Consider the following 144179-nt stretch of genomic DNA (forward strand, 5'->3'; position numbering starts at 1 on the left):
ATTTCATGTCTGTTTAATTTAACCAGAATCAACACCTGCTGTTTGTATCTAAGAACTCAGCTATTCCAAGCAGTGAGAGAATCACAGATGATCAAGTGGTAATAGAGTAAAATGGGCAGATAATTTACCCAGGAGGAGATGCACATGACTAACAATCACCTGAAAATTGTTCCACCTCAATAACAAAAAAGCCAAAACAGGGCTAAATTTTAATAGGTACAACAAGATGTTTTTCCACCTATAAAGTGAGCAAATAAGTCAATGTTGACATTAGAGTTGTAGAAGATCTGGTGAGATAATTTCAGACCTCTGGTGGCATTATAAACTGGTTATAAACTGGTCTAACCATTCTTCTTGAGAATTTTCGGAGCAATATTTACCAAGACTTTTAATTTTATTTTGGTTTGGGGGCCACACCCAATGGTGTTCAGGAGCTTTTCCTGGTGCTGTGCTCAGCCCTAGTGATATTCAAGGAACCATATATAGTGCTGGAGATGGAACCAGGGTTGGAAATGTACAAGGCAAGTGCCTTACCTCTTGCACTATCTCTCAGGCCCTACCATGGATATTTTAATTTTCTATTTATTTTTAGTCATTTCTAGAAATCTAGTTCAAACATTTAGGAATGTAGATAGAAGGTTAGACTCTAAGTTATTCATCCCAATGTTTAACTTTTGTGAGTACTGGGAAATGGAATGATTTGAGTCAATCGAGACATGATGTAGTAAGATAGAACATCCATGAAGCAAAGCTTGTACAGAACTAAAGACACAGGGCAGTGTCATAAAGTTGAATGAAAAATTAAAATAAAAAGGCCCTCCCACTGATCGTCGATTTGCTCAAGCGGGCCCAGTAACGTCTCCATTGGAGACTTTGTTGTTACTGTGTCTGGCATATCGAATACTCTCGGTAGCTTGCCGGGCTCTTTGAGAGGGGCGGAGGAATCAAACTCGGGTTGGCCATGTTGGCCGCTTGTAAGGCGAACGCCCTACCCGCTGTGCTATCGCTCCAGCCCAATGGAGCTGGAGCGATAGCACAGCGGTAGGGCATTTGCCTTGCATGCGGCTGATCTGGAGGAGCCGGGTTCAATTCCTCCACCCCTCTTGGAGAGCCTGGCTAGCTACCGAGAGTATCTCGCCCGCATAGCAAAGCCTGGCAAGCTCCCCGTGCCATATTCAATATGCCAAACACAGTACCAACAAGTCTCGAAATGGAGACGTTACTGGGCCCGCTTGAACAAATTGATGAACAAGGGGAGGACAGTGCTACAGTGCTACAGGGATGCCCTGGGTTAGCCCTGTACAACACAAGTACCTTAACCCTTCTACTATACCAATGAAAAATTATTAAGTAATAAATTTGTTGAAAAGTATTGATGTGATGTAGTTTAGTCATGATCTTGTTAGGAAGATGAGCCATTCTTGGTATTTCAAAAGAGTAAATTCAGTGTTGGAAATACTTCACGGGTGACAGAGGCAGTGAAACCAATCATTATACATCAGTACACTCTTGTCCTGGGACTGGAGACGTCATTGTCACGAGAACCCAGAAGGTGGACATTGATGTCAGATAGAACCAGAGATGTGACCAGTTTTGGCAAATTCCTTCTCTAAACAAATAAATAGATAGATAGATAGATAGATAGAGAGACAAAGAGGGAGAGAGAGGGAGGGAGGGATGGAGAGAGAGACAGGGAGAGAGAGGGAGGGATGGAGAGAGAGAGATCTTACCTTATCCTACCATCTTGCCTTTCCAAGTTTGAGCCAGGGTCTTCCATTATCCAATGGGCAATGGAACCAAGGCTTGCAAATGAATCTGAGAGTGAATGGAAATCGCCACCACATTGCATAGCTTTGGCTAGAGATATAATATGCACAATAAATGTTAAATGTAGTTTCTTTTGGTGATGGGATTGTAGATAAATTTTATCCTCATATGATTATTTGTCTTTTATAAAGACCTTAAGTATTATTAAAATCTTCAGATTTGAGTGTGCAGGGGAGATAACATTTTTTTAATTTTTAAAAATTTTTATTAGTGAGACACCATGAGGTACAGTTGTAGACTTACAAATTTTTGTGCTTGGGTTTCAAATATACAATGATCAAATACCCATCCCTCCACGGATCCCAGAGGCAAAAAAGTATAGTCGAAGTGACATCTGCACTTGTTTGTTCATTGCAGCACTCTTTACAATAGCCAGAATCTGGAAAACAGATGACTGGTTAAGGAGATAACATTTTTATGGAAAAAAAAAAATCTTTGTCAGGATAAAATGTGATCAGTCAAATGAATTTTAGGTGCTGTTTTGTGCTGTGTTCTTTCATAATGGCCAGCAGGTGGCACTCCAACCCCTTACAACAAGACCTCTCTGAGATTGACAAGCAGGTAGGATCCATAGCAGGCCAGAGGGTAAGATGCTCCCATGGCCACCTAGACCACCAGAGAGTCATCTCTGCTATATCACTTCCACCTTCCCTTTCCCTTTTAGGCAATCTATTTCCAGAACTCACGAGAAAATCTTGAATTTCCTGCCTAGTTGGGGGCATGTTCCTTTGGGCTTACAGGACCTTACAGGACTTACATGATTATTGTGCTAATCATGATTGGCCTACAGGGATTTTCACTGAATAAATGCCCCTGGCTAGAGCTCGAAGGCACTGATGCCCTGTAGTTATCTAAGTGCTTCATGAAACCACCTTGACTTCCCTGAATAAGCACTTACCTGGATGACTGCAAACCTCTGCATTGCGGGTTTCTTCTATTTCTTCCAACCATCTCATCCAAAGAGACCTGCTTTCCAACGCACAATAGCTAGCAGTACCAGCTAGAGCTGCAAGAAGTGGTCAGGGAGAACTGATTTTTGCAAGATCTCTCTCTTGGCTGGACTTCTGCCCTTCTAACTACACAAACTTCCCCACTGGCCAGTGTGGACTGGGCTGGAATGCCTCCCTGCCTGTAGCTCTCCCAGACCATTTCAGGCGGAAAGATTTCCTGGACATCAGGCAAATGGCCCCAGGAGTTCCAGGAGATTGTTCTGGGGATGGAGAGCTTTCCAGGGAAAAACAGTCAAACTCTTATTAGTGGACATTGTTGCACTCCAGTCCCAATAGTAGTGGACATTGTTAATGAGAACTGATCACTGCTAGTGAAGGCAGCTGCATCCCTAGGAGGAACTGTTCTAAGCTGCCACTAGGGTGGGTCCCCACAGTGAGCATGTTCAACCCGAGGTTCATACAGAAACTCGGGGTGAGACTTCCTGCTGCTGTGCTGGAAAATTCAACAGGCCAGCGAATGGATCATTCCATGTTTTCCAGAGTTTGTCTTTTTTTTTTTTTGGCTTTTTGGGTCACACCCGCCGATGCACAGGGGTTACTCCTGGCTCTGCACTCAGGAGTTACTCCTGGCGGTGCTCAGGGGACCATATGGGATGCTGGGAATCGAACCCGGGTTGGCCGCGTGCAAGGCAAATGCCCTACCCACTGTGCTATTGCTCCAGCCTCCAGAGTTTGTCTTTTTCAGACTTCTCCCTTACTTACCCACAACTGAGAGTTTGTTTTTAATTGTGTGTCTTTCTTTCCCCAGTGAAAAATGCAGTGCAAGACAACTCTGCTTTTCTGTTTGGAGAAATAAGTCAAAGCCTCGTCAAGGAAAAGTTGCCTGGATGACATGTTAAATAAAGAGTTGTGTGAGAGGACTGTTGTTGAAACTTATATGAAAGAAGCTCAGTCATGACCTACTTTGTACCTGTGTATCTCACTGTAATTCAGTTTAGAAGAGAAAGAGATATGTGTAAGCAAAATGCAAATTTTTTTAGAATAGTGGATGCAATATTAATTGTGAAAATTGGCATGGCTTCATCAAAGGAGACTACTTTAGTCATCAAAAGTTAAATCACAGGGTATTATCTTAGGCTGATAATGCTTGCAGTTGATGGTCTGGAAAATTCTCAGTTGCTTTGCAGGGCTAAGAGCTGAGATCTCTGGGCTCAGATCAGCTACTTTTCTTTGAAGTATAGTCTTCCTGGATTTTATTTAGTGGATTGTTGTTTTAGAGCCACACCTGGTGATGCTCGAGTTACTCTTGACTCTGCACTCAGGAATAACTCTTGGTTGTGCTCAGAAAACCATGTGGGATGTCAGGGATCAAATCCTGGTCAGCTGCATACAAGGCAAACAACTTATCTCTGATCCCCTTGCATTCTTTTTTAAAAATTGAGATATAATTCTCATATAATAAATTTCACAATGCATTTTAGTCTTTAAATAGATCCATATATATATTTGGGGATGGGGTTGGGCTTGGGGTCATAGACAGTGGGGCTCAGATACTATTTCTAATTTGTGAGCTTGCAAGACCAGCTAGTGCTGGGAATCAAACCTGGGCTTCCCACCTACAAAATGTGCTCAGTCCTCTGAACTGTCTCACCAATTCAGATTATTGGGTTCTCTGGGGATCAGATCAGTATAATCTTCAAAGAAAGACTACTATACTTTTATCATATATGTGCTTAGGAGTTTCATATTTATGTTGAAAACTTTGAGGAGATGAGAGGAATCCTTTTTCTAGTAGCCTGGTGAATTTTGGGTGGAGAATTGGGCCACACACAGCTATGTCCGGGCTTATTCTTGGCTTAGTGCTCAGGGGTCACTCCAGGCAGTATATGGGGAGTATATGGGATGCTAGGGATTAAACCCAGGTTGACTGTGCCTTACTTATTGTGCAATATCTCCAGCCCTATGGATTTAGTTTTCAATTGCAGACATACGGTGGCATGTATTTATTAATTATAACTTCATTTTAAGAGGCTTGGTGTTTTTTCTGCAAGCCATTTCTACAGAGTGCCAAGAGATCACTTCCTAGTCTGAATGTATATCAAATATAAAGGCAATGAATAAATAAGAGAATTAATTCTAGAATTTTTTCTAAGAAATTTTTTTACAATGAAATATAACTTTTTAATAAAAGACATATAATAAAACTAATTCTAACTGAATTCCAAAAGTTGTAATTTTTTTTGAAAAGTTTTGTTTAAGAAAGTTTTGCTCTACTTACACAGTCTATACAGTGTATATGCTAAACCTAGCTTCTGTCGGCGTCTTTTCTCACATTCTAATTTTTTGACACCAGTCTAATTTTATTTAAAAACATATTTAGAGTTAAAATGTCTAATTGAAAATATTTTAGTCAGGAATAAAGAGTGGTAGAAAAAATCATATCCCCATGATTTTTTTTATCCTGTTTGAATAACTGACTGCATTTATTACCTTTCCAAAAATTAATTTTTTTTTGGTTGCAGTGCAAGCCCAGGACCTCACCTCATACATGCAGGAAAATGAGGTCCTACTTTCATTTTTTTTTCTGAAAATTAAATGGAAAATCTCTTCAGTCTAATTTTTCCAAACTTTAAATGGAAATTTGTTTTCAGTGATCAAGTTAATAAAGTCTTTAATACACTTTTGTGCTTTCTTTAATGCTGATTTTTAATAGTTTCAAGAGGTATAGGCAAAAAAATGTGAGAAATTAGAAGTGACAAGACTTCTGCCTCCACACATACCCTTGTTAATTTATTTTAGATAATTGTTTCACTCTAAAGTATTTTCAGTTCTCTATCCGAATGAGTTAACTTACTTCTATGAAAGATAAATTAGGATTCTGGGAAGGATTTTCTGTAATTGGTGAGATTTTACTGTTTAGATCATTTAGTTCAAACCGTCAGGAAGCAATTGCCTTTATGCTAGTCGGTTAAGTTACAGTGCCCATCGCAAAATGGCAGAAGCTTCATTACTGTGGAAAATTCTATCTAGGGCCATGCTCAGAGTTGGTGTTTAGGGGAGATTTGTGCTACCTGAATTTGAAAATAAGACTAGTATTGATTTCTGACCTATACTGTGCGGAGTTGGCAACATTTTTTCTGTTCAAAATATTACTCTTTGTAAAAATTCTATTGTAATAACTGAAGTTTTGGAGAAATAAAATTCATAATTTTTTTGTGTTAGTTGTAGTAACTTTGACCTTGTTTTCTTCTAATCTTTTTTTCATAGGCACATATATATTTTTATTTTACTCTTTGAGGCACACCTTGTGTTGCTGAGGGGTACCCTGTGCTTGGGGGGTCACTTTTGGTAGTATTGGGGACCAGGGATTGAATCTGAGCCTTCGGCATACAAAGGTTGTGCTCCAACCATTTAGCTGTCTTTCTGCTCCTGACACATATATTTTGACATAGACCTAATAGGAAAACATAAATGCCACACTTTACAAATGCCCCACTAATGGTAAATATTCCATGTTGCTACATAAACTTCAGTATATACATTAATCCATTGAGTTGACTTCCATAGGCCATTTCCCTAACTCTAGTGGGCGTTCAGAATTTTTCTAATATTTGGGTTTCAGACATCATGAAATGATTGAGTTAATGAAAATGCTAATTTTAGTGACTTGATAAGCTAGTAGATTCCTTTTCAAAAGGTTATAATGATTTATTGATGACAAGAGTTTCACATATGTTATCTTTTTAATCCTATGAGGACTGTTTTATGGTTTATTTCCATATTGCTCTATTTCTTTTCTTTAGTGACAGAAAAAAGCAAAAAAACTTGAGGGTGAAGTGAGATGTTGACATACACCTGTTTGCTTACTGTAAAGTCTGAGTTTCAGACACTAAATTCTGCAGATGTTTTTCACACTGAGAAATACAGAAATAACCCAGTTAGTTAGCTCCAGGCCTCAGGTCTGGTATTAGTTCCCTTTTGATAACTACTACTGTAAGGTTTTTGTCACAAACCCTGAACAGAAATCGGAAGTTCTGACTTTTGGTTTCTGCTATGATTGTAGAAGTTGCTTCAGAAAGAAGGAGTTGAGGGAAATTGTGCCACTGTTCCAATTACACAGGTTAGAGAAAATAGTACACATGGAGTCAGTGAGGACAGCAGGTCTGTGAACCCATCACAGGGTAGAGAACAGCTTGGCTTTACCCTATGGTGGTATGGGACAGAGTACCATGCTGCCGTGCATGAAATGAATCTGCTCCCATTCCCAGGCGCTGCCCTTCAGATGGTGGCAGATAATGGGCAGATAACAGTTCTCTGATTCTGTGTGACTGTTACACAACTGTGTATAGAGCATAAGTAGGTATCAAAACCTCAGTGTTGAAATGCAATTTATTTTATTGTATTTAATTATTATTTTTAAAATTCTTAGTATTAATAAACTTTTTTTAATCAGTTGAGATTTTGTGATTTATAATACCGTTAATGATGGTTTTTCATGGACATAATTCCAACATTACATCCATCACCAGTGTACCCACCCCTTTCTCTCCCTCAAAGACCCCAATGTCCTTCCCTTTCAACCTCCCCAACTCCCACCACCAACTCAATTGTGTGGGTCAGTTCTCCCATTGTGTTGCCTTTGGCCCTTTGTTGCTACTTTGCCGTGTGTCTTAACATACCACATATGAGAGAGATCATTCTGTATCTGTCTCTTTCTTGCCAACTTCACACAGATGATAACCTCCAGTTCCATCCATGTTGCTCCAAATTGCATGATTTTGTTCTTTCTTAGAGCTGCATAGTATTGCATTCTGTACACATATCACAATTTCTTGATCCATTTATCCATAGTTGGGTATTTGAGTTGTTTCCATATCTTGGCTATCATACTAAGACCAGTGATGAACATAGGTGTGCATATATCCTTTCAAATTAATGTTTCGTGTTTGGGGGATAGATACCAAGAAGTGGTATCAAAATGTGGTTTATTTTAGATGAACTGAGTGACTTAGTCTCACAGAGGAGCAGAACCAGAATTTAAAGTCTGATTTCAAAACCAGTGTTGTTTTACTAGATTTCACTTACACTTGAGATCACTGAATTATTTAAAAACATACCATTAAGGTACAAACTTTTTTAAAATTTTCTTTTGTGGGGACACACCCAACAATACTTAGGACTTACTTCTGGCTTTGGCTCTTCATTCAGGGATAATACTTGGTGGGACTCGAGGGACCATATGGGATGCTCTGAATTAAACCCTGGGTCAGACACGTGCAAGACAAGCACCTTTCCCACTGTGCTAATGCTCTGGCACCAATGGGTCACGGTCACGGTCACGGTCACGGTCCTCCCGTTGTTCATCAATTTGCTTGAGCAGACCCAGTAACGTCTCCATTGTGAGACTTGTTGTTACTGTGTTTGGCATATTGAACACATCAACGGGTAGCTTGCCAGGCTCTGCCGTGCGGGCTAGATACTCTCAGTAGCTTGCCGGGCACTAATGGGTAAAAAAAAAAATTGATTAACATTTTTAGCAGATAAGAAGAAAAAACTAGATTAGTTGCCATGGTAATTTTGTTTATTGTTGACACTCAACTCAAGATATTTGGGAATTTCTAGATTTAATTTGTTTCGGTCTGACTAGATTGTTTAAATGATCTGTTTTTTCTCACAATCTCACTTTAAAACCTTGCAGATACATTCTTAGCATTTGTGTGGCACATGCATAGATGGTGACAGTGACCTGCGGGGTCCTGGCACAAAGCCCATATTAGGGAAGTCACTGATTAATCTGCAGGGTGGGTTCTGCTGTTCTCTAGCACAACAGTTATCTCCCTTAGAGCAGTGCTCCTTCTTAAGCTTTTTTCTTTTGGTTTTTGGGTCACACCTGGTGGTACTCAGGAATTACTCCTGACTGTACACAGGAGGCCATAGCTGGAAGTGCTGGGGATCAAACCTGTGTTGACCACATACAAGACAAGCACTCTACCCACCTATACTGTTGTTCTGGCTCAACCTTTTTTCCTTGATGAAATAAAAAGAATTACTTTTAAAAGAAATATTACCAAGGTGCAATCCATTTGGGGGATTACTCTCATCTCAATTTGGGATGTCCAATCCCTTTCTTTCACTTCATGGATGCTCCTCTCTCTTGTTTTCTAAATAAAGCTATTTTGCTTTTTAAAAAATGCCACAGAAAAGCAACAAAGCTAAAAGGAATGCTGCCAAACCTGTAAGCTATTATCATTCTGTAAGCTATTATCCCACATTGTAAATAGCAAGTCATGTTCAAATAAGGAACTTGAAAATTCTTCATAGCTTGGGATGGGGAGACAGCTTAAAGGGCTGGAACATGTGCTTTACATGCAGGGGGTTCTATCTCCAGCACTGCAGGTCCCCTGAGTACTGCTGGGAGTCATAACCCCCAGACCCCCTTACATGAGGCAACCCCAGTTCAATCCCTAGAAAGCCAACCCAGGGAGGCTCCTGGGGCTCTTGAGCACTGTTTGAGAGGCTCCCCAGTATAAATATATAAGATGGAATATATTGTATATTTTATAAAACATATTAGCTTTCTAATATCTTATCTTAATCCTTATGTAGTACTATAGTAATTTATTGTGAGATTCTGAAGTGATTTCTGAATTATCAAAGAACGTTAGTAAGGAAAGAAGGAAGATTTTTGAAGAAAGAAAAACAGATCCTTCACTTCATTCCCTTTATTTCATTTTAGTCACAATTAAAAAAAAACTCTTGTTTTCCTTTTTTAGGTTAGATTTTTTGTGGTGGGGAGCCACACCGGGCAGGGCTCAGATTAAGACCTCAAAGATCACTCCTGGCTTGGCTGGTGGGAACGTATGTGGTGCTGGGGATTGAACCTATGTCAGGAGTATACAAGCAAGTGCTCTACCCACTGTACTATCTCTGTGGTCCCTAAAATCTATTGTTTTTTTTGTCTGGTATAATATATCCCTACGGTAAGGTAGTTTACAGGGAAATTTATGAGTTCATTTAAAAAAAAACTTAGAAGCTGGAGTAAATTGGGTAAGTCACTTGTCTCGCATATGGCTCACTTGGATTTGATCCTTGGCATCCCTGAGCACCTCTAGGAGTGACTCCTGAGTGCAGAGCTAGGAGTAGCTTCTGAGCTTCACCAGGTGTAGCCAAACCCTGAAAAACTTAGAAAATTTCCGAGACCCACATCATCAGATGTTTTTAAACTCACTTTTTTTTTTGATAAAGAAATAGTGTTTGTTCATTTTGATTACAGTGCAACAGTTTTTTTTTTCTATTTAATGATTTATTTATTTTTTTTTCTTTTTTTCCCCTTTATTTTATTTTATTTTTTTTAAAGTTGTAGATTTACAATTTTTTGTGCTTTGGTTTCAATTATACAATGATCAGATACCCATCCCTCCACCAGTGCCCATTTTCCACCACCATGGATAATATCCCTCCCACCCCCATCCCTCCATCCCCCCGTCTCTGTGGCAGGGCAATCCCCTGTGTTCTCTCTCTCCTTTTGGGTGTTGTGGTCTGCAAAAGAGGCATTGAGTGGCAAACATGTTCAGTCCATAGTCTACTTTCGACATGCATCTCCCCTCCTGGGAGGATCCTCCAAACATCCTTTATTTGGTGCTCCCTTCTCTATCCGAACAGCCCTTTCCTCTAGGATACCCGGCTGGCCTCTAAGTTATGGAGTAATCCTCCTGGTGCTGATCTCAGCTATTCTTGGGTATTAATCTCATACTTTGTCACTTTATATCCCCCAGATGAATGCAATCTTTCTATGTCTATCCCTCTCTTTCTGACTCATTTCGCTTAGCATGATACTTTCCATATTGTACCACTTGTATGTGAATTTCATGACTTCATCTTTTCTAAGAGCTACATAGTACTCCATTGTGTAGATGTACCAAAGTTTCTTTAACCAGTCATCTGTTCTTGGGCATTCAGGTTTCTTCCAGTTTCTAGCTATTGTAAAGAGGGCTGCAATGAACAAACAAGTGCAGATGTCACTTCGACTATACATTTTTGCCTCTCTGGGATATATTCCCAGGAGTGGTATTGCTGGGTCAAATGGGAGCTCAATTTCTAATTTTTTGAGAATCGTCCATACTGTTTTCCAGAAGGGCTGAACCAGTGGACATTCCCACCAACAGTGAAGGAGTGTCCCTTTCTCGCCACATCCACGCCAGCATCGGTTGCTTTTGTTCTTTTGAATGTGGGCCAGTCTCTGAGGTGTGAGATGGTATCTCATTGTGGTTTTGATCTGCATCTCCCTGATGATTAATGATGTAGAGCATTTTCTCATGTGCTTTTTTGCCATTCGGATTTCTTCTTTGAGAAAGTTTCTGTTCATTTCATTGCCCCATTTTTGGATGGGGTTGGATGTTTTCTTCTTGTGGAGTTTAACCAGTATTCTGTATATCCTGGATATCAACCCCTTGTCAGATGTGTATTCGGTGAATATCCTTTCCCATTCTGTAGACTGTCTTTGTATTTTGGTCACTGTTTCTTTGGAGGTGCAGAAGCTTCTTAGTTTAAGATAGTCCCATTTATCTATCTCTGTTTTCACTTGCTCGGCCAGTGGCGTGGCATCTTTGAAGATACCATTAGCTTCAATGTCATGGAGGGTTTTGCCAACTTTATCTTCAATGTACCTTATGGTTTCTGGTCTGATGTTGAGGTCTTTAATCCATTTTGATCTTACTTTTGTACATGGTGTTAGGCAGAGTTCTGAGCCTATTTTTTTGCATGTAGCCGTCCAGTGATGCCAACACAATTTATTAAAGAGGCTTTCCTTACTCCACTTCACATTACTTGCACCTTTATCAAAGATTAGATGAGCATATGATTGAGGAGAGATGTCAGTGTATTCAACCCTGTTCCATTGGTCTGCAGTTCTGCCTTTGTTCCAGTACCATGCTGTTTTAATTATTACTGCTTTGTAGTACAGTTTGAAGTTCGGGAGGTTGATTCCTCCCATTTTCTTTTTCCCAAGAATTGCTTTAGCTATTCGTGGGGGCTTATTGTTCCATATAAATTTCAAGAGTGTTTGCTCCATTTCTTTGAAGAATGTCATGGGTATCCTTATAGGGATTGCATTGAATTTATACAATGCTTTCGGTAGTATTGCCATTTTGACAATGTTAAGTCTCCCGACCCATGAGCAGGGGATATCTTTCCATTTCCTCATGTCCTCTTTTATTTCCTGAAGTAGCGTTTTGTAGTTTTCTTTGTACAGGTCCTTTACTTCCTTAGTTAAGCTGATTCCTAGGTACTTGATTTTCTGGGGCACAATTGTGAACGGGATTGATTTTTTCATGTTGCTTTCTTCTCTCTCACTGTTTGCGTATAGGAAAGCCATGGACTTTTGGGTATTGATTTTATAACCTGCAACTTTACTATACGAGTCTATTGTTTCTAAGAGTTTTTTGGTGGAAGTTATTGGGTTCTCTAAGTAGAGTATCATATCATCTGCGAATAGTGAGAGCTTGATTTCTTCCTTTCCTACCTGAATGCCCTTAATATCTTTTTCCTGCCTAATCGCTATTGCAAGTACTTCCAGTACTATATTGAACAGCAGTGGAGAGAGTGGGCATCCCTGTCTCGTCCCTGATCTTAGAGGGAAGGCTCTCAGTTTTTCCCCATTGAGGATGATGCTTGCTGTAGGCTTGTGGTAGATGGCTTTAATTATGTTGAGGAAGGTCCCCTCTATACCCATTTTGGCTAGGGTTTTCATCATAAAGGGGTGCTGGATCTTATCAAATGCTTTCTCTGCATCTATTGATATGATCATATGCTTTTTATCTTTTCTTTTGTACAGTGCAACAGTTTTAAATCATTAGGCTTTGTTTGTTTAGTTTTTTGGGCTTGAGGGATACACCTGGCTATGCTCAGGGGTTAATCTTGGCTCTTCATTCAGGAATTATTCCTGGCAGTTCTTGGGGGACCATATGGGATACTGGGGATCGAACTCAGGTCAACCACATGCAAGGCAAATGCCCTATGTGTTGTACGATTGCTCCAGCCCCAAGTCATTGAGTCTTAATAGACCAAGGCCTACTAAAATGATTTAAACTAAAATTTATAGAACCTTTTGTGTTTGGAAAGAGTTCGCTGCCCAAAAGTAGCTTTTGCATCACTGAAGGGACTCTGAGGACACAATTTAACTCATCTCTGAAATGAAGAACTATAACAGGCTGCCTGCATGGCATGTGGCTGACCCCAATTCAATCTCTGGCACCGCATAGTTCCCTGGTGTGGCCCCACTCCACCAAAATTCCCTTGTTCTGGCATAATTTCCACCTGGATGCTATGGAGAAAAACTTTAAATACTGAAAATTAAGGATCTTAGGAGGTAAGATAACCACATCACATAGCCAACATTGTGCCTTAAGCAACATGTGACATAGGCCCTCAGGTCAGCCCTGTAGTGAGAAAAGCCAATTCTCATTTCTTCCTTTGCCAAGGCCATCTGGATTGAGCAGGTGCAGGCTGGATACTTAAAATAGAAGTCTGTTCCATGTGACGTGGCTCTGAGGAAACCCCCTTGTTCTTCACCTGTTGTTCAGATGAATTAGATGATGAAGATGTGTTCCCTCATTGTAACATTTCCTGACTTCTAGAGGATCATGAATTTTTCACTTAACTCTCTAGTTTCTTCTCTTGTAAAACCCAGGACTTCTTCTTGTTAACTCCAAGAGTTTTTCCCAAGTTTGACATTGTGTCTGTCCATGTTTCTGATTAGGGCCCAAATATTATTATTATTTTTCTTTCTCTTTATCCTTTCTTCCTTCCTTCCTTCCTTCCTTCCTTCCTTCCTTCCTTCCTTCCTTCCTTTCCTTCTTCCTTTTTATTTTCTTTCTTTCTTCTTTCTTTCTTTCTTTCTTTCTTTCTTTCTTTCTTTCTTTCTTTCTTTCTTTCTCTCTCTCTCTCTCTCTTTCTTTCTTTCTTTCTTTCTTTCTTTCTTTCTTTCTTTCTTTCCTTCTTCCTTTTTATTTTCTCTTTCTCTTTCTTTCTTTCTTTCTTTCTTTCTTTCTTTCTTTCTTTCCTTCTTCCTTTTTATTTTTTCTTTCTTTCTTTCTTTCTTTCTTTCTTTCTTTCTTTCTTTCTTTCTTTTTTTCTCCCTTGTCTCCCTCCCTCCCTCCCTCCCTCCCTCCCTCCCTCCTTCCTTCCTGCCTTCCTTCCTTCCTTCCTTCCTTCCTTCCTTCCTTCCTTCCTTCCTTCCTTCCTTCTTCCCTCCCTCACTTTCTTTCTCCTTTCCTTCCTTACTTCCTTCTTTTCTTCCTCCCCTCCCTCCCACATGCCCGAAATTGAACCCAGGGCCCCACACATGCAAGACAAGTTCTCTGCTCCTGAGCTACATCCTTAACCACCTTCTAATCCAAGCTATTTGATCTATTCAAGTAAAATTCCAATTATTCTGTTACTGTTCTTGACTCTTCTCAGAACATTAGTTTCCATTTGGGCACTACTCTAAATTTCCCGTGTTTGTACTTATTTTTTCTGTGTCTGTGTGTGGGGGGGCAAGGATTACATGTCTTTTATACACATTCTCATGTCACAGAGGGCTGTGATATCAATATTTTTATAGCTTCTCAGATGAACTGAACTCTTAAGACCATTGTCAAAATAACACTGTGGATATTAGAACCCTCTTTAAAGCATGTTTCTCGGGTTTATAAAATGATTATGACTCAAGAGTAAGAGATTATAAAAAACTTTTTTGTTTAGTTTTGGATTTGGGGCCACACTTGTCAGTGATCAGGGCCTACTCCTGGCTCTGTGCTCAAAGATCACTACTGGAAGTGGTTGGGGGACCATATGGGGTGCTGGGGTTCAAACCTGGGTCAGCCACATGCAAGTTAAATGCCCTACCAGCTGTACTATTTCTTTGACCCCCTCAAAATTTAAAATAAATCCTGGAACTTTAAAATACCCAATATAAATTTTTAAAATAAATGTTGGAAACAGTTTTACAAAAAATTTTTAAAGAGATTTATTCTACTCAATGAGATTGATACATTGTGTATGTGTTTGAAGAGAAACACATACACAAATACTTTTTAGTTTGTGAGAGAACGGTAATTATGTCATTCATTACAAGTAAACTCTTCTTTCTTGTTAATGACTTTCTGCCTCAGTTTAAACCTCTACCCAAAGTCTCACTTTGTACTCTTGGCAGAAGTGCCTTTTATGTGTGCCCAGAGGTAGGGGAAAATGGCCAGGGACCTGAAAAGATGGTATTAGTGCAGTTGAATTAGATTTCTGAAGTCATGAGAAATGACAATTCATATATAGCTGGTTAGGATAAGAGAAGGTAGAGTCTCTCATCCTTTCATGAAACATTGGCGCTGAGGAACATAGAACATACATGTTGTACAAGGACAGCCAAGGAATAAGACTAGTCCTAAGGGTAACAGTTGGATAGTAGATTATAGATGCGTTATAATTCTTTAGGAAGAACTGGATTATTAGATCCAATGATTGTATTTCAGAAATATGGTTGTGTAGGACAAAAGGATAAAAGGGACTTGAAATCAGAGGACATTCATCTAAGAGATGACGTTTCAACCTGGGCAAGTATCTATATTTTTCTGGTTCTGCTTTTTCATCTTTAAACTGAGCTAATAATGTCACACTCTGTGAGTTAATGTATCCAAATAACAAACATAACCACAAACACAGAAAAACAATTCTTATTATAGTTCTAAAAACATATCAATCATCAACAATTCATTATGCATTTATTATTTTTTATTGTTTTTTCAGCAAGTGCTTGTACACCCTTGGTATTTTGCTTTGTGCTAAACACTGCAGTAAGTTTAACATTTTTAAAGATCACGATCACGATCACGACCACCCTGTTGTTCGTCGATTGCCTCGAGCAGGTGCCAGTAACGTCTTCTTCGTCCTAGCCCTGAGATTTTTTTTTTTAAGTGCCATATTCAAGGCTTTTTCAGGGTTAGGAGAATGAGACCCATCATTGTTACTGGTATTTGGCATATTGGGTATACCACGGGGAGTTTGCCAGACTCTGCCGTGTGGGCCTGCCAGTTTGACCAAATTAGGAATGAGATGATAAGATGTCGCTTATCATAGCTTCCGGGAGCTGAGTGTGATGATCTCTGGATCCTGGCCGTTGTTGGAGTTACACGGCAGTTGGTGGGTGTAACTGCCAGTAACTCTGGCAGGTCCAGTCCCAAACTGTGCAGGCTTGGAGATCTCAGCCCCGGGTCCCACACACCTGGGTTCCTCTGTCAGTTCTTTTATGCGTGAGGCTCATCCAAGTGTGTGGAGAGTGCTCCCAGCATGGCCTTGGCTAGGCCTCGATGGTCTTCAGCTGTTGGGCCCTGGTGGAGACAGTCAGGCATAGGGTAGGAGACTCTGTCTTGTTCTCTCCCAGGAGCGATTTTTTAAAGATAAAGACACAAAATTTCTAGCACACGTCCTCATTAAATGATAGATAAGTCATAAACTAAAGCATAGAAATAAGAGTGATTTTCAGCAGGTGTTTGCCATGCACAAGGCCGACCCAGGTTCAATACCTGGCATCCCATGTGGAACCCTGAGCACCACCAGGAGTGATTCCTAAGTGCAGAGTCAGGAGTAACTAATGAGTACTGCAGGGTTTGGACCCCAAATTAAAAAGCAAATAAATAAAATAAATAAAATATGCAAAAGCCAGAAACTCAGGAAAGAAGTGCGTGTGTGGTGTGATATGGTGTATGTGTGTGTGTGTGTGTGTGTGTGTGTGTGTGTTGTGTGCATGCGTGATGTGTTGAGGGAAGGGGTTATGAGGGTTGGACTGTGTCATTTTGACATGTGTGTATTTGATTTCTGTTTCAAAGACTTTGATTTAAAAATTATTATGGTAGCTTAGGTAACAAGTTTACAATAGTGTCAACTTTTAAGGTTTAGATTACAGTTCCAACACTTCACCACCACTCAGTGTTCAAAGTGCCTCCATCAATGTGCTCTGTTACTTCCAGTTCCCATCTTCCCTCCCACTACTTGGTAATCCGTTTTGTAATTCAGGACTAAATATTTGCCATCATTTGATACTGTCTGCTTTATACGGACTTGGCTTTTTAAAAAATTGTCACCTAAGGGAACACTGTGTACATCTTTGTGTATTTACTATCTTAAGCATTTCGGAAGGAGGAAGGGAGGAAAAGACTAGCTAACACAAGGGCATGAAGCCTCATACCCATCCAGCCTTTGGCTACAATTTGAGAAAATCTTCCTGTCTTCATCATACAGGTAGAGGACACTCTTTGAAATTTCATCTTCTAACAATGGCATAGTCATCTACTCCCAGAATACTGAATGGCAGATTATCTGATTAACGCCTCTTAGAACAAGTCTTCTAAAAAACCCATAGCACAGGCCTTCAGTAAAGCTTGGTTGTACAGTTTAAAGTTAGAAAATATAGTACCTCGTATCTTGTTTTTTTTTTCCTCTAAAATTTCTTATGGCTATGTGGGGAGTTTTGTGGTTCTGTACAAATTTTAGTATGGTTTGTTCCAAGTTTTTGAAAAACACCACTGCAATTTTAATGGGTATTGCATTTAATCTATATAATGCTTTGGGTAGGAAGGTCATTTTGACAATACTCATTCTTCCAATCTATGAACAGAGAATAATTTCCATTTCCTGGTGTCCTTTTCTGTTTCTTTTAGCAGTGATTTATAATTTCCACTGTATAACTCTTTTCACTTCCTTTGTTAAGTTGATTCCTAGGTATTGGGGACATTATTTTGAAAAGAATGCCTTTTTAATTTCTTTTCTCCTAGCTAATTATTTCCATACAGAAATGCCACCATTTTGTGTATTATTAATTTTTTAACCTGCTACATTATGTATTAATTTATTTCTCACAGTGTTTTATGTGACATCTTTAGGGTTTTCAATGTATATTATCATGTTGTTTGCAAATAATAATAGCTTGGCTTATTATTTTCCAGTTTGGATCCCTGTGATACCTTTTTCTATCTAATTGCTCTGGTTAGGACTTCCAAAACTATGTTGAATAAGAGTGGTGAAAGTGTGTATCCTCGCCTTATGCTCTATTTTTGGGGAAAGACCTTCAAGATTTTATCATTGATGATGATATTGGCTGTGAGTTTGTTATTGATAGCTTTTACTATCTTGAGGTATGTTAGGAGGTCCTTTCTTTTTATTCAGGTCCAAGAACATATCTGAGCTTCTCTTTTGTCACTGAAGAAAGCACAGAGATTCTGTGATTTCTCTTTGTCTGTGCACCTTCCCTCATCTACCACCCAGCCCTTGCACACACAAACCAGATTCTTCATAAATGTCTTTGGACTGATAGAAGTCAAAATCAAGGGTAGAGCTAGCCCCATATCAGACCTTTTAGAAGATGTTTACTATTTTAGGATAAGGTTTTCCAGTGGAAGAATCTCAGAAGTGGAGATGGGAAAATGGACTATGTATAATGACATCACACAAAGCTGGGTTTGGTGTAACTTCTGTTGTAGTGCTGGACACAGACCTGGCCAGGTGCTGGGTTGGGCACAGGTGCAACAGGCAATTACGGAAACTTCTGAGAGGGTGTGGAGTGTACCACCCAGACTATTGGAGGAGGATGGGAGCGAAACCAGCAGATGTGCACAAGGTTCTGTTTTCAGTTCCCCAAAAGGTCTTTTCCTTGACCAGTGCAGTGTGACTGTTACTATCTTGGTCTCTGGGACTATCCCTCATATGTGGCATTAAACAAAATCTTTTCAAGCTAGTCACCGTGAAACTCAGCAGTAACTGCTCTGGGTGGGTGTGGTAACGGGCACGAGAGAATCTGAGCATTATGATGGTGGGGGATGTTGTGATGCCAAGAGGGACTTTTGGTCAATGAGTTACTTTCCAAACTAGACCAATATTCCTAGTTGTCTTTTGTTTGGTTGATTCTTTTTGTTTGTTTATTTGTTTGTTTTCTGGACCACACCTGGTGGTACTTGGGAATTACTCTAGCTCTGCACCCAAGGGTCACAACTGGTGGTGTTCAGGAGATCATATGCAATGCTGGGGATCAAACAGGGGTTGGCCACATGCAAGGCAAGTCCCTTAACCTCTGAACTATCTGTCTGGCCCCCAATTCATTTTTTGCAAAGGTTAATGTATCTCTCCTCTCAGATGTCCATAATGAATTCATTGTTGCATCTAGTAAAAACATAACAGGTAGGAAAAACACTGGTCTCCATCTCACTTTTGTCTCTGAGTATGGTACTGGGTCATGCCATCCAGCTTTTGATCTTCTGATCTGTTAATGACACTTTATTTCTAAATTCTAAATGTAAGAGAGATTGATCTATTTTTCACTCTAAGGTTTACTGGTACTTTGCCCCTAGCAATGGTCATCATGAGTAGGCTCTGCCCTGTGTTTTTAGAGTTAGTTCTTGTTTTGGTTACCTGAGTTTTTGGTTTGTTCATTTTGGGGGATACTTCCAGTGGTACCCAGGGCCTACTCCTGGCTCTGTGCTCAAGGATGACTCCTGGCAGGTTTGGAGACCATATGAAGTGCTGGAGATCAAAGCTGGGTCAACTGCATGCAAGGCAAGCATTTTGCCCACCGTACCATCATTTTGGTCCCTACCTAAGTTTGAAACCTGATTTTGATAGTTACTAATTTGTGTGACCTTGAAAATAATATTTAATCTTGTTTTTCTCTTTTTTTGTAGGAGTACTGCTATTTATTCAGCCACTGATTAGCTGATTGAATTGTGCATGAACTCCACCTTACTTTTTTTTTCTTTTTCCATTTTTTATAATTTTATTTATTGAATCACCGTGAGAGCAGTTACAAAGCATTTGGGTCTAAGTCTCAGTCATACAATGAAACACCCGTACCTTCACCAGTGCCCATTCTCCACCACCAAAAATCCCAGTATACTCCCATCCCACACCCTCCCCCTACCTGTGGGGCAGATGATTTCTACATTACTCTCTCTCTACTTTGATCACATTCACTATTTCGACACCAGACCCACCATTATTTAAGATTTTACCCCAACACTCAGATCTGCTGAAAAGGCAAGAATAGACAATTTGTGTTCTATTGCTGGTTATGAATAACACATGATGTCGTATGGCTGCAGTAGGGCCATGTGGTTTTGAAATTCTGAAATTTTAACACTTAAATCTGGAGGGATTTCTGCCAAAAGCCACTGGGTTTAGAGATCTGCTCCTGAGTCTCTGGGATCATGGCCATTGAGCAGCTTGATCAGGAGCCAAAGAGGCCGTTCATGGGCGATGACTTGGGGTCTCATTGGGGTGGGGAAGACAGTTCCAGCTCCACCTCCCTCCCCATCCCATGAGACCCAACAAGTTTCGTCACTGCGGGCCCAAGCCTGACTGTCCAATGGCCTCTGGAGGATGACAGCCACCAAGTCGCCAAGAGGGAGCAGGCGGAGGGACAGAACCCATTCCCCCCTGGGGTGGCCCGGCGACAGTAACCTACTGCGGGGTCCGGACACATTTCTGCCAAACGCCACTGGGTTTCGAGATTTGTTTCTGAGTCTCTGGGATCAAGGCCATTGAGCAGCTTGATGAGGAGCCAGAGAGGCCGTTTGTGGGTAATGACTTGAGGTCTCGTTAGGGTGGGGAGGACAGGCCCGGCTCCACCTCCCCCCCCCCCCCATTTCGTGAGATCCAACAAGTTTCGTCACTGCGGGCCCAAGCCTGACTGTCCAATGGCCTCTGGAGGATGACAGCCACCAAGTCGCCAAGAGGGAGCAGGCGGAGGGACAACACCCTTTCCTCCCTGGGGTGGCCCAGCGACAGTAACGTACTGTGGAGTCCAGATGCATTTCTGCCAAACGCCACTGGGTTTTGAGATTTGTTTCTGAGTCTCTGGGATCATGGCCGTTAAGCAGCTTGATCAGGAGCCAGAGAGGCCATTCGTGGGCGATGACTTGGGGTCTCGTTGGGGTGGGGAGGACAAGCCCGGCTCCACCCTCATCCCGTGAGGCCCTGTGTGTCTCGTCACTGGGGGCCCAAATGTGACTATCCAGTGGCCTCAGACGGATGGCGGCCACTGGGCCGCCAGGGGGAGTAGGCCAAGGCACGAAACCTATTCCCACCTGGGTTGGCCCAGCACCGGTAGCCTACTGCAGAGACCAGACGCATTTCTACCTAAAGCCACTGGGTTCTGAGATTCGTTTCTGAGTCTCTGGGATCATGTTCATTAAGCAGTTCAATCAGGAACCAAAGAGGCCTTGCCTCCAATTATATAGCTGAGCTGGAGGTGGTTTGTGGGTGTGTTTCCCACATACCTAACTTTTGGCCGTTTACTTTCTTGGTAAACTTTGCCCCAAGTTTTTGGGGTCTGGCCAAAGGCACAGCAGCAATTTTGGGGTATCTGGAAGTCTGAAGGCACCATGAGGCTGCTGATGCGCTCGCCTCACAGGTACAGATTGACCTGCTGGCGGCACCATATCCCGCTAATATTTAGTCTTTTTAAGTTTTAGTTTTCTTATAATAAAAATACCATTGGGGTGTTGTAGGATTCAGTGCGATAAAATAGAGACATAGAATCTGTTGTTTTTATTATAAAGTAATAACTTGTCATGAGTTGGCATTTGTTCAGTATTAGAAAAAAAATCTATGTATATTTTTGTTTCCCATATTGATCATTTTATGATCATGATGTTGAGGCTCATTTGCTCTTTAATCTCATGTTGAAATTAAATTTTATGTACTTTTTTGAGGGAGAGTTATGAAGAAGGATGATCTTCATTAGTTATCAATTGTTCAATTTTTTTATTATTCTTTTCAGTTTTAGAGGAGTTGATTAAAACCTATGACCATTGTTAACCATTATTATTAAACATCTAGAAAATTCTATGTACAAAATAGGAAAAAGACTTTGTAGTTTGGATTTGACAGCCCTTATTTAAATCATGGTTCTATCACTTAAGAACTCTGTAATTCTAGACAGCTTACAAAACTTCTTAGCCCAGTTTCCTTGACTGTAAAGCAGGATTGATAAAAAAGAAAAATCTATGTATGTGAGAGAGGGTTCAGGGTGTGTTTTATAGGTGATAGTATTGGTCAGTGTCAATTCCCACCTCTTCTCTGCATCTCACACCTTAATGCCCTGTCTTATTCATCACCTCCTTTAAAACTCTATGTGGAGGTAGCGGTTGTTTTAAATATTTAGCTGTTCCCTCATTAGGTGCGTATACACTTAAGAGTGTGATTTCTTCCTGTTGTGCATATCCCTTGATGAATAGAAAATGGCCTTTGCTGTCCCTTCTAATCTATTTCAACCTGAAATTTCTGTTGTTGGATATTAGTATGGTCACCCTAGCTTTTTTGAGGGAGCTGTTTGCTTACAGGATTGTTTTCCATCCTTTTTAACTTTGAGTCTGTGTTTGCTCTGACTGTTCAGATGGGTTTCTTGTAGGCAGCAGAATGTTGGGTTCTGTCTCTGAATCCATTTTGCCACTCTGTCTGTGTCTTTTAATTGGTGAATTTAGACCGTTGATGTTGAGAGAGATTGTTGTTATGGGGTTTTGTGTCATCTTTCTGTAAGAGTCTGTTTTGCTTGTAGGGTTTGTCTTGTCTTATAGTAGCCCCTTTAGCCCTTTTTTAGGTTTGGTTTTGAGTCTATGAAGTTCCTAGAGCTGCTGTTTTCCAGAAAATAGTGTACTGTTCCTTCGAGTTTGAGTGAGAGTTTAGCTGGATAGAGTATTCTTGGTGAAGTATTCATTTCAGTGAGTTTTTTCACTATATCCCACCACTGCCTTCAGGCTTGGAGAGTTTCCTCTGATATGTCTGCTGTGAATCTAAGGGGTGCTCCTTTGTATGTGATTTCCTTCTTTGACCTTGCTGCTTGTAGTATTGTGTCTCTATCTGCGGCATCCATCATTCTAACTATGTTATGTCTTGGAGTGTTTTTGTTAGGGTCTCTTTTAGCTGGCACCCTTCGGGCTCCTTGAATCTGAATGGCTGCATTGTCTAGCTCTGGGAATTTTTCAGCAATGATTTGTTTGACCGTAGCTTTTTCATTGGGATTGTTTCTCTTACCTTCTGGTACTCCAATGACTCTAATGTTGTTCCTCTTGGAATCATCTCCTAGAACCCTGATTTGCTCTAGAGCTATTTTGAGGTCTCTTGCCATTGTTTGTTGTTGCCTGTTGGCTTGATGCAGCTGATCTTCCAGCTCACTGATTCTGTCTTCATCTGTGGCCATTCTACTGTTGAGGGCACAGACTGAGTTTTTTTTATTTCATCTATGTAATCTTTTATTTGTGACATTTCTGTGCATAGCTTTCCAATTTCTGCTCTCATTTCTTCCCGTAATTTCTCGATTGTTTCTCTCATGTCCTCCTTTAATTTCTCTCATATCCTCCTCATATATCTGTCTCACTGTTTCATTGAGTTCATTGAACATCTTCAGTACTTCATATCTGCATTCTTTCTCAGAGAGGTCCCTTAGGTGAGTAGCATCTACTGAGGCTTCTGGACTCTTTTCATCATCCTCCCCAAATGGTGGGGATATGCGTTGTTTCTTCATGTTGTGGAGGTATGGGGACTGAGATGTTACACGAGAACATGTTCGGGCCTTACTCCAGGCTCTGTGCTCAGGAATCACTCCTAGCCGTTCTCTGGGGACTCCCCCTATATGATGATGGGAATCAATCCAGGTGGGCCACATGTAAGGCAATTGCCCTACCTGCTGAACTATCTCTCTGACCCCTATTATTATTATTATTATTTAAAATTGGCTAGTAACTGGCAGGAAGTTTTAATTTTTCTTATGATGCTCAGTCTCTAATTTTTCATTACTTCTAAGTGGCCCAGCACTTTTGCTCCCAAATCACTGATGTTCTTCTCTGTGCCTTGTGTGTGGGCCTTTTCTACCTCACTTTTGCTTGTTGTTCTTCTCAGATGCTGTGTCTACCCGGGGGAGAACAAACCCTGCAGGTCTGAGGAAACTCACTGCTGTGAACTTCCCTCCATTTCTGCAGACTTTCCATCACTTCTCTATTCTTTTTTTCCTTCTCTTCCTTCCTCTGTCTCTAAGTTTTTCTTTTCTCCTCAAAAATATTTGTTGTTCTTTTTCTTATTTCTGCCTTACATCCCCTTTGGGAGCAATGAGACTTTGGAGCCTAAGAATTAGTGCATTTTAAAATCAGTGAGTGGCTTGCAACACTAATCATGATAGCCAGAATCTGGAAACAACCCAAGTGCCTGAGAACAGATGACTGGATGAAGAAGCTATGGTACATCTACACAATAGAATAATATGCAGCTGTTAGGAAGAATGAAAGTCATGAAATTAGCTTATAAATGGATGAACATGGAGAGTATCATGCTGAGTGAAATGAGTCATAAGGAGAAGGACAGATATTGAATGACTGCACTCATTAATGGGATATGAAAAATAGTATGAGATCAATATCCAAGGCCATGTAAAACAGGGATCAGGAGGACTTGCCAATGGTCGGAAGCTTGCCACAAACATGTGTGGAACAAAGGGCAGTTAGGATAGAGAAAAGACCATTATGACATTGCTGTACTGTTCACAATAGTCAAAATCTGGAAAAAACTCGAGTGCCCGAGAACAGATGAATGGTTAAAGAAACTTTGGTACATTTACACAGTGGAATACTATGCAGCAGTTAGAAAGGATGAAGTCATAAAATTTGCAAACAAGTGGTCTACATGGAAAGTATCATGCTAAGTGAAATGAGTCAGAAAGAGAGGGACAGACATAGAAAGACTGCACTCATCTGGGGAATATAAAGTAATAGAATGAGAGATGAACACTCAAGAATAGTTGAGATAAGTACCAGGAAGTCTGCTACATGGCTTGGAAGCTGGCAGCACATGCTGGGCGAAAACACAGCACAGATAGAGAAGGGAACACCAAGTAAAGGGTGTTTGGGACTTCTCGGGATGTGAGATGCGCGCTAAAAGTAGACTATAGACCGAACACAATGGTCACTCAATACCTCTGTTGCAAACCACAACACCCTAAAGTAAATAGGGAGCCAAAGAGAATGCCCTGCCATAGAGGTGGGGTGGGGTGGGGGAATGGGGGTGGGTGGGAGGGCTACTGTGTTCATTGGTGGTAGAGAATGGACACTGGTGGAGGGATGGGTACTTGATCATTGTATAACTGACACCCAAACACAAAAATATGTAAGTCTACAACTGTACCTCTTGGTGTTTCACTAATAAAAAAAATTAAAAAGAAAGACTAGTATGACAATAATAGTTAGAAATGATCACTCTGGACAGGAACTGAATATTGAAAGTAGGTAAAGGGATATACATGATAACCTTAAGGGAGAGAAAGAGGGAGAGAGAGCGAGAGAGTGAGAGAGAGAGAGAGAGAGAGAAAGAGAGAGAGAGAGAATGCTTGCCATAGAGGCAGGTGGGTTTGGGGGGAAGGAAACTGGGTACATTTATGGTGGAAAATGTACACTGGTGATGGGATGGGTGTTGGAACATTATATAACTGAAACCAAATCATGAACAACGTTGTAACTGTGTTTCTTATTGTGATTTCAATAATTTTAAAAAAATTAACAAATAAATAAAATCAATGGTGATCCCTTTTACCAGCAGCCCTCACTGAGGTTTTGTTCTATATCAGACATCACGCTGAAACTTCAAGATAACAAAGGAGGCCCACAGAAGTTAAGATACTTGAGTCCTGAAGCTAATAAATGGTAAATGGGGGTTATAGGACTCTGAAATTAATTTTCAGGGAGAGTGAGAAAAAAATCCTGCAAGTCCTACAAGAAAGAGTTAAGCTTTTTTGTCTCTTTGGTATTTAAAACACATTGATCTGAATCTGAACTTTCTAAATTCAAGGGAATCTTAGCCTGTAACACTCTATTTCTTTTTTTTTTCTTTTTGGGTCACACCCGGCGATGCACAAGGGTTACTCCTGGCTCTGCACTCAGGAATTACTTCTGGCAGTGCTCGGGGGACTATATGAGATGCTGGGAATTGAACCCGGGTTGACCGCGTGCAAGGCAAACACCCTACCCACTGTACTATCGCTCCAGCCCCAGTAGCACCCCATTTCTATAAGTGAATTTGACCATCTCTTTCTGGGAACCATGGACTCTTGATGGACCAGACTCGTCAGTATAAATGAAAGTTGGTTGAGACCTGATCTTTGATCTGTTATCCCCAATCTATTAGTTTGTTCCGCACAACGGATAGGGTGTTTGCCTTGCATGCAGCTGGCCCAGGTTTGATTCCTCTATCTCTCTCAAACAGGTATCAGCAGGCAAGACAGAGAGGTTGGAAATGCTCTTCACCCAGCTTCCGGGGTGGTTTTCCTTCTATCTATAGTACAAAACCAAAACCCTCAATGGGATACTGGTACATTGTGAGTCTATACTTTTACAATATTTTATCTCATTTCTAGATGTATCTCTGCAGTAAAGAAACAAAATTGCTACATTCTCCATAATATTTCCCTGTATTATTCCTTCACAATCTCTCCAGCCTCCTTTCCTCCTCCATCAGCACCTTGCTTTGGATTCATAGCCCAGTTAGAGGATCCCTGACTATTGAACTTGCCCACTACAAATGGGTGAGTAAGTTCACATCATTTGAAGAGATAATGTTGAGTTTTCCTGCTATCTCAAAAAGTAATAACTTGAAAGTAATCTCTTGAAAGTAATAACTATTTTTAGTAGGTGCAATGTCATTGTCTCCTTTCCTGGTTTTTCCATGACTCTTCTTTCCCACCTTCTCTAGTACTAACAAGGAAAAGGTAAAAGACTAGGAAATTTATAGATGTTTGAAGTTATTGAGAGAAGGACAGAGTCTTAGTTACTTCTCAGATTGTAGGCTAAGCAAGGTGTTCAGTGAATGTTTGTTGGATGAATGAGTGGATGAGAGGGAAGGGATGTGGCACCCACACAAATGTAGGGGAGAAGCAAAATTGATTTTGTATGTTCCTTTCTCCAGAAATCACATAACCTTTGGTACATGGGATCCAGGCTAATTTTGTCTTTGTCTCTTTGCTCAAGGTCTTTTCTATTTCATTTCTGTTTACATATGTTCCTGGTTAGTCAGATGGAGGAGGAGATCTCACAAAGCTGACAAGTTTGACTCTCTGTTCTGTACAACACCATTAGCATTGGAAGTGTAGGGTTCAAGATAGGAGATACACAGGTATCTCCTTTGGCCCATACTTACCAACTGCATGTCTTGAGCTATTATTTTTCTTAGCCTCTATTATTTATTAATTGGATATAAAATATTTCTTGATTGCACTTAATTTTAATTGAACACTCATTTGGGCACTCAGGTTTCCCCCCTCCTGGACTCTGAGCTGCCATCGGTTTCAGTCACTTAAAATCCTGAGCTAGATAAGCACATTGGAAAATAAATGAAGAAATATGAATCATTTTCTAATATCATAAATGTTTGAATTTTTTTGTTTGATTTTTGTTCACACTTGGCAATACTTAGGAGTTTATCCGGGCTCTGCAGTCAGGAATTACTCCTGATGGTGCTCAGGGGATTACATGCGATGCTGGGGATTACACTCAGGTTGACCACATGCAAGACAAACTACCTACCTGCTGTACTATCCTGCTTGCCCCCAAATGTTTGGATTTTAAATTTTGAAGTATGGTAGTGTTTTGTGGTTAGAAATATGATATAAGTGAATATTTTGGGGGAGGAGAAAGCTTTCAAGAGTTGTTAAGGGTCACTCATAGTGGCTCTTGGTCACTGAGATTGTCAGATCAATGTCAAGACCTGAGGATTTGGTGCTTCTCAGGTCTTGCAGCACCAGAACCACCAGGGCCACCCTAAAGGGTGCTTCGGGGGCCATCAGGACCACACCTAGTGATGTTGAGGGGCCATGCTTGGCCAGGGATCAAGCCTTGGCATATGCTTTAACTTATATATTATCTCTTCAGTCAATTCACTTAATTCTTGCCTGTATTAATTCGCCTATGGTAACATTGGTTTTATCACATATTTTCTGCTTTTTAAGGACCAGTTCCCAAGAATCTATCCATGATGTTAAACGAGGACTTTCTGTATAACAACCATTAAACCAAGAAAGAGAGAACTTATAGGTGCAAAGATACATTTTATTTATTCATCCCCGCCCAACATTAGCATAATTATAGCCAAACAGGAGGTGGGTGATGAGTTGGGGAGAGGGGCTGGAGGAACGAAATAAGGGTAACTCTTATGAGAAAAAGGCCCGAGGCTAGAAGAAGGGAGGCTGGGATGAGATGAAGGGTGAGATGGTGCCTGGTAGGCCTCTTGCTCTAACATTCTCCCCTATTGAAGCTCTTGGTAATAGGGGAGGACAGGGTATTATGGGTGACCTCGCAGGTGTAAACATTATGTGTCTTGTACTCTGAGGTGGGCATCGTCAGGACGCTGCTGAGGCTGTAGGTGTTGTCCTTGCTGTCCTGCTCTGTAACACTCTCCTGGATGCCAGAATTTCTGATGGAATTATCCACTCTCCAAGTGACTTTGTAGTCTCTGGGGTAGAAGTTATTCAGCATGCACACGATAGAGGCGGTGTTAGTGAGTAACTGCTCCTCAGATGGTTGGAATATGAACACAGATGGCTTAGCGTCATCCCCTAAGAAGGAAGGACAGAAAATGGAGTGTAGGTAACAAGGAAGTTCTCCACTGGGTGCTTTGTTTGTAAGCAATCCCCAAACTTCAACACAGAAACAGAGAGAGGCAGGAAGGAGTGCCCCCCAAATGTATTCATCATCTTGATTTGGAGTTTCTTCCTGCCCCTCAACAAAGTTGCTTCATTTGTATGTTTTACAGCCATTATAAAACCTTTGTGGATTTTCTGATCTGATCTTCTAGCCTCCTGTAGTCCACTGAAACAAGCCCTTCACTTGACCCTACAGAGGTTAGAAGTGAAGGAAAATCTTGGTCTCTCTGCACAGATCATTGTCCTGGAGTCTGTCATAGGACCATGTGGGACTCTCAGGCTCCCATTCTGGGACTCTCCTTGGCTGTGTTGGGGATAAAACATCCTGCAGAGTAGGACCTCAACCCCGTGTCTGTGTCATTGTTCTCTCTGATCAGACTCACAACCCTGCCACACATCTCAAGACCTCAAAGTGAGGCCCAGACCCTGGCCTGATGACTCTCACCATCTGGGGCAATGTCAGCCAGCTCAGGAGGGGTCAGTTGCAGTTTCTGCCACCTGCCAAGGAGGAACTGGCTAACTTCATGCATCACCATGAGTGACTGCCAGATGGCCTCTGGAAACCCCCCTCTGTGGACATTCAAGCCCTTGGTGGGAACGTTAGAGTTAAAATTACAAACGGATTTTAAAAAATTACAAACATGAAATTCTTTACTGGAAGAAGTCAGAAGATATACAAGCAGATTTTTATAAACCTAACCTCTATGTTAACCAAGAAGTTCAAGATGTGATAGTGAACATTTAATGTTTTTATATTTTCTTGTAGCTTTTATGATTCCCTCCCCCCCGAGTTTAGACTTGGCAGTAGAACAACATAATTCTAGAAAAAAGAAGGGGAAGGAGGAAATATTTTATGAAGCTATTCCTATCTGGATGAATCTGTGATAAGTTTTAAATTTGCCATATGCATTACATCAGTAAGCAATTAGCATACTGAAAATGGAATTCTTATAAAACATCATATTAGCTTTTAATTGAGTTTAATAGATTAAAATAGTTCTTAAAAAACACTTTAAATATTTTAAATACAGTTCTAAAATTTTTGTGTCCTTAGAAGTCCAAAATAATCCTTTTGACCCCCCAAATAATCTTATAGCAATACAACATAGCAACAAATAACTATCATTATAGAGGGTTAGTCTCCGATTAAATTACTTCTCACAGATTAAAGTTATTAGGAAAAAAATTGGGGAGGGGCACATCCAGGCATGCGCAGGCATCCTGTCCTGCACTTCTGGCGATGCTCGGGGAACCATATGGGATGTTGGGGATCAAACCTGGGTTGGCTTCATGCAAAGCAAGAGCCCTGCCCATTGTACTATTTCTCTGGCCCCTAGAAAATATATTTTATATATGTTTCTATTAATAGTGCTTATTATTAGAAATTTTGTACAACTGAAATATGATACAACCAAGTCATTATACTTCTGAAAATGAAAAACATTTCAAAATTGTATCTTATTAATTATCAGGTAATATACTCCTATGATATTCATTATGAACTCAGTAAAAGAAAATTGTGCAAAACCTGAGTGGCCAGATTAGGTAGCCTTAAATCAGATTTTTGCTGGTATGGTTTTATCCCAAAAGAGTAATGTATTTCTCTCTTTTGGACTTAGCTTTAATTGTTTAAAAACATTTGAGAAGCTATTGAAATACTTGCTTGTCACAGGAATAATCAGTTTACATAGTCCTCTATCAGTAAACTTCACTGAGAAAATTTAATGGCTGAATATTGTTTCTTAAATCTCTAGTGAATGAGCTTCACCTTACTTTTCACATGTCTAGTGCTCACCACCTGTTAGCGCCATCACTTGTATCACTGTGCTAGGAAAGATTCGAAGTCCAGTCAATCACTAATGCATGTTGCTGGCCCTTAGTGACCAGGCAAACGCCCTAAAGACAGCCACGGGGCCCACAGAGTCAATTAGCTGTGCCACAACATCCTTGGTGATCTAAAACATGGCTGCGTAATAACGGAAGGAAATAGAATATACTAAAATATTTCTTGATTTTTTTTACAAGTCTGTGGGCATTAAAAATACTTAATTATTTTCTTTCCCTTTTAAAGACAATTTCCTTAAAACTGGGATTTGGGAAATAATGACCTTTCCTCCATTATATGCAAGATCATTACTGGTTTGGCCAAGTATGTAAACTGAATCAAAAAACTGAAAATGCCTGTTAAGATATAGACTCGAGTATTTTAAAGACTGATTATCACTCATTTTAGACTTTAAAATGAATAAAAGATAACTGACTACTAAGTAAAATGTCTCTTTCATATGGCTAATGGGTTCATTTTACAAAGTTCTTTTTGTTCTTTTGTTTGGACCACACCTGGTGGTGCCCAGGGCTTACTCCTGACTCTGCACTCAGAGATCACTCCTGGCAGGGCTCATGGAGGTATATGGGGTGATAGGAATCAAGCCCAGACCAGCTGCACGCAAGACAAACTCCCTACCCACTCTACTATCTCTTCGGCCCCCTACTTTACTAATTTCTGATTTTCTTTTTTTTCTTTTTGGGTCACACCCGGCAATGCACAGGGGTTACTCCTGGCTCTGCACTCAGGAATTACTCCTGGCGGTGCTCAGGAGACCATATGGGATGCTGGGAATAGAACCCAGTTCGGCGTGTGCAAGGCAAACTCCCTACCCACTGTACTATTGCTCCAGCCCCTACTTTACTAATTTCTGAAAGACTTTTTAGTGCATGTTACTGACTTTTATTATCTTAAAATTGAATGAAAAAAGAAAACTGACCAAGAAATACAGTTTTCTCCTTTTCTTGTGCCATACAAAATGAGCAAAAATCAATATGCAACGAAGTTGAAAAATTAATTCACTTTTGTTCTTTGGATCTACAAAGGTATGTTCAATGACACTCATTTTGCTTAACTGACACTCATTTTTTCCCCTTAGACTCATTCTGTTTAGCTTGAGCTTTTTTTGTAAAATGCGATTTTGGTCCTGAGGTAGACCAGAAAGCACTCATTCACCAGAAGACAACAAAGAATTAAAAAGTGCATTTAATCTCCACACATGTCCCTTTTTTTAAGGTGATTTCTAGTATTAGCTTAGCTTCTCCTCCCTTGACTAAAACCTCTTTTTCTGGCAACCTCTTTCCACTGATGACAAAAAAATTCTGACAATTGAATGCCATGCCAATTACTTAGTTCTTTGCTCTCTCTTCCTTGAGACAAGTCTATTTTCAGTCCCTAACTCATCTGATTTTTTTTCAAGAATCCTATTCTTTCAAAATTTTCCTCAACTCATCTCTGCAACATAAAACTCTCTTAACTTCACAATTCTAAAAGGAAAGAATTAAAAAAAGCACACTTACTTTTGATGTCCAGCTTGGTCCCCTGGCCGAAAGTCAGCCACAGTGAGACTTTTCATACTCCTTCCTCAACAAATACTTCCTTCAGAAGTCAGTCATAAAAAAAAGGCTAATTCTGAGGGAAAAATATCTATCCACTCCCTATTCTTAAATCCTACCCTTAAAATATAAGCACAATAATTTATTTTCTTAGCTTAAAAGTTAGCTGTTTGGGGCTGGAGAGATAGCACAGCCGGTAGGGCATTTGCCTTGCATGCAGACGACCCGGGTTTGATTCCCAGCATCCCATATGGTCCCCTGAGCACAGCCAGGAGTAACTCTTGAGTGCAGAGACAGGAGTAATCCCTGTGCATTGCCAGGTGTGACCCCCCGCCCCCCAAAAAAGTTGGCTGTTTTGTGGATTCTTACTAATTATTTTTTGGTCATCAGAAATGGCCCACTTAACCAAGATGTCACAAACTTGCATAAATGACACGACAGAACAAAAGACAGAAATAATGGAGCCAAAAATGTACTTACGTTTGTTCTCCACTTTGGTTCCTTGGCCGAAAGTGAACCATAATGATGCCTCTTAGCCTCCATATTTATAAAAAACCTGCCCTGAAATTCTGACCAGTTCCCTGCCCCAATTAAGTCATTTTGATTTAGAAATCCTAAAAATTATCTATTATCTTACCTCCTGAAAAGCAAATGACTCTCTCTCTCTACCTACTAACCGGAAAATTTCTCTTATCCCTAACATTTAGCTAATGAAAATACACAAAAAGGAACAAAAAGCAAAGCAATTAGAAATAGTGAGGAATCAGTTAAAAGGAATACTTACGTTTGATATCCAGCTTGGTCCCCGCTCCGAAAGTGTATACACAGTGGTTCTATTTCATTTCCCCTCTCTACAAGAACTGAGTTTCCCTTTCTGGCAATTTTGAGCAAAGCTCTGTTCAGAACGTATGATTTTACTCCCCAACAAATTTCAGAAACCGTCATAGTAGTTATTCTCACTACTCTTGTTCTTCACAGAAAATGCCTAATTCCTAAGACTTTCTATTTTCCCCAGAAAATGTCAGAATTTGGTTTTAGAGTAAGCTTATAAGACACTTAAGAGACAAAGAGACCATAGGGTATAGATAACTGAGAAAGGAGGGTTTGAATTTCACTCACGTTTGATTTCCAGCTTGGTCCCGGCACCGAACGTCCACCACAGTGATACTTTCTCATTGACTTGTCAGACATAAACCTCTAAAAGGAACTGGGTCCTGATTCAGCTGCTGATGTTTCACCCCTGTTTCAGTAAGTCTAGAAGGCCTGGAGACTTCCTTCACAAAATATTTATATAGGTGAGATCTAAATTCCTATGAAATTTATATCTTCACATATAGAAGAGTATATATATATATATACGTATTTATCTCATACATATGACATTATACATATATATCAGTCTGTGGTGAGATTTTTCTTTAGTGACCTACTGTTTGTTTTAAAAAATGAATGTGAATTACAAAAAAGACAAATTGAAAAAAACCCTGTTTTTTATACTTTCTAAGTGAGGAAACTTAAGCAGAAGATAAGCCTCTTTGAATATAACTATTAGACTTTAGATTTTTCCAGTGAATATTAATTGAAGAATTTCTATTAGAATCTCTCCTTTCCATGATGTTGTTTCAAAAAAGGTAAACAAAATGTATATCACATCAAGACTTATACTTACTTAGAAGTGTATTTTGAAATAAAGCAGTAGCATCAAAGACCAACAACCAAAGACCAATACAGAAATAAAGTTGTGAAAAAAACAAATATCAATAGAAAGTATTGAAAGTATCAATAGACTTACTTTGGTTGATCATTCAATAGTAGGAAAGAGGTAGAACCCAACATATCTCACTGAAATGAGGTGAACCAGAAGGACTTTGGAGCTGCCAGGGAATTGTGGTGTATGAGATGTTTTCATAGAAGCCTGAAGACTTTGGTTTTGAGTTTAGCTTCATTTACTGCAGTTTCCTTCTCTCTTAACATTCTATTCCTACCTCAGCTCCCACCATCCTTAGAGTTCCCAAATTCTTTTGCACAACATTTCCCTTCAATTGAAAACACCTTTGCCACCGGTGTTAACTTGTGAGGAACCAACTATCTTTCAAGTCAGCTCATGAGAGACCCTCTCTCACCTGATTCCCAAACCAATGGCATAACTTTGCAGACTACAGTGGTAGGTCCTTGGGCCTAGATCACTTAATTGCTCATAACTACTTGTCAGATTCTTTCTACCCTAGAGGGTTGCAAGCTGTTTGATATTTTATTTATCTTATATTTGGAGGACCCTATCAGGATTCTTCACTGGAAAAAAACTTAATAAACATTTGCAAAATCAATTTTTAAAAATTCCAATATTAAACAATTAAAATCAATAATAGTTCAGCACCAATAAATTATAACAGAGACCAACACAGAGCACCACTATAGTATATTTTACAAAAAAAGTGATTGCAATTCTGAGGATTGAGTAGGTTTGCTTGATTTTGTGACACAGAACTTTGCTAGTGATTAGAACATGAGATGTTCAGAGAGAAGTATCAAAATGGAAATAGAGACAAGAGAGAAAATGGCAGGCTGGAATTAAATGTGCAAAGTAGATGATCAAGGGCATAGTTTGCATGAGTCCTTAAGAGGTGGGATGGGGGTGGGGGGGTGGGAGGGATACTGGGACTGGTGGTGGTGAATGGGCTCTGGTGGAGGGATGGGTACTCGATCATTGTATAACTGAAACCCAAGCACAAAAATTTGTAAGTCTATAACTGTACCTCATGGTGTTTCACTAATAAAAATTTAAGAAAAAAAAGGGCTATCTCACCAGGAAAAAATAAAGTCATAAAATTTGCTTATAAATGGGTGGATTTGCAAAGTATCATGCTGAGTGCAATGAATCAGAAGGAGAGGGACATACATATAATATATGCACTCGTTTCTGGTATATAAATAAACATAGTATAGGACTAATATCCAAGATCATAAGAAACAGGGGCCAGGAGGACTGTTGGGCAGTTAGGATATAGAATTAACCACTATGAAAATAATTGTAGGAAAGGGCATTTATGATAGAGAAGGGATCTCTATGAAAAAAATAGTTGGAAATGATCACTTTTGACAAGAACTGAATGTTGAAAGCAGGTAAAGAGATATACATGATAACCTTTAAGTGTCTGTATTGCAAATCTTAATGTCCAAAAGGAAGGAGAGTGAGAGAGAACAAGAGCAAGAGGGCGAAAGAGAGAGACAGAGAGAGAGAGAGAAAAGGAAAGAGCCTGCCATAGAGGGAGTAGGTACTAAGGGTTGGGGGGAGGAAAACTGGGGATAATGGTGGTGGGAATTATAAAGGATGGGTATTGGAACATCATAGGACTGAAACTGAATAATCAGCAACTTTGTCACTATGTTTCTCGAGTGATGTTATTGTTAAAAATTGAAACAAATATCCTACTTTAAGATGCTGTCAAATATTTCTATAAATAAAATACAATAAGACAAAAAAGAGCTATCAAACAAAAAAAAACAACAAAAAAAATAAAACCATTAGTAGGTAATTAAAAAAAAGAGGTAGAAATTGATTTTCTCTGTGTAGACAGGAGAAATACAAATCATAACAGCTGACATTAACCGAGTACTTATGTTGTCAATGGAGTACCCATCTGATTAACCCCGCAGACCTACTATCTGAAAGCTAATACTATTTCATATCTTGCAGGCGAGAAATCTTGAATCAGAGAAGCAAACTAACTTGTTCATAACAGTGAGTGGAGAACAAGTGCATGCCTCCAAATCTTCTAGTAAACTAGTAAGCATGCCTACAAATCATCGAGTAATCTAGCACAAACCACCTAGTAATCTAGTAAGCATGACTACAAATCATCTAGTAAAAATAAAGTATCAAATTTCTGCTCTTCAAGTCTAACATTTTAAGAAACAGTAATTTTGCTTTTCACCGGACCTAATTAGAGGTCTGGAGTCTTGTACCTTACATATAGTGATCCACTCAGTAGTCAGGGTCACAAATGGCTTTACAAGATTTAAGGTACGTAACTGGAGACTTCTTACCTGGCGCCAGAATGTTTGTGTCTATAATCCGCTTTGAAGTCTGTTATTCAGTGTATCTTTTCAGTTCATTAACCACAGCCGATTCCAAGGTTTTGGATGTATTACTTTGGCTTGAAGTTTCTTTACAACCATAATGTCGGTCATTTTCACTTCTGCTGCTATTGCATCCAATGAAGAAAAATTTCTGGAGCCCAGATTCAGTAGTGTTTGGAATCCAATCAATGACCAATCTTCCAGCAAGAATGTCACAAAGGGAATCTCCAGGGCCAAGGTTGACCTCATTAGCCAAGTAGGAGAGAGATGGAGGAGGTAGGTCACTTGAGGATTTGCTGCTTCTCTGCTCCTTTGGGGTGGTGTCTGTTTCCACCCATCTCTGAAGAAGATGTGCTGGGAACACAAAGTCCTTTACCCAATCATATGTAAATGCATGTGTCATAAAGAAGACTCCAGATTATGATCCAGTTATAGAAAACCAGACATTGAACTTATATCCAAGAGAGCCTGAAGACGCAGATATTTTTACTTCCCTGAGTGAAAGAGAAAATAGCAGCAGCTGTGTCAGCACTAAGTAGCCCTGCTGGAGATCAACCCCTGAAATTTACATACTGCTTTTGTGGTTCTTAGCTGGTGTTCACAAGCTTTCTAGCTCTGCCCTGGAGTTTTCTGCCCTCCCCAGTCTGCTTACTGGACATCCAGCCCTATGACCTCCCTCATGCTACTAAGGAGAATCTCATCATATGACTGGGGGTTGTCAATAGAATATTTGTGGTTTTTTTTCTTTTTGGGTCACACCTGCCATGCACAGGAGTTACTCCTGGTTCATGCACTCAGGAATTACTCCTGGCGGTGCTCAGGAGACCATATGAGATGCTGGGAATCGAACCTAGGTCCTCTGCGTGCAAGGCAAACGCCCTACCCGCTGTGCTATTGCTCCCGCCCCTGTCAATAGAATATTTGGAATGCATTTTCAATCCTTGTCCCAGCACAGCCAAAAAAATAAATAGATAAATAAAGAAAAAAGAAAAAGAAAAAATGGGGAAGGAAGGAAGAGGAAGAAAGGAAGGAAGAAAAAGAAAAAACAAGTTCATTAAGAACATCTACTCTTTTTTTTTCCCTGTATTTTTTTTTTTTTTTATTAGTGAAGCACCATGGGGTACAGTTGTAGATTTACAAATCTTTGTGCTTGGATTTCGGTCATACAATGATCAAATACCCATCCCTCCACCAGTGCCCATTTTCCACCACCATGGATAATATCCCCCCCCCCCCCAGTCCCCCCTCCCACCCTGCCTCTGTGGCAGGGCATTCCCTTTTAAGAACATCTACTCTTAATCAATGGCTGAACATATAACAGCACACCTACATTTAAAAAAAAAGAGGGGCTGGAGCGATAGTACAGTGGATGGGGCATTTGCCTTGTATGAAGCTGACCCGGGTTCAATTCCCAGCATCTTATATGGTCCCCCAAGCACTGCCAGGAGTAATTCCTGAGTGCAGAGCCAGGAGTAACCCCTGTGCCTCACTGGTGTGACTGAAAAAGCAAAAAAAAAAAAAACCAGAAAAAACAAAAAAAAACCCCAAAAAACCAGCTGCTGTGACTGGGTGAGCACTGCGTGTGCATGTAGTGAAGAAAATTTAGGCATTGTTCTTTACACTTTTGGCTCTATTGTCTTAGAAGTCTCATGGATACTTGAGTTCCTACTGGCATAGGGTCCAGAGTTGAATTGTTGCCCCTCCTCCTATATCTCTCCAACCAATCTTGCTTATCCTGGATAAGAGCTGAGGTTCTGGACCTTTTCTGCTTGCTGCCCAACACTACCTCATGCCCTTCCGTTCAGCTTTATGTACCAATTAACTTGGTTGTTTCTAAATATAATATTACTGCTTTCACCTCCAGTCTTTTTTTCTCATCATTGTGGGTTTGTTTAATAAACAATTAAAAAACCTCTACCATCTCAGCAGCCACTTCTACATCTGATTTTCTGCATGTTCCTCCACCCTACCCAACCCCGCTGCTCCCCCCCGGTGAGGTTAACATCCTGGCTGACATTCTGGGGGACTTTTTGAAAATAAGCAGATTTTCCTCCCTTCCAGCTGGCTCCTGGCAGCGTCCACAATTGTCCTCTAGATCATAATTTAGATTTGAAGGAATTTCACAAAACTCAGCAGCCCATCCCCTCATCATGGCTACGTATGTGCCCGTGTAACATCTCTACTCATCATACTTCACACATTATCTTGCATTTATACTTTCTGTCACAGGGTGAAGACAGGTAAGGAAGGAAAAGAGCAACATCCTGATTAATCTTTAAGAGACTCCTGGAGGCTAATTAAAAATATTCACCCTCAGCATAGCAGGAACACAACAAACATAATGGGGAAAACCTTAGCATCCTAGGAAATGCAATGAGCATGAATTATATCATGGAATGCTCTACCTGCAAGAACCAGTTCTGAAAACTTTCAGAGAATCACGTAGTGAGATGATTTTGAGGAAGTTTAATGAGTCCAAAGAAATGATGAAACACATAGTCATACAAAAAAAATGAGACCAGAAATGAGGAAAGTATAATTAGAAGTTACAGAAATGAAGAATGTGGTAGGTGATATTTTAAAAACACAGTAGAAGGATTGAGCACCAGAATAACAGCAGCTGAGACAAATGAGTTCCTTCATAAGATGTAGGAAGCTTCTAAAAATATAACAGAAGATGGGCAAGAAGTCCAAAAAGAAATAAACAGCACACCAGAGAACTATGGGATAAATTCAAGAAGAACAATATAAGAATCATCAGAATCTCTGAAGAACAGCAAGGCAAAACAGATGAAGATGCACTGGTCAAATAAATCACAGATAAGAATTTTCCAGAGTTGAGGAATTCAGGCGACAAGGTTCAAGAGGCTCACAGAATCTTAGCAAAATAAACTCAAATAGAAAAACTCCAAGACACAATAAAATCAAAATGACAAAAACCAAAGATGGAGATAGAATATTCAAAGCAGCAAAAACATAAAAGGGATGTACAAAGAAAAGTCACTGAAATGGCAGAACTATCAAATGAGAACCTACACCAGAAGAGAATAGTGAGATACAATTAAACAACAACAACAACAACAACAACCCTCAATGAAATGAACCCTTCACCAAGAATCCTCTATTTGTCTAAATCATAATTTAGATTTGAAGGAATTTCAGAAAACTTCATGGACAGGAAATCACTTAGGGAATTCATAGCCTTGAAACAAGTCTCAGAAGTATTAAAGGAGCTTCTATAAAGGACAAGACAAACTTTGCAGTACTTTGCCACTGAGTGCGGCCATCACTCATTGCGCTTATGGTTTCCCTCCACTAGATTAAGGAAGGTCTGTTCACTCCTAGCTTGCTAAGGAATTTTATTTCTTTTCAATAATGAAATTTGTTTTATTTATATCGAATATTATATATTTAGGTGACTATGTTATGCCTATTGAGACATTTGTTAAAGTCTTTTATTTATTATGGATACTTTAGCATTATCTATAGCATATTTTTTCTAATATAAGTCAATACTTCCTTTTAGGATAAAACACACTTTTATAATTTTACAGAACTATTCAGATTTTCCCTTAAAATTTTCTTTTTTCAAATGTATTTATTTTTAAAATCTTATTTTACTTTTACAAAGTTGTTCATAATAATTTCTTACATTTAATATTCCAATACCAATCCCACCATCATTTTTCCTACCTATATTTCAAATATTTCCACCCCAACCTCCACACCCTGCCCTCAAAGTAGGACCTAAATAATTTATTTGTGGCTTGTCATAAATAACCTACTAAAAATGACCCAAAAAACTTTCCTTAGAGAAACTATGTGAATATTGTTGTATTTCACCCTGGGGCCATTAAGCCCTTGTATAAGAGATGACTAACATGTTGTTAAAGGTTGAGCCTTGTGTGTGCTTACACACACACACACACACACACACACATATTTTTTCCTCCCCAAGATGGGTTGTCTTCTAGGTTACACCCCATCATAGTGTGTTACTCTTGGTACATCAGTGGTGTAGAGTATTCGTGGCTGTGTGCTCCAGATATTCTAAAGTTTTAAATACCGTTATACAGCTGAGGTTAATTAATTAATTTTTTTAATTGGATGGTGACTTTGGGGTCCAGAGGCATCTCTGTATCACAGAATGATACTCCCTTCTGAGAGATTTATTTCTGAGTTTCTGGATCATGACTGTTAATGAGCTTATATGGTGCCAGAAGACAGTTCTTGTACATGACTTCCAGGCTACCAGAAACACAGTGGGGAGGTCACCCATTCCCGATTCATGGGAGCCTAGAGATTTCAGTCACAAGTTCTGCATACCTGGGTCCCTTAAAATTTTCTTATTTCTCCTCTTTTCACTTTTACTAAATTTTATATATATATGTATATGTATATGTGTAGGATTTATCTATTTAATACTGAAATTAAAGAAGATTTATTTTGAAAAAAATGTTATCAATTTATTATTTATTTATAATTTTGTGGATTACAGGAGTTTAGTTTTATTCATCTATATGTGGAGATGTCACTATGTCCATAATAAATAAAAAGGAAAAGGATCTTCCTCATATGTGGGATATAAAGTAACAGTAAGGGAACTCTTTCTACTGGAACTGGAGATTGTGCTTATAGAACTGAGCTAACAGGGGACATAAATAGGTGGCTGGGAGGGATCCTTCGGACACTGTTGGAGGGAAGAGGGCTCTCTGAAATGGGACTGCTGTTGGATGGTGTATACATGAAAAGTATGATTAACAGTACTGTAAATCCTGATGTCTCAATAAAAATGGTAAAACATTTTTAAAAAAATGAATTACAGCAGAACAGTGAATTCTAATAATTATGTTTTTAGAAAAGCACTTTGAGGACTACACATAATAATTAGGAAATTGCATGCATTAGAAATGTAAAGAGATTATTGTTAATTTTCTTAACAAAGAAAAATTTTAGAGATAATTCAACTTTGGATTTATGTTAGAAAAATATATTTCAAATACGAGGTGTATTAACATGAAACGTGATTTGTGCTTGAATGACAGACCTTCCAATCCTGGTGCCAGAAACATTTTCCTTTGAGTTGTATATAGGTATTATTACAAGCAAGAGGAAAAATATATACCAAAAGTAATAAATAATATATAAATGTCCATAATTATTCAAGCTGTTTTTATTGGCTCTTGACTTTATTCAGCCTACAGTGTATAATAGATTCTCTCATTATTAAGAAGAAAGTGAACTTTGTTAGCTTTGACAAGGTAAAAATCTGAAATTTAAACTAAAATAAGTGGGGGCTGGAGTTATAGTACAGCAAATTGGGTTTTTGCCTTGCACTAGCCACTAAGTTTCTATCTCTGATACTACAGATGGTCCCCCAAAGCTCCCCTAGGAGTGATCCCTGAGCACAGAGTCCAGAGCAAGTCCTAAGCACAGCCAGGTGTGGCCCAGAAACAAACAAACAAAAAAAGTATCTCCTTGAACACTTCTAGGTGTGTCTTTTCTCCCCAAGAAAGGGGTCTCACACATGGATCTTTTTTTAAATCTATTAAAATTTTTTTTTTTCTAAGAACAGAAGGGAAACAGGGAAGAGAGGGAATAAGACCAGGTTTTTTGTTTGTTTGTTTATTCTTGAAAACAGTTTCAAAACTGAAAACTTCACATATTTCCTTTTTTTTTATGTAGGAATACTGCTATTTATTCAGCCACTGATGAGCTGATTGAATTGGGCATGAACTCCACCTTGCTTTTTTTTTCATTTTTTTATAATTTTATTTATTGAATCACTGTGAGAGCAGTTACAAAGTTTTCGGGTTTAAGTCTCGGTCATACAATGAAACACCCGTACCTTCACCAGTGCCCTTTCTCCACCACCAAACCCCTCAGTATACCCTCATCCCACACCCTCTCTCTACCTGTGGGACAGATGATTTCCACATTACTCTCTCTCTACTTTGATCACATTCAATATTTTGACACCAGACCCACCATTATTATTTGGGATTTTACTCCAACACTCAGATATGCTGAAAAGGCAACAGTAGACAATTTGTTTTCTATTGCTGGTTAAGAACAAAGGGGAATGCCCTGACACAGAGGCAGGGTTGGGTGGGGGGAACAGGAGGTGGGAGGGATACTGGGATCAGTGGTGGTGGAGATTGGGCACTGGTGGAGGGATGGGTATTCTCATTGTATAACTGAAACCCAAGCACAAAAATTTGTAAATCTACAACTGTACCTCATGGTACAGTTTCACTAATAAAAATCTAAAAACAAAACAAAACAAAACAAAAAAAACAAACCTAAAAACGAAAAAAAAATGAAAAAAAAAAGAATAACATGGTATTGCATGGCTGCAGTAGTGGCCGTGCAATTTTGAAATTCTGAAATTTTAACACTTAATTCTGGAGGGATTTCTGTCCAAACCTGCTGTGTTCTGAGATTTGTTCCTGAGTCTCTGGGATCATGGCCGTTAAGCAGCTTGATCAGGAGCCAGAAAGGCCATTTGTGGGCGGCGACTCGGGATCTCGTTGGGACGAGGAGGAAAGGGCTGCCCGGCTCCACCCCCATCCCATGAGGCCCCGGGTGTCTCGTCACTGAGGCCCAAACCTGACTGTCCAGTGGCTTCTGGCAGATGGCAGCCACCGAGCCGCCAAGAGGGAGCAGGTGGAGGGGTAGTACCCTTTACCCCCCTGGAGTAGCCTGACGACAGTAACCTACTGTGAGGTCCAGATGCATTTCTGCCAAAAGCCGCTGGGTTTTGAGATTTGTTACTGAATCTCTGGGATCCTGGCCGTTAAGAAGCTTGATCAAGAGCCATAGAGGCTGTTTGTGAGCGGCGACTCAGGGTCTTGTTGGGATGGGGAGGAAAAGGCTGGCTCCACCCCCATCTCTTGAGGCCCCACGTGTCTCGTACTGCAGGCCCAAACCTGACTGTCCACTGGCCTATGGAGGATGGTGGCTACTGGGCCGCCAGGGGAAACAGGCCAAGGCACGAAACCTATTCCCACCTGGGTTGGCGCAGCACCGATAACCTACTGCAGGGACTGGATGCATTTCTGCCAAAAACCATTGAGTTTCGAGATTTGTTTCTGAGTCTCTGGGATCATGGTCGTTAAACAGTTCGATCAGGAACCAGAGAGGCCATGCCTCCAATTATATAGCTGAGCCCGAGGTGGTTTGTGGGTGAGTCTCTCACATATCTAACTTTTGGCCTTTTACTTTCTTGGTAAACTTAGCCCCAAGTTTTTGGGGTCTGGCCAAAGGTACAGCAGCAATTTGGGGGTATCTAAAAGTCTGAAGGTGCCATCAGGCTGCTGATGCACTCGCCTCACAGGTACAGTTTGACCTGCTGGCGGCACCATACCCCCACATATTTTCCTTTCAAAATAGAATATTCTTACCCCCTCCCGCCCATTAGTATTTAGTCTGTACAAGTTAAAGTTTTAATGATCAGTGGTGTAGTCCTTTCAATGGAAAAGGCAATGTTTTATCACATGAAATAAGTCATAATTCTCAATATTTACTTCCTTAAAAACATTTAATCAAAATTCAGAGCACACTGCAGAAGGAGGGGAACAGAGGTTAATCTTCTTCAGGGATGAGAGATGAAACATGGACAGTCACAGCTGCCTACTACAGCCCCCAAGTACCATTATTTGTTGTAAGCAGAGAACTACTGTTATTTCTTTTATTTTTTGCCAATGGTCCCCTTTCCTTTTTCTTGAGACAGAAAAAAAAAACTGAGTTTGAACAAGGTTTGAAAGTTTTTATCAGCGTTTTTCCCTTTCCTGACATAAATCTGCAAAAGCTAGATGCTTACACAATGAGACTTCATGTATCTATTTAGTTAAAACCTGATTGCATAAAACCTACCCTAGTGAATTCTGTAAGTCATCACCAGAACAAGAAACCCACTCTTTTGGGAGGCAGGATAAGATTAGATTTTGGACTGAGGTTAGGGTTAGAAATCTACTTTTCTTGTAAGGTAGACAAGAGCTAACAAAAAGGCAATCCTGAGAGAATATCAGTGACTAAGAATCTGGAATGTATAATAACAGGTCACTTGTACTGTGTTCTTTACCCTGAAATTAGGGGAGAAAAATCCATGAAGGAAAATAGGGTTCTGCCACTGAAGAGTCTACATTCCAGCCGGAGAACCAAGACAGTCACATGTTTAGCCAGAGAGAATTTCAAACTGGCTTACTCGGGTTTCAAACTGTTAAACTTTAGTGGACCCCAGAAGAGAAACTGGAACTAGAAAGGGCTTTTCAGATTGGAATAAGGCACAAACTAGAGACAAAATAAATAAATAAATAAATAAATAAATAAAAGCATGAAAATGTGGGCCTGGCAGGAATAGAAGCCTTTTGGGGGAAAAACAGTAAAATTAGAGACTATTTGGCAGCCGTAAATGCTAGGCTCGCTTTTATTAGAGGGGGGGAAAGGCTCAGTCCCCACCAGCACTTTAGCTCTAAGGGTCCTCTGAGTCAGCATAAGACAAAACTCGGCGTGTGCCCTTCTTGGCCTGCACCAAAGGTTCTCTCTCTCTCTCTCTCTCTCTCTCTCTCTCTCTCTCTCTCTCTCTCTCTCTCTCTTTCTGTGTGTCTCTCTCTCTCATTGTATCACCGTGAGATAGAGTTACAAAGCTTTCATGTTTGAGATTCAGCCATCCAATGATAGAACACCCATCTCTCTACCAGTGCACATTTTCCACCACCCACATCCCAGTCCTCATCCTGCCTCTATGGCAGACAATTTCCCCAATACTCTCTCTCTAATTTGGGGCATTATGTTTTGCTCTAAATTTCCCACCACCATTCAAGACTACCTGCCAGGGGCAGACACTAGATAATTTATTTTTCATTGCTCATTGAATACCATGAGATCTCACATGGCCGAGATTGTAAATTTCTATATTGTAAATGGTTGGGTTCCAGAGACATCTCTGTATGGCACTAATCCATTTGGGATTCAATTGGGAGTCTCTGGGCCAGGGCTGTTGGTGTGCTAAGATGGCACCCGGAGGCAAATTGTGGGTGTGACAGCCAGTCTACTGGGCAGGCAGGAACCCTGGGAGGGGCAGCCTGGGTCCTCTGCACCATGCAGCCTGGAGATTCAGTCCTGGAACCTGCATACCGGGGGCGGGGGAAGGGGGTGTGTGGCATTGCTGTGAAGCTCTTGGTTGCTGGGATTTCATCTGGAGTGGGTCTTCTTGTTGAATAATGGAGTCATCTACTGAATACTGCCACAATTGCAAGCTGACTTCAATGTGGCAAATCAAAGTCAGCCATATGACAGTTACTATTTAGTTATTTTCATTTTTAGTGTTTATAGACATAGTCAACTGTGCATATAGGTAGATAAACACAAACATAAACACTGGGGTGTCTTGATGACAGTACATTAAGAATTTCAGAATAGAGGCCTCATGCTCGACCTCCACATCTCCTGTACCTCGTGGCCACGTATGCAGCCTGTGACAGCTCTTTTCACCAGGCCTCGCACTCCTCACACTTATACCTCTTATCACTGGGTGAAGGTGGGCAGGAAAGGAAAAGGAACTAATCCAACCTAATCCCTCAGAGTCTCCCAGGGGAGTTAACTACAAAGATTCACCTGGCGCGGATGTGGCGAGAAAGGAATCCTCCTTCACTGCTGGTGGGAATGTCGACTGGTTCAACCCTTTTGGAAAATAGTATGGACAATTCTCAAAAAATTAGAAATTGAGCTCCCATTTGACTCAGCAATACCACTCCTGGGAATATATCCCAGAGAGGCAAAAAAGTGTAGTCGAAGTGACATCTGCACTTGTTTGTTCATTACAACACTCTTTACAATAGCCAGAATCTGGAAAAAACCTGAGTGCCTGAGAACATATGACTGGTTAAAGAAACTTTGGTACATTTACACAATGGAGTACTATGTAGCTGTTAGAAAAGACAAGTCATGAAATTTACAAGTGCTACTACATGGAAAGTAGCATGTTAAGCGAAATGACTCAGAAAGAAAGGGATAGACATAGAAAGATTGCATTCATCTGAGGAACATAAAGTAACAAAATAGGAGACTAACACCCAAGAATGGCCAAGATTAGTACTAGGAATCTTACTCCATGGCTTGGAGGCCAGCCACACATGCTAGGGGAAAAGCCTGCTCAGATAGAGAAGGGAGAATCAAATAAAGGGTGTTGGGAGGATCCTCCCAGGATGGGAGAAGCATGCTCAAAGTAGACTATAGACCAAACACAATTGCCACCCATTGCCTCTTTTGCAAACCACAAGACCCAAAAGGAGAGAGAGAACAAAAGGGAATGCCCTGCCAGAGAGGCAGGGTGGGATGGGGGGGATAGGGGGTGGGAGGGATATTGGAATCTGTGGTGGTGGGAAATGGGCACTGGTGGAGGGATGGGTACTTGATCATTGTATAATTGAAACCCAAGCAAAAAAATTTGTAAGTCTACAACTGTGCCTCATGGTGTCTCTAATAAAGATTAAAATTAAAAAATTAAAAAAAAAAGAATGTTAAAAAAAAGATTCACTGCCAGCACAGCAGGGGCACAGCAAACCCAAAGGGGAAGATAACATGAGCTCACAAGCTCAGTGAGTGAGAATATTACCCTGCATGGCTCTTCCAGTACCAACCAGCTCTGTAAAAGCTCAGAATGACTCTAGTGATGCCATGCTGAGGATTTTAATGAGCTCAAATAAATGATGTCACAGGTAGCCTGCAAAGTACAAGAACGAGATAGAAATGATAAAAATACAATCAGAAATGACAGAGGTAAAGAGTACTGTAAGTAAAATTAAAAAATAAACACAATTTAAGATTCTTAGCTACTGTTTCAATTCCATGTCTTGTGATTGACCTGTTTTAGGCATTTTCTGCCTTCAGAATTATGTTTAAACCTTTGAGATACAAGGATCTACTACTGGTGACTCACACTTGAACAAATTTAATTAACTCAATATATTAAATAATTTTGGTTTAACATGGCAGTTCAATTTCATCGCTTAGAGTAGCAGCTTTGTTTTTATAGCAGTAGTATTTAGATTGCCATTTCCTTAGTGTGTATACTTGGCTTCTTTGTCTTATAGTAACTGACCATATGTGTGTGGCAATTTTAAAAATAGTCTGTTGTTGAGGTCTCAAACTCATGGACAGTGCTAAGGGAGGTAATAGTATATACTAGTAATCAAATAATCTATGGTTGCAGGAGTAGAACATTGGACTGGAGGTGACATAGGAATGGAGGGTCATGGGCACAACAGTGGGAGGGCGGTGCAGTAACTTTGTATGTCAGTACCAGAAACCTGAACACTATTCCCACTGTCACTGGTCACTGTCCTCCCGTTGTTCATCGATTTGCTCGAGCGGGCCCAGTAACGTCTCCATTGGAGACTTTGTTGTTACTGTGTTTGGCATATCAAATATGTCACGGGGAGCTTGCCAGGCTTTGCTGTGTGGGCAACATACTCTCGGTAGCTTGCCGGGCTCTCTGAGAGGGGCAGAGGAATCGAACTCAGGCCGGCCATGTTGGCCACATGCAAGGCAAATGCCCTACCCACTGTGCTATCACTCCAGCCCATATATATATATATATATATATATATATATATATATATATATATATACTGTTCCTGATGTTCCATTTGCTCTCAACCGAACATCTCCGAATGCAGTAGTTATGTGTACCTACGTCGAGAACTCAACATGATGAATGACCTGGCACCTGAGCTGTGCAGGAGGACGAGAGAAGTGTGGAACACCTTCAAGAGTGTCAAAGAAATAGCTAAGAGGACAAAGAACCTCTGGCTCCAGGCACATCTCTTTGACTCCACCATTCTCCCTGTACTAACATATGGCTCAGAGAACTGGGCCCTACGAAAACAGAAATAGAACGCTATTTGGGTCTCCCAAAGAGGAATCAAAAGAATTATGCTTGGAGTATCATGCTTCACTCAAGTGAGAGAAGGAATCTGGAGTTCCGACCTCCATCAATGATCGAGGATCAGAGACGCTGTCTCATTTGCCAAAGCATCGAAAATCAGATGGACTGGACACATAATGTGATTTGAAGACGGCCGCTGGACTAGAGCCATTTCCAACTGGATTTTACAGGACGTCAAAAGAACGCATGGCCGACCACCCATGAGATGGTCAGACTTCTTCCTCAAGACCCTGAATGAACGGTTTGAGGCTCTTCATGTTCCTGGAGCGAGCAGAAGACATTGGGCTACACTAGCATGCAACAGGGATGGATGGAGACATTACTGGCACCCGCTTGAGCTAATCGATGAGTAAAGGGATGTCAAGTGATCAAGTGACATATATATATGTAAAGTAAGTAAAGTAAAGGCCCTCCCGTTGATCATCGATTTGCTCGAGCGGGCCCAGTAACGTCTCCATTGGAGACTTTGTTGTTACTGTGTCTGGCATATCGAATACTCTCGGTAGCTTGCCGGGCTCTCCGAGAGGGGCGGAGGAATCGAACTCGAGTCGGCCATGTTGGCTGTGTGCAAGGCAGACGCCCTACCCGCTGTGCTATCGCTCCTCCATAAAACTAAAAAGAGTAGGATGTAAGTTATCCATAGGAATGGAATTTGAGATGGTGGGAAGGGTTGAAATGAAGCCTCTTTTGGCAGTGACAAGGGAAGAACTAAGAATTTTTCTTTCACCCAAAGCTCTTATCAGCTCCTATTAACATTCCAGAAGGGGATTGTTCCTGGGGACATGGGTGGACCATGCAAGTCAGAGAGATGGAGAAGAAGCTGCCCCCCTCCCACCCCCCAGGAAGTTCAGGAGGAGATGTGAGGGGTGGGAGAAGCCAGATCCATTTTTGATTTTTGGTTCCTTTCCAGCCTCTTCGGATCTACTTCCTTCTCTTTGAGGTTTCTTCTTTGGCCCAGTCTCAAGACTCAGGACAAGAGAAGGGTCCAGCAGGCTGGGCAGGCCATCCGTGGCAGTGCTGATAAGTTGACTTATAGTCTGGATGCTGAGAGTTCAGGGGCTGTTGGTGGAGATTCCTAGGAGAGGGCAGATGTGCAGCTGGGCTGTGGGTTCACCGTGGTTGGGGTTAGTGTAGGGGGCTCAACCACCGTGAAAGGACTTTTAAAGGTTTGAAGACAGTAATAGTGGGCATAGTCCTCAGGCTCCAAGTTTCTGATGGTGAGCGTGAAGTCTGTTCCGGACACACTGCCACTAAACCGGGAGGACACTCCAGGAAAAAGGGTAGATGCAAAGAAAATGAGTGACTCAGGGCTCTTCCCAGGTCTGTGTTTGTACCAGGATAAGTAGTGCTTCCCATCCGTGTAGAGGAGGCTCTCGCTGGCTCTGCAGCGGATGGACACGCTCTCTCCCAGAGAAACCGCCAGTGACTTATCAGCCTGAGTCAGCACTATCTGTCCATTGGAACCTGAGGTCAGAGATACAGGGGGAGATTGGGGTCATCATCCTTTGCTCGGTCTGATCACCGCCCTTCCCATTGAGCTTGAGGATTGCTCCCCAAAGTGTCTCCATTGGGACCTCTCTCTCACCTGGAGCACAGAGGAGCAGGAGTCCGAGGACCTGGGACAGTGACACCATCTTGCTGCCTCTCACCTGAATCTGCTCAAATCTGGTCCTTAAAATACCTGATTTTCAGCCTCTGACAGGGGGCTGGGTCTGTGCGGGCACAGAGGGGAGGGTTGGGGCGGTACATGCAAATCTTCTCAAGGAGGGAGAGGTCTGGGCTGCTGAGTGGAAGCTCGGGGTCACTCCTGGTGCTGCTGTAAGGCTCACGTGTCCCCCAGGTCCCCCGACAGGGTCTGATTTGCCTTTGCATCAGAAGGAAAGAAATTTTCTGGGAGGATGCTGACCAGTTCCATGCCCCCACTGGGGGAGACACTAATTTCCCCCAGGGATGCTTGTTCTGAAGCAGCTTCACAGAGACCTGTGGGTGTTTATTTGGGTGCTTGACTGTGACCTCAAAGCTGTTGAATGGTAGACCTTATTCTCAGGTGGGTATAGCCCTTTAATAACATTAATTAACATTAAATTACCTGGGTTCTGAGAGGGAATCAGTACAATTGTTTTATCATCTTCCTCATTGTTCCAGTACCTCCCTCAGGGTACCATTTCTCCTGCTCCTTCATTGACGGTTCAGAAAAATCCCATGTCCTCTTTAGTTGTTCCTGAATTATAGTGCTGTTTGAACTTACTCCAGGTTCTGTGCTCAGGCATCCTGGTGGGCTCAGGGAACACTATGGGGTGCCAGCAATTAAACCTGGATTGGTTGCTTGCACACAAGCACTCTACTCACTGTCCTATCAGAATAAAAAATAGTAAAATGCATAATGCATAATCCTTTCCCATTCCGGAATATGCAGACAGAGAAATAATATTGCTCGACTTTTAATTACTGACTTTGTGTGTGTGTGTGTGTGTGTGTGTGTGTGTGTATGGTGGGTTGGGGGGGGGGGAGTCTCACTTACTCCTCACAGTGCTCTGGGCTTGCTCCTGGCTCTACTCTCAGGGATTATAGATCACTCCTGGCAGGGCTCAGGGAACTATATGGGACGCCAGGATAAATCCTAGGTTGGCTGCGTATAAGGCAAACACCTTATCTGCTGTACTATCTCTCTGGCTCCTAATTACTGACTTTTATAAAACACGTTGAATGACAGATATTAGACAAAGTTGTACAACTTACTCTTCAGATGTATCTATTGTTCTTTGCCTAAATCATAGTTTCTTTCTTTTTTTAAAAAAAATTTTATTGATTCAGCGTGAGATATAGTTACAAGCTTTCATGTTTGGGTTACAATCACATAATGATCAAACACCCATCCCTCCACCAGTGCACATTCCCCACCACCAAGATCCCCAGTATACCCCCACCTTTCCCACCCTTCCATTGTCTCCATGGCAGACAATATTCCCCATGCTCTCTCTCTACTTTTGGGCATTATGGTTTGCAAGCAGATACTGAGAGGTTATTGTGCTTGGTCCTTTATCTATTTTCGGCACACATCTTCCAAACAAACCGATTCCTCCAGCCATCATTTTCTTAGTGATCACTTCTCTATTATAGTTGTCCTCTCTTACCCCGCTCATGAGTCAGGCTCCCAATTATGGAGCAATCTTCCTGACCCTTATATCTACTGTCCTTGGGTATCGGTCTCATGTTATTATTTTATACTCCACAAATGAGTGCAGTCCTTCTATATCTGTCCCTCTCTTTCTGACTCATTTCACATAGCGTAATACTTTCCATGTCCATCCACTTATAGGTAAATTTCATGGCTTCATCTCTCCTAACAGCTGCATAGTATTCCATTGTGTAGATGTACCAAAGTTTCTTTAACCAGTCGTATGTTCTAGGGCACTTGGATTGTTTCCAGATTTTGCCTATTGTGAACAGTGCTGCAATGAACATATAGGTATAGATGTCATTTTGATTGTGCTTTTTTGCACCCTCAGGATATATTCCCAGAAGTGATATTGCAGGGCCATGTGGAAGCTCATTTTCTAGTTTTTGAAGGACTGTCCATATTGTTTTCCAGAAAGGCTGGACCAGTTTGCATTCCCACCAACAGTGAAAGAGTGTCTCTTTTCCCCCACATCCACCCCAGCACTGGTTGCTTTTGTTCTTTTTGATTTGTGCCAGTCTCTATGGTGGGAGATGATATCTCATTGTTTCAATTTGCATCTCCCTGATGGATAGCAATGTGAAACGTTTTTATCATGTGCTGTTTGGCCATTTGTATTTCTTTTTGAGGAAGCTTCTGTTCATTTGTTCTCCCCATTTTTTGATGGGGTTGGAGGTTTTTTCTTCTATAATTCCACTAGTATCTTGTATATCCTGAATATTAATCCCTTATCAGATGGGTATTAGGTAAATATTCTTTCCTATTCTGTGGGCTCTCTCTGTATTTTGGTCACTGTTTCTTTTGAGGTGCAGAAGCTTCTTAGTTTGATGTAGTCCCTTTTGTTTATGTTTGTTTCCATTGCATGGTCAGTGCTGTTTCATCCTTAAAGATGTTTTTAGCTTCAACGTCATGGAGGGTTCTGCCTACATTTTCCTCTATGTACCTTATGGATTCATGTCTGATACTGAGGTCTTTAATCCACTTTGATCTGACTTTTGTGCTTGGCACTAGACAGAGGTCAGAGTTCATTTTTTTGCAGCTAGCTATCCAGTTTTCCCAGTACCACTTGTTGAAGAGGCTTTCCTTGTTCCACTTCACATTTTTTGCTCCCTTGTCAAAGATTAAGTGGTCATATATTTGGGAGTCTGTGACAGAATATTCAACTCTATTCCATTGGTCTGCTGTTTTGTTTCTAGCCCAATACTATGCTGTTTTAATTACTACAGCTTTGTAGCACAGTTTGAAGTTGGGGAAGGTGATGCCACCCACCTTCTTTTTCCCAAGGATTGCTTTAGCTATTCATGGGGGTTTATTGTTTCATATGAATTTCAGGAGTGTTTTGTCTATTTCTTTGAAAAATGTTATGGATATCCTGATACGGACTGCGTTAAATTTGTATTGTGGTTTGGGCAATATTGCCATCTTGATAATGTTAATCCTCTATATCCATGAATAGGGGACGTGTCTCCATTTCCTGGTATTCTCTTTTATTTCTTAAAGTAGTGTTTTGTAATTTTCCTTTTATAGGTCCTTCACCTCTTTGGTTAATCTGATTCTGAGGTACTTGATTTTCTGAGGTACTATTGTGAACGGGATTGTATTTTCAATGTCTCTTTCTTCTCTTTCGTCATTTATATATAAAAAGGTCATGGACTTTTGGGTGTTGATTTTGTAACCTGCCATTTTACTATACAGAGCGATTGTTTCTAGGAGCTTTTTTTGTAGAGTCCTTAGGATTTTCTAAGTATAGTATCATATCGTCTGCAAATAGTGATAACTTGACCTCTTCCTTTCCTATCTGTATGCCTTTGATATCTTTTTCTTGCCTAACTGCTATGGCCAGAACTTTCAGTACTATTAAATCATAGTTTCTTTGGAAAACGTCCACAAGTTCCTCTTGTAAAATATTGAAACAAAATGTTTTCCATGAGGCAAAATGTTGAGATTTTTCTCAGAAGGATATGAAGAATTCCTCTTAGTGTTGCTATCATTGTATATTTATTATTCAACCCAATTTAAGTAATAATTTCCAGCAATTTAACTGAAGTAATAAAAAAGCCACAAAGTTTTGCTGCTTGTCCAAAAATCTAAAATTGAAAGATGTTTCAATTACTTAAAAAAGAGAGTGAATATGAAATCAACCTCAAATCGCTGCTATCATCTGGTTCTGTGAATTGGTTTAGGTGTAGGAAACTGTGACATTTGGTTTCAATTCACCTTAGCTAGAGAGTTTGGGTTTTTTTTGGATGAAATCCTCGAGTTTGCACATAAGCTTACTCTCTGTTAACCAATTGCTGATTAAGCATCACAGATTCTTATTTCTGATGTCACTCTGCCCCCTCCTGCCTTTTTTGGTTCTTCACACACACTTGTGAAGATACTTATTAGAAATTAGTGTGCGTTGCTCTTTTAATAGAGATGTCTTAAAGATTTGATTGGAGAGTGTTGTTTAAATCAACAGCTCATGAAAGGAGCAAAAGGAAGTGTCTGGGTAGACAGAGAAACTGAGTTGTGATGCAGTTCTATTTTTGTTGTTGTCATCATCATTGTTGTTGTCGTTGTCCTCCTGCTATTCGCTCCTTCTCCTTCTCCTCCTGCTCCTCCTTCTGCTTCTTCTCTGAACTGAACCTCAGTAACCCAGGAGAGAATACAGTGACATTTTATTTCTATTTGAATAGGTAGACAAAGAAGGTGGGACATTTTCAATGAGGGCGAGGGGACCCACCATTCAGGACAACCATGGTTCTGTGAAAACCCCAGGCGTGTATTCCCATAGCAAACCTGCTTTCAAGTAGCCCTCTGGTGGAAGACTTCATCTCTTCAAGTGTGGAAGCCTAGAAGATGTTTGTCCTTAGAAAGTAACTGGGCAATTAATTGGGTGAGTTTCCCCCCACCCAAATTCTGATAAAGCCCAATCTGTTAGATATTACTGACCCTCTTTTAGAAACTGCTCTGAGAAGGGAATTCCTGTTTCAGTCAGAGGTCACCCAGGAGCAGTGTTGTTTGGGTTACGGTGTTGAAGTCTGCATTGTTGAAGCAACAATGAGAAGGGAGGAAGAAGGAAAGGAGGGAAGGCAGGGGAAGCAGGAAAGGAGGGAGGGAAGAAGGCAAGAGAAGTAAGGTAGGAGAGAGGAGGGAAGAGAGGAAGGAAGGGAGGAAAGGAAAACAGAAAGAGGAAAGAAGGAAGAAAAGCTGGTTCTCATATGTGACCAGAGATATACATGTTCAACAACGATTTTCCAGAGAAGAATCTGAGTATGTTACCAGTAGTAATGGCCAAGTGACCAATTTTAAACAATATTATTATTGTTTCAATTACTAATTTTTCCTGTAGTTGTATTTTTATATCAACCACATCTTTCAGCATACTCTCTCTCTGCACTGAAATTCCACCTTTCCTTCATCTCTCTCTCTCTCTCTCTCTCTCTCTCTCTCTCTCTCTCTCTCTCTTTCTCTCTCTCTCTGTATGTATGTACATAACGGATTGTTGCTCATCTTGTCCCTCTTGCTGGTCAATGACTTTTATATGCTAGTAAATGAAGAGAAAATAGTACAATATGACTGTAACTTTCTTTCATTATTATATGGCAATAAGATTCAATAGAATTAAGTCCTGCTCACACATAAAGATCAGCATTCCAATCATCATGTTGTATTGGTCATACAAGCCTGGACTGGCTTAAATGTACAACCTATGAAATGATGGCACATTTTCACTGAAAACATAAAAGATGTTGTGATGTGTTGCCCAGATTCCCCTTCATCACACCCCATTTCTCTCAGCTTCTAGGGATCCTGCCTGAAGCATACTTAGCTGTCAGCCTCCGTGAAAAATTGTCTTGATTTAGAAACTACCTCACACAAGGTCTCACGTCTTTCTCTGATAGGACATCATCAAATTACACATGGCAGGGTATACAAGTCCACCCCTTTACTCCAAATATGATCCACTGTGTGGTACTAAAGTATCTCTAGAACAGCCTGTCACAACCCAGTTCCTGTGTCTGCTCAATCCTGAAAGTTGAATTAAAGGGGACATAATGGGGAGGTCCTTGGGGTCCTTGGGGAGGGAGGTGGGTATATTAATGATGGGTGTGGTATTGGAATTATGTGCATGAGACACCATCACTAACAGTATTATAAATCACAGAGTCTCAATCAATGAAAAACACTTTAAAAAACATTTATTTTTTAGAGCATTATAAGGCCATGATTGAATTTCAGTCATGCAGTATTCCAACACGCATCCCTTCACCAGTGTATATTTTCTCGCACCAATGTCCCCAGGTTCCCTCACATCACCCGCACTCCCCATTCCCTTCCTCCCTCTTTGGCAGGTGCTTTTCTTCTCTCTCCCCCTCTCCCTCTCCCCCCACCTCTCCTTTTAGACATTGTGGTATGCAATATTGATACTGAAAGTGAAAAACACTTTAAAACTACCCAACAAAAGCTCTAAACCATCCCCTACAAGTGATTCCCATTTGGAGGGGGACCTGCTTGTGATGACTGAGACCAGGGAGTAGTACAGATAGTGCAGACTAGATTCTTCACCGGTGAAGTAAACATCGTGCAGGTAATCATCTTCACAGGTAATGTGTGTGCAATGAAGCAAAATGAACAGGAGGGGGCAGGGTGACATCAGAAATAGAAATCTGTGGCTCTGCATCAGGATTCAGTTGGCTTGAAGTTACATGTAGACTCTTAAGAGAATTTCACCAAATTAGTTCTAGTTTATGTGAATAGAAACCCAATGTCACAGTTTCTGAATTAGGTCCTGCCCCGAGCCAATTCACAGGACAGAGAGCAATGATTGAGGTTGAACTCAAATCCTCTTGAGAAAACTCTGAAAATCTGATTTAGATGTATGGAGAACATTTTGCTTTCATATTTTTCCCAAAGAAACTCAGGCAATGTACTCAAGAAACTGTGAACTAGGAGAGAGATATACATCTTTTTTATATAATAAATCCTTAAACTTTGTCTTTCAAATTTGTTAAATGGCATGTTTTATAAAAACTGGTAAAGTTAAGTTCTCCCTTCCGAAATCTGACACGCCATTTTGTAAGTAAAGAGGCGAACAGCACCCAGCCCAGACAAGGTCAGACCCAAACACCTAAAGAACCAGCCGTCAGTTTTCATCAATACACTGGCTCAGCTCTTCACACGCTACCTGTCTAAATGCAAGGTTCCATCCCAATGGAAAATCAGTAAGACTGTACTACTGTACAAGAAGGGAGACATCCACGACATTGGCAAATATCGCCCCATCTGCCTGTTGCCTGTCACCTACAAGCTGTTCACTCGAGTCATCCTGAATAGGATTGGCAGAACACTAGATGAAGGACAACCATGCAAGCGACCCGGGTTCCGCAAAGAATTCAGCACAATCGACCATATCCACACGATAACCATGCTCAATGAGATTTCTCAGGAGTTCAAGATGCCACTCTAACATTGATTGATTTAAAGAAGGCCTTTGATTCTGTTGAGACGGAAGCAGTCCTTGAAGCCCTAGCCAATCAGGGCATTCAAACTCAATACATCAAGATCCTTCGTGAGCTGTATTACAATTCACTACCAGGATCTCACCATTCTACAAAGAAGTGATCATCGATGTCAAGAGAGGGGTTCGGCAGGGTGATACCGTTTCACCGAAACTTTCAGTGCCACCCTCGAGAATGTCATGCGATGACTGGAATGGAAAGGAATGGGAGTGAAGATAGATGGTCCGCAACTACACCACCTCCACTTTGCTGATGACATCATTCTAATAACACCAAACATTAGCCAAGCGGCACAGATGCTGGCCGACTTCGACCATGAGTGTGGGAAGGTCGGCCTACAGCTGAATCTCACGAAGACAATATTTATGAGGAACAGTCTTGTTCCTGACGTTCCATTCACTCTCAACAGAACAACCATCTCTGAATGCAACAGTTATGTGTACCTAGGTTGAGAAGTCAACATGACAAATGATCTGGCACCTGAGTTGCGCAGGAGGAAGAGAGCGGCTTGGAACACCTTTTAAGAGTGTTGAAGAAATAGCTAAGAGGACGAAAAACTTCCGGCTCTGGGCACATCTCTTCAATTTCCCTGTTCTTCCTTCTTCAACATACGCCTCAGAGACCTGGGCCCTACGAAAACAGGATGAGAACGCTATTCGTGTCTCCCAAAGAGGAATCCAAAGAGTTATGCTTGGAGTGTCACCCTTCGCTCAAGTGAGAGAAAGAATTCAGAGTTCCAACCTCTGTTGATGGTCAAGAATCAGGGATGCTGTCTCGTTTGCCAAGGTGGCTAAAATCAGATGGTCTGGACACGTAATGCAATTTGGAGATGACCGCTGGACTAGAGCCACTACCAACTGGATCCCATGGGACGTCAAAAGATCATGTGGCTGCCCACCTATGAGATGGTCAGACTTCTTCGTCAAGACCCTGAATGATCAGTTTGAGGCTCTTCGTGTTCCTGGAGCGAATAGATGCCATTGGGCTACACTAGCACCCGACAGGGACAAATGGAGACGTTACTGGAGCCCGCTCAAGCAAACCGATGAGTAACGGGATGTCAAATGATCAAGTGATCGAAGTTAAGCATTGTTTCTCTGCATATTATAAGACAGGGAGTAGTTATGCATTTCTGTTCAACTGATATCCATTACTCTGTCTTTATTTCTCCTTTATAACCATCTTGAATTTGGGCTGGAGTGATAGCACAGCGAGTAGAGCGTTTGCCTTGCACGCGACCAACCTGGGTTTGATTCCCAGCTCCCATATGGGGTCCCTCAAGCCAGGAGTAATTCCTGAGTGCAGAGCCAGGAGTAACTCCTGTGCATCAGTGGGTGTGACCCAAAAAGAAAAAAAAAGAATCTTGAATTCAAAACCAAGAGGTGACATAGATAGGAACACTGTTGGACTGTTTTGGACATTTTGGAGATGGGGTAATATAGTTGCTTAATCTATCAATTTATAGTCTCTGGGTCTTGGCTGTTGATGGGATTACATGGTGTGGGGGGGGGGCGGGGGGCAGTTGGTGGGTGTGACCTCCACCTACTGGAAGATGAAGGATCTGGGTGGAGGATGCTCAGCCCCGATCCGAGCAGGCTTGGAGATCTCAGCCCCGGGACCCACATGCCTTTGTTCCTCTGCTGGCACCTTCATGCGTGTGGAGAGTGGTCTCAGGACGGTTGTGGCTGGTTCCGGAGGTCTTCGGCTGCCGGCGCACTGCTCGGGGCGGGGAAGGAAACTCAACCCGCCCCCTCTAAGCGTCCCCCGCGAGGACAGCCAGGCACGGGGGCAGGAGACTCTGCGCTGTTCTCTTCCAGGAGCTGGGTTTTATAGTCTGGGTTGAGTTTCCCTCCCTGCCCCGAGCAGAACCCCAGCAGCAGAAGACCTCCAGAACCAGCCACAACCGTGCTGAGACCACACTCCACATGCTTGAAGGTGCCGGCAGAGGAACAAAGGCATGTGGGTCCCGGGGCTGAGATCTCCAAGCCTGCTTGGATTGGGGCTGAACATCCTCCACCCAGATCCTCCCCCACCACCCGCCTCCCACCCCAGTGCCATTTGATCCCATCAACGGCCAAGACCCATAGACTATAAAACCCAGCTCCCGGAAACGTGTGGCTGCAAGTGCCATCTTATTATCTCATTCTTGCTTTGGACAACCTGGCAGGCTACCAAATGTAACCTGCCCACATGGCAGAGTCTGGCAAACTCCCCGTGGCGTACCCAATATGCCAAATACCCATAGTGATGGGTCTCATTCTCCTAACCCTTTCTCCTAACCTCATTCTCCTAACCCTGAAAGAGCCTTGAATGTGGAACTTTTTAGAATCTCAGGGCTAGGACAAAGGAGATGTTACTGGTGCCTGCTTGAAGCCATGGACAAACAACAGGATGACCGTGATCGTGATCTATCAATACCATAAACTATTGTAAACATATTACCTAGAGGATAAGAAAACAGAAGATAAAAAAATTGTATTAGTCAACATATGGCATATTCCATTTTCAGTATTTCTGAAGTTAATTTTGGCAAATTGTTTGCTTGTATATTTGTTTATATGCTTATTTTGGTTATTGGACCACATCTGGTGGTTCTCAGGGCTTACTCCTGTCTTTATGCTCAGAGGTACCTCCTGATGGTGCTTGGAGCTAGGGATGGAACTTAGGTGGCCATGTGCAGGCAAGACTCCTACATGCTGTACCATCTTTCCAGCCCTCAAGTTCAGTGTTTTATTTTTTAAAAATTTTTCCCACAATATTTGATTGCATTCAATATTCAAACACCAATTCCACCACTATTACACCTTCCCACCACCATGTTTCAGGTGTTTCCATCCCGTACACCAATCCCTGCCGCAATGCAGAACCAAAATAATATATATTTTTTATAATTTATAATGGGCTGGAGCGATAGCACAGTGGGTAGGGCATTTGCTTTGCACGTGGCTGACCGGCCTACCTGAGTTTGATTCCTCCACCCCTCTTGGAGAGCCCGGCAAGCTACCGAGAGTATCTCGGCCACATGGCAAAGCCTGGCAAGCTCCCTGTGACATATTCGATATGCCAAACACAGTAACAAAAGTCTTACAATGTTAGTGGGCCCACTCGAGCAAATCGAGGAACAATGGGAGGACAGTGACAATGACAGTGATATAAACAATATAAAATATCACAGTCCTCCCATTGTTCCTCGATTTGCTCGAGTGGGCCCAGTAATGTCTCTATCATGAGACTTATTGTTACTGTGTTGGCATATCGAATACATAATATTGCTCTCAAATGTTGGTTGCCTCCTACTTTGAATCCCATCAAATGTGGTGGTTGGGCTAGAGCGACAGCACAGCAGTAGGGCGTTCGCCTTACAAGCGGCCAACATGGCCGACCCGAGTTCGATTCCTCCGCCCCTCTCGGAGAGCCCGGCAAGCTACCGAGAGTATTCGATATGCCAAACACAGTAACAACAAAGTCTCCAATGGAGACGTTACTGGGCCCGCTCGAGCAAATCGACGATCAACGGGAGGGCCTTTACCTTACCTTTACCTTACCAAATGTGGTGCGGTACTCTGGTGTGTCCTATGAAGTGTTGTGCACATTCCATGGATAGGTTCACTTGTGGGTGAGACTCGGCCAGAGTGTGTGGAGTGTGGCTGTGAACATGGTGGTGGTTGAGTTCTGGAGGTTTTTGGCTGCTGGGGCTGGGTCCATTGGAATGGGGAGGCCAAGTTCAGTGTTTTAAAGAATCAACTTTTCATCTCAGTTTTAGAACTTTATCCCTGAATTTGCTTTTATTTCACGTTACTTTTTTTTTCTTTTTGGGTCACACCCAGCGATGCTCAGGGGTTATTCCTGGATCTTCACTCAGGAATTACTTTTGGAGGTCCTCGGGGACCATATGGGATGCCAGGGTTCGAACCTGGGTTGGCCGCATGCAAGGCAAACACCCTGTCTGCTGTGCTATTGCTCCGGCACCTCACGTTACATTTTAACGCATCACCAATAAACTTATGTGCAAGCAAGTACAAGATTTAATTTCAAACATTCTTAAATATACTCTCAGGTGGTTCAAAGCTGGGTTTCCTGCATGCAAAAAAACTGTCTAACCCTTCTCCTATTCTCTGGATCTTTCTTTATATTTTCACTGTGTTGATATAATACTGACATACCAATACTGAGGTCCACATACATGTATGTTTTCAACTGAAAACGAAAGTGTTAGATTCTCTCAGACATTTCATTAGAGATGAATATCAAATATACTATGAACACATGAAAAGTTGTTTGAATATTTTTTGGAGTTAGGAGGGCACACCCAGCTGTGCTCAGGGCTTACTCCTCGCTCTCTGCTCAGGAAACACTGCTGGAAGGCTGGGAGAACCTTATGCGGTGTAGGGGGTGGGACCTGAGTCAGCTGCCTGTGAGGCAAATGCCTGCTCTGCTATTATTGCTCCACGCTTGATGTTTGAATCTATTAAAGATGAAAATTGTGAATCATAATCATAGCATCATATGAGTATGCACTTTCTAGAATGACTTACAATTACTATATCGTTATATAACACCCAAGTACAGATTTGTGTAATCACCAGACGACTAGGGAATCCCGTGGCTTTCTCTCGCTGCCTGCATTTGGTGGTCTCGTGCCACTTCCCCACCTGGGATGGCCAATGCCATGGTTGGATGAAGGAGGAAACAAGGGCCAGGCTGGTTGGTCATCACTTGCCATTAATTCCATTCTCCCCCATGTACCTGTTTCAATCTCTCTAAACCCCTCATTCCCTTTTTCTCCTGTCTCTCTTGCTCATCTCTCCACACTTCTCCTTGCTGCCTTGGTCTCTCTCTAGTCTCTCATCATCTCCCCACATTGGGGGTAGCCACCACACCCCATCTGTAGCATGTAGCATAATCAACATATGAAAGCCCTTCTTCCACTCAAGGGCAAAATACCACCTAGGGGTATTTCTCCTTTCCTTAGTCCAATAACTTAATTAACATCTTAATTAACATCTTAATTCTACTTCTTAATATTAGTTATTTTGTATGGACACAGTAAGAGATACATTAAGCTTGTAGCGTGGCTCTCCTGGGGACATCTTGCTATAGATCTCAGACTACAGTGCTCAGGGCAGATCAATCTTTCCTAACCCTAGCAGGGTCCTAATCCAGCTGTTACTTTTTAGACCATGACAGAATTTGTCCATGCTCTTAACTTATAGTTAAACATTATGGCCCTTTGACCTGGCCCATTTCGATGCAAGGGTAACTCATAGCTTGCCCTGGGTCCATCCAGTCCTTTGTCATGACCCTGCTTTTGGGGTGCTAGGAAATAAAGGCAACTGAGGCTTAAGTTGAGAGAACAGATGTCCTGGAGTGAATATCACTCTGAGTCAATTAACTCCCAAGTTACAAAAGCATAGCTTTAACTGTTTTCTTTTGTCTTTTCAAAAAGGACATTTCTCTGAATTAACTATGCAAAGGATTTAAGGAGAAGAGAAAAGCAATATTTACAAGTTAACAGAATCTGATTAGGAGATAAACGTGACTGACCAGTTGGGAAAGCAAAGCACAAAGAAAGAGGTTACAAATAAACACAGAGGAATGGGAGCACTGTGATGGGAGTAACCCAGTAAACCTAAGCTCCCTGAGGCAAGGCAGAAAGGACAAACCAATGTTATCCTACACAGACGAGATGCAGGATATCAGAAACATCAAAACATGTTTATGGGACATTTATATACCCTTTCTGAAATCAATAGCTTTTGCTTCTGCAATTTGGAAACTAAACTGCATTCATCATTGTCTTTTTATTATTATATTAAATTTTTATAAATCACCGTGACTTGCAAAGCTACTGGTAGTTGGGTCTTAGACATACAGTGTTCTAGCCATCAGTGTCCACATCCCTCCTCCAGTGCTCCAGTCCCAGGGCCCCTCCCTGCCCCCACCCGAGCCTGCCGTCTTAATAAGCACCTACTCCAGTTTGATTGTTAAAGTTTGGGTCTCATGATTACTTTTGAAAATAACATCTTTCTTCCTCTTCTTTTTTCTTTTTAAAAAATGACATCTTAACTGTAAGTAAGTTATACCTCTAGAAGTGGGGGGATTTAATGAGCAGATATCTAAATTAGCAGTATTAGAATTGTGTCCAATTAAGAGTAAAAGTCTATGATATCACTTTTAAAAGGGGAATTTGGGCACGGAAAAGCAACTTAGTGGGTGGTCAGAGATGATAGTTCACAGTAAGGGAAAGTCAAGAGAAGACTATCAGGCAACGCTTTGAAGCTGTTCATTTATGAGACCCAGTGGGCTTTGACTCACTCAAAGCCAAGACTACACAGGGTTCCAGCAGCTTTTCTGTTCCTGAGGTTTACTGAGAGTAATAATCCCTTACAAAAGCCTGTAGAGAGTCCTGAAGAGATTCAGTGACTATAGGTGACACCAGGACTCCTCTAAGCTCTTCCTGCAGTGTCATGACTGAGCTTCCATGAAGCTATGACATCAGCAGGTGCCCAAGTGGATACAGCAGGCAGCACCTGACAGCCATTCTCTGGAGGACTCTTGAGGGATGAACATCCTTAAAAAAAGGAGGAAGGAAGATACCATGTTTTTATTTTTATTCCTGATCCCTGTTGACACAGAATACAGAAGGAGTGTGACTGAGGCTTCCACAGGCTCCTCCTCAAACTCTATGGCAGTTTTCTTCTAAGCCCAGGCTGGAGTCTTCATGTCCTTGGGGAAGTACAGCTGTTCCTGTCACCCTCAGGATTTGAGTCTCTTCAGTAGGTTTGTATTGGGATCAATACCCTACAAGGTTAGGGAGTGTTCTGATCACAGGAGACTGTGTAGGATCTCCAGGAGACATTTTCATAAATATGAGTGAGAAATTAACAGAAGCATAGATAAATAAGCAACCCTACATGTGAAAATGCATAGAAATATATACTAAAAACTTGTCTTTCTTTTAATGAGTTACAAAGTTTTTGCAGTAAATCACATTCTTCTTTCTTTGTTTTGGAATTTATGTTTACAAACGAAATTTAAATTCCACTTGCCATGGATTATTGATATCTTCAGTAAAGCAATCTTCTCTAATATGTGCATATGCAGAATTTCCACTGTGATTCTAGCAGAAAACTATTCTATACATAGTCTGAGCAGAACTGTGATCCAGAGGGCAGGATTGGCATGTCTTTGAGGTGATGCCCTGGTCTGTGCTGTGATCAACTTGCGCATCATTTGCAGGTAGAAGGATCTCTCTGGGTATATACATCATAGCGACATTTTCTTTTGAAGGTGTTGGATTCATGGAACATTGACACTGGCTTATAAATCAGTTAATAAGGTATAAAGTTGACAATTATTTTTAGTTGAAAAATAGTTGAATACTATTATTGTTGGTGACTTGTGAAGTGGGAAGCACGGAAGGTTGACTGAGAAGAGTGTTTCCACCTCTCTGCTTGACCTTCCTTGGCCACAGTGTTGGGGAAATGCCTGGTCTAGACCAGGCCCTTCCTAACTCCAGCACAGGCACTGTGGGTATTTCACTTTTCCCTCAGAGAAAAGAATTTTGAAGGAGGTGAAATAGCGAGACAAGAAAGTTTTTTTATTGAAACTTATCTAGAAAGATGTGAAGGGAGAGAAAGGGAAAAGTGAATGTTCAAGAGAGATCACAGGCTTCACACGTGCTAGGGGAAACGGAAGCTCAGATAGAGAAGGGAGCACCGAATAAAGGGTGTTGGGAGGATCCGCCCAGGATGGGAGAAGTATGCTGAAAGTAGACTGTAGAACAAACATGATTGCCACTCAATGCCTCTCTTGCAAACCACAGAACCCAAAAGGAGAGACAGAGAACAAAAGGGAATGACCTGCCACAGAGGCAGGATGGGATGGGGGGATGGGGGTTGGGAGGGATGCTGGGACACGTGGTGGTGGAGGATGGGCGCTGGTGGAGGGATGGGTACTTGATCATTGTATAACTGAAACCCAAGCACAAAAATTTGTAAGCCTATAACTGTACCTCGTGGTGTTTCACTAATAAAAATAAATAAATAAATAAATGAATAAATAAATAAAATTAAAAAAAAGAGAGATTACAGGCTTCTCCAGCAAAACAACACAGAGAAAGCAAGTGAGATATGTGTTCAAGGGAGAACAAGGGCATGGAAAGTAAGACCCCTATGGCATTCAGAAGGAGATTTTATACAGTTCTTCCAAATGGATTTGTTTTTGGAGTTCTGCACATAAAAGTTAATCTGGGCATTGTCACAGGAGAGCCTTGCATGGTTGATGGTCTATAATAATCTCATGGATTCTGTAGCTTCTTTTTTTCTTATGTTTCACCTTCTCTGGGTGGGTCTTTAGATTTCTGTATCTGGGTGGTACCTCAGTTTCTCTTCTTCAAGGAACTCAGAATATGTGTCTCAAAGGGATTTGGTTTTCATGTATTTGGGCTACTTCGGAGTTAGAAAATCATTTTTTTTTTTTTTTTGCTTTTTAGGTCACACCCAGAAATTCTCAGGGTTACTCCTGGCTCTGCACTCAGGACTTACTCCTGGCAGTGCTCAGGGGACTATATGGGATGCTGGGAATCAAACCGGGGTTGGCTGTGTGCAAGGCAGATGCTGTACCTGCTGTGCTATCTGGACCCGAGTTAGGAAATCGTTTAAGTTTTATTATTTTCCAAAAGTTTCCAGGCTTCGCTTATCTGTCTACCTACACATTATTATCTTACAAATTTAGAAAATTCAATTAGAAAGAATTAATTTGGTATGAAATAAAAAAAAACCTATTTAAGGTACTAGAAAAATAAAAGGAAGCAAAACCTAAATTTGGAGAGAGAAAAAGAAAACACTATTAGAGAGGATAATAATAAAATAGAGAACTAAAATAATAGAAATCAACTATATCATAAATGATTTTGAAAAGAATCAGCAAAATTGACAAAATTTTAAGTTTTGTCTAACTCAGAAAAAAAAAGTCTCAAATTACATTTAAAATAGCATTTTGTGTATGTGTCTGTGTCTCTGTGTGTGTGTGTGTGTGTGTGTGTGTGTGTGTGTGTATGTGGTATCTAGTAGTACTCAGGGCTTACTCCTGGCTCTATGCTCAGGGATTGCACTTGGTGGGGTTCAGATAACCATATGTATTGCCAGAAACTGAAATCAGGTCATTTACATTCAAGGCAAATGCCCTACCAGCTTTACTATCTCACTGACCCTCAAGTTATTAAAATAAATTTATAAAATGAATGCATTCTCTATTTTATTTGAACATAAGGAAGAATTATGAGTAACTGTAATTCAATACATGAATAACATTGATTTCTATTGGGACAGATTTCTAAGAACAAATAACAAAAAATATTGTAAAAAAAAACCCCAAAGACTTCTAAGTAGCATGGAGAATGATCCAGTAATTGCTAAATATAAGCATGTATCTAAACTGCACTCTCAAAACTCTTTATTTGGAGGATGCACACCCAGAAGTGCTCAGGGCCTACTCCTGGTCTGCACTCAGGGATTACTCCTGGCAGGCTTGGGGTACATATGGGATACCAGGGATTGAAACTGGGTCTGTTACACGCAAGGCAAGTAAGAAAGAAGGCTCAAATTACATTTAGGCAAGTGAGAAAGAAGGCTCAAATTACATTTAAAATAGTATTTGTGGAGCTGGAGTGATAGCACAGCGGGTCGGGCGTTTGCCTTGCACGTGGCTCGACCTGGGTTCAATTCCCAGCATCCCATATGGTCCCCTGAGCACAGCCAGGAGTAATTCCTGAGTGCATGAACCAGGAGTAGCCCCTGTGCATCACTGGGTGTGACCCAAAAAGCAAAAAAAAAAAAATAGTATTTGTGTGTATGTGTACTATTGCTCTGGCCCTGTGCACTCCCAAATCTTGACCTGCTCTTCCTAGAATTGTACTTTGCTGCTTCACTATTGCATGAAGAGAGGGGATCAGGGTGAAATTTTCAGCTTTCTTTTCTTTCAGGTCTAGTGGCCCAGAGTTCAGGGAACTTTTCCACACTCCCACTGCTGTTGTGACTGATGAGGGCATAAGGATGTTCTCTGAGGCGCAGCTAAGAATCTCCTGGTCTCAGAGTCCTCAGCCTTGACCAATTCCCCTGAGTTTGCCAACATTACCTCTTACACAGGCTCTCTGTGATTGCTTCTTATGCAGATAACAGAAATCATATGTGTGTAGCCCTTGTCCATGTCAGTGCATATGTCAGCAGGTTTAACCTCTTTGGAAAACAGTTTGGACACTTCTCAGAAAACTAAGAACTGAGCTTTCATCTGATCCAGCAGTTCCACTCAATGGGGTACAGGGCTTTAATAGATGTAACAAGCGCAGATATACAAGCAGCTCATCTGGTGCTATTGCAGGGATGGAATAAGATAAGGTAGTAGTCATTCCTGGGAAGGTGAATTTTTTTCAATGAGTTTGTCCAGAAATGGCAGTGCATGGTGCTAATGAAATCAGATTGATGGTGTGTTTATAAATTGTACACCTACTTCGTCCACTCTGGCCTGTACCTGGGAGGAGCTCACCTGCCTTGCCTCCTGTATGTGACAGAAAGAAACACAGTGCCCAGGTCAATGAGCAGCACCAAATGACGAGGATCTGGTCACCTGGACCCTTCAGTTTAGTTAGCTGCCAGCTGAGAGCATCTTCAGGAATCACTAAACCCAGACACTTTGTCTTGCTCTAATAAATTATTTCTATGTTCTTTGTTATGCTGCACTAGATAATAGAAACAAAGCCAAATAAATCCATTTGCAATACTTGTCTATATCTAGCCCTATCTCCTGCCACCTTGTCCTCTGTATGGATCTGGTGTAAATATGGAAGCAGAGAGAGTAAAAAAGGCTAAAGTGTTTGTGTTCCACATGACAGACCCTGATCCCTTGCGCAAAAGTGATGCCTGAGCATAGTCAGGAGTAAGCCCTGAGCATTGTCAGGTGTGGCCCCAACCTCCTGCCCCTAAATAAATAAATAAACATGAGGTAATAACTCTGCAAATGCCTCAGCTTCAGCTGGTAGAAAACACAGACCCTGTGAACATGGCATTTACAATACTGACTCACATCTGTTGCTCAGAGGTCCCCGAGGGAAGCAGGTGTTCAAGCTCAGGCATCTATAGTCAGAAGAACATATTGTTTGAGGACCTGTCACTGTGAGAGGTCTGCTGAAATGCTGCTGGCAGTAATAAACACCAGCGTCCTCAGCTTCCACTCCATGGATGGAGAGGGAGAAGTCAGAGCCATAACTACTTCCCCGGAACCTGGTGGGAGTTCCAGCAGCCCGTGCTGAAGTTCCGAAGATGAGTAGCCTGGGGGCCTCCTTGGGTTTCTGTTGGTACCAAGCCATGGAGGTACCGACCTCTGTGCTGCTTCTACAGGTGATGGAGACAAAGCCACCCCGCGATGCCGCCAGGGCCTCAGGAGACTGAGTCAAGGTGATGTGCCCCCTGCAGCCTGTAAGATAACCACATCTTGAGACAACACAGTACATGACTGCTCACAAAATCTGGAAGGAAATTTCTTTGTTCCCTACAAAATAAATACATACCCTGCTTCAATAAGACAGTAGTGGTGTTCTCTTGATCTTCTACTTTGGCCTGTGGATCCCTGTGCTCTCCCTATGGCCTCACAAGCTATGGGATGTGACACCACTTGGCCTAGTTCAGGCTGAGAGTTTGATGTCACCTCTTATGGCTTTAATCCACAGTGATTCAGCATGGATCCATGCCTTCAGGGTGAAGACCAAGGATCAAGGTCATTTGTGACTCTGACTCCTGGTCAGCATTAGAATCCATGCTTCAGCTTCTAATACTACTTCATTAAAAACCCTGCTACATCTCACACTGCCTTTACAAAACCCCTGTGTCAGGAACTAGAGGACCAGCTCACAGTCTGCGGTGGGAAAGTGCTCACCGTGTAAGCCCATCACCAGGAGACAGAGGAGATGGGTCTGGAAGTGCATCTTGGAGTGTCTCAAAGTCTGCTGCTCCAAAACCAAGCACAAACAAGGGTCACAGAGGTTCAGACAGACTGAAAGGTCGCTCTGGGATAGAGGACTGTAACCAGGCATTAAATAGGCAAGTTTTCTTGAAGATCATTTGCATGTCTGATTAACTGAACAGTGTCTTGTCTACTCGTCTCTCAGGGGTAGATTATCTCCACCCACAGCTGCAGTAGGGTGTGGAGTGTTGGAGGTGACTGGTAGGAAGCTGAGGCTGGGTACAGGACAGTGAAGTTCTGATTTCATGTGACTCCAGAAAAAATGACGCTGAGGTCCCCAGGCCCAGCCAGATCATTCAGAAAAGAGGACCCTTGTTTTCTGTTCTAACCACACAAAGTTGACAGTTGAGCTGAATCTAAGCATGACAAGTATCTCAGGAGATCCAAACCAAATTGTCCTCATCAAACAGATCATACATAGAGAATTTTCAACATTCATAAACTAAGGGTTAAATTAAGGGGTGATTGAAGGACAGAGGTAAATGTAGCATGCAGACATTTGCAGAGGGAGGATGATGCGGCAAGCAATGAGAAGCTTGTCCAACCCAGTCCTATAGAGAGGATGTTTTCTTCATCTCCTTGAAGATGGCAACTGCTAGCTTTAGCTTCTCTCTCCTGAGCAGGGAGCTGCAGAAGCCCCAGGGACTCAGATCAGATCCTTGCCTGTGTTACAACCTTTCAAGGTCAAGTTGTATCTCTGCGATATCCAGGGACTGCAAATAAAATGACCATGGATCTGAGGGGTTTTGCCAGCATGGGGTGGGGTAGGGGGCGGGCTCCTGGGTTATGAGGGAGTACTCTTCAGCGACCTCCTCCATCTTCTATGGTGACATCTGCTTGGTTCAGCCTGAACTCTGAGTCTCTGTTTGTATGTCTGCTGTAGACAATGAACTCTCATTGTTATGAAATGGGGCAAAAACAACACAGCAAACACAAAAGATGGTGGGAAGTTTCTTCATCTCACTGAGTCCCCAGAACCTGAACCTGTTTGATCCCAGAGGTCAAACAGTCTCACTGCATTTAGAAAGCTTCAAGAATGCAAGCAGGCATTTATTAATTTATGTATAGGTTTTGGGCCATACTCAGGAGTGCTCAGGGCTTACTCCTGGCTCTGCATTCAGGGCAAGACTCAGGGGACTACATGGGATGCTGGGGATAGAACCTGGGCTGACCACCTGCAAGGCAAACTCCCTACATACTGTACTATTGTCCAGCTCCAGCAAGCAGGTATTTGGAAATCAAATTTCCTCTTTTCTCTGGAGCTATATATTTTGACGAAATAATTATTTATTTTTGATAAAGTAGGATGGGGTCCAAGACACCAGCATGCACAGCTATTCTGATCCCTAATTCTCTGCACCTTCTCCTTTCCATTTTATTGATGTACTGTAACTTACGGACTGGAGCTATAGCACAGTGGGTAGGGCATTTGCCTTGCATGAGGCCGACCCAGGTTCGATTCCTCCGTCCCTCTCGAAGAGCCCAGCAAGCTATCGAGAGTATCCCGCCTGCACGGCAGAGTCTGGCAAGCTCCCCGTGGCATATTTGATATGCCAAAAACAGTAATAACAAGTCTCACGATAGAGATGTTACTGGTGCCCGTTTGAGCAAATTAGTGCTACAGTGCTACTGTTATTTACAATTCTGTTAATGATAGTAAATGATAGTTTCATGCATATTGTCCCAAAAGCACACCTACCACCAGAGGGCATGCTTCCCTCACCAATGTTCCAGAGATTCCTATCTTGGTTCTGAACACCCACTCTCCAGTTCCATTGTCTAGACCATTTGTTGTTTGATTCTTGAGTCTGCCAGGAAGGATTTTATGGAGAATATGAAATAATTAAAGCAAGCACTTATTTTATTTATTTATTTATTTTTTATTTTATTTTATTTTTTTATATTTATTTTTTAATAGTGAGGCACCATGAGGTACAGTTGTAGACTTACACATTTTTGTGCTTGGGTTTCGATTATACAATGATCAAACACCCATCCCTCCACCAGTGCGCATTTCCCACCACCACGGATCCCAGCATCCCCTCCCCCCCCAGCCCCCATCCCACCCTGCCTCTGTGGCAGGGCATTTCCCTCTCTCTCCTTTTGAGTGCCATGGTCTGCAAAAAGAGGCATTGAGTGGCAATCATGCTTGGTCGACAGTCTACCCTCAGCATGCTCTCCCATCGTGGGCGGATCCTCCCAACACCCTTTATTTGGTGTTCCCTTCTCTTTCTGAGCTCCCCCTTCCCCTAACATGTGTGGTTGTCCTCCGGGTCATTGAGTAAAATTCCTGGTATTAATCTCTGCCATACTTGGGTGTTAGTTTCCTATTTTGTCACTTTATGTTCCCCAGATGAATGCAATCTTTCTATGTCTATCCCTTTCTTTCTGAGTCATTTCACTTAACATGATACTTTCCATGTAGTACCACTTGTATGTAAACTTCATGACTTCGTCTTTTCTAACAGCTACATAGTACTCCATTGGCAAGTACTTATTTTAAAAGGGGGGAGGAAGGAGAGAGAAAGGGAGAGAGACAGAGACAGAGACAGACGGACAGAGATAGAGACAGAGAGAGGCAGAGAGACAGAGATAGAGACAGAGAGAGAAAGGAGGCTAGCACCCAGCTGATATAAAAAGCTTATTTAAGAAAAATAAAAAGTATCAAAGACCACCTCACCAACCCCAGCAAGCACAGGAAGTAGGATATAAAGGGGAGAGGGGACTGGATGCAGAAGATTTGTTTTATCTTCTCTTATAGTTCCAAACCTCTTATTGTTTGCTATTTTCTTCCATTTTCCATCCAAATACATGGAGTCTGAGATCCTTACCATATCTAATCTCTTTCATGGGTCTACTACTCTATTACATTTTTATCTCCCTCTACTTTCTGACTTTCAGTCAGAACTAGGTAAATAACTTAATATAAATAAATCGTGCATGTCTTTGTATGTTGTTGTTAGATCTAATGTGAAATTTCTTGTTACTGTTTTTGGCATATCGAATATATCACAGATAGTTTGCAAGGCTCTGCCTTGCGGGCGCGATACTCTCGGTAGCTTGCCGGGCAATTGAACTGGGGTCAGCCCGGGTCAGCCTCATGCAAGGCAAACACCCTACCCACTGTGCTATCACTACAGCCCGGAGAGAGACAGTGATTTTTTTTTCTTTTTGGTCACACCCAGCGATGCACAGGGGTTACTCCTGGCTCTGTACTCAGGAATTACCCCTGGCAGTGCTCAGGGGACCATGTAGGATGCTGGGAATCAAACCTGGGTCAGCCACGTGCAAGGCAAATGCCTACCTGCTGTGCTATTGCTCCAGCCCAAGATAGTGAATTCTGAGATTCTCTGGAAACTGTGTTGCAGAAGCTACAGCATCAGTACCTTCAGGCTCGGACAACACATTAGGGCAGTATCCTTCAGTGACACATGTGCTCTGGCTTCTGGAAGAGCAATAAAGATTCCCACATTTCTATTATTTGTTTCCCTGACTGTCTTATCCACAGTCCGTAAAGTATTGCAGCTGAGACTTCAATTCCCTATATTCAGACAATTCATGACTGCAAAAATTTAAGAAAAAAGTTTAAAAGTATATACCTGATAGTGGATTGTTATTCAAAATGGACAAAAATGCTTAAAACTCAACAACAATAAAATAAACAGCCTTGAGTCTGAAGAGAAAGTATAGTAGATAAGGTGTTTGTCCTGCAAGAGGCAAATCAGGGTTCAATCCTATTCCTCTGGGTACTGTCAGGAATGAGCACAGAGCCAAGAGTGATCCCTATGCACCTCTGGGTGTGCCCCATTTCAAAATGAAAAGACTTATTAAAATTGGACTAAAGACCTTAACACAAAGTAAGATATATAGATGATGATTAAGCAAGCTTATGAATGGAAAATGCATAGTTCATGTTTAGAAATTAAAAAGTAAAACAAAGCCGCCCGCTCATCTCTGGAAAGAAAGATGGCGGCCGCACGGGAGCCTTGTGGACAGCAGGTTTGAGCCGGGAGCGGGGGGTGGCAGAGGCCTCATGGGAAGGGGGGCGTTCTGGGCCGTCCTTCACGCCCGACCAAGGTCACCAGCTGCCCCCCACGAGTGGCTCTCTGGCACGGCCATGACCCTGGAGGCACAAGGACTTAGCACAGAGAGCCAGTCGCTTGGAGCAGAAAAGCAAATGGACTATGTGTTAAACCGCGCCACCATGCCTGCCTGGAGGGGAAAGGCTATTGCTCCATTCGCCCTGGCCTCTCTGGAAAGAAAGATGGCGGCCGCACGGGAGCCTTGTGGACAGCAGGATTGAGCTGGGGGCGGGGGGCGGCAGGGGCCTCATGGGAAGGGGAGCGCTCTGGGCCGTCCTTCACGCCTGACCGAGGTCACCAGCTGCCCCCCATGAGCGGCTCTCCGGCACGGCCACGACTCCAGAGCACAGAAACCAATCTCTTAACTATCTAACTTTTAATAGAAATACTTCCAGGGTTAATAAGTAAAACAGCAGAAATCCAAAACCGTGCGGCCGCTATTGCCGCGCTATTGCGGCCGCGCGACATCATTTTATTCTTAAACCAAGCTGTAGAAAGCAAATCATTTCGCAACGCTGTTTCAGCATATCTGATTGGGGGGGGGGGTCGTAACCTCTAAACAATAATTGTGCGTCTTCTATCGAAACAATGTATCTAGTCAAAGTAGATAGAGTATTAACTAGAACTCATCTGCCTCACAGGAATTGGGAGGGGTGGGAGGTGGGGTTCTATTGGGGTTCACGGTTAAAAATAAGTATTGGTAAAGGGAAATGTGTTTGATACTTACATGACTGAGACCTAAACCTGAAAGCTCTGTAACTTTTCCCACAGTGATTCAATAAAGAAATAAACTATTAAAAAAAATTAAGTAAAAAAATTTAAAAACAGAAAAAAAAAGTAAAACAAAGAGCTATCATTACACACATCTTAGAAGGGCTTTCTAAATTCAAAACATGACAGCACCTTATTTCATGAGATGTGACAACCAGAATTCTCATACATGACCAGAATGAATGCAAATTGCATGTCATATCACATCACAGGTTGGTGGATTCTTTTTTGTTCTTTGTTTTATTGGGGACAGGGACTACACCCAGCAATACTCAGGGGTTACTCCTGACTCTGCACTCAGGAGTTACTCCTGGCAGTGCTCATGAGACCGTATGGGATGCTGGGAATCAAACCTGGGTCGGCTGTGTGCAAGGCAAGAGACCTAGCTGCTGTACTATTTCTATGGCCCCAATTTACCAAAGAAATATTATTTTAACATGTACTCCTGCAATTGGACTCGTTGGTAATTACCAAAATACTCAAAAAAAGTGTCCATAGAAAACCTGTACTCAATTTTTTTTTTTTGCTTTTTGGGTCACACCTGGCGATGCTCAGGGGTTACTCCTGGCTCATGAACTCAGGAATTACTCCTGGTGGTGCTCAGGGGACCATATGGGATGCTGGGAATTGAACCCGGGTCGGCCATATTGGCTGCGTGCAAGGCAAACGCCCTACCCACTGTGCTATCGCTCCAGCCCCTGTACTCAATTTTTGTAAAACTTTTTGTTAAATGTCAAAATTTGAAAGCACCTGACATATCTTTCAGTAGGTGATGTTAAAAAGACTGTGGTACATCCAGATAATGTCATGCTCTTGTATTTTAACCAATACAAGAAATACTCTATTTAATTTGTAAAAATTTTCTAGCCATACCTGATGGTACTCAGGGCATACTCTTGTCTCTGCACTCAGGGATTACTCCTGGCAGTGCTCCAGAAACTATATGTGGTGCCAGGGATCAAACCAGGACCAGCTGAATGCAAGGCAATCACTTTGCCCATTGAACTATCTCTCTGACCCCAGAGACTTTACAAAACAAAAAAGCATGAGAAAAAAACAAAACTTAGATGCAGAGTGCAATGGGAAAGAAAACAATCTGAAACAGATCACAGTTGATTCGTGTATAGACATTCTGGAAATAATAGAACTGTGGAGGAAGGAGACTCACAAATGACTCTTGGTAGAGAGCAACACACTGCAGAGATGTCTTCTCACCCCGTGCCAGGCTGATTTTATGCAGGGACCTCAGATGGGAGCAAATGTGTCCCTCTGCGTGTCCCAAAAGAACCCTGGCAAACTCAAACCTTTAGAACCTAATCACTGTCACGCTCATGGCCAACCTTCACAGGCTTGCTTTGAGCCCCCCACGCATGAAATTGAATCTGATGAAAAATCCAGGTATGTGGGACTTGTGACTGAAAATTCCAGGCTCATCCAGAGTCAGGAATGGGCCCCTCCTCACAACTCCCTGTGTTTCCAGTTTCCTGGGAGTCATACCCATGAACTGCTTCTGGATACCATTTAAGCGCATTAACTGCCATGATCCAGAGACTCACATATGAATCTTGGAAGAGAGCAGCACGCTGCAGAGATACCTCCAGATCCCCAAATCACCATCCAGTTAAAAAATTTAACTCCAGTTCTAGCACCCTATGCAAAATTTTAAAATTCCAGGAGTGCACAGCCGGGACATCTCATACTTAATGCCACTGTTATACCAAGTGAAGCACACAACATTTGATGGGGTGTAATGCAAAAGAAAACCAATCTTGATAAAAAAATATATACATATATGTACATATATACACACATTACCACACAAGACCCAAACTCTAACCACATGTTAGCATGGTCCTCCCGTTGTTCATCAATTTGCTTGAGCGGGCCCAGTAACATCTCCATCGTGAGACTTGTTGTTACTGTGTTTGGCATATTGAATACGTCACGGGTAGCTTGCCAGGCTTTGCCGTGCAGGCGAGATACTCTCGGTAGCTTGCCTGGCTCTCCAGGAGGGGTGGAAGAATTGAACCCAGCTCGGCCGGGCCGGCTCTGCACACCCTACTGCCCTACCGCTTTGCTATTGCTCCAGTCCAACCACATGTTAATGATCTCTAATATGGGGGCTTAATGGATCCAAGATGAGATACAACAATTTTCACACACTTTCCTCTAAGGAAAACTTTTTGAATCATTTTTATTCAATTATTCATAACAAGCAATACAAAATAAATTATTTAGCATTTGACTTTGGGGCAGACTTGGGGAGTGGTGGGAAAATTCAAAATAATGGTGGTGGGAAGGTGTAATAGTGGTGGGATTGGTGTTGAAATAGTGAATGTAATCAATTACTGTAGGTCTGGAGCGATAGCACAGCGGGTAGGGCGTTTGCCTTGCATGCAGCCAATATGGCTGACCCGAGTTCGATTCCTCCGCCCCTCTCGGAGAGCCTGGCAAGCTACGGAGAGTATCTCCCCCGTAGGGCAGAGCCTGGCAAGCTACCCGTGATATATTCGATATGCCAAACACAGTAATAACAAGTCTCACAATGGAGACGTTACTGTGCCTGCTCGAGCAAATCGATGAACAACGGGAGGACAGTGACCGTAATCAATTACTGTGAACAACTCTATGAAAATAAAATTTAAAGAAAACTGTGGGGGAAGTAAAAAATTTGTGCTTTTGAGGAATTGTGGGAAGGATAACTATTTAGGGCAGTGAAAGTGCTATAAAGGTGGACACAGCCATTACACATCTGTTCATACCCTTAGGTTATGAGTGAGAGTGAGCCCTCTTGTAAACCATGGGCTTTGGCTGAACATGTGTCAGTGAAGGCCCATCAATTGTAATTGATGAACTGTACTACTTCGGTGGGTATGTGGAACAATCACAAGAGGGGATCTGAGTAAAACAAAGTAAAAACTAGGTTTTATGGGAAATCTCTGTAAGCTTAGCTAAATTTTGTAGGGAATATGACTCTAAAAAAATCTTTGTTTAAAAATAATTTTTGCTTGGATTTTCGGGGCGATTCCTCCCTCACCCCAATTATTTGACCCTTTACTGGTACTAAAACTCAGGTTCCTTGAGTTTAATCCTTCTGCAAGTATCACTCAGCAGAATTATTTTCATCTCTGTGCCACTGGAATGAGGATGAGGGGAGAGAATTTGGGTGTCCAGGAGTCCCTTTGTGCCATCTTCCACCCTCTTCAAACATCACAGCCTGGCTGCATCTGAAACACTCTCAGCAGGGGGGCACCAGGAGGAGCAGCTGGGTCAGTCCAGCCTCACATAGCTGATCTCTGGTGGTTTATGTTCTGGCCTGTATCACTGTGAGAGGGTAAGCATTATGCTGTAGACAGTAATAAGTGGCAGCATCTTCAGGCTTGAAGCTGCTGATGGTGAGAGTGAAATCTGTCCCAGATTGACTGCCACTGAACCGGGGAGGGACATTTGGTTCTAAGCTGGTTGCCTTAGAGATCAGAACCCTAAGAGTTTCCCCTGGTTTCTGCTGATACCAGACTAACCAACTCTTAATGTTTTCACTGGCCCTGCAGGTGATGGTGACTTTCTCTCCCAGAGATGCAGACACGGATGGAGGCTGGGTCAGCTGAATATCACACCTGGCACCTGAGATAAAAAAATATATAAGTGGACATCATTATCATTAATCATAAGTTAGAAAATTTCCCTGAAGAGACAGGCAGTCCAATTTCATGTAAACCCTCATTTCCCTCCTTACCCGGGAGCCAGAGCAGCAGGAAGCTGAGGAGCTGCACAGGGGCCCTCATGTCCACTCTGGGTGTGACAGACACTGACCCTGCAGGGTGACACAGACTATTATTGACTGTCCAGGCATGAGCTCTGGGGACTTGCAAATGAGAGGGGCATGGGCAGGCTAGGTAGGCAGAGGGGGGAGGGTGTGTGTGGGTATACCAGCCCAGCTGGTCACCTACTGTGAAGGGAAGTCAGGGGTGCTGGTCCCTGTGGGGAAGCAGAACTTAGCCCACAGAGAACATGCTCCTCCCCAGGCCCCAGGAGGGTCCCCGTGTGAGCACAGAAGGGCGGGTCCCTGTTCCCCTGAGAGTCAGGACACAGTTTCTTGCTCTCTCTGCCCCAGGGACAGGCTCTGTCACACCACAGCCACACAGACACTCTCAGGATTGTAAAAACTGTTAATTCACAATTGTGCATTTCACGCTAAGGAATTATACACTTCTTGATTTCATATCTGTGCATATTATCAAGGAAAATTTTGTTTTCTCTTTGTCCTGATATTCCAATATTATATTTTCTATAGTGGTAACATTAAAATTTTAATTTGGGGGGACTGTAGCAATAGCATAGCAGGCAGTGCTCTTGCTTTGTGTTTGGTCAACTCTAGTTTGACACCTGACACCCCATAAGGTCAGTCCCCCAAGTTGGGTCAGGAGTGATCACTGAAGGAAAAAAACCAGAGTCAACCCTGAGCACTGCTAGATGTGGCCCCAAAGAAAACAAAATATTATTTAAAACATTTGTTTATATTTGGAGGCCCTTAATGTCCTGTTCATAGGACTCGATGGTCACTGTGAACAATACTCAGCCATCTGGCTTAGAAACCCAGTTCTAGGACCGTTTGGCTTGAGGTATTTCTGATGAGAATAAAAGTAACAACAGCTTCATCCTAAAGTCAAGGTCAGGCTCAACAAACAAACTGAGCATGAAGACTGAACAGTCAGAGTACAGGGTAGGAGAGGTAATGGGGTCCCCCCTTATCTGAGGTGCCCCTGAGGCAGACTCTGCCCAGTGGGTGCCAGGTGTGAAGCATCAGCTCAGGCTCCCTCAAAGGAATACACAGGCTTGGGGGGTCATACAACACAAACAAGATTTTCACACTCCAGGAGGCTGGAGAGGAAGGTCAAGGTCCCACAGAGTCCCTTCCCCTGAGACCTCCTATCAGCAGGAGCTCCTCTCTCCCCTTGTCCTCACAGGCTTCTCCTGGCTGGGTGCCTGTGGGACAGAGGGGATTCCCTGGTGTCTCTATACTCTCTTGTTATCCTCCCTTCTGTGACTTTACTTTACAATAAGTGATGCTTTATCTTCCCTGTCTCCAGTCATGATGAAATAATGTCACAATAGAAATTGGGGAGATGTGGAGAAGGGGTAACTCCACTAATGTTTCCAGCAGACAGGTAATACTGGACTTCTGCTCACAGTGCAAGAATATGAGAATTGCATAAAACTCAGCCTCTGAAAGCTACTTCCATACATTTCCCATCATTTCCACAGGACCCACTGTCCCTACTGACAATGGGACACTAGCTCAGTTTACTGTCCCAGTGCTTTTAAGATCCAGGCTCCCATCTAGTGGCTGTTTTCTTATACAGCAGCAAAAATGATTTCAGATGCTTGTCCTAGTGATTCTAGAGAGAGATGTTTTACATCTGTCTTTGAAACACATGCTGTAATACACAACACATGGCCAATCTATAAGCACAAAGCAAAAATTGATTTCTCTTTATAATAAAATTCTCAGTTAGCTGTAAAGTAACCATGAACAGGGTACCAGGAATTCAGGAGGGATGTGTGTCACCAGGAGCTGAGTGCTAGATTCTTTCATCCGCACATGTCATGGATCTAAAAGGTAAAAGGTAAAGGCCCTCCCGTTGTTCATCGATTTGCTCGAGCGGGCCCAGTAACGTCTCCATTGGAGACTTTGTTGTTACTGTGTTTGGCATATCGAATACGTCACGGGGAGCTTGCCAGGCTCTGCCTGCGGGCGAGATACTCTCGGTAGCTTGCCGGGCTCTCGGCTGCTTCTCAGCCTTTTGACTAAGATCAAGTGTGGTGTCATGGATCTAATTTCAGAAAAATCTTCAGGAAGGAAGAGGAAGCTGCAGGTGTAATGCCAGGTGAGCAGTGGGGGTGAGTCGGGGAGCAGAGGGCTCCTGACTCCTGAGGTAGATTTGTCAATCCAGCTCCATGCCTCCTTCCAGAACTATCCAGACTCACGCTGAAACCCACAGTTGCTGCTCCAATGAGGCGGTCTCAGAAGCCATCAGCCTATGGATATGACTGGTGAGGGCTGCCCTCATGGCTGCTTTAGAAACGAAATGTGACATTTCAACCATTAGTGCCCAACAGCACTGTTTAATTTGTTGGCAACACGGATCTAATCCAGGGTCTCAGACATGGAAAAACATGTGCTCCAGCTCATCTATTCATCTGCATTCTGGTTCTGGATTACTTTTTGCAATGAATGATTTGAGCTTATGCATAAATGTTTCCAAAAATGGCCTTTAGCATTTCAAAAATAAGTACTTCCCTGTGTAATTTAGTAGCTTGTTTTATATCATTTTAAAGTATTAGTTTGGTCCAATTAAAGTCTTTCCACTACGTTTGTTCCAAATAAAGGGGAGATTTTAGGTAGTAAAACCCAGCCACATCTCCAGGACAACAGGCGATATAGATATTTCTGTTACCTTCAGACAACAGTGTGTGATACTCATGTCAGTGTGGATGCTACATGTGGCAGATCTCTGGAAACTTCCCGGGTTTCTGCTGCTGTTGGACACGTACGGAGACTCCGTTGAACCCTGAGGGAAGCTGGATGTTGGGCCCACAGGATGCACTAGAACCCAGACTCGGACACTGAACTCCAGGGAGTCCCTGGGTTGACTGTGTCCCCAAGGTCTTGCTGGTGCCATTGACCTGCTAGAGCAGGCAGGGCTGTGACATGACACGAGCTAAGCCAAGGTCTCATCTCAGTGCCCGGGTCATAGGCACCTGCCCCTGAACCCCCACATTCCCGTTCTCAGCTGGAGCCAGAACCCAGGGTCTGGGGGACTCAGAGCCCGTGTTCAGGGAACAGCAACTCCATGGCCCAGGGGCTTCCTGCCCACAGGCCAGGAACAACTTGGCAAAGGCTCTGAGTGGTTGGTCTGTGCTTAGGGAAAGTGGAAAACAAAATGTGGAATGCAGATCTGACTTCTGTCTTTTGAAAAGAGGTCAATATTTTTTTCACCAATGTCAACCCATATTTTATGTTCCCATTCTAAGGATTCAAACCCAAGGAAAATCAATATTGCTAGATAATTGATTTTGGGCAATGAGACTGGGAAAATATCACCAGTAATGTGGAATTTTCTAAGGTAACAATGGTTTTTGTAAATTTACATTCCCTCTGAGAGTTTCAAGGCCTGATTGTGCAGGAGAGCTCAGGCATTGTGATCAAGGGTATCTCCCACGAGGCCTCCATATAAGACTTTGGGCTAAGTACAGAGTGTGGACATTTTCCTTTTCTATATGGTGTATTACGTGCCTGAATTCACACCCCCCCACACACACACACATTGAAATGAAGTTTACACCTCTTTACAACTTCTACTTTATCCAGGGTAGTATACTGCAGTTCCTGCAACTAAAATTGTTTTATTTTCATTAAGAGTTCAGGATCAAAATCCCTCAGTCAAGGGAGTAGATCTCATCCCCCCTGCTCCCCTCTCCCCACACACAAACCACAGGATTATGAGGGTTTGTCCCCTGGTAAAACACAGTCTCTCCCTCTGGCCCACATCAGATAGGAGGACATCATGGCAGGGGAGGATGCACCTTGAGCGATGCCTTCAGTTGTGAGCTGCTCACGTGTCCTCACAACTGGGTGACAAAAAATGTCCTTTAAAACATGGTTTCTACGGGGGTATGGTGCCGCCAGCAGGTCAATCTGTACCTGTGAGGTGAGTGCATCAACAGCCTGATGGCACCGTCACTTTCAGATACCCCAAAATTGCTGCTGTGCCTTTGGCCAGACCCAAAAAACTTGGGGCAAAGTTTACTAAGAAAATAAACGGCCAAAAGTTAGGTATGTTGGAGACACACCCACAAACCACCTTGGGCTCAGCTATATAATTGGAGACATGGCCTCTCTGGTTTCTGATCGAACTGCTTAATGGCCATGATCACAGAGACTCAGAAACGAATCTCAGAACCCAAAGGCTTTTGGCAGAAATGCGTCCTATTCCTGCAGTAGGTTACTGGCGCTGGGCCACTTCAGGTGGGAATAGATTTTGTGCCTTGGCCTATTCCCCCTGGTGGCCCGGTGACCGCCATCCTCCAGAGGCCACTGAACAGTCAGGTTTGGGCCTGCAATGATGAGACACGCTGGGCCTCACCAGATTGGGGTGGAACAGGCCCTTTCCTCTCTATCCCAACGAGACCCCGAGTCGCCTCCTACAAACGGCCTCTATGGCTCCTGATCAAGCTGATTAACAGCCATGATCCCAGAGACTCAGAAACAAATCTCGAAACCCAGTGACTTTTGGCAGAATGCATCTGGACCGCATACAAGGTGGCTGCTGCCTCAGAGCTTATTGGAAAGCTAGGTATGAGCCAGTGGTGACGGGCAACTGCAGTCTCATGGGAAGGGGGATGGTACCCGCTCGTCCTTCACGCCCTACCGAGGTCACGAGTTGCCCCCACAAGCGGCTCTATGGCACAGCCATAACACCAGATGCACAGAAACCAATCTCGTAATTATCTGGCTCTTTGCAGAAATCCAAAATCATTATATGACATTATATGATTCTCATACCAGCTATAGAAAACAAAGTATTTCACAATTCCTTTTCAGCAATTCTGATTACTGGGGGGGGGGGGTTTCTAAACAATAATGGTGCATCTTTATTCGAAATAATGAATGTAATCAATGTAGAGAAGAGTTAAGTAGAAATCATCTACCTCACAGGCATTGGGAGGGGGTTATATTGGGGTTCTTGGTGGTGAAAAATGAGTACTGGTGAAGGGAAAGGTGTTTGATCATTGTATGACCGAGACTTAAACCTGAAAGCTTTGTAACTTTTCCCACAGTGATTCAATAAATAAATATATAGGAAGAAAATATAAATAAATAAAATTATGGAAAAAAAGTAAGGTGGAATTTATGCCCAATTCAATCAGCTAATCAGTGGCTGAATAAATAGCCATACTCCTACATAAAAAAAATAAAGCATGGTGTCTAGACCTTCTAGAGTGCCCAGGCTAGTACATATGAAGTCTGAATGACACTGTCATCTACTTACTTCAGGAAAATAATCTCTGTAAATTTAATCAGCAGATCTGTTGTCATGTCTCTGCTGCTGTGATGAGATTGAGAATAATAGAGTTTAAACATGTTCATTTGACATGCATCAGAACTGTCCAGGCTCTGCAATGATGAACAGTGTCATTCAGAATTCATATGTGCTGGCACAGGCACTCTAGATGGCCTAGAAACCATGCTTTCAAAGACATTCTGACACAATATCAGCAGTGAAGGCGCCAGGAGGAGCCTCTTGGGCAGCCCTGCCTCACACAGCTGATCTCTGGGGGTTTATGTTCTGACCTGTGTCACTGTGGGAGGGTTACTCCAACTATGTTGACAGTAATAAGTGGCAGCATCCTCAGGCTTCCGGCTGCTGATGGTGAGAGTGAAATCTGTCCCAGATCCACTGCCACTGAACCGGGGAGGCACGTAAGTTGGTTGCCAAATGGATTAGGATCCTGGGAGCTTTTCCTGGTTTCTGCTGATGCCAGTTTAAACTACTGTAAATGTTCTGACTGGCCATGCAGGTGATAGTGACTTTCTCTCCCAGAGATGCAGACACAGATGGAGGTTGACTCATCTGGATATTACACCTGGCACCTGAGATAAAAATATAAATGGACGTCTATATCATTAATCATAAGTAAGATAATTTCCCTGAAGAGCCAGGAGTCCAAATTCATGTAAAGCCTCATTTCCCTCCTTACCCGGGAGCCGGAGCAGCAGGAAGCTGAGGAGCTGCACAGGGGCCGTCATGTCCACTGTGCGTGTGACAGACACTGACCCTGCAGGGTGACACAGACTGTTATTGAGTGTCCAGGCATGAGCTCTAAGGACTTGCAAATGAGAGGGGGCTGGGTAGGCTGGGCAGGCAGATGGGGGAGGGTGTGTGTGGGGACCAGCCCAGCTGCAGGGAAGTCAGGGGTGCAGGTCCCTGTGGGGAAGCAGAACTTTGCCCATAGAGAATATGATCCTCCATGGGCCCCAGAGGTCCCCAGTGTGAACATGAAGGCCAGGTCCATCGTCCTCTATGTTAGTATAGCTTCTTTCTCAGCCTCAGATACAAGCTCTGTCAGACCACATCAAAGACTTCCTTAGGAATTGTACACATTCCTTTCATTTCTCATCTCTGGATATAATTGAAGCAAGGGAGATTTTCACTTTGCTTTGGAATTGCATTATATTTGACTAAACTTTGTAAAGAATTAAAATTTTATGTTTTTCTATTTGATGGGGTGGGGACTATATGTCAGTGCTCAGAGAACATGGCAGTCACTGAATATCACATAGCCATCGGGATGAGCAGTTTAATGCTGGGGACCAAGGATGCAAGGCTATTGAGATGCTGCAGTGCTGGAACTGTCAAGCATTTATCTACAGGTGGGTCCTGTGCTCACATGTGGACCTCAGCTCATGCCTCCTGAAGGGTCAGTCTCCCTCACCAGGCGCTGTATTATTTTGCGTGAGAAATTGTTATTATTAGCAGACAGGAATTCAATGATTGAAAAGGATTGTACAGACATTTGGGGGTCTTGACTCATAAATGAGTGTCAAGACAAAGAATATCTGATAGTCCAAGCCATTCTCTTGCTCATCTCTACATCCTTCACCTGAGAAAACTGTCCATTACTTCCACATCAATATATAACAAAATTTTTCTTTCCTCATCTTGAAAAAATTATTTCCTATCTCTTGACACAGAACTGAAAATTCCTTGACCTCCTTGAACTTTCTTCCTATCTTTTATCCTCTTACACTGAGTTGGCCAGTTGAGAATGTGTTCTGATGCGGTGGCTGAGAGGGTCCTACTTGACCAACACCTTATTGAATATTCTCTGTCTCATCACAGGTCCATCCCTTGCTTGAAATCCTGGTGTTGCTCCAAAGACATAGGAGCTCTCAGACACCAGATGAAAGTCTTAGTGTCTTGAGAAGATTGACGACATTGAATGACGCCTCCTCATAGCATATGGGATTCACAGACACTAAACAAAGACCTGTATGAGATACCGTGTGCCACCTGGGGTGAGGCAGTCAGCGTGGGGCGAAGATAGAACTCACACAAGAAATATCACTCTGGGCTGGGGCAGAGATCCATGCTGGGGAATTCAGCATCTGGGGTCCTAAGGGTGCCATCCCGCCAACCCATCAACCTCACTGTTCTTTCATTCTGGAGACTGTCCCTGGAACTGCAAACCCAACTCTCCCTGCACAGTCCTATGATCTCCCCACCACTGAATTCAGCACCCAACGGACCCAACCAGACCTCCAGGAACCACTAGCCCAGCAGGTCATACACATGATAAAGTTCTGACTATCCTGGGGAGGGTCTGGAATGTTTCCCAGGAAGCTGCAGGTCCTAGGGGAGCCCTGCAGTGATCAAGGAATCTAGAGGAGACAGTTTCCTTTCCAGTGATCAGCCTGTGACTGGGGCCTCCCCGAGTTCTTATGTCAGACAGGAGCACCTCCCGGGGCTCCATTTCTGTTGGACCCAGGACAGGACCCTCCAGGGCCATTTGCTGCCTCACACCTGACTTATCAGAAGAGCTCTCCCCTCCCTGCCGCCATTGCTCTTGTAGCAGGATCCTGCTCCCAGTGGGCCTCATCTGCCCACCTGTGGGAACTTCAAAGTAATCCCTACTTAGTTACTGTTCCTGCAAGAAACTTTTTTTTTTTTTTATAATTTATTTCTTTATTGAATCACTGTGGGAAAAGTTACAGAGCTTTCGGGTTTAGGTCTCAGTCATGTAAATATCAAACACATTTCCCTTTACCAATACTTATTTTTAACCGCGAACCCCAATAAAACCCCACCTCCCACCCCTCCCAATTCCTGTGAGGCAGATGAGTTCTAGTTAATACTCTATCTACTTTGACTAGATACATTGTTTCGATAGAAGATGCACAATTATTGTTTAGAGTTTACGACCCCCTCCCCAATCAGACATGCTGAAACAGCGTTGTGAAATGATTTGCTTTCTACAACTTGGTTTAAGAATAAAATGATGTCGCGTGGCCTCGCGGTTTTGGATTTCTGCTATTTTACTTATTAACCCTGGAAGAATTTCTATTAAAAGTTAGATAGTTAAGAGATTGGTTTTTGTGCTCTGGAGTCGTGGCCGTGCTGGAGAGCCGCTCATGGGGTGCAGCTGGCGACCTCGGTCGGGCGTGAAGGACGGCCCATTACGCCCCCCTTCCCATGAGGTCCCTGCTGCTCCCACCCCTGGCTCAAACCTGCTGTCCACAAGGCTCCCGTGCGGCTGCCATCTTTCTTTCCAGAGAGGAGCAGGCGAGTGGGTCAACACCCTTTCCCCTCCGGGTCCTGCAAGAAACTTACCAACAAGGACTCTACACAGGGACTCATTCAGTTACAGGTCAGAACTTGGGGGTCGGCAAAGGGCAGGAGGTAAGAGAAACCTGGGCCCCAACCCTGCAGGCACTGCAGCCTCTGTGATGATGGATGACCTGGGTCTGTGAGTTGAGAACAGCAGATCAGAGAATCCACACCCTTCAGGCACCATCAGGGAGGAGAAGGAGATGCTGTGGGGCTTGTGTGGAGGAGAGGGAAGGGACGGAGAGAAGAGAGAGTGAGGTTTCAGAGCTGTTCCCCTGTCATGTTGCTAGGCCAACTGCTATTCACAGAAGCCTTGCAATCACTGTCCAAACTCCAACAGAGCACCAGGACAGAATGTAAGCAGAGATCAGAATCTGATTTTTTAAAAATTGTTTGATTTTTGTGTGCATGGATGTGGTATGAAAGCTGTTGCTTAGTTCTGGGTGAGTGTAATGGTCCCTCTAGGCAATTCTTGGCTAAGTTGAGTCAACCAATTCAGTGTAAGAGATGAGGATTTGCAGCTTTGGGGGACTTTTGATGCTGGGAACTACCAGGGCACCTCCACATGTGTATGTCTACCAAGGTCAGCCTGGTAGTACTTAGAATGCCCTGTAAACACTCGGGGAAACTATGGTGCCAGGGATCACCTGGGTGGATTGAGGCATAAACTACAAGCCCTGTACTTTCTCTTCTCAGTGGCTGGGACTGATCTCAGGGTGGGATGCTCCTCACACTCTCTGTGGCCCGGAGGTGACAGGGACCCTCCCCTGGGAAGCAGTCAGGGAGGCTGGAGGGGGACACACAATGTCCCTACTGACATCTAGTGGACAAGGAAACAGGAAAACCCATACATTAATACATGGAAGTTAGTTCACTCAGTCTGATGCATTTTCTAATCAGAGAAGCAAAACAGCCAACAGCTGACTCCTGACCTCAGCGCCCATCTCATCCTAAATCCAGGTCAGCTCAGCTGCCCGTTCGCGGCCCTGGGACCTCCATCTTTCCCTGCAGGACCCCAGATGTCTCCCGAGATGCCTGAAGAGAAGCAGTTTTGAGCGTCTGCCCTGCCCTCTTCACTCCTGACTGGGGCGCCCATCTCATCCCAAACCCAGGGTTCCGTAGAGGCGTGGCCTCCTCAAAAGTGGGTGTGGCCTCAAAAGTGGGCGTGGCTTAATTTCCGGCAGGCGGGCACTCACGGGGCCGCAGGTTGTTTTCCCATACTAAGGGACCTAGCCCCAAGGAATCTAGTTCCCAACCTACTCAGCAATATGAAGAAACAAAGAAAATCCCCAACACAAGGGGAGAATAACGAAAACAATCTAGAACATTCTGTCAATACAGCTCACCTAAGGGATCTCTCTGACATAGAATTCAGATACGAAGTCATGAAGATGTTCAATCAACTCAATGAAACAGTCAGACAGACAGCCAGTAACACCACAGAAAAAATCGACAAATTACGAGAAGAAATGAGAGCAGAAATGTCACGATTAAAAGATTCCATAGATGAAATGAGAAACTCAGTTTCTTCTCTTAAAAATAGAATGACCGCAGCTGAAGAGAGAATCAGTGAGCTGGAAGATCAGCTGCAACAAGCCAACACGCAACAACAAACAGTGGCAAGGGACCTCAAAATGGCTCTACAGAGAATCAGAGTCCTAGCAGATGATTACAAGAGGAACAATATTAGAATCATGGGACTACCTGAAGCTCAGGGAAACAATCCCAACGAAAAAAAAACACCGTCAAAAAAATCATTGCTGAAAACTTCCCAGAGCTGCACAATGCAGCCATTAAGGTTCAAGGAGCCCGAAGGGTGCCAGCTAAAAGAGACCCCAACAAAAACACTCCAAGACATATCATAGTTAGAATGATTGATACTGCCGATAGAGACACAATACTGCAAGCAGCAAGAGCAAAGATGGAAATCACATACAAAGGAGCACCCCTTAGATTCACAGCAGACCTATCAGAGGAAACCCTACAAGCCCGAAGGCAGTGGCGAGATATAGTCAAAAAACTCACTGAAATGAAAGCTTCACCAAGAATACTCTGTCCGGCTAAACTCTCCCTCAAAATCGAAGGAATGGTACACTATTTTATAGATAAACAGCAGCTCAGGAACTTCATAGACTCAAAACCAAACCTAAAGCAAGGCCTAAAGGGGCTACTATAAGAAAAGACAAACCCTACAACCACAACACACCGCACAGAAAGATGACACAAAACCCCATAACCATTCTCTCTCTCAATGTCAATGGTCTAAATTCACCATTTAAGAGACACAGAGTGGCAAAATGGATACAGAGACAGAACCCAACATTCTGCTGCCTACAAGAAACTCATCTCAACAGCCAGAGCAAACACATACTCAAAGTCAAAGGATGGAAAACAATCCTGCAAGCACACAACTCCCTCAAAAAAGTTGGGGTGGCCATACTAGTATCCGACAACATTAATTTCACCTTGAAAAAGATTAAAAGGGACAGTGAAGGCTATTTTCTCCTCATCAAGGGATACGTACAACAGGAAGAAATCACACTCTTAAATGTATACGCACCTAATGAGGGAACAGCTAAATATTTAAAACAACTGCTAACAGATTTTAAGGAGGACATCACTACCAACACAATAGTACTTGGAGACTTCAACATCGCCTTGTCACCTCTGGATAGATCAACAAGAACAAAACCCAGCAAGGAATTATTGGCTTTGAAGAAGTAATAGAAGAGAAAGGACTTATGGACTTATACAGGGCTTTACACCCCAAAAAGAAAGAATACACATTCTTCTCCAGCGCGCATGGAACATTTTACAAAATAGACCATGTGCTAGGACACAAAACATACCTCAACAGAATCAGGAAGATAGAAATAGTCTCAGCCATCTTTTCAGACCATGATGCACTGAGGATAGAAGTGAATCACACAAAGACACGGAGAACCAAATCAAACACCTGGAAATTAAACAACTCAATGCTGAACAACGAGTGGGTCAGGAACGAAGTCAAGGATGAAATCAAAAGATACCTGGAAACAAATGAGAATGAAGACACAAACTACCAGAACTTATGGGATGCAGTGAAAGCTGTATTAAGGGGAAAATTTATAGCTCTGCAAGCATATCTTAAGTCTATAGAAACGATGCACATAAACAATTTGACCTCACAGCTCAAGACCTTAGAAAAGGATCAACAGAAAGAGCCTAAATCAGGCAGAAGGAAAGAGATCATAAAATTTAGAGCATAAATCAATGACATGGAAAACAAAGAAACAATCCGAAAGATCAATGAAACCAAGAGCTGGTTCTTCGAGAAAATAAATAAGATAGATAAAACACTAGCAACACTCACAAAGAAACACAGAGAGAGAGAGCCCTAATAAATCGAATCAGAAATAAGAATGGGGATATCACAACAGAAACTAAAGAAATTCAAGAGATCATCAGAGACTACTTTGAAAGTCTGTATGCCACGAAACACGAGAACCTGGAAGAAATGGATAAATTCCTGGATTCCTACCATCTCCCAAAGCTGAATCAAGAAGATATAGAGTACCTGAATAGACCTATTCACATCAAGGAAATTGAAACTGTATTCAAAAGTTTTCCCAAAAACAAAAGCCCAGGCCCAGACGGATTTACTAGCGAATTTTTCCAAACATTTAAAGAGGACCTATTGCCAGTTCTTCTCAAGCTTTTCCAGGAAATTGAAAAAACAGAAACTCTCCCAAACAGCTTTTATGAAGCCCATATCACTCTAATACCAAAAGGAAACAAAGATATCGCAAGAAAAGAAAACTGCAGGCCAATATCCCTGATGAACACAGATGCGAAGATTCTCAAAAAAATACTAGCCAATAGAATTCAACAACTCATCAAAAAGATCATACATCATGACCAAGTGGGATTCACCCCAGGAATGCAAGGATGGTTCAACATTCGGAAATCAATCAACATAATCCATCATATCAACAAAAGAAAAGATAAAAATCATATGATCATATCAATAGACGCAGAGAAAGCATTTGACAAGATCCAGCACCCATTCATGATGAAAACCCTTGCCAAAATGGGGATAGAGGGGACTTTCCTCAATATAGTTAAAGCCATCTACCACAAACCTACAGCAAACATCATCCTCAATGGGGAAAAACTGAGACCCTTCCCCCTAAGGTCAGGGACGAGACAAGGATGCCCACTCTCTCCACTACTGTCCAATATAGTACTGGAAGTACTTGCAATAGCGATTAGGCAAGAAAAAGATATTAAGGGCATCCAGATAGGGAAAGAAGAAATTAAGCTCTCACTATTCGCAGAAGACATGATACTATACTTAGAGAACCCTAAAACCTCTACCAAGAAACTCCTAGAAACAATAGGCTTGTATAGTAAAGTGGCAGGCTATAAAATCAATACCCAAAAATCCATGGCATTCCTATATGCAAATATTGAAAGAGAAGAAAGTGACATCAAGAAAGCAATCCCAAATAATAAAACTCAGAGCAGAGATTAACGAGATGGAAACCCAAAAAACAATCCGAAAGATCAATGAAACCAAGAGCTGGTTCTTCGAGAAAATTAACAAGATTGATAAGCCTCTAACAAAACTCACAAAGAAAGGGAGAGAGAAAACCCAAATAAACTGAATCAGAAATGAAAAGGGGGTCATTACAACAGAAACTACAGAAATTCAAAGGATCCTCAGGGAGTACTTTGAGAAACTGTATGCCACGGAACATCAAAACCTCGAGGAAATGGATAAATTCCTAGACTCCTACAGACTCCTAAGGCTGAACCAAGAAGACCTAAATACCTGAACAGACCTATCACCATCAAGGAAATTGAAATGGTAATAAAAAGTCTCCCCAAGCACAAAAGTCCTGGCCCGGATGGGTTCACTAGTGATTTCTTCCAAATCTTTAAAGAGGACTTACTCCCAATCCCCTTTAAGCTTTTCCACGAAATTGAAATATCAAAAATACATCCGAACAGTTTCTACGAAGCAAATATCACACTGATACCAAAAGCAGACAGAGATACCACAAAGAAAGAGAATTACAGACCGATATCCCTGATGAACACAGATGCAAAGATCCTCAACAAACTACTAGCAAATAGAATCCAACTACTCATCAAAAAGATCATACACCATGACCAAGTGGGATTCATCCCAGGGATGCAAGGATGGTTCAACATTCGGAAATCAATCAACATAATCCATCATATCAACAAAAGAAAAGATAAAAAGCATATGATTATATCAATAGATGCAGAGAAAGCATTTGACAAGATGCAGCACCCCTTTATGATGAAAACCCTAGCCAAAATGGGTATAGAGGGGACCTTCCTCAACATAATTAAAGTCATCTACCACAAGCCTACAGCAAGCATCATCCTCAATGGGGAAAAACTGAGAGCCTTCCCTCTAAGATCAGGGACGAGACAGGGATGCCCACTCTCTCCACTGCTGTTCAATATAGTACTGGAAGTACTTGCAATAGCGATTAGGCAAGAAAAAGATATTAAGGCTATTCAGGTAGGAAAGGAAGAAATCAAGCTCTCACTCTTCGCAGATGATATGATACTATACTTAGAGAACCCAATAACCTCCACCAAAAAACTCCTAGAAACAATAGACTCGTATAGTAAAGTTGCAGGCTATAAAATCAATACCCAAAAGTCCATGGCTTTCCTATATGCAAACAGTGAGAGAGAAGAAAGCAACATGAAAAAAACAATCCCGTTCACAATTGTGCCCCAGAAAATCAAGTACTTAGGAATCAGCTTAACTAAGGAAGTAAAGGACCTGTACAAAGAAAACTACAAAACACTACTTCAGGAAATAAAAGAGGACATGAGGAAATGGAAAGATATCCCCTGCTCATGGGTCGGGAGACATAACATTGTCAAAATGGCAATACTACCGAAAGCATTGTATAAATTCAATGCAATCCCTATAAGGATACCCATGACATTCTTCAAATAAATGGAGCAAACACTCCTGAAATTTATATGGAACAATAAGCCCCCACGAATAGCTAAAGCAATTCTTGGGAAAAAGAAAATGGGAGGAATCAACCTCCCAAACTTCAAACTGTACTACAAAGCAGTAATAATTAAAACAGCATGGTACTGGAACAAAGGCAGAACTGCAGACCAATGGAACAGGGTTGAATACACTGACATCTCCCCTCAATCATATGATCATCTAATCTTTGATAAAGGTGCAAGTAATGTGAAGTGGAGTAAGGAAAGCCTCTTTAACAAATTGTGCTGGCATTACTGGACGGCTACATGCAAAAAAATGGGCTCAGATCTCTGCCTAACACCATGTACAAAAGTAAGATCAAAATGGATTAAAGACCTCAACATCAGACCAGAAACCATAAGGTACATTGAAGACAAAGTTGGCAAAAGCCTCCATGACATTGAAGCTAATGGTATCTTCAAAGATGCCACGCCACTGTCTGAGCAAGTGAAAACAGAGATAGATAAATGGGACTATCTTAAACTAAGAAGCTTCTGCACCTCCAAAGAAACAGTGACCAAAATACAAAGACAGTCTACAGAATGGGAAAGGATATTCGCCGAATACACATCTGACAAGGGGTTGATATCCAGGATATGCAAAATACTGGTTAAACTCCACAAGAAGAAAACATCCAACCCCATCCAAACATGGGGCAATGAAATGAACAGAAACTTTCTCAAGGAAGAAATCTGAATCGCAAATAAGCACATGAGAAAATGCTCTACATCATTAATCATCAGGGAGATGCAGATCAAAACCACAATGAGATACCATCTCACACCTCAGAGACTGGCCCACATTTAAAAGAACAAAAGCAACCAATGCTGGCGCGGATGTGGCGAGAAAGGGACACTCCTTCACTGTTGGTGGGAATGTCGACTGGTTCAGCCCTTCTGGAAAACAGTATGGACGATTCTCAAAAAATTAGAAATTGAGCTCCCATTTGACCCAGCAATACCACTCCTGGGAATATATCCCAGAGAGGCAAAAATGTATAGTCAAAGTGACATCTGCACTTGTTTGTTCATTGCAGCACTCTTTACAATAGCCAGAAACTGGAAGAAACCTGAATGCCCAAGAACAGATGACTGGTTAAAGAAACTTTGGTACATCTACACAATGGAGTACTATGTAGCTGTTAGAAAAGATGAAGTCATGAAATTTACATACAAGTGGTACAATATGGAAAGTATCATGCTAAGCGAAATGAGTCAGAAAGAGAGGGATAGACATAGAAAGATTGCATTCATCTGGGGGATATAAAGTAACAAAGTATGAGATTAATACCCAAGAATAGCTGAGATCAGCACCAGGAGGATTACTCCATAGCTTAGTGGCCAGTCGGGTATCCTAGAGGAAAGGGCAGTTCAGATAGAGAAGGGAGCACCAAATAAAGGATGTTTGGAGGATCCTCCCAGGAGGGGAGATGCATGTCGAAAGTAGACTATGGACTGAACATGTTTGCCACTCAATGCCTCTTTTGCAGACCACAACACCCAAAAGGAGAGAGAGAACACAGGGGATTGCCCTGCCACAGAGACAGGGAAGATGGGGGGATGGGAGTGGGAGGGATATTATCCATGGTGGTGGAAAATGGGCACTGGTGTAGGGATGGGTATCTGATCATTGTATAATTGAAACCAAAGCACAAAAAATTGTAAATCTACAACTGTAAAAAAAAATAAAATAAAATAAAGGGAAAAAACCAAAAAAACAAACAAACAAACAAAAAAGAAACTTTGGTACATCTACACAATGGAGTACTATGTAGCTGTTAGAAAAGATGAAGTCATGAAACTTACATACAAGTGGTACAACATGGAAAGTACCATGTTAAGCGAAATGAGTCAGAAAGAGAGGGATAGACATAGAAAGATTGCATTCATCTGGGGGATATAAAGTAACAAAATATGAGATTAATACCCAAGAATAGCTGAGATCAGCACCAGGAGGATTACTCCATAGCTTAGTGGCCAGTCGGGCATTCTAGAGGAAAGGGCAGCTCAGATAGAGAAGGGAATACCAAATAAAGGGTGTTTGGAGGATCCTCCCAGGAGGGGAGATGCATGTCGAAAGTGCACTATGGACTGAACATGTTTGCCACTCAATGCCTCTTTTGCAAACCACAACACCCAAAAGGAGAGAGAGAACACAGGGGATTGCCCTGCCAAAGAGGCAGGGGGGGATGGGGGGATGGGGGTGGGGGGGATATTATCCATGGTGGTGGAAAATGGGCACTGGTGGAGGAATGGGTATCTGATCATTGTATAATCAAACCCAAGCACAAAAAATTGTAAATCTACAACTGTACCTCATGGTGTTTCACTAATAAAAAAAATAAAAATAAAAAAAAGAAAGCAATCCCATTCACAATTGTGCCCCAGAAAATCAAGTATCTAGAAATCAGCTTAACTAAGGAAGTAAAGGACCTGTACAAAGAAAACTACAAAACGCTACTTCAGGAAATAAAAGAGGACACGAGGAAATGGAAAAACATCCCCTGTTCATGGATGGGGAGAATCAACATCATCAAAATGGCAATACTTCCCAAAGCACTGTACAAATTCAATGCAATCCCTATAAGGATACCCATGACATTCTTCAAAGAAATGGAGCAAACACTCCTGAAATTTATATGGAACAATAAGCCCCCACGAATAGCTAAAGCAATTCTTGGGAAAAAGAAAATGGGAGGAATCAACCTCCCGAACTTCAAACTCTACTACAAGGCAGTAATAATTAAAACAGCATGGTACTGGAACAAAAGCAGAGCTGCAGACCAATGAAACAGAGTTGAATATACTGACATTTCCTCCCAAACATATAATTATCTAATCTTTGATAAGGGGGCAAGAAAAGTGAAATGGAGCAGGGACAGCCTCTTTAATAAACTGTGCTGACAAAATTGGACGGCTACATGCAAAAATGTGGGCTCAGATCTCTGCCTAACACCATGCACAAAAGTAAGATCAAAATGGATTTATGACCTCAACATCAGACCAGAATCCATAATGTTTATTGAAGACAAAGTCGGCAAAACTCTCCATGATATTGAAGCTAATGGTATCTTCAAAGATGTCACGCCACTGGCCGAGCAAGTGAAAATAGAGATAGACAAATGGGACTATCTTAAACTAAGAAGCTTCTGCATCTCAAAAGAAACAGTGACCAAAATACAAAGACAGCCTACAGAATGGGAGAGGATATTCACCAAATACACATCCGACAAGGGGTTGATATCAAGGATATACAAGGTACTGGTTAAACTCCACAAGAAGAAACCACCCAACCCCATCAAAAAATGGGGCGAGGAAATGAACAGAAACTTTCGCAAAGAAGAAATCCGAATGGCAAAAAGGCACATGAGAAAATGCTCTACATCACTAATCATCAGAGAGATGCAGATCAAAACCACAATGAGATATCATTTCACACCACAGAGACTGGCCCACATCCACAAGAACAAAAGCAACCAATGCTGGCGCGGATGTGGCGAGAAAGGGACCCTCCTTCACTGCTGGTCGGAATGCTGGCTGGTCCAACCCTTTTGGAAAACAGTATGGACGACTCTCAAAAAATTAGAATTTGATCTGCCATTTGACCCAGCTATAGCACTTCTGGGAATATATCCCAGAGAGGCAAAAAGGTATAGTCAAAGTGACATCTGCAATTGTTTGTTCATTGCAGCACTCTTTACAATAGCCAGAATCTGGAAAAAACCTGAGTGCCCAAGAGCAGATGACTGGTTAAAGAAACTTTGGTACATTTACACAATGGAGTACTATGTAGCTGTTAGAAAAGATGAAGTTATGAAATTTACATACAAGTGGTACTACATGGAAAGTATTATGTTAAGCGAAATGAGTCAGAAAGAGCGGGGTAGACACAGAAATATTGCATTCATCTGGGGAACATAAAGCAACAAAACGGGAGACTAACACCCAGGAATGGCTGAGATTAGTACCAGGAATTTTGCTCCATGACTTGAAGGCCAGCCACATGTGCTAGGTGAAAAGAAAACTCAGATAGAGAAGAGAGCACCAAATGAAGGGTGTTGTGAGGACCCTCCCAGGGTGGGAGAAGCCTGCTAAAAGTAGTCTATAGACCAAACATGATTGCCACTCAATGCCTCTCTTGCAAAACGCAGTACCCAAAAGAAGAGAGTGAGAACAAGGGGGGATACCCTGCCACAGAGGCAGGATGGGACTGGGGGGATGGGGTGTGGGGAGATGCTGGGACCCGTGGTGATGGATGACGGGCACTGGTGGAGGGATGGGCACTTGATCATTGTATAACTGAAACCGAAGCACAAAATTTGTAAGCCTATAACTGTACCTCATGGTGTTTCACTAATAAAAAAAGGAAAAAAAACAGCCAACAGCTTTATCTCTAAGGCCATATGGGACTTTTAGCCAATAAGCCAAGGATGAATCAAAGGGTCTTTTCCTCAGCATTCAGAACATCATGGGATGAGGTTGAAGAGACTAGTGAAGCCCATCACCCCTCTCCCTGTCCCCCTCACACACATTCCTGTGCCCCTGAGGCGGACCCTGCCCAGAGATACCGGGATGTAAAGCCTCAGCTCAGACTCCCCCATAGGAACACATGGCTGCGGGTTCACACCCCACACATGGGATTCTCACACTCCTGGAGGTTGGAGAGTGAACTTGGAGAATCAAGGTTCCTCAGGTCACTTCCAGTGAGACCCTCTTCCTGTCAACAGGAGTCCCTCTCTCCTCTTGTCCAGCAGGTCTCTCCTGGGTGGGTGTTTGATGGGATAGAGGGGTTCCCTGATGTTCTTATATTCCCATCTAATCTCCTTCATGTCACCTCCCGCATTTTACCTGAAGTGATTTGACAGATTTATGAATAATAAATATCGGATCAAAAACAGTTCATAGTACAAAGGCATGACAGGACTTCTGTAACATATTATTTTGTATATTTGTTTAGTTATTTCTTTTTATTGAATCACAGTGAGATCCACAGTTACAAAGTTGTTCATGATTGGGCTTCAGTCATACAATGTTCCAAAGCCGTCCTTCGGTGTGCATTTTACACCATCGAAGACAAAAGGACTTCTATCCCCACACCAGAAAAGGTGAAAATCTCACTCCAACTTAGACTCTAAAAGCTTCATACTTTCCCACCACTCCAGAGAACCTTTGTCCCGGCTGACAACAGGCCTGACTCAGTATTTCTAAGATCCAGGGACCCTCTTGTCGCTTCTGGGGTCAGTCTGTCATCTAGTGGCCAATGTGTGATACAGCAACTTAATAGGTCTCAGGTGCTTGATCTCTGTCATCCTGGGGAATCTCTCCAAATCTTTGGAATAGACTATAAAGGCCATCACCAAACCAGACTATATGGAAATGGGCCTCACTGAAGCCAACTGGTTTGGCACCTTCAACCTCCATTCATCAGGTGTCGGTCACAGAGAATGAGACAAACAGACACACAATGAGACAAACAAACACACATTCAAGTACTGTCCAAGCTTTAGGGTGGTAGGGCAGGTCCAGTGAGATAACAGGAAGCCATTTATTCAATGTGATGTCGATCCCTCCAAACTGGGTCTCAACACGTGAGTCAGTGTTTAAGTTGGCAGGGACATTAAGGACAGTTGGTGAGCAGATCCACTTTCAGTGGGTGCATGAGGAGTAGAGGCTGGGGTGTCTCACAGAGACAATCAGCAGGCACCCTAAAGTAGAAAGACTGAACGCATTCTTGTGATTTTTTGCTGAGTTTATCTCTACCCCTTAAAGATCCTTAACCTTTTTATTCTAACCTTTTCTGAGTGCTGCCTTTGGGAGCATTTTTGTGTGTCTGATTATAGACTCTCAGACCTAACACGTTTTGCCCAGGGAACTATCCTGACCTTTGTATTTGTGATGATGGGACAATTTCACACAAGAGTGTGTGGGGAAAAAAGCAAAGTAGTTCACATTAATAAACTGTCAACTAGATGAGGGTAAATAGCATGTGACTAGGACTTTAGAGGAGATATCAATCAAAATGGAAAAGTACTGGGGACTGTGAATCCCATGATATGTTACAGATGTTATTTTTGAAAAGGGAGGAGTGACCCAGAGATGAGGAGGAGCCTGTAAGGATAATGGCCCACGTCGGGGAGGGATGGCAGAAAGCAGAGGGTTCCTGGCTCCTCTCTAGAGGGGCTAATGCAGCCTCATTCCTCTTCTAGCATAACCCGAACGGCTCTGAGAACCTCAGTAGATGCACCACTGAGGAGGCCTCATAGTCATGAGTTCTAGACCAAGACAGATGAAGTTTATTCCTATGACTCTATGAGAAAGCCAGGCTATAATTCAACCATTTTGGCACAGAATGCTTTCTTGGTGTGTTATAATTCAAACCCAGAGGTTCATACATGGGAAACATGATTTTTATATCCAAGTTTCATGCCTGGTTCTAGAGTGATTTTTGGCTTGTGTTTTTCCAATGTGTGACTCTTTCTACAAATTATTGTGTAGGAGAGACTTGAAATGCAACTAGAACAACTCAGTATTAGCTTTACTTCTGAGGTCATTATATTAAACTATGCAGTTGTGTCTTAAATGCAGCCATTCTCTCATCATAAACTATATGACTCTGTTGTAAACAGAGAGTTTGTAGAAAGTAATAACACCAGGGCTACCAGGCTTCCAATTGTTAATCACAGAGTAGGTCCCCCGCTCATGTCACCAATCTGGGGTGTCAATGACAAACATGGATAAATCTTGTTGTGGGGCTGGAGTGATAGCACAGTGGTAGGTTGTTTGCCTTGCACGCAGCCAACATGGCTGACCCGAGTTCGATTTCTCCGCCCCTCTCAGAGAGCCCGGCAAGCTACCGAGAGTATCTCGCCAGCATGGCAGAGCCTGGCAAGCTACCCTAGATGTATTCGATATGCCAAACACAGTAACAGCAAAGTCTTCAATGGAGATGTTACTGGGCCCGCTCGAGCAAATCGATGAACAACGGGAGGACAGTGACAGTGACAGTGGGTAATTGTAACCTGCCCTCATATGTGCTGCTTCCTGTAGGGAACAGAGACCCTTTCCTTTGGGGGATTGGAGAAAGATGCTGCATGCTTTTTTGGGGAGGTGTAATGTTGTAAAACAAAGTTGGAGAAAGAGCACACAGAAACAATTGTAAGGTTTGTCCACCCTCTAGTCTTTGTAGTGAGTTGTGCTGCCTGTTTTGAGATTGCTGAAAGTGCTGCCTTTGCTTGAGGATGAATGACTTTGTTCCAACATGTTTACTGAACATTTATTGGATGTTTCTTTGGGACTAAGAATGTGATTGTGCTGTTAATTTATAACTGACTACATATGAAATTGATAGTTACTCTAATGTATGATTTTATCTGTAATCAGCAACGTGCCAAGGCCTCTGGTACACCTACCACCCTGCCCAGGATCATGAAGGGTGTGTCTGCAGTACAGCAGGGGCTCTCATGATCCACAGCCCACAGCTGAAGCCTCCTCCCCTGAGACCTTTATCTCACTTAGAATCTGAAACTCACTGCTACTGTCTGCTCACCAGCAAAGAACAAGTGTGGGCATCTGGCCCAGGCCATGTGGGAGGCTTGTTTTGGGCCTGTATTTCTGTGGATATAAAATTCATAAACTGCATGCAGTAGTAAACTCCAATGTCCTCAGGCAGACAACTTATACTAGACTCATATCCCCACTGGAAAGAACCTGATCGTTTGTGTAAAATCAGTCTCTGAGAAGCTACTTTCATACATTTACCCTCACACCCACAGGATCTGGTGCCCCTCTTGGTCATGGTACACTAACTCAGTTATTGTCCCAGCACTTCTAAGATCCAGGCTCTGCCTTGTCAGTTCTGGGTTCTGTCCCCCATCTAGTGGCTGTTTTCTGATACAGCAGCTGAAATGATTTTCAATGCTTGTACCAGTGATGCTGTTAGAGACTTCTGATAAGTGTTTGAAATACATAATACAATATATATTATCAGTTCATTCAGTAGGAACAAAAATGACTCCCTGTCTAAATAAACTGCTCAACTACTTGGGAAGTAATAACTAACAGGGGGCAGGAAATCAGGAGGGATGTGTGTCACCAGGAGTTAAGTGCTAGTTTCTTTCATCCTCACATGACGTGGATATAATTTCAGGAAGATTTTCAGGAAGGAGGAGGAAATGACAGGTGAGCATGGGAAAAATGCCAGGGAGCAGAGGGATCCTGACTCCTGATGTAGACTTCTCAACCCAGCTTCATGCCTCCTCCAAGAACCATCCGGACCAGATCAGAGACCCATAGATTCTACACCAGTGAGGAGGCCTCTGTGCCATCAGCCTATGGACACGCTGTTTCTGTCCATAGGCTTATGCCTATGCCAGTAGCTGCTTCAGAAACCGAATGAAACAATCAAACCATTAGTGCCCAACAGAAATATTTTAATTTTTAGATGTCCTAATGAACTGGGGCCTCAGACATGTGAAATGTAATCCACATCATGTGAATCACTAGACACTGAGATGAGATTATTGGCACTAGATTATTTTTAAGCATAATAAAACTATGCTCTGAGAATAGCCGTGCCCACATATGGACTTTGGATACTTGAAATGTATCATGTGAAAATAATAGCTGATTTTTAAATATAATTAAAAATATTAGTTTAGTCCAATTTAATTCTTTCCAAACTATTGAGCCACATTAATTGTGAGATTTAATGCAGTAAAATCCAGCCACATCGCCAGGACAACAGGTGATATATATATTCCTCTTCCCTTCAGCCAACTGTGTGTGATATTTGTGTCAGTGTGGATGCTACATGTGGCAGATCTCTGGAAACTTCCTGGGTGTCTGCTTCTGTTGGACGCATATGGAGACTCTCTTGAGCCCCTGAGGGAAGCTGGATGTTGGGCTCACAGGCTGCACTAGAACCCAAATACAGAGACGAAACTCCAGGGAGTCCCTGTGTTGATTGTGTCCCCAAGGTCTTGCTAGTGCCATTGATGTGCTAGAGCAGTCAGAGCTGTGACACTGCATGAACTGAGCCAAGGTCTCATCTCAGTGTCCGGGTCACAAACACCTGCCCCTGAGCCCCCACATTCCCGTTCTCAGCTGGAGCCAGAACCCAGGGTCTGGGGGACTCAGAGCCCGTGTTCAGGGAACAGCAACTCCATGGCCCAGGGGCTTCCTGCCCACAGGCCAGGACCAGTTTGGCAAAGGCTCTGAATGGTTGGTCTGTGCTTAGGGAAAGTGGAAAACAAAATGTGGAATGCAGATCCGACTTCTTTCAAAAAGAGGTCAACATTTTTCCCACCAATGTCAACCCATATTTTATGTTCCCATTCTAAGGATTCAAATCCAAGGAAAATCAATAGTGCTAGATAGTGGTGGGATTTTGGCCAAATAAAGTGGGAAAATATCACAAATAATGTGGAGTTTTCTAAGGTAACAATAATTTCCGTAGATTTACATTACCTCCGAGAGTGTCAGGGAAGCTCAAGCAGTGTGATCCAGGGTGTTTCCCATGAGGTCTCGGTTATAGACTTTGGGCTAAGTATGGGGTGTTGACATTTTCCTTTTTTTGATATGATCTCATAATTGCCTGAGTTTCCCTCCCTTCTTACCCTGAAATGAAGTTTATACCCCTTTACACATTCAAGGGCTGGAGCAATAGCACAGCAGGTAAGGCTTGCACGCGGCTGACCCAGTCGGCCAAGGTTCGATTCCTCCACCCCTCTCGGAGATCCCGGCAAGCTATCAAGACTCTCTCGCCCACACGACAAAGCCTGGCAAGCTTACAATACCCGTGATATATTTGATATGCCAAACACAGTAACAAGTCTCACAATGTTACTGAGCCCGCTCGAGCAAATCAATGAACAACAGGAGGACAGTGCTACAGTGCTATACATTCAAGGGGATACAGGATAGTATATACCACAGTTCCTGTCACTAAAATTGTTGTATTTCCCATTAAAATGTCAGAATCCCTCAGTCAAGGGAGTATATTCAGTCCTCCTCCCCCCGCCCCCAACACCCGCAGGATTGTGAGGTTTTGTCCCCTGGTAAGACACAGTCTCTCTCTCTGAACCACGTCAGACAGGACATCATGGCAGAGGAGAATGCACCCTGTGAGACGCCCTCAATGTGAGGCTATGAAGTGGCTCAGGTGTCATCAAAATTGGGGTGACAATATGTGTGATTATTAGAAAACATCCTTTAAAACATGGGTTCTAGGCCTTCTAGAGTGTACAGGGCAGCGCTTATAAACTCTGAATGACACTGTCACCTACTTCACTGTATCACTGTATCACTGTCTTCCCATTGTTCATGGGTTTCCTCGAGCAGGCACCAGTAAGTCTCCATTCGTCCTAGCCCTGAGATTTTAGCTAGCGCCACATTGGAGGCTCTTTCAGGGTCAGGGTAATGAGACTCATCATTGTTACTGGGTTTTGGCATATTGAATACACCACGGGGGGCTTTCCAGATTCTCCTGTGAGGGCAGGAAACTCTCAGTAGCCTACCGGGTTCTCTGAGAGTGAGAACTAGACAATAGTTCCCATGCTTCCGGGAGCTTGGTATTATAGTCTCTGGACGTTTATGGGAATACACGGTGCCCTGGGCAGTTGGTGGGAGTAATGCTTCGCTACTGGAAGACAGTGGATATGGGTGAAGGAAGCCCACTCCCGATCTGAGATCTCAGCCCCAGGGGTCTCGCACACCTGAGTTCCTCTGCCAGTTCCTTCCTGCGTGAGGCTCATCGGAGCATGTGGACAGTGGCCTTAAGCATGGCTGTAGCTGGTTCCAGAGGTCTTCAGCTGCCGGAGCTCTGCTCAGGGTGGGGAGAGAAGCTCAACCCGTCCCCCTCCAAGGGGTCCCATTGAGGACAGCCAGGCACTAGGTCAGGAGACTCACTTTAACTGTCACCTAATTACTTCAGGAAAATAATCTCTATGAATTCAATCAGCAGTTCTGTTGTCATGTCTGTGCTGCTGGGATGACAAGGAGAATAATGGGGCCCCCAAATGCTCCTTTGATGACCCAGAACTGTCTATCATTGCACAGCCTGGCTGCATCTGACACACCCTCAGCGGGGGAGGCACTTGGAAGAGCAGCTGGGGCAGCCCAGCCTCACACAGCTGATCTCTGGTGGTTTATGTTCTGGCATGTATCACTGTGGGAGGAGTATAACCTTGTTGACAGTAGTAAGTGGCAGCATCCTCAGGCTTCAAGTTGCTGATGGTGAGAGTGAAATCTGTCCCAGATCCACTGCCACTGAACCGGGAAGGAACATCTGGTTCTAAATTGGTTGCATAATAGATGAGGAGCCTGGGAGCTTTGCCTGGTTTTTGCTGATACCAGGATAAGTAACTTTTAATGTTTTCACTGGCCTTGCAGGTGATGGTGACTTTCTCTCCCAGAGATGCAGACACGGATGAAGGCTGGGTCATCTGAATATCACACCTGGAACCTGGGGATTAAAATATAAACAAACATCATCAGCACCATTCATTGTACTTTAAATTATTTTCCCTGAAACATGGGTAGCACAATCTAGTAAACCCTCCTTTCCCTTCTTACCCGGGAGCCAGAGCAGCAGGAAGCTGAGGAACTGCACAGGGGCCCTCATGTCCACTCTGGGTGTGTGGCAAAGACTGACCCTGCAGGGTGACACGGACTATTATGGAGTGTCCAGGCATGAGCTCTGAGGATTTGCAAATGAGAGGGGCTGGCCAGGCTGGGCAGGCAGAGAGGGAGGATGTGTGGGGACCAGCCCAGTTGCAGGGAAGTCAGGGGTGTGGTTCCCTGGGGGAAGCAGAACTTTGCCCACAGAGAACATGCTCCTCCCCGTGACCTAGAAGGTCTCCAGTGTGAGCACAGAAGTGCGAGTCCCTGGTCCCCTGAGAGTCAGAACAGGGCTTCTTGCTCTCTCTGCCCAGGGACAGGCTCTGTCAGACCACAGCCACACAGACACTCTCAGGAATTATAGATTCCTTTAATTTCACATCTTTGGATCAAATTGAGGGCATGGAATCTTTCATTTAGCTTTGGTATACTGGTATTACTTGTTTTAGAGATGTCATCACTGCCAACCAAAAACGTTTATATAAACCTGTGGGGCCGTGATTGCTTAACAAGCCATGTCCAAATACATTTCTGAGAAAGTCTCATCACTTCCACCTCAGCCTCAGATTGTGGGGTTTGTTCTCCACATTGAGAAAAGTTCTCTGCCTTCCCAGAACCACCGACATGTACATAACATGTTATGTACATAACATGTACATAACATACATAACATAACATGTACATAACATGTACATAACATCTCTGGATATTCTTCCATGTTTTTCAGTCCCTCTTTCTCTCAAAGATTCCCTTCTGAGCTGACCAGATGGAAATGAGTCCAGAAGGGATAGAGGAGATGAGTCTCCTCCACCGAATTCCCCTTGAATGCACTGTGCTCCCTCAGCTCACATCCTACACCATACATGTCTTTTTCTTCTTTTTTGTTTTGTTTTGGTTTTGGACCACACCCAGCAGTTCCTACAGCTTATTTCTGGCACTATACTCTGGAATAACTACTGGCAGAGCTTGGTGGTGGAGGTCTGGGGTAGCAGATGAAGGATTAGCACACAGAGGTTGTCTGAGCGCCTGTGGCAGCTTCTTCTGATGGTGAGGAGGGGACAGAGCAGCTGCCACCATCCTGCAGAGTCTCAGGAGGAATGGGCTGAGCAGAAGCTTCAGAGCTAGATTCAGTCTCTGATGCTCTGAACACTCATATTGGCCCTGCAGGGACTCTGACCTTCTCCTGGAACAGCCAGGGGGACTGGAGGTGGGTCTCATTGTGTTCCCCATGGCATCGAAGTGGAGCAACATAAGGACACCCAAAACATTACTATCTGATATCCCATACTCCCATTGAATTCCCCTCCTGTGAGCTTGTTTTACCTTAAGTGACTCTACTGCTCTATCTCTGAAACATTACAGAGGAACTTAAGTCAAATTATGTTCAGTAATGGGGGATCAAAAGTCCACAGCAGAGAGGCAGGACAGGACTTCTACCCCACAGCAGGAAAGGGTGAAAATCTGGCTACAACTCAGACTCTAACAGCTTTCAGACTTTCCCACCACAGCCTTGTCCCTTCTGACAATGGACCTGTTACTGTCTCAGGGTTTCTAGGATTCAGGGTCTCTCTTGTTATGTATGGGATTTGTCTGCCACCTGTGGCCATTGTTTGACACAGCAACTTAATAGGTTTCAGCTGATGATGATCTCTGGGCTGCTGCGATTTAGAGAGACTTTCCCAAGTCTTTAGAACAGATAGTGTAAAGTCTATCAATAAGCCAGAGTATACAAAAATGTACTTTGCTGAAGCCAATCAGATTTTCACCTTCAACCTCAGTCCATCGGTGTCAGTTGCTGAGAATGAAACAAATAAGACACACAGCGATAAACAAACACACATACAAGGACTGTACAAAATTTCGTGTGGCCTGGGCACTCGCAGGGAGCACACAGGAAGCCATGTACCCAATGCAATAACATCATCAACTTGGTTCCCAACATGTGAGCCATTGTTTGAGAGAGGCATAAAGGGCAGGGAGTATCTCCACATTCAATGAAGAGCAGAGGTTGGACTATCTCAGAAACACTCAGCAGGAACCTTCAAGCATCAAGTCTGGACTCTCTCTCTCTTTCTCTCTCCTTTACCTATGTTGCCCTCTACAACTCAAAGACACTAAACGGTTTAATTTATCATTTTCAGGTACACTTAAGCTGTTTGGGTACATTTCTCTATGCCTGGTTATATACTTTTAGATATAATCTACATGATAACTTTTCAGTATCTGTATTGCAAATCATAATACCCAAAAGAAAGTAAAGAGAGTAGAGAATGAGAGAGAGAAATGTGACTGTCATAGAAGCAGTGTGAGTGTGTGTGTGTGTGTGTGTGTGGGGGGGGGGCTCTGTTTTACCCAGGGGACTATCCGGACCTTGGACTTTTCCCTAAAGGGGTAGTTTCACACAACATTGTGAAAAAACCAAAGTGTTCATATTCCTAATAGAATGGTCAACAAGGGGAAACGACTATCAGGTGATGAGGTTTTTTCCCCTCTTTTTATTTTTCCCACCCCACCCTGCTTTTATGATAGTCACTTCTCTCTCTCTCTTTCTCTCTCTCTCTCTTTGTCTCTTTCTCTCCTCTCTCTCCCTCTCTTTAGCAATATGGTTTGCGACACTGTATCACTGTATCACTGTCATTCCATTGTTCGGCTATTTACTGGCACCAGTAACATCTCTATTCCTCCCAGCCCTTAGATTTTAGCAGCCTCTCCTTACTTGTCTTTTCCCAACGATTGGGAACTCTTTCAGGCCCAAGGGACCCAGCCCCGTCAGCCGAACTACACTACCCATCAGCCTCCACGCTCCAGGCTGCTTTCTGGACGCTGGGGGTAAACCTCAAGCATGAATGAAGTAGTCCCAGGGAACCCAGGTAATGAGGAACATTGTGAGCTTGGACTCTGGACTTAACGGACCCGGGAGCAGAAATCCTCTGCCCACTTCCCCCAATCTCCAGTGACCTAGGGGTCACACCCATTAGCCACTCCCTGCAGGCACCAGATAATCTCCTCATCCGCCACTTTCCAGAACTTCCGGCTGCTCCTCCCAGATGGGAGTATAAAATGAGGACCCCATAACCATGCCACCGAACTCCACACCAGGTTGTTTCCACTTAGGGCATCCCAGAGTAGGGAGGGTGAGAGCCCTCCCTGCCCCATGGGACCCAGCCCCGGCAGCCACCTCCACTACCCAACCACCGTCATGCTCCAGGAACTTTCCGAACCAGGCGCGACACTTTATAAGACACTTCCTGCCCATTTTTCATAATTACCACACCATATTTGATAGGGTTCAGACAGTAGGCAACAAATCATAGAGAGAAATTTATAAATATATGCCTCTCGGAGAGCCCAGCAAGCTACCCTGAGTATCCCGCTAGCACGGGCAGAGCCTGGCAAACTCCCCGTGGCATATTCGATATGCCAAAAATGGTAACGACAACAGGTCTCATTCCCCACTCTGGGGCGCCCCGAGTGGAAACAGCCTGGTGTGGAGTCCCTGGTTCACAACACAGATACTGAAAAGTTATTATGTATATCCCTTTACCTGCTTTCAATGCTTAGTTTTTATCCTGAGTGAACATTTCCAATTCTTATAGTCATATTTGAGGTGACTGGAGTTAAAGGAGAAGTGAGAAATAAATAGGCAAGTAATACGGACAGTGATTCCAGTATATGTCCAGATCTTATTTTTGAAAAGTCAAAAAGGCTCCTCCTCATCCCAGAGATGATAAGGATGTAAGGATAATGGCACAAGTGGGTGGGATGACAGAAAGCAGGCTCCTCTCTACAGTGGCTAATGCAGCCTCATTCCTCCTTCCAGGATAACCCAGACCAGTTCTGAAACCACAGTGGCTGCACCACTGAGGAGCCCTCTGGATATTAGCTCTAGACAGACTCATAAGTATGGTTTCTGTGGTTTCACGAGAGACCAAAATTAATAATTCAACTATTTTTGATCTAGATATTCGCCAGACACAGTAACAACAAAGTCTCCAATGGAGACGTTACTGGGCCCGCTCGAGCAAATCGACGATCAACGGGAGGGCCTTTCTTTGATCTAGAATGCTTTAATGCTGTGTTAGGATTCAAGCCCAGGGCCTCAAACATGAGAAACATGTTTTCTAAGTCAGTTATATGCTTGGTCCTAGAATGATTTTGTGCTCTTGCTTTGTGTGTGGTCAAATCTCGTTTGACCCATGACAGCCCATATGGTTGGTCCCCGAAGTTGGGTCAGGAGTGATCACTGAAGGAAAAAAACAGAGTAAATTCTGAGAACTGCTAGGTGTGGCTCCAAAACAAAGGAAATATTATTTAAAAACATCTATTTATTTTGGGGGCCCCTCATGTCCTGTTCATAGGAACCGATGGTCACTGTGAACAATACTCAGCCATCTGGCTGAGAAACCCAGTTCTAGGACCATTTGGCTTTCTGTGTTTCTGATCAGAGTAAAACCAACAGCAGCTTCATCCTAAAGGCAAGGTAAGGCTCAAAAACCAAGCTGAGCATGAAGCCTGAGCAGTCAGAGTACAGGATAGGAAAGGTAATGGGATCCCTCCATACCTGAGGTGCCCCTGAGGCAGCCCTGCTCTGAGGGTCCAGGGATGTGAAGCATCAGCTCAGGCTCTCTCACAGGAACAAAGAGGCTGGGGGTCTCATCCCACAAAGGGGATTCTCACACTCTGGGAGGTTGGAGAGTGAAAGTCAAGGTCCCACAAAGTCCCTTCCCCTGAGACCCTGCTCCTGTCAGCAGGAGCCCCTCCCTCCCCTTGTCCTCACAGGCCTCTGTTGGTGGGCACCTGAGAGGACAGAGGGGTTTTCCCTGGTGTCTCTATACTCCCATCTAATCACTTTTCCTGTGTCCTCATTTAACATAAAGTGGTTGTTTTTCACTCATGTCTACAAATAATCACAGTGTAATTGTTGAAAATGTGCATTGGTGGGGCAGAGTTGGGCATAACCCCAATATTCTCATGTGGCAACACTAATATTGTCCGCAGCAGACATGCAGTACTCACTTTCTACTCACACGGCGGAAATAAGGTAGTATTTTGTCTAAAACTCTGCCATTGACAGTCATTTCCCATGGGACCCGGTCCTCATGAACAGAGAGAGAAACTGTTCCTAACCCAGCACTTCCAAAATCCAGGCTCTTGCTCTAGTCAGTAACGGATCTGTCTGCCATCTAGTGGCTGTTTATGAAAGGTCAACTTCAAAAGTTTCAGACGCTGATCCCAGGGATCCTGAGAGGGACTTCAGCTGTCTTTGCAACATTCTATAGTGTCTATTATCTGACCAGACTCTAATGCAAAAATATGAATAAAAGATTTCCCTCCTTAATAAAATTATTAACTACTTGAGAAGAAGTTACTCACAGGTAGTCAGGAATTCAGAAGAGATGTGGGTCCTCAGGAGCTAAGGGCCAGGTACCAGGATCCTCATGAGACACCATGGATGTTATTTCAGAAACAATTTCAGGAGCATCAAGAAGCTTCAGGTGAAATTACAGGTGACCAGTGGGGGAAGTCGGGAAGCAGAGGGTTCCTGACCCCTGAGATAGACTTGTCAACTCACCTCCATGCTTCCTTCCAGAACCCTCCAGATCAGCTTAGAGTCCCACAGCTACTCATCAGTGAGGAGGTTCTGGGGCCATCAGCCTATGGGCGATGATCTGTTATGTCTGTCCTCATCACTAGTAGTGGAACATTGTGATGTAGTGGCCAATAGTGTTTTTTGTTGTCATTGGTGGTGATGCTAGGTCTCAAGTTCTGGGCCTAAGTATTACTTTTACTTTAGTCTGAATCAGTTCATTTTATTATGTTTGACCATATTGTTATGATGTTTTACACAGTACATTCCACCAACTTGACCAGAACAGAAGATCACAATATTATTCACATTTGCTATCACAAACAACTTTGATACATACACCAATGTGGATGATATATGAGGTGGATTGTGGAAATCCCCCAGGTTTCTGCTGCTTTTCGACAGTTTTGGAGACTATCTGGGTCACAGGCACATTCACATGAACTACTCATGTTCCCTTTCTCAGAGGAACACATAGCTCATGGCTCTGAGAAATCAGAGACAAGTGGCCAGGAAGAAACAAATACCTGGTGGAGGTACATCCGCACAGAGTCTGGTACCAGATTTTCCAAGGCTCTGAGCAGTGGGCACATATTTAGCAGAGAGAAAAAAAAATGGAACGTGGAACTGGACTTCTTTCTATTGAAAAGTAAAAGGTAAAGGTAAAGGCCCTCCCGTTGATCGTCGATTTGCTCGAGCGGGCCCAGTAACGTCTCCATTGGAGACTTTGTTGTTACTGTGTTTGGCATATCGAATACTCTCGGTAGCTTGCCGGGCTCTCCGAGAGGGGCGGAGGAATCGAACTCGGGTCGGCCATGTTGGCCGCTTGTAAGGCGAACGCCCTACCCGCTGTGCTATAAAATTTATAGATGTCAAAACATTCTAAACATCCCCATTGTAGGAAATAAAATCTAAAGATATTCAATATTTTTGTAAAAATGGTTCATATCGACATGCTACTGTATAAAATATAAAACTAAAAAGACTTCTGAAAAAAATGACTTTCAGATTCTTATATTTACTGAGAGTTTCAAGAGTCTTAGAAGCAGGAAGCACAATCACTGTGACCAATTGTATATTCCCTGTAAGGAACACACAATAAGATTTTGGGCTAACATGGGTATATGAAATTTTTCGGTTTTCCATGATTTCTCATTAGCCTTCAATTTCTATAAGACTTTCATTTTCAGATACTGTATAGAAACTTCCCTTCACATTCAAATGGTAATGAATATAAAATACCAAGTTCCTGTCAATCTAATGTTGGCTTTTTTTTTTTCAGCGAGAGATATGGCCCAGATCTTCACAGTCACAGGGCCAGATCTAAGCAGCTGCCCAAGTCTGCAGATGCTGAGCCGTGGAAACATGCAGTTTCCTCCCTCTGGCTCACAGGAGAAGGTTCCTAGGCAGGGAGAGCAGGCATCCTGTGGGATGCATTTGGTGTGAGGCTGTAGGTGTGTACCTGTCACAACACTTTGGGGTGAAAATAGTTCCTTTGTTCACTTGATCACTTGACATCCCGTTACTCATCGGTTTGCTCCAGCGGGTGCCAGTAACGTCTTCATTCGTTCCTGTCTCGTGCTAGTGAAGCCCAATGGCATCTGCTTGTTCAAGGAACACGAAGAGACTCAAACCGACCATTCAGGTTCTTGACGAAGAAGTCTGACCATCTTGTAGGTGGGCAGCCACGTAGTCTTTTGACATCCTGTGGTATACAAACGGTAACGGCTCTAGTCCAGCAGTTGTCTCCAAATCTCATTACATATCCAACCCATCTGATTTTCAACACCTTGGCAAACGAGACAGTGTCCCTGATTCTTGATCATTGACAGAGGTTGGAACTCAGGATTCTTTCTTTCATTTGAGTGAGATGTGATACTCCAAGCATAGTTCTTTCGATTCCTCTTTGGGAGACCCAAATAGTGTTCGCATCCTGTTTTCGTAGGGCCCAGGTCTTTGAGGCGTATGTTAATGCAGAAAGAACAGTGGAATCAAAGAGATGTGCCTGGAGCTGGAGGTTCTTCATCCTCTTAGCTATTTCTTGGATACTCTTGAAGGCGTTTCAACCTGCTCTCTTCTTCCTGTGCAACTCAGGTGCCAGATTATTCGTCATGTTGACCTCTCGACCTAGGTACACACAACTGTTGCATTCAGAGATGGTTGTTCTGTTGAGAGTGAATGGAACATCAGGAATGAGACTGTTTCTCATAAACATTGTCTTCATGAGATTCAGCTGTAGTCCGACCTTTCCACACTCATGGTCGAAGTCGGCCAGCATCTGTGCCGCTTGGCTGATGTTTGGTGTTATTAAAACAATGTCATCAGCAAAGTGGAGGTGGTGTCGTTGTCAACCATCTAGCTTCACTCCCATTCCTTTCCATTCCAGTCATTGCATGATGTTCTCGAGGGTGGCACTGAAGAGTTTCGGTGAAATGGTATCACCCTGCCGAACCCCTCTCTTGACATCGATGATCACTTCTTTGTAGAATGGTGAGATCCTGGTAGTGAATTGTGATACAGCTCATGAAGGATCCTGATGTATTGAGTTTGAATGCCCTGATTGGCTAGGGCTTCGAGGACCGCTTCCGTCTCAACAGAATCAAAGGCCTTCTTTAAATCAATCAATGTTAGACAGAGTGGCATCTTGAACTCCTGAGAAACCTCATTGAGCATGGTTATCGTGTGGATATGGTTGATTGTGCTGAATTCTTTGCAGAACTCGGGTTGCTCGCATGGTTGTCCTTCATCTAGTGTTCTGCCAATCCTATTCAGGATGACTCGAGTGAACAGCTTGTAGACCACAGACAACGGGCAAATCGGGTGATAGTTGCCAATGTTGTGGATGTCTCCCTTCTTGTACAGTAATACAGTCCTGCTGGTTTTCCATTGGGACGGAACCTTGCATTCAGACAGGTAATGTGTGAAGAGCTGATCCAGTGTAGTGATGGCAGGTTCTTCAGGTGTTCAGGTCTGACCTTGTCTGGGCCAGGTGCTGTTCGTTTCTTTACCGACGAAATGGCATGTCGGATTTTGGAAGGGAAAGCGTTGGGAATGACATATCCATCCTACAGAATTTGGTATGTGGGCAGGTGGATGTGATTATTTGACTATTGAAGAGATCCGAGTAGAAATCATGGATAATCTTCTCCATTGCCCTTCTGGAAGATGTGATAGATCCATCAGGACATCAGAGGGCAGTCATCTGGTCTTGTAGTTGGTGAAGGACAGGGAGGCGTTGCGCATGCTTTTCCTGGCTTCTGCCGCATCTACCAGCACTGCTGCTCTTCTCTCTTTGAGGTCTTCCTTTATCGCTTCTCTGCACTGCTTTGCGAGCTCATATGCTCGCTTGTGGTAGCCTGAGGCATGCACCAAGACACGTTGGCGAATAAGCTGGAGTTTTCAAAGACAGGCGTTTTTTTTGTGGCTATCTCTCTATTGACATTCCTCGCACAATCATGAAGGTGCTGAACCAGTCGATCATATTCGTTGTCAATGACGGCATCTTCCCATGTTGCTGCAATAGTGCCAAAGAGCTCTCAGTTGGTAGTCATTCTGGGAGTTCTCTTCTTAAACTTTGCAGCCCTTTCTCCCCACTCTGTGAAGTAGAATTTTGCACAAAGGAGATGGTGGTCCGATCCCATTTGGAATTTTGGGACAACAGTAACATTGGTCAGACAAAACCATCAATTGAATATGATGGGGTCAATTTTGTTGTGGAACCATCCAGTGGGAGACTCCCATGTCCAATGTTTAGATTTGGCCTTCTGGAACTGTGAGTTACCATGGATGGTCTTGGTCGACATGATGAACTCAGAGAGTCTCTCACCCTGTTTGTTCCATTCTAGGCCATGGGTCCCGATGTGTAGTTCTTTGACTGATCTTCTCGGTCCTATCTTGGCATTAAAATCACCGACAATGATCTTGAAGAAAGTGTGTTCTTCTTTATAGAACTTCTCCAGCTCCATGTAGAACTTCTCAATTTCTCCTTCATCATAATTGGATGTTGGTGCATAGACAACGAAGATAGAAACTGCCGGCAGTGAGCCACATCTATACAAGTGGAATCATCCAATTCGGGTTGTTAGGCATTCGAATGAATCAGTGCTCATGGCCAAGTTTGTGTTGACAAGGACACCGACACCTCTGACGCCTCTTTTGTCGCATGTTCCAAGGAACAGTTCTTCTCCAGTGTCGAAAACAGTGTGATGTGATTGATGCCTTCTCATCTCTGTTAGACCAATGATGTCGTACTTGATCTTTTGAGCTTTTATCATCAGGTCCTCGATGGATGCATCTGATGCCAGCATACGTGCATTGAAAGTACAGACAGTCATTTTTGTCTTTCTTCGTTTTGGCAGCCTAGTTCGGCCTTGAGATTTTATCAGCCTCTCCTTCCTCATCCTTCTTAACGCTGCCATATTGGTGGCTCTTTCAGGGTCAGGGGAATGAGACCCATTGTATTTACTTTTTTTGGCATATCAAATAGGTCACGGATAGCTTGCCAGGCTCTGCCGTGCAGGTGGGATACTCTCAGTAGCTTGCCTTGCCAGGCTCTCCGAGAGGGATAGAGGCTTTTTGGATGGCTTCTAATCGCCCTTGTAGGTGTTCCCATGGTTCAAACCACGTTTGAACCCTATCAAATATGGTGCGGTAATACTGGAAAATGGTTATTAAGTGTCTTATGATATGTAGCATGGCTGCAAAGTGGCCATGAGGTCCAGAAAGCATCCTGGAGCATGGTGGAGGCTGGGTAGTGGAGGTAGTGGAGGTTTGCCGGTGAGGTATTTATCTAGTACCAGTTGGGTGGGTCTTCCGTGTGTAATCCCTGGGTCACCGTGGTTGGTGGAAGCTGACAGGCAGGATAGGGTGGCGATTCTTGTTTTAATCCTTTCCTCACCTTTAATCCCTGTCCTCACAGAGGCCCCTTGGAGGAGGGTGGATTGAGTTCCCTCCCCACCCCGAGCAGAGCCCCAGCAGCTGAAGACCTCCGGTTCCAGCCACAGCCATGCTTAAGACCACTCTCCACACGTTTGGATGAGCCTCACGTGCAAAGGAACTTGCAGAGGAACCCAGGTGTGTGGGACCTGGGGTGTAGATCTCCAAGATGCTCGGATTGGGACTGGGGCCTCCTTTTCCATATGTAGGCATTACACTCACCAACTGCCCCTGGCGCCGTGTAATCCCATCAACAGCCAAGACCCAGAGACTATAAAACCCAGATCCTGGAAGCTTATTATCTAGTTCTTACTGTGGAGAACCTGGAAGGCTACCAAAAGTATCCTGTCCACACGACAGAGTCTGGCAAATTCCCGTGGTGTATTCAATATACCAAAAACCAGTAACAATTATGGGCCTCATTCTCCTGACCCTGAAAGAGCCTCAAATGTGGCACTTTTAAAATCTTAGGGCTAGGACGAAGGAGACGTTACTGGTGCCTGCTCGAGGCAATTGATGACCAACAGGATGACAGTGATACAGTGACAGTCACCTTTAATTCCTTTATTATATTAAAAAAAACTATTGAAACAATGGCTGAGGGACTCTCTAGAGTGTCATTTCCCTCACATAGGAACTCTGAGTGATGCTGGTACCAAGTTCTTTAGGAAAAATTATCTCCATAAAGTAAAACAGCAGATCTAGAGTGACATCATTAGGGAGATATTTGCATGGACCAGATGTGTCCCTTAATTTCCATCACATCACAGCTGATTTGACACTCTCAGCAAGGGAGACACCAGGACTAGCAGCAGGACCAGCCCAGCCTCAAACAGCTGATCTCTGGGGGTTTATGTTCTGGTGTGTATCACTGTGGGAGGGAGCTTATTATACTGTTGACAGTAATAAGTGGCAGCAACTCAGGCTTCAGGCTGCTCTTGGTGAGTGTGAAATCTGTCCCAAATCCACTGCCGCTATCTCTGGAAGGGTTGTCTGGTCCTAAGCTGGTTGCACCATAGATCAGTGCCTGGGAGCTTTCCCTGGTTTCTGCTGACACCAGGATAACTAATTGTTAATGCTCTGACTGGCCTGCAGGTGATGGTGACTTTCTCTCCCAGAGGTGCAGACTCGGATGGAGAGTCGGTCATCTGGATATCACACTGGAAACCTGGGGTTGAAAATCACTTAATCACTTAATCACTTAACTTCCCGTTAGTCGGCAATTTGCTCGAACGGGCGCCAGTAACGTCTCCATTTGTTCCTGTCGCGTGCTAGTGTAGCCCAATGGCATCTGTTCGCTCCGGGAACATGAAGGGCCTCAAACCGATCGTTCATGATCTTGACGAAGAAGTCTGACCATCTGGAAGGTGGGCGGCCACGCGGTCTTTTGACATCCCGTGGAATCCAGTCGGTAACAGCTCTAGTTCAGTGGTCGTCTTTAAATCTCATTATGTGACCAGCCCATCTGATTTTTGACACCTTGGCAAATGAGACAGCGTCCCTGATTCTTGATCGTCGACGGATGCCAGAACTCCGGATTCTCTCTCTCATTTGAGTGAAACGTGATATTCCAAGCATAGCTCTTTCTATTCTTCTTTGGGAGACCTGAATAGCGTTCTCATCTTGTTTGCGTAGGGCCCAGGTCTCTGAGGCATACGTTAATACAGGAAGAACAGTGGAATCAAAGAGATGTGCCCGGAGCCGGACGTTCTTCGTCCTCTTAGCTATTTCTTCGACGTTCTTGAAGGCGTTCCAAGCCGCTCTCTTCCTCCTGCGCAGCTCTGGTGCCAGGTCATTTGTCATGTTGACCTCTCGACCTAGGTACACATAGCTGTTGCATTCGGAGATGGTCGTTCCATTGAGAGCGAATGGGGCGTCAGGAACAAGGCTGTTTCTCATAAACATTGTCTTCGTAAGATTCAGCTTTAGTCCTACCTTTCCACACTCATGGTCAAAGTCGGCCAGCATTTGTGCCTCTTGGCTAATGTTTGGTGTTATTAAAACAATGTCATCAGCAAAGCGGAGCTGGTGTAGTTGCCGACCATCTATCTTCAATCCCATTCCTTCCCATTCCAGTCGTCGCATGACGTTCTCAAGGGTGGCACTGAAGAGTTTTGGTGAAATGGTATCACCCTGCCGCACCCCTCTCTTGACATCAACGATCACTTCTTTGTAGAATGGTGAGATCCTGGTAGTGAATCCGCAATACAGCTCACGGAGGATCCTGATGTATTGGGCTTGAATGCCCTGATTGGCTAGGGCTTCAATGACCGCTTCTGTCTCAACAGAATCAAAGGCCTTCTTTAAATCAATGAACGTTAAACAGAGCAGCATCTTGAACTCCCGAGAAACCTCAATGAGCTTGGTTATCGTGTGGATATGGTCGATGGTGCTGAATCCTTTGCGGAACCTGGCTTGCTCGCATGGTTGTCCTTCATCTAGTGTTCTGCTAATCCTATTTAGGATGACTCGAGTGAACAACTTGTAGATGACAGACAATAGGCAGATCGGGCGATAGTTGCCAATGTCATGGATGTCTCCCTTCTTGAACAGTGGTACCGTCCTGCTGGTTTTCCATTGGGACGGAACCTTACATTCAGACAGGTAGTGAGTGAAGAGCCAAGCCAGTGTATTGATGAGTACTGACGACAGGTTCTTCAGGCGTTCAGGTCTGACCTTGTCTGGGCCGGGTGCTGTTTGTTTCTTTACCGACGAAATGGCGTGTCGGATTTCGGAAGGGAGAACGTTGGGAACAACATAGCCATCCTGTGGAATTTGGTATGTCGGCAAGTGGACATGGCTATCAAAGAGATTTGAGTAGAAGTCATGGATAATCTTCTCCATTGCCATTCTGGAGGATGTGATGTATCCATCAGTATGTCGGAGGGCAGTCATCTTGGTCTTGTAGTTGGCGAAGGACAGGCGGGCGTTACGAATACTTTTCCCAGCTTCTGCTGCATCTACCAGTACTTCTGCTCTTCTCTCTTTGAGGTCTTCCTTGATCGCATCTCTGCACTGCTTTGCGAGCTCAGACATTAGCTTGCGGTTGCCTGAGGCATGCGCCAAACCACGCTGGCGAATTAGCTCAAGAGTTTTCGAAGATAGGCGATTTTTTGTGGCTATCTCTCTCTTGGCGTTCCTCGCACATTCATGGAGGTGCTGAACCAGTTGATCGTATTCCTCGTCAATGTTGTCAACAATGGCATCTTCCCATGTTGCCGCAATAGTACCTAAGAGTTCCCTGTTGGTGGTCATTCTGGGAGTTCTCTTTTTGAACTTTGCAGCCCTTTCTCCCCGGTCTGTGAAATAGAATTTTGCGCGAAGGAGACGGTGGTCCGATCCCGTTCGAAATTTTGGAACAACAGCGACATCAGTCAGGCAAAACCGTCGATTGAATATGATGTAGTCTATTTCGTTGTGGAATCGTCCACCGGGAGACTCCCATGTCCATCGTTTAGATTCTGCCTTCTGGAACTGTGAGTTACCATGAATGGTCTTGGTCGACATGATGAACTCAGACAGTCTCTCACCCTGTTCGTTCCATTCTAGGCCATGGGTCCCGATGTGAAGTTCTTCAGCTGATCTTCTCGGTCCTATCTTGGCATTAAAATCACCCACAATGATCTTGTAGAAGGTGTGGTCTTCTTTATAGAACTTCTCTACCTCCATGGAGAACTTCTCGATTTCTCTTTCATCATAATGAGATGTTGGTGCGTAGACAACGAAGATAGAAACTGCAGGCAGTGAGTCACATCTATTCAAATGTAAATGTCCGATTCGGGTTGTTAGGCATTCGAATGAATCAATGCTCTTGGCCAAGTTTGTGTTGACAAGGACACCGACGCCTCCAACACCTCTTTTATCGCATGTTCCGAGGAACAATTCTTCTCCAGTGTCGAAAACGGCATGGTGAGATTCGTGCCTTCTTGTCTCGGTAAGACCAATGATATCGTACTTGATCATTCGCGCTTGTACCATCAGGTCCTCGATGGATGCATCTGATGCTAGCGTACGTGCATTGAAAGTACAGACGGTAGACGATCATTTTTGTCTTCCTTCGTTGTGGCAGCCTAGGTCGGCCTTGAGATTTTGTCGGCCTCTCCTTTCTCATCCTTCTCAGTGCTGCCATGTCGGTGAAGCCTTCAGGGTCAGGTGAATGAGACCAGTTGTAGTTACTGGTTTTGGCATATCGAATACACAGCGGATAGCTTGCCAGGCTCTTCCGTGTGGGAGGAATACTCTCGGTAGCTTGCCAGTCTTTCTGAGAGGGATAGAGGCTTTTGGGGCGACCTCTAATCACCCTTGTAGGTGTTACCATATTTGAACCCTATCAAATATGGTACGACAATTCCGGAAGATGGGTATTTAGTGTCTTATGATGTGTCGCGCGGCCGCTTGCGGCCGCACGGATCTGGAAAGCATCCTGGAGTGTGGCGACGGCTGGGTAGTGGGAGTAGTTTCGAGAGTGGAAGTCTGCCAGTGGGGTATTTATCTGGGTAGGGTGGGTCTCCTGTGCGCAATTCGATCCCTGGGTGGTTGATGGAAGCAGACAGGGCAGGGTAGGGTGGGGCTCCTGATTAGGATCCCTTTGTCACCTGTGGTGGTGGGAGCAAGCAGAGAAGCTCTGTCCCTGGGTCCGCCAAGCCTGGAGTCCAAGGTCTCAGAGAGTTCCGCTTATCTTGTTCTGTGGGTCTTCAGTCGTGCGTGGGTCTCGGCCGGAACTGCCACGCGGGTCCGGAAAGCGTCCTGGAGTGTGGCGATGGCTGGGTAGTGGAAGGGGTTGAAAATATAAACACAAATTATCACCACCATTCATTGTACTTTAAATTATTTCCCCTGAAGCCCATGTAGCACTAGAAGCAGTAAACCCTCATTTCCCTCCTTACCTGGGAGCCAGAGCAGCAGGAAGCTGAGGAGCTGCACAGGGGCCCTCATGTCCACTCTGCGTGTAACAGAGACTGACCCTGCAGGGTGACACAGACTATTATTGAGTATCCAGGCCTGAGCTCTGAGGACTTGCAAATGAGAGGGGGCTGGGCATGAGGACATGTAGGAACAGAGGGTGTGGGGACCAGTCCAACTGCAGGGAAGTCAGGGGTGTGGGTTCCTGTGGGGAAGCAAAACTTTGCCCAGAGACAACATGCTCCACCCTGGTGCCCAGGAGGACGCCAGTGTGAGCACAGAAGGGTGAGTCATCTGGTCCCCTTTGAGCAATGACAGAGCTTCTTGCTCTCTTTGTCCCTGAATTGGTTCTGTCAGACTACAACCTCACGGACAGTCTTAGGAATCAGACACACTCCTTTGAGTGCACTCTGTGCATATAATTGAGGCAAATAACTTTTTCTTTGCTCTGATATCATACTGTATGTTATTACATTTTAGATTTAAAATTTTTTTTTTGTAATTTTCTTAAATGTATTTATTTGTGAGAGCTCAGTAGATCTGGTGGTCACTCTGAACGTTCTAATTCTTCTGGATTTAGCAGTTCCATACTAGGGTCCATGGATACAAAGCCATTGGGGTGTTGCTGTGCAGGAACTGTGATGCCTTTACCTAGAGGTGCTGTGGGACCATGTGGTTCCTGGGTTCTAAATGGGCCCCTGAAAATGCTTTGCTGAGTTGTCAGTCTCCCTGCCAATCTCTTGAGATTTTTAGGGTGAGAAATGCACTGAAAGAAAAATATCATCCAAAGTGTGGGGTCAGATTCATAAATTTGTGCCAAGACAAAGAGTCCACGTAAAGGTCTCTGTCCCATCCCTTGCATATCATCAGTCACGAGACTCTTTCTATTCCTAAGTGAGCATCTCTCAGAGACCAGATGAAGGACTTTGTGTCTCATGAAGATTGAGGTGATATCCTCCCATGAAAGTGAATGAGAACATCCTTACAGGTGTCAGACTTCACAGACAGTAGATGGACAACTCTATGGTATGCAGGATTCCCGGTGGGGAGATGGAGTCAACGTGGTGTGAAGAGAGAATTCACACAAGGAAGCCATCACTCTGGGCTGGTGTGGAGAACAGTGCTATGTGAGGTGAGTTAGCCTCAGGTTCCTAGAGGGCTCATTCCGGCCCAGCTATTTCACTGACTCTAGAGGATGGCCCTGAAACTGCAAACACAGCTATCAGATATGTTCTCTGGTCTCCCCACTACTGAATTCAGCACCATACCCCATGATCTGCTAAATCAACAGGACATAGACAGGCCAAAGTAATCAGAGTATTCTGAAGATGTCTGTGATGATTTTTTATGTAGTTGCATGTACTTGGGGAGCTGTGCAGTGGCCATGGAATCTAGAGGGGATGGTTTCCTATTCAGGGATCAGCCTGTGACTGGGGCTATCCCTGGTTCTTCTGTCAGACAGGGGCAGCTGCTGGTGCTCCAAGGACAAGACCCTCCAGAGGCTTTGCTGTCACACATCTGACTCAGGGAGGAGAGATGTCCCCACCCTGCCATGATTTCTCTTCAGGCAGCAGGATTATGCTCTCAGTGGGCCTCATCTGCCCTCCTGAGGGAGCCTGGAGCCAATCCCTAATTAGTTATTGTTCTGTGCAACAAATGTACCAACAAGGACCCTGCACAGGATTCATGGTGACAGATCAGAACTTGGGGTCAGCAATGGGCAGCATGTAAGAGAAACCAGGGCCCCAGCCCTGCAGCACCACAATCTATGTGACACAGGATGACCTGTGTCTGTGAGTTCAGAACAGGAGATCAGAGAATCCACAACCTTCAGGCTTTATCAGGGAGTCAGAGGAGGTGGGTGCAGTGCTGTGTGAGGAGGAGAGGGAAGGGATGGGGAGGAGAAGAGAGAGTGAGGTTTCAGAGCTGTCCCCCTGTCATGTTGCTATCAGAAGTCTCAGAAGGAACAGTTGGTGGGGTGTTTAGTGCCCCACATGGGGTGTCTGTAACCCTGATACACATTCCCTTGATGGTGAGAGAGCCTTGTATCTGCACTCACTGTCCAACTTCAGCAGAGCACCAGGGGGAATGTGAGTGAACAATAGCCTTAGAACAATTTCTGATATTTCTGATTGTGTTTTGTCTAAGGCGTGGTGCAGAAGCTTCTGACCAGTTCTCGGGGCAGTTGTTGGCTTCTCTATGTAATTCTTGATCAGTTGAGCCAGAGTTTAAAGTTCAATGCTAGTAGTTGATGATCTGAAGTTTTTCGGGGCATATAGTGCTGGGACCACCAGCAACACCCACAATGCTTGGGGCTGCCAACGTCCAACCATGCGAGGGAAAGCATTGCTAAAGCCCTGTGTGGTAGGATTGGGTTATGCAGATGGAAAAACAAAACCTGGAATGTAGATATGGACTTGTGTCTTTAAAAAGAGGTCAATGTTGTTTTTTCTGCATCTCCCTGATGATTAATGATGTAGAACATTTTCTTATGTTCTTCTAGCCTTTTTAGCCATTTGGATTTCTTCTTTGAGAAAATTTCTGTTCATTTCTTCGTTTTTTGATGGGGTTAGATGTTTTCTTCTTGTGGAGTTCAACCAGTACCTTGTATATCCTTGATATTAACCCCTTGTTGGACGTGTATTCAGCGAATACCCTTTCCCATTTTGTAGACTGTCTTTGTATTTGGGTCATTGTTTCTTTTGAGGTGCAGAAGCTTCTTAGTTTAAGATAGTCCCATTTGTCTATCTCTGTTTTCACTTGCTTGGGAGTGGTGTGACATCTTTGAAGATACCATTAGCTTCAATATCATGGAGGTTTTACCAACTTTGTCTTCAATGAACCTTATGGATTCCGGTCTGATGTTGAGTTGGCGCACATCTAAAAGAACAAAAGCAACCAGTGCTGGCGCGGATGTGGCGAGAAAGGGACCCTCCTTCACTGCTAGTGGGAATGCCGACTGGTTCAGCCCTTTTGGAAAACAGTATGGACAATTCTCAAAAAATTAGAAATTGAATCCCGCCTCTCCCAGATGGAACCCCGATGACCAGAAGCCTCTACAAGCACAGCTCGAGTATGCGGGAACTAGGACTTTTTCTCAAAACCGCGCGGCCGCATAAGCGGCCATGCGACATCTCTCTATACACAAAGTGATCAATGGGAAGTAAACCACCCAACGTTTCTCCCTGAAAATCAGAGTTAAGTTTGGAGCATGGCCACAGCCCCAGAAACACAAGGACTTAAAGCAGAACCCAGCAGCTTGGAGCAGAAAAGTGAAAGGACTATGCGTTAATCCAGGCCATCATGTCTGCCCGGAGGGGAAAGGGTGTTGCCCCATTCGCCCTCTCTTCTCTGGAAAGAAGGATGGTGGCCGCATGGGAGCCTTGTGGACAGCAGGTATGAGCCGGGAGTGTGGGGGCGACTAAAACCTCATGGGAAGGGGGCGTTCCGGTCCGTCCTTCACGCCCTACCGAGGTCACCAGTTGCCCCCCACGAGCGGCTCTCCAGCACGGCCACAGCCCCAGAAGCACAAGGACGTAATGCAGAACCCAGCATCTTGGAGCAGAAAAGTGAAAGGACTAAGCGTTAATCCAGGCCATCATGTCTGCCCGGAGGGGAAAGGGTGTTGCTCCCTTCCGCCCTCCTCCCTCTGGAAAGAAAGATGGCGGCCACACGGGAGCCTTGTGGACAGCAGGTATGAGCCGGGGGTGTGGGGGCGACTAAAACCTCATGGGAAGGGGGACGTTTCGGTCCGCCCTTCACGCCCTACCGAGGCCACCAGTTGCCCCCCACGAGCGACTCTCCAGCACGGCCACGACTCCAGAGCACAGAAACCAATTTCTTAACTATCTGACTTTCAGTAGAAATACTTCCAGGGTCAATAAGTAAAATAGCAGAAATCCAAAACCAACATTTAATTCTTGAACCCAGCTGTAGAAAGCAAATCACTTCACAATGCTTTTTCAGCATGTCTGATTTGGGGGGGGGCGGTAAACTCTAAATAATAGTGGTGAATCTTTTAATGAAACAATGAATCTAATCAAAGCAGATAGAGTGTTAACTAGAATTCATCTGCCTCACAGGGACTGGGAGGGGTGGGGGGTGGGGTCTTATTGGGGTTCTTCATGGTAAAAAACAAGTATTGGTAAAGGGAAATGTTTTTGATATTTGCATGATTGAGACCTAAACCTGAAAGCTTCGTAACCTTTCCCACAGTGATTCAATAAATAAATAAATTAAAAAAAATAAAATTTAAACTATGGAATGGTAATTCTAAAAGATTTTATAAACTAATAAATTGGATATAAGATATGAAAAAAATTAGAAATTGAGCTCCTATTTGACCCAGCAATACCACTCCTGAGAATATATCCCAGAGATGCAAAAAAGTATAGCCGAAGTGACATCTGCACTTGTTTGTTCATTGCAGCACTCTTTACAATAGCCAGAATCTGGAAAAAACCTGAGTGCCCAAGAACAGATTACTCGTTAAAGAAACTTTGGTAGATTTACACAATGGAGTACTATGCAGCTGTTAGAAAAGATGAAGTCATGAAATTTACATACAAGTGGTACTACATGGAAAGTATCATGTTAAGTGAAATGAGTCAGAAAGAGAGGGATAGACATAGAAAGATTGCATTCATCTGGGGAACATAAAGTAACAAAATAGAGGGATAGACATAGAAAGATTGCATTCATCTGGGGAACAAAAGTAACAAAATAGGAGACTAACACCCAAGAGTGGCCGAGATTAGTACCAGGAGGTTTGCTCCATGGCTTGGAGGCCAGCCACATATGCTAGGGGAAAAGGAAGCTCAGATACAAAAGGGAGCACCAAATAAAGGGTGTTTGGAGAATCTTCCCAGGATTGGAGAAGCATGCTGAAAATAGACTATCGATCAAATATGATTGCTGTTCAATGCCTTTTTTTTGCAAACCACAGCACCCAAAGGGAGAGAGAGAACAAAAGGGAATGCCCTGCCACAGAGGCAGGGTGGGGTAGGGGGAAAAGGGGGGGTGGGAGGGATACTGGGACCCGTGGTGGTGGAAAATGGGCACTGGTAGAGGGATGGTATTTGATCATTGTATAATTGAAACGCAAGCACAAACATTTGTAAGTCTACAACTGTACCTCATGGTGTTTCACTAATAAAAATAAAAAAAATAAAAAGAGGTCAAGATTTGAATGTCACCCCATAGAGAACATTCCCATTTAAGGGAATAGCATCTAAGAAAATCAATATTCCCAGAAAAAGCATTGGAGTTTGCGCCTGCTAAATTCAGAAAATAAAGTCAATAAAAAGAAACCACGTGAGATAATGATGATTTTTAGACATTTACATTCACTGAGAGTTTGTGGAGCCTGAGCATGACAGGAAGCTCAGTCACTGTGATCTGTGGTGTTTCCTGATGAACCCTAGAAAGTAAGACGTTGGGCTTATACAGGGTGTTGCCATCTTTTCTTTTCTTTCATTACTTATTTTTGAAGTAGAATTGTTTCTGTTAAACTTACTTTGGATGTGACTGTAAGAAAGAAAGGAAGGACGGGTATGAGAGAAGACATGGGTTTCATTAGCATGGGAAAAGCAAAGAGACATTGAGACTAGCAAGTGCCATACATATGCAAGGTACAAGAGGGGCTTAAAGAACAAGTTGAATTTTTCCTCTTTTATATGATCTCTAAATTGCCCGCATCTCACCCCAATCCTTCACTTTATATAACTGGGTATAAAGTTCATTTCGCATTCCAAGGTAGCGAGTACAACAGATAACAGTTCCTGACACTAAAAATGGCTTTTTTCCCCATAACAGTTTAGCCTGAAATCCCCTATTCAATGGAGCACATCTCTGCCCCTCCTCAAGCTCTGCAGTGCTGACCCGTGGCAAGAAGCAGTTTCTCCCTTGTTCCACATCAGAAGGTGATTGACCAGTGGGGATAACCCCAGAAAGAGGCTGTAACTGTGTACACGTGTCATCACAATTTGATGTGGGAAAGTTTTCATTGTGATTCTAAAATACCTAATAAAACAGTGGTTTCTGGACAATTTAAAGGGATTGGACCTGCATGAACTCCTGATGTACTGTCACCAACTTTCTTGAGGAAAATAATTTCAATAAATAAAGTCATCAGATCTATTGTCATGCTAGTGCTGCTGGGATGAGAGGGGGAATAATGGAGACAAAAATATCCCTTCTACTTTTTTTTTTTTTTTTTAAATATCCCTTCTACTTGTACCAAAACTTTTCCTCATGGTTTAGCCTGACTGTATCTGACATACCTTCAAGCAGTGGAGGAACCAGGAGGAGCAGCTGGGGCAGCCCAGCCTCACACAGCTGATCTCAGGGGGTTTATGTTCTGGCATGTATCACTGTGGGAGGGAAATTATTATGCTGTAGACAGTAATAAGTGGCAGAATCCTCAGGGTTAAGGTTGCTGATGGTGAGAGTGAAATCTGTCCCAGATCCACTGCCACTGAACCGGGAAGGGACATCTGGTCCTAAATTGGTTGCTGCATGGATCAGGAGCCTGGGAGCTTTCCCTGGTTTCTGCTGATACCAGTTTAACCATTTGTTAACACTCTGACTGGTCTTGCAGGTGATGGTGACTTTCTCTCCCAGAGATGCAGACATGGATGGAGGCTGAGTCATCTGGACATCACACCGGGAACCTGGGGTTGAAAATATAAAAACACATTGTGACCATTCATCTTACTCTGTATTATTCTCCCTGAAGCTCGGATAACACTAGGTCCCGTAAACCTTCATTTCCCTCCTTACCTGGGAGCCAGAGCAGCAGGAAGCTGAGGAGCTGCACAGGGGCCCTCATGTCCATTCTGGGTGTGACAGACACTGACCCTGCAGGGTGACACAGACTATTATTGAGTGTCCAGGCATGACTCTGAGGACGTGCAAATGAGAGGGGGGCTGGGCAGGATGGGTAGGCAGAGGGGGGAGGGTGTGTGTGGGGACCAGCCCAGCTGCAGGAAGTCAGGGGTGCAGAACTTTGCCCACAGAGAACATGCTCCTCCTCGGGCCCCAGGAGAGTCCCAGTGTGAGCACAGCAGAGCGGGGCGCTGGTCTCCTGAGAGTCAGGACAGGGCTTCTTGCTCGCTCTGCTCAGGGACAGGCTCTGTCAAGACCACACAATGTCAGACACACTCACCCTCTCAAGGAATTGTACAGACTCCTTTATTTCACAGCTGTGGATATAGTTGAGACAAAGAGATTTTCTTTTTGATCTGAAATACGAATATATTTTACTGTGTTTTGGACAAGCTTAAAATTTGATGTTTTCAATTTTCTTTGTGTGTGCGGTGGGATTCTCAAGGCTCAGAGAACCTGATGGTCACTCTGAACATTAGGTAGCCATCCAGGATGAGTAGTCCAGGTGGGAACCTATGGATGCAAGACAATTGTCGTGTTGCAGTGGCAGGAACTGTCAGGTTTTTATCTGCAGGTACTCTGGGTCATGTGGGTCCTGTGCTCACATGTGGACCCCAGCACATGCTTTGCTGAGTGTCAGTCTCCCTGCCAATTGCTGGTATTATTTTGTCTGAGAAGTTGTTTTTATTAACAGCCACAAACGCAATGAGTGAAAAGGTTTGTACAACATTTGGGGGTCTTGATTCAAAACTTTTTGCTAAGCAAGAGAATATCGAATAGGTTAACCCATTTTCCTGCTCATCCCTCCAAACTTCACCTGAGATATTATCCCACTACTTCTACTGCACCCCTCCTCATCTTCAAAAACTTATTTACTTTCCAGCTCTATTTCATGACACATAACAGAAAATTCCTTTCCCTCCTTGAACTCTCTTCCTATCTTCCCTTCCTCTATCCCTGTGCTGGCCAGCTGAGAAGGTGTTCAGGTGGGGCGACTGAGACAAAGCAATTTGACTGACTCCTCATTGAATATCCTCTGTCTCATTCCAAATTTCTTATTGCCCCTAAAACAAAGCAGCTATCAGAGACCAGATGAAAGACTTCCTATCTGGAGAAGACTGAGGTGATAACACTCCAGGACATCAAATGAGAACATCGTCACAGTTTATGGAATTCACAGACAGTAGGCAAACACCTCTATGGGATGCAGGATGCCACAAGGGGTGGGCAGTCAGTATGGAGTGAAGAAAGAACCACACAAGGAGATGGTTCTCAACCACACTTGGGCTGCAGAGAGCTGTGCTGTGTGAGTCAGAATCCAGGTTCCTAAGGGTGCCATTGCATCACCCCATCAATATCACTGTTCTTTCATTCTGGAGGCTGTCCTGGAGCTGCAAACCCAGCTCTCTCTGCACAGTCTTATGGTCTCCCCAACACTGATTTCAGCATGTGACAGACCAAACCAGACCCCCATGAACAACTAGCCCAGCAGGACATACCCATGCTGAAGTACTGAGTATCCTGGGGGAGGGGCTGGAATGTTTCCCAGGAAGAGACAGGTCCCGGGGAGCCCTGCAGTGATCACGGAGTCTAAGGGAGACGATTTCCTCTCCAATGATCAGCTTCTGTCAGACAGAAGCAGCTCCTGGGGCTCCCCTTCTTGCAGGGCACAGGACAGGACCCTCCAGGGCATTTGCTGACTCACACCTGACTTGAGCAGGAGAGAGCTCCCCACCCTGCCGCCATTGCTCTTCATGCAGCAGGATCCTGCTCCCAATGGGCCTCATTTGCTCTCCTGAGGGAGCTTTGCACCAACCCCTAGTTACTGCTCCCTGCACCACATTTATCAAAACGGGGGGTCAATAACAGACTGGATGTAAGAGAATCCTGAGCCCCAACTCGGCAGGGAGCACATCAGAATCGATGAACTGATTTCCAGGTATTAATGTAGGGGTTGTCCTGTCTGCATGTACACCGAGATGTCAGTGAGGATGCTTGTGGCCCTTTGCAGCCTCCTTGACTCTTTAACATGCCACCACAGTGTGATTCAGGAAAATCTTGGGTCATGGTTCAGAACAGAAATTCAGAGAATCCACACACTCACAGACACACACATACACACACACACACAAACACACACACTTCTGGCTCCATCAGCGAGGCCAAGAAATGTGGTGAGGCTGTTATGAAGGAGAGGGGAAGGGAATGGGAGGAGAAGAGAGAGTGAGATTTCAGAGCTGTTCCCCTGCCATGTTGCTGTCAGAGACCCCAAGTCCACAGAGGCCCCAGCATAGAAGCAGCGGGGAGAAAGGGTACTGCTCCAAGTGGGATGTCTGTCACCAGGAACAAGTTCCTGGTGAAGGTGAGAGAGTCTTGTGTCTGCATTCACTGTCCCATCCGTGACAGAGCACCAGTTCAGGGTGTAAGCAAACTATAGCCAGGGATAAAATTATGATTTTTTTTCTGATCATTTAATTTGTGTGTCTGGGTGTGGTGCAGTATCAGCTCACCAATGCTGGGAGTACATTTTTGTCTCTCCAGGCAATTTTTGACCAGCTGAGCCAACCACTTCAGTGTAAGAGTTGATGATTTATAACTTTTCGGGCTTATGGTGCTGATGACCCCCAGGGAACCCCTTCCCCCCATGCCTGTGCCTACTAAGGTCAGTCAGGTGGTGCTCATTCCAGGAATGCCCCACACATACTAGGGGAAACCGTGGTGCCAGGGGTCACCTGGGTGGATTGAGACATAAACCACAAGCCCTGTTCTTTCTCTCCTCACTGGCTCAGTTTATCTTTTCAGGATGAGACGTTCCTCACACTCTGTGTGGCCCTGAAGGTGACAGGGACCCTCTCCTGCGAAGCAGTCAGTGAGGCTGGAGAGGGAGGCCACAGAGTGTCCCCATTGACATCTTAGTAGACAAGCAAATGGGCTCATCCCTACATTAATACCTGGAAATTAGTTCATTCAGATGCATTCCCCTTACACTGTCTATAAACACTGTGGTTTACAAAGTTGTTCATGATAATTTTATGACAGGCAGTATTTCAACACTATTCCCACCCCCATTGCACCATCCCACCACCATGTTTTCCATTTTCCCCAAGGACCCTTCAGCCTGACTCCATGGAATACCCTCAATAATTCATTTTATATTGTTTGTTATAAGTCATTTTCTAAAACATTGATCAAAAAATGTTTCCTTAGCAGAAAGTTAGTGAGGACTTTTGTATATCACCACGCAGCCACTAAGCCCTTGTACAAGAGATTACTATGACATTGTTGCAGGTTAGTCTTCTGTGTTTACATTTTGTTAATTGAGATTGGTTGTTCTCTACATGACATCACATCCAATCCAATGGTGATACTTCTGGCTTATCACCATTGTAGAGTTTTGGATGTTGCTCCAGGAAGTCAAAAATTTGTAATAGGATGATACAGGTGCAGTTAAATATTTAACTGGGTAGCAGCTTTGAGGCGTGTTCATAACTGCTGGGACTTCCAGAAGTACAGGGAAGTGGGGGGTTGTAGTACATCCTGACTCTGTAACTGTCACTGTCCTCCCATTTTTCATCAATTTGCTCAAGCAGGCCCAGTAACTTCTCCATTGGAGACTTTGTTGTTACTGTGTTTGGCATATCGAATACATCACGGGTAGCTTGCCAGGCTCTGCCGTGCGGGCGAGATACTCTCGGTAGCTTGCCGGGCTCTCCGAGAGGGACAGAGGAATCGAACTCGGTGGGCCATGTTGGCTGCGAGCAAGGCAAATGCCCTACCGCTGTGCTATCGCTCCAGCCCCTGACTCTAAATTTAAATTTTTGGGTGAGGCTTCTTTTGAGCTGTAGGCTCCAGCTGAGTGCATGGCAGTGACTGTAAAATGTGGAGTTTTTTTGGTTGCTTGTGGTTCACCCATGCTCCTCCTGGGTGCCCCTTATGACTCAGCCTATGCATGGTCCGGTCCAGAAGAATCTCTGCAACTCTTTTTTTATCTCTTTCAAGATTTATTCATGAGTCTCTGGATCATGGCTGGTGTATCCAGGTACACATCCGTTTTAAATTTTTTTATCATATTTTAATTTTTTATACATTTTATTTGCATAAAATAGTACACAATAGACCTGTTACTCAGTTTTCCTTAGATACAGCGTTCCCCTTTTGTCACTTATGGGGTTTGTCTGCCCTCTAGTGGTGTCATCACTTAATCACTTAACTTCCCATTAGTCATCGATTTGCTCGAGCGGGCGCCAGTAACGTCTCCATTTGTCCCTGTCGCGTGCTAGTGTAGCCCAATGGCATCTGTTCGCTCCGGGAACATGAAGGGCCTCAAACCGATCGTTCATGATCTTGACGAAGAAGTCTGACCATCTGGTAGGTGGGCGGCCACGCGGTCTTTTGACATCCCTGGAATCCAGTCGGTAACAGCTCTAGTCCAGCGGTCGTCTTTAAATCTCATTACGTGACCAGCCCATCTGATTTTCGACACCTTGGCAAATGAGACAGCGTCCCTGATTCTTGATCGTCGACGGATGTAAGAACTCCGGATTCTTTCTCTCATTTGAGTGAAACGTGATATTCCAAGCATAGCTCTTTCTATTCTTCTTTGGGAGACCTGAATAGCGTTCTCATCTTGTTTGCGTAGGGCCCAGGTCTCTGAGGCATATGTTAATGCAGGAAGAACAGTGGAATCAAAGAGATGTGCCTGGAGCTGGACGTTCTTCGTCCTCTTAGCTATTTCTTCGACATTCTTGAAGGCATTCCAAGCCGCTCTCTTCCTCCTGCGCAGCTCTGGTGCCAGGTCATTTGTCATGTTGACCTCTCGACCTAAGTACAAATAGCTGTTGCATTCAGAGATGGTCGTTCCGTTGAGAGCGAATGGGGCGTCAGGAACAAGGCTGTTTCTCATAAACATTGTCTTCGTAAGATTCAGCTGTAGTCCTACCTTTCCACACTCACGGTCAAAGTCGGCCAGCATTTGTGCCACTTGGCTGATGTTTGGTGTTATTAAAACGATGTCATCAGCAAAGCAGAGTTGGTGTAGTTGCTGACCATCTATCTTCACTCCCATTCCTTCCCATTCCAGTCGTCACATGACGTTCTCGAGGGTGACACTGAAGAGTTTCGGTGAAATGGTATCACCCTGCCGCACCCCTCTCTTGACATCAACGATTACTTCTTTGTAGAATGGTGAGATCCTGGTAGTGAATCCGCAATACATCTCACGGAGGATCCTAATGTATTGGGCTTGAATGCCCTGATTGGCTAGGGCTTCAATGACCGCTTCTGTCTCAACAGAATCAAAGGCCTTCTTTAAATCAATGAACGTTAAACAGAGCGGCATCTTGAACTCCCGAGAAACCTCAATGAGCTTGGTTATCGTGTGGATATGGTCGATGGTGCTGAATCCTTTGCGGAACCTGGCTTGCTCGCATGGTTGTCCTTCATCTAGTGTTCTGCTAATCCTATTTAGGATGACTCGAGTGAACAACTTGTAGATGACAGACAATAGGCAGATCGGGCGATAGTTGCCAATGTCATGGATGTCTCCCTTCTTGAACAATAGTACAGTCCTGCTGGTTTTCCATTGGGAAGGAACCTTGCATTCAGACAGGTAGCGAGTGAAGAGCCAAGCCAGTGTATTGATGAGTACTGACGGCAGGTTCTTCAGGTGTTCAGGTCTGACCTTGTCTGGGCCGGGTGCTGTTTGTTTCTTTACCGACGAAATGGCGTGTCGGATTTCGGAAGGGAGAACGTTGGGAACAACATATCCATCCTGTGGAATTTGGTATGTCGGCAAGTGGACATGGCTATCAAAGAGATTTGAGTAGAAGTCATGGATAATCTTCTCCATTGCCGTTCTGGAGGATGTGATGGATCCATCAGGACGTTGGAGGGCAGTCATCTTGGTCTTGTAGTTGGCGAAGGACAGGCGAGCATTACGAATACTTTTCCCGGCTTCTGCCGCATCTACCAGTACTTCTGCTCTTCTCTCTTTGAGGTCTTCCTTGATCGCATCTCTGCACTGCTTTGCGAGCTCGGACGTTAGCTTGAGGTTGCCAGAGGCATGCGCCAAACCACGCTGGCGAATTAGCTCAAGAGTTTTCGAAGACAGGCATTTTTTTTGTGGCTATCTCTCTCGGCGGTGGAAGTATCAACACTACTTCCACTACCCAGCCGTCGCCACACTTCAGGACGCTTTCATAAGACACTAAATACCCATCTTCCGGAATTGTCGTACCGTATTTGATAGGGTTCAAATATGGTAACACCTACAAGGGTGATTAGAGGTCGCCCCAAAAGCCTCTATCCTCTCGGAAAGACTGCCAAGCTACCGAGAGTATTCCGCCCGCACGGAAGAGCCTGGCAAGCTATCCGTTGTGTATTCGATATGCCAAAACCAGTAACTACAACTGGTCTCATTCACCTGACCCTGAAGGCTTCGTGGTGTCATACAGCAACTTTTTTGGTTTCAGTGCTGGTGGTCCCTTAGTTCCAGGGCGATCCAGAGAGACTCTTCAAAAGTGTGTGGAACACACAATTTAACGTTTGTCATCAAGCCAAATTATACGGAAATTTATCGCGCTAAAGTCAATCTGATTGACACTTCAACATTTGTCCATCGAGTGTCTTGACAAGAATGAGACCAAGAGACACACAACAAGAGCAACTAATATACTTTCAAGGACTGTGCAAGCTTTAGGGGTCCCAGGAAGTCCCAGTCACCTCACAGGAAGCCATTTATTCAAAGCAAAGTCGCTTCCCTACTGTGGTTCCCAACAGGTATGCTAGTGTTTTAGTTAACAGGAACATTAAGGACAGTTAGTGAGCACATTCGTATGCAGTAGTGCATGAGAAGCAGAGCCTGGGGTGTCTCACAGCGACAATCAGCAGGGACCTTAAAGTACAAAGTTTGGACACTCTGATTCTTGCCTCTGATGTCCTGTACAGTTCAAATACTCTAAACTTATTTTACTTTTCAAGATGCACCTATGCTACGATTGGGTGTATATTTTGTATGTCCAGTTATTACAATCTAAGACCTAAACTGCCCTAAACAGTAACAATAATGGGTCTTATTCCTCTGACCCTGAAAGAGCCCCCAATACACCGTTGGGCTATGCTAGCATGTGACAGGGATGAATGGAGATGTTACTGGTGCCCACTCGAGCAAATCAATGAACAACAGGACGACAAGTGATACAAGTGAAGACCTAAACTGTTTTACCTAGGAGACTATTCCAACCTCAGGGTTTTACTATGAGGAAAATTTCCCACCAGATTATTTGGGAACAAAAAGTGATTTATATCCTTAATAACTTGGTCAAATAGCTAAGGACAATGACAAACAGGTGACCAGGAGTTCATAAGGGCTCTCAATCACACATAGGTACTTCCCAGGTGCTATGATCCAAGGAGATGTCATGGGTGTTGTTTTGGAAAAGGCAGAAAGGTTCCAGAGATGAGGAAGAGCCTTTAAGGATAATGGCTTACACGGGGGTGGGTTGGCAGAAAGCAGAGGGCTCCTGCGTCCTCTCCAGAGTGGCTAATTCAGTCTCCTTCCTCCTTCCAGGATAACCCAGTGGATGCACCACTGAGGATCCTCCTGACATTGAGCTCTAGACCAGACCGATGCAGTTTGTTCCTACTACTCTATGAAAAAGCCTTGGAATAATTCAACCATTCTGAACCAAAATGCATTCTTGGTGTGTTAGGATTCAAACCCAGAGCTTCATACATGGGAAAAACGTTTTCTATTTCAGAGTTCCATGCCTGGCCATACAGTGATTTTCATTTTTTACATTCAGTGATGGTTTATCATCTCTATCTACTAATTTTTCAAAGTGAAATTAAGTCATGATGTCAGTTGGAGATGTGGGGACCATGGGCTCCCCCAGAAACATTTATAGCAGACAGCTTGTACTGCACTTGTGCTCGCACTGCAGAGAACATGATCATTTGTGTAAAACCAGTCTCTGAGAGCTACTTTCATACATTTACCCTCACACCCATAGGACCTACTGCCCCTGTTGACCACTGGACACTAGGACACTAACTCAGTTATTGTCCCAGCAATTCTAAGTTCCAGGCTCTGCCTTGTCAGTTCTGGGGTCTGTCTCCCATTTAGTGACTATTTTCTGATACAGCAGCTGGAATAATTTCAGGTGCTTGTGCCAGTGATGCTGTTCGAGACTTTTGATAAGTGTTTGAAATAGGCATTACAATCAATATTATCAGTCCAGTCAGTAAGAACAAAAACGAATCTCCTTCTAAATAAATTTCTCAACTCGTTGGGAAGTAAAGATAACAAGGGGACCAGGAATTCATGATCGTTGTGTCACCAAGGGGTAAGGGCTACTTTCTTTCATCTTCAAATGACATGGATGTAATTTCAGAAAGATTTTCAGGAAGGAGGAGGGAATGACAAGTGACCATGAGAAAAATACCAGAAGGATGTCACCACATTGAAGAGACCTTAGGGATGGGGAAACAGGCCCCTACACCTTCCCTGGGCCATCTCCACTTTCCTGATGTTTCTCTCTCACACAGTCTGACACACAGACAGAACACACAAGGAGGTCAGTAGGCCTCCCAAACTCCCCTTCCTGAACCCATTCTTTCTCTTCTCCCAGCTCCCCTTATATGGGATGCAGAACATCAGCAGACCCAGAAACTGAGCAGGGAACCTTATTTTGAGAGTTGATCTGAGGAGACATGATAGCTGAAAGCAAGACAGAGCTGACTCTTATGTGAGACTGTTCAATATAGACCCCTCCCCAAGGACAGCATGCAAATACACAGATGGGTGCATCAGTGTGAAAAGACCTCAAGGAAGGAATTGCTTCTCTTGAGCAAAGTGAGGAATGTGTCTTCTAGTCTATGAAAAATAGTGGAAACATTAACTTAACCTGGATGGTAAGTGGTTAAGATGGAATATTTCTCAGTCTAACAAGGGTGACACAGGTGTGTATTGATATTTCTTTTGTTCTGTTTTATGGTTTGGGGGCTACACCCAGCAGTGCTGAGGGGTAACTCTTTTTTTTTTAATGTAGGAGTACTGCTATTTATTCAGCCACTGATTAGCTGATTGAATTGGACATTAGGGATGGGGAAACAGGTCACTTACCTTTTTTTTCATAATTTTATCTATTTTTTCTTCATATATTTATTTATTGAATTACTGTGGGAAAAGTTACTAAGCTTTCAGGTTTACGTCTCGGTCATACAATGATCAAACACCTCTCCCCTCACTAGTACTCATTTTTCACCACCAAGAACCCCAGTATACTCCCCCCCAACCCCTCCGAATGCCTGTGAGGCAGATGATTTCTACTTAACTCTTCTCTACATTGATTACATTAATTATTTCGACAAAAGATGCACCATTATTGTTTAGAATCCCCCACCTCCCCCCAACAATCAGAATTGCTGAAAAGGCATTGTGAAATACTTTGTTTTCTACAGCTGGTTATGAGAAACATATAATGTCATATAATGATTTTGGATTTCTGCAAAGAGCCAGGTAATTACGGTTTCTGTGCATCTGGTGTTATGGTGTGCCGGAGAGCCTCTCGTGGGGGGCAACTTATGACTTCAGTAGGGCGTAAAGGACAATCTGGTACTGCCCCCCTTCCCATGAGACTGCAGTTGCCCTGTCATTGCCAGCTCATACCTGGCTTTCCAATAAGCTCTGAGGTGGCAGCCACCTTGCTGCCAGGGGGGTTGGGTGGGGGGGGGGTAAGGCGGAAGGGAGAAACACCCTTTCCCTTCCAGGGAGGCATGGCGCCATAGTTTAATGCATGGTCCATTCACTTTTCTGCTGCAAGCTGCCGGGTTCTGGACTAAATCCTTTTGCCTCTGGAGCCATGGCCATGCTGGAGAGCCTCACGTGGGGGGCTACTCGTGACCTCGGTAGGGCGTGAAGGATGACCCGGTACTGTCCCTCTTTCCATGAGACTACAGTTGCCTCAGGGGTTACTCTTGGCTCTTCACTCAGGAACTACTCCTAGCATCCTAGCAGTATTTGGGGGACCGTATCGGATGCTGCCTGGAAGCATTAACTCTGTATTATCACTCTGACCCCCTCACTGTGTCTCTCACAATTAGTATATTTTTGATTTATCAGGTACTCTAGCCTTGTAAATATGTGTCTAGGCCAACCTCAGGCAGGCAAGTGACAGAAAAATCTGTGTCCCATATAACTTCTTCTTCTTCTTCTTTTTTTTTTTTTTTTTTTGCTTTTTTTCTTTGAATCACACTGGCAATGCTTAGGGCTCACTTCAGGCTCTGCCCTCAGGAATCACTCCTGATGATTCTCAGGGCACCATATGGGATGCCAAGACTTGAACCCAGTTCGGTTATGTGCAAAGTAAATGTCCTACCCACTGTGATATGGCTCCGGCCCCAAGTCTCATCATTTAGAATGGACATGGGAGAGTCAAATTTCTCTTTTTCTGTTGTAATCAGCTTAATAGTTTCACATTGTTATAATCAAGAATTTGGAATTGCCTTTCCCTGGGGCCTAATGAAGTGAATTCATGGTGACATGTAAGTTAAAGGGGTTTGACACAAAACAAAATAAATTCTCCTTTTAATGAAGTTGCATTTATACTCTCAAATTATATCCTAAAGTGTCAATTAAGATCATTCAAGTTGAACTACACTTTGCTATATTTAAAGAAAGAGAAGGATTATACATGCATCATTAAGGCTTAAATTCAATTACAGCAATATATCTCACTGAAGCAAATTGTCTCTCTAGAGGTCAGTGCAGGGGGTGATTTTTGCCATAGCCGACCCTGGGGTGTTAATCCCAGGGCTGTTAGGGATTCAACCCAGAGTCTCTTAGGGGGTTCCATAGTCAGCACAGATAATTGAACTTAAAATTTTAGATTCTAAATGTTACAAACTTTCAACCCTTCCTTGGTTCCACGGTGTGTAGATGTTTTCTTTAACTATATAAGACGGTAGCAGACTATAACAAACAACTTAATCAGTACATGAACACTTTTGTCCCAACAGGTGACTCCCCCAATTTTCTTAGGAAAAACCCCAAATTTCATTTCTCTCTCCTTGGCTTGTGCCTTTGCTTAGGCCTGTTTGCTTGTGGGGTTGGTTTGGGGAGGGGCCCTGCTAGGCTGCCTGGTGCCCTGCAGTTCTGCTGCCCTGACTGTCATTCCCCACCCCCAAATAGTGAAAAAAATTCAATCCCCCCCAGCTGTGTGACTTGAGTCTTGTGCCTTTGATTTGGACCCTGGGTAAGGAAGGACTCTGTGTCTGGAAGTTTTACTTTTGGTTTGATGAACTCAGGGGTGGCACTCAGGGGCATTCAATGACTTATTTTTTCTTTCTTTTCCTTCTTCCCTTCCCTTCCATTCCCTTCCATTCCCTTCCCTTCCCTTCCCTTCCCTTCCCTTCCCTTCCCTCCCCCTCCCCTCCCTTCCCCCTCCCCTTCTCTTCCCTTCCCTTCCCTTTCCCTTTCCCTTCCCTTTCCCTTCCCTTTTCCCTTCTTTCTCCCTCCCCTCCCCTACCATCACCTGATCTCCATTTCCTCTTTATTTTCTTCCTTCCTTCCTTCCTTCCTTCCTTCCTACTTTCCTTCCTTCCTTCCTTCCTTCCTTCCTTCCTTCCTTCCTTCCTTCCCTCCCTCCCTCCCTCCCCTCCCCTCTCATCACCTGATCTCCATTTCCTCTTTATTTTCTTCCTTCCTTCCTTCTTTCATTTCTTCCTTCCTTCCTTCCTTCCTTCCTTCCTTCCTTCCTTCCCTCCCTCCCTCCCTCCCTCCCTCCCTCCCTACCTCCCTACCTCCCTTCTTTCTTTCTTTCTTTCTTTCTTTCTTTCTTTCTTTCTTTCTTTCTTTCATTTTTGGTCCAAACCTAATATTCTCCTGGCTCTGTGCTCAGTGATTACTCCTGACAGGCCAGGGTACTATAGAAACAAGTCACATGCAAGACACCTGCCTTACCCTCTTAGGATCTCTCAGAACCATGCATTGTAAAATATTGTAGAGAACATAATTTTGTACATAAATAAATGCTAATATTGATCGCTGTTTGAAATCTCTCTGGAGATCTCTTTCCCTTTGCATAAACCTTGATATTAGAACCGAGGTTCCTGGTGGATATGTTGCCTGAACCCTTGTGCTGCTTTTGCCCACATGGCCGAGCACATGTGTTGCCCGATCTCCCCTCTTGAGATGTGTACTTTCATGTCTAATGCTGGGATGTGTCTAAAGGTTCTCTCTCTGTCTCCGTTCTTGGAGAAGTCCACATTCTCTCTTGAGTGTGTTAACTCTCTCTCTCCCCCTCAAAAACCCTCCAAATAAAATCAAATTACTTCAAAAATGAGACTGACGCGCTGCCTACTGCGCTAAGAAGGGGCTGGAGTGATAGCACAGCGGTAGGGCGTTCGCCTTACAAGCGGCCAACATGGCCGACCCGAGTTCGATTCCTCCGCCCCTCTCGGAGAGCCCGGCAAGCTACCGAGAGTATTCGATATGCCAGACACAGTAACAACAAAGTCTCCAATGGAGACGTTACTGGGCCCGCTCGAGCAAATCGACGATCAACGGGAGGGCCTTTACCTTTACCTTTACTTCAAAAATAAAAAAAGAACTCAGGTTCCAATCCTTTAATAAACTTTGTTGTTTATTAAGGATTACATCAGCAGAATGAACATGTCTGTATGCTTGGAATCAGGATGAGGGGAGAGAATTGGGGCGTCAGGAACCTCCTTGTGACATCACTCACAACTTTCTGTGGAATCACCATGTGGCTGCATCTGACAATCTCAACAGAGAAGGCACCAGGAGGAGCAGCTGGGCCAGCCCAGCCACGCACAACTGATCTCTGGGGAGGTTAGTTCAGGCATGTATCACTGTGAGAGAACCAGGATTTCAGGAGGGATATGTGTCACCAGGAGCTAAGTGCTAGTTTCTTTCATCCACACATGTCATGGATCTAATTTCAGAAAAATCTTCAGGAAGGAAGAGGAACCTGCAGGTAAAATGACAGGTGAGGAGTGAGGGTGTGTCGGGGAGCAGAGGGCTCCTGACTCCTGAGGTAGACTTGTCAATCCAGCTCCATGCCTCCTTCCAGAACTATCCAGATTCACTCTGAGACCCACAGCTGCTGCTCCAATGAGGCGGCCTCAGAAGCCATCAGCCTCTGGATATGACTGGTGAGGTCTGTCCTCGGGGCTGCTTTAGAAACCAGTGTAACATTTCAACCATTAGTGCCCAATAGCACTGTTTAATTTGTTGGCATCACAAATCTAACCCAGGGCCTGGATTATTTTTTGCTATGTTTGATTTGAATTTATGCAGCATAAACGTTTCCAAAAATGGCCTTTTGGTACTTCAAAAGTAAAAACTACTCTGTGCAATGTAGTAGCATTTGTTTTATCATTTTAAAGTTTTAGTTTGGTCGAATTAAAAATCTTTCCACTATGTTTGATCAAAATAAAGGTGAGGTTTTAGGTAGTAAAACCCAGCCACATCGCCAGGACAACAGGTGATATAGATATTCCTCTTCCCTTCTGTCAACTGTGTGTGATATTTGTGTCAGTGTGGATGCTACACGTGGCAGATCTCTGGAAACTTCCTGGGTGTCTGCTGCTGTTGGACGCGTATGGAGACTCTCTTGAGCCCCTGAGGGAAGCTGGATGTTGGGCTCACTGGCTGCACTAGAACCCAGACACGAAGACGGAACTCCAGGGAATCCCTGTGTTGATTGTGTCCCAAGGTCTTGCTAGTGCCATTGATATGCTAGAACAGGCAGGGCTGTGACACTGCACGAGCTGATCCAAGGTCCCATCTCAGTGCCCGGGTCACAGGCACCTGCCCCTGAGCCCCCACATTCCCGGTCTCAGCTGGAGCCAGAGTCCAGGGTCTGGGGGACTCAGAGCCCGTGTTCAGGGAACAGCAACTCCATGGCCCAGGGGTTGCTGGCCACAGGCCAGGACAAGTTTAGCAAAGGCTCTGACTGGTTGGTCTGTGCTTAGGGAAAGTGGAAAACAAAAGAGGTCAACGTTATTTCCACCAATGTCACCCCACATTTTATGTTGCCATTCTAGGGATTCAAATCCAAGGAAAATCAATATTGCTAGATAAATGGTGGACTTTTGGCCAAATAGAGTGGAAAAATATCATCAATAATGTGGAGTTTCCTAAGGTAACAATAATTTTCGTAGATTTACTTTCCCTCTGAGAGTGTCAAGTCCTGGCCATGCTGGGAAACTCAGGCGATATGATCTAGGGTATCTCCCACGAGGACTCAGTATAAGACTTTGGGCTAAGTACAGGGTGTTGACATTTTCCTTTTGCATATGATCTCTTGTCTGAATTGTCTGCCCCCCCCCCCCAGTTACCTTGAAATGAAGGTTGTAACCATTTACACATTCAAGGGCATCCAGGATAGTATACCACAGTTCCTGTCATTAAAATTGTTTTATTTCCCATTTAAAGATTTCAGGATCAAAATCCCTCAGTCAAGGGTGTAGATCTCAGTTTCCCTCAAACTCGCCCGCCACACACACACATAAACACACTGCAGGATTGTGAGAGTTTGTCCCCTGGTAAGACACATTCTCTCCCTCTGGCCCACATCAGACAGGACATCATGGCAGGGGAGAATGGACCCTGTGAGACACCCTCAGTGTGAGGATATGAAGGTTCTCACGGGTCCTCACAAATGGGGTGGCAATATGTGTGATATTAAAAACTATCTTTTAAAACACGGTTTCTAGGACTTCAAGAGTGACCAGACCACCAAATATGAACTCTGAATGACACTGTCACCTACTTATTTCAGGAAAATTGTCTCTATAAGTTCAATAAACTGATCTATTTTCATGTTGTGCTTCTGGGATGAGCGGGAGAATAATGGAGCCTAAAAACGTTTCTTCAACATGTGCCACAAATGTCTGTCATGCAGAGCCTGGCTGCATGTGACACACCCTCCGTGGGGGAGGCACCAGGAGGAGCAGCTGGGGCAGCCCAGCCTCACACAGCTGATCTCTGGGGGTTTATGTTCTGGCGTGTATCATTGTGGGAGGGAGAGTACTATGCTGTTTACAGTAATAAGTGGCAGCATCTTCAGGCTCCAGGCTGCTGATGGTGAGAGTGAAATCTGTCCCAGATCCACTACCACTGAACCGGGGAGGGACGCCTGGTTGTAAATTGGTTGCAGCATAGATGAGGACTCTGGGAGCTTTCCCTGGTTTCTGCTGATACCAGGCTAAATAATTACTAAGGCTCTGACTGGCCTTGCAGGTGATGGTGACTTTGTTTCCCAGAAATGCAGACACGGATGGAGGCTGGCTCATCTGGATATCACATCTGGAACCTGAGATAAAAAAATATATAAGTGGACATCATCATCATTAATCAGAAGTTAGATAATTTCCCTGAAGAGACGGGCAGTCCAATTTCATGTAAACCCTCATTTCCTTCCTTACCTGGGAGCCAGAGCAGCAGGAAGCTGAGGAGCTGCACAGGGACCCTCATGTCCACTCTTGGTGTGACAGACACTGACCCTGCAGGGTGACACAGACTATTATTGAGTGTCCAGGCATGAGCCCTGAGGACTTGCAAATGAGAGGGGGCTGGGCAGGCTGGGCAGGCAGAGGGGGGAGGGTGTGTGTGGGGACCAGCCCAGCTGCAGGGAGATCAGGGGTGCAGGTCCCTGTGGGGAAGCAGAACTTTGCCCACAGAGAACATGCTCCTCTCCAGGACCCAGGAAGTCCTCAGTGTGAGTACATAAGGACAGGTCCCTAGTCTCCTGAGAGTTAGGACATGGCTTCTTGCTGGCTCTGCCCAAGGAACAGGCTCTGTCAGACCACACGATTACAGACACTCTCAGGAATTGTACAGACTTCTTTAATTCCCAACTGTGGATATACTTGAAAGATTTTCTCTTTGATCTAATATATATTGAAATACCAATACTACAGAGTTTATGGAGGGCTTAAAAGTTTTTAATTTTCTTTTTGTGGAGTGGGGACTCTCTTTTGGTGCTCAGAGAACCCAACAGTCACTCTGAACATAATTCAGTCATCCAGTATGAGCAGCTCAATGCTGGGGCCCATGGATGCAAAGCTTTTGTGGTGCTGCAGTGTGGGGAACTTTCAGACTTTTATCTTCAGGTACTCTGGGTAATGTTGGTCCTGGGCTCTCATGTGAAGCCCGGCTCATGTCTTCTGAGGTGTCAGTCTCCTTCACCAATTCTGGTATTATTTTGTGTGAGAAATGGTTTTTATTAGCAGACAGAAATGCAATGAGTGAAAAAAACTCTACCAAATTTTTGGGTCATGAATCATAACTTTTTGTTAAGATAGAGAATATCAGACAGGCCAACCCATTCCCCTGTTCATCCCTCCAGACTTCTTCACCTGAGATATTATCCCATTACTTCCACCTCAGCCAAAGGGTTAGATTTCTCCCTTTTCATCTTCAAAAACGTGTTCCTTTCCCAACTCTAATTCATAAAAAACAGACCTGAAAATTCCTTGACCTTCTTGAACATCTCTTTCCATTTATCATCCTCTTCCCCTGAGCTGGTGTTCAGATGCGGTGGTTGAGACAGTCCAACTTTATCGAGTTTTCATTGAATTTTCTCTGTCCCAAAACAGGTGCATCCCTTGCTCGAAACTTGTGTTGCTCCAGAGATACAGAGACTCTCAGATACTGGATGTACCACCCAATGTCTTAAGAAGACTGAGATGATAGCATTACAGGACAGCAAATGAAAATATCCTCACATTTTATGGGATTCAAGAGAGTAGACAAACACCTTTATAGGATGCAGGGTGCCACAAAGGGTTGAATAGTCTGTGTGGAGTGAAGATAGAACCACACAAGGAGAAGTATCACTCTGTCCTGGAGCAGAGATCCAGGCTGTGTAAGTCAGCATCCGGGTTCCTAAGGGTGCCATCCCGCCACCCCATCAACATCAATATTCTTTCATTCTAGAGACTGTCCCTGGAACTGCAAACCCAGCTCTCCCTGCACAGTCCTGTGATCTTCCTATCACTGAATTCAGCACCCAACAGACCAATCCAGAATCTACTTAACCACTAGCCCAGAAGTACATACACATGCTAAAGTACTGAGTATCCTGGGTAGGGTCTGTAATATTCCCCAGGAAGAGGCAGGTCCCAGGGGAGCCCTGCAGTGATCATGGAGTCTAGAGAAGACAGTTTCCTCTCCAGTGATCAGCCAGTGACTGGGGACTCCCCGAGTTCTTCTGTCAAACAGGAGCAGCTCCCGGGGCTCCCCTTCTGCAGGGCCCAGGAAAGGACCCTCCAGGGCCATTTACTGCCTCACACCTGACTTAGCTGGAGAGATCTCCCCACCCTGGCGCCATTGCTTTTCCCGTAGCAATATCTTGGTCCAAATGGATCTTCTTCCCCCACTGAGGGATTTTTTAACCAATCCCTGTATTATGAACTGCTCCCTGCACTGCACTTACCAGCAAAGAACCTGTCACGGATTCATGGAGACAGGTCAGAACTTGGGGTCAGCAATGGCAGCAAGTAGAAGAATCCTGGGCTTTAACTCTGCAGCCACAATAGCCTGTGTGATGCAAGATGACCTGGGGTCAGTGAGTCCAAAACAGAGGTTCTGAGAACCCACATGTTCTTGGTTCATCAGGGAGTCAGAGCAGATAGGGTGGGACTGTGTGTGGAAGGCATTGGGAGGAGAAGAGAGAGTGATATATCAGAGCTGCCACCCTGTCCTATTGCTATTGGGGAACCAAGTCCACAGACACTTCAGAAAAGGTTCTGAGGGTGGGAGATGAGTGTCTAAATAGGGGTGTCTGTGACCCTGGAGCAATTTCTTGGGGATGGTGAGAGTGCCGTATGTCTATACTCATTGTTCCAATCCTGACAGAGAAGCAGGGTAGACTGTAATGAAAAGTAGCATAACAACAAATACTGATTTTTTCTTTGTGTCTGTGATGGTGCAGAAGCTCCTGACCAGGCTGGGGGTGGGTGTTGGCCACTCTAGGCAATTCTTGGGCATTTGAGCCAAACAGTTCAATGCTAAGAGTTGAGCTCTTGGAAATGCTTGAGGCCATTTGCGCCAATGACATCCAGGCAACCCCGCATGTCTGTCTACCAAGGTGAGCCAGGTGGTACTAGAGACCTCCAGGAATGCTCCCATACTCGGGAAAATTGAGCTTCTAGGGATCATTTGGATGGATTGAAGGCATAACCCTCAATCCATGTACCTTCTCTGCAGCCCTGGCTTAGGCTGATCTCAGGATGAGATGCTCCTCACACTGTGGCCCTGCAGGTGAGGGACCCTCTCCTAGAAAGAGCCAGGGAAGCTGGAGAAGTGCCACACAGTGACATCTTAGTGGACAAAAGAACAGGACAACCCATACATTGTAAGTGAAGGCCCTCCC

General features: G+C 43.5%; 1 protein-coding gene and 2 gene segments (V, D, J or C); all 3 read right to left on the minus strand.

The window, feature by feature from the left end:
* Positions 1-27859: 27859 nt before the first annotated feature.
* LOC130025149 (immunoglobulin kappa light chain-like) lies at positions 27860-103473 on the minus strand. The gene is made up of 4 exons (XM_056116099.1): positions 103425-103473; positions 103021-103314; positions 31819-31854; positions 27860-28386 (listed from the first exon to the last, which is right to left on the minus strand). Exons 1-4 carry the CDS (start codon positions 103471-103473, stop codon positions 28064-28066), a joined length of 702 nt encoding a protein of 233 aa, XP_055972074.1. The 3' UTR covers positions 27860-28063.
* A 21771-nt stretch (positions 103474-125244) lies between these two features.
* On the minus strand, positions 125245-125728 carry LOC130028390 (immunoglobulin kappa variable 1-12-like). The segment is given in 2 exon segments: positions 125245-125564; positions 125674-125728. Coding segments are annotated over 2 exon segments (375 nt in total).
* Positions 125729-140796: 15068 nt separating this feature from the next.
* Positions 140797-141277, minus strand: LOC130028401 (immunoglobulin kappa variable 1-12-like). The segment is given in 2 exon segments: positions 140797-141116; positions 141229-141277. Coding segments are annotated over 2 exon segments (369 nt in total).
* Positions 141278-144179: the final 2902 nt, after the last annotated feature.

This window comes from Sorex fumeus, unplaced genomic scaffold (genome assembly GCF_029834395.1).
Source record: "Sorex fumeus unplaced genomic scaffold, SorFum_2.1 ptg000003l, whole genome shotgun sequence".
Taxonomy (NCBI): domain Eukaryota; kingdom Metazoa; phylum Chordata; class Mammalia; order Eulipotyphla; family Soricidae; genus Sorex; species Sorex fumeus.

What these genes read in the sequence shown, in the direction of transcription:
- LOC130025149 (XM_056116099.1), bottom strand. Translation starts at nt 103,473, where the DNA reads ATGAGGGCCCCTGTGCAGTTCCTCAGCTTCCTGCTGCTCTGGCTCCCG. An exon ending in CCTGCTGCTCTGGCTCCCGG is followed by an intron (nt 103,315 to 103,424) that starts GTAAGAAGGGAA and finishes TTTAATCCCCAG; the next exon opens with GTTCCAGGTGTGATATTCAG. An exon ending in GACCAAGCTGGACATCAAAA is followed by an intron (nt 28,387 to 31,818) that starts GTAAGTGTGCTT and finishes CTTCCTTCTTAG; the next exon opens with GGGATGACGCTAAGCCATCT.